The 144,179-nt window shown below is 45.4% G+C and overlaps 1 pseudogene; it reads left to right on the top strand.

The window, feature by feature from the left end:
* The first annotated feature begins 32,562 nt into the window (after positions 1 to 32,562).
* LOC147729600 (uncharacterized) lies at positions 32,563 to 33,974 on the top strand (annotated as a pseudogene).
* Positions 33,975 to 144,179: the final 110,205 nt, after the last annotated feature.

Genomic DNA, 144,179 nt, shown 5'->3' with positions numbered 1-144,179 from the left:
TAGATCTCCTCTCTCGTGTTCGGTTGGGGGGCAGAATTTCTCTGTTTCTAGCAGAATTGGCGTCTCTCACATCAGACCCTTGGCTGTTGGAGGCGGTTAAAGGTTTTCATATAGAGTTCTACGGGACTCCCATTCAAACCTCCCGTCCACGTCCTTTAGTGTTTTCAGCCCTAGAAGTGTCTCTGATAGATCAGGAAGTTCAGGGTCTTCTTTCCAAAGGGGATTTTTCTCTTTCGCGTCTCCATCATCGATGCTTTCTAAGCAACATTTTTCTTGTAGAAAAGAGAAAAAGGCTTCAGACTGGTTATCAACCTCAGATCTTTCAACAAGTGGCTGGTTTAAAGTCACTTCAAGATGGAGGGGATCCACCTCCTCAGAGACCTCCTTCTCCAGAACGATTGGTTAGTTTGTTTGGATCTCAAGGATGCGTACCTATCGGTCCCCATCTTTCCTCCACATTGCAGGTTCCTTCAGTTCTAGTGGAAAGATCAGATATGCGAGTTCAGAACTCTTCCCTTTGGTCTGTCCTCAGCACCTTGGTGCTTTACCAAGCTTCTCAAACCGGTAGTGGAACATCTTCAGACAAAGGGCATCTGGTTGATTATTTACCTGGACGATATCCTTTTGATGGATCAATCCAGGGACCAGCTTCTTCTCCATCTGCGGACTACCGTTTCCTTTCTGCAGAATCTGGGCTTTACCATCAATGCTCAGAAGTCGGATCTTGTTCCTCAACAGAGCATGATTTTTCTGGGTTTTCACATCGACACACAGGATGCAACCTTGAATCTTCCGTCCCAGAAGATTTCCAAGATCAAAAAGGAGATTCGGAAGGTTCTCCGGCGAGACAGAATCTCCTTACGACAGTTGGCCAGGATTGTGGGTTTGTTATCGTCTTCGATACAAGACATTTTTCCGGGGCCTCTGCATTACAGGGCCCTTAAGAGGTTGAAGGCCTCCCATCTTCGGAGGGGCCTCACCTACTCGGAATTGATCTCCCTGACATTGGAAGCCAGGTCGAAAATTCATTGGTGGACAGACCACCTGGAAGCTTGGAATGGGAGAGAGATTTTCGGTTCCCCTCCGGATCTGGTGATAGAGTCGGATGCCAGTCGCCTGGGCTGGGGAGCCAGATGCGGGTCTCTCGCTGTGGGAGGCAGATGGACGGAGGAGGAACTTCTTCTTCATATCAATTGTCTGGAGCTCCTGGCGGGCTCCTTTACCATTCGCTCTTTCACAACGAACAGAGTCTCCTGTTGTGTACTCCTCAGAATGGACAATACAACGGCGGTGTAATACATCAACCGTCTGGGAGGTACTCACTCCAAAATACTGGTGGAGCTAGCCAAGGATTTTTGGAATTATTGCCTTCAGCTTCAGATTTCAGTAACGGCAGAGTATCTCCCGGGGGATCAGAATTGTGTAGCGGATTGGAACTCCAGACATTTCAGGGATGCCAGCGACTGGAGGCTGGGCCCTGCGGTTTTCCTTTAGATTACGAACCTTTGGCATCTTCCTCTGGTGGATCTTTTTGCTTCCATATGGAATGCCACACTTCCCCGATTTTTCAGTTGGAGAGCGGATCCGGGAGCGGAAGCTGTGGACGCTTTCCTTCAGGATTGGTCGGGGATCTTAGCTTATGCCTTTCCCCCATTCCTGTTCATCCAAAGAGTTGCTGCCCAGGTCCGTCGACAGAGAGCCTCTCTGATCCTGATTACCCCGATTTGGCGGGCCCAGATTTGGTTTCCTTCCTTTTGGAGTTGTCCTGGGACAGACCAATTCGACTGCCCTCATTTGATGGAAACCTGTCGGATCCCCTGGGTCAGCCTCACCCTCTGGTTCTTCAGGGCCATCTACATGTTCTGGCATGGAGGATTTCAAGGGACGATGGACTGACGTCTCGCTTTCGAGAGGCGCTAAGTTCCTTATCCAGCAGGCCTGGGCCCTGGCTACTACCAAGCGATATCGATCCGCCTGGAGGAGATGGGTTCGTTGGTGTGTGGCGAAACACCTGGATCCCGTGGGCGCCAACTTTGCTGAAGTAGTTAACTTCCTGGCGGAACTTTTTCAACAGGGGTTAGCTTATTGCACTATTAATTCTTTCAGGTCGGCCATTTCAGCTGGTCATTCTTTGGTGGATGGTGCCCCAGTTGGCGAACATCCCTGGGTTTGTAAGCTTTTGAATGGTATAAGACTTTCTCGTCCCCCAGAGCCTAGTTATGCGGGTCTTTGGGATGTTAACTTAGTTCTTCATTTACTGACTTCTTGGCAAGATAACGAATTTCTATCCAGGAAGGAGATCTCGGCTAAGTCAGCTATGCTCCTATGTCTTATTTACTGCAAGAGGGCGTCCGACGTCAGAGCACTTGACATTTCTGCTCGGATTTTTACCCCGGAAGGGGTTACATTTACCATTTCCAGGAGGACTAAATCGAATACAAGGTCAGTAATTTAACCTGCTTTCACTGATTCTCCAAAATTGTGTGTGAACAGATGCTTGAAATCCTACGAGGATATGACATCGGAGGTTCGGTCTCCTGGAAAACGGCAACTCTTGATTGCCATTAAAAAAACGTTTAAGGCTGTGTCCTCTCCGACCATCGCTAGTTGGGTCAAATGGATTGTCGGAATTCGGCATTGATGTCAGGGAATATGGTGCACATTCTACTAGGGGGGCTGTGGCTTCCAAGGCTTCGGAATCCACTTTTAAAAAGTTTTATTTCCGACCAATTCACGGAGCCGCACCGTTGGTGGTGAGTAAGCTTTGAACATGCATAATCCTCTCCTCCGCTTCTTGACATAGAATGCGAAATTTCTTAGTTAGCACAAAGGAGAGTTTCAGTTCAATTAAGGACGCGGAGGCGAGGATTATCCCCCCACCCCCCCAGGCAATCTTTATTTGCCTCCCACCCTGACGATCTGTCTGATTTCTTGGGTGTTCTGATACATACTTCTGCGTATCAGGGAAGTACTGCTGGTTTTATGATTATTTGCTTTCAGTTTAGGTACAGTGAACATTTGCATTATTGTTCTTGTGCCCTTTATGCCTTGCTTGATTCCAGTATATATTCCTATGTTCTTTGATTTGTGCTTGTATTCTTGATTACATGGTTCTTCTGCCTGATAGTCCTTTGCTCTTTTATTCATGAGTTTAAGCTGAACCTGGAGATTATAGTGTTTTCTGTTCTCCTAGGTTCTGATCCCAAAGCGGAATAGAATGCGGATGGCTTAACATACTGCAGCAGCGAAAGAGGAAGGACTACATTGGAGGATTGCTTATATGGACTTGGTTAATGGACTGTGATTGGTTACTTGGTATCGATGGTTACCGCTAATGTTCATGGGATATGTAGTTCAAGGAGTGTGCTTTTTGTTTTACCTTTGAACTTGCTGTTAATAAAGTGAAAAAAGATTATGCATAATCCTCGCCTCCGCGTCCTTAATAGAATTGAAACTTTCCTTCGTGCTAACTAGGAAATTTCTCATTCTACATCGGTGACTGAAAATGTTTAAAACTTGGTCATGTTTCTGAGTCCAAGACTATCTTCACTTTAATGTCTCTGCAGAGGAGGTGACTTAGAAATTATAAGAGTGGGTTTAAACAAGGACATTTACTCCCTGTGCTGAGCTGGACAGGCTGCTCTCAAACGGTGTTCTTGAAGATAGTGTCTTACTGTCACACGAGGATGAGCTACGCAGATGTTTATATTTACAGGAGAGGCAGGGGGACTGAAAGCCCAAGGAAGCGGGTAGGCTTCAAGACACTAATTAACTGGATGAGGCCTCGGTGGTGGATAATTTACTGTGACTGCAACCTGAGACCCACCCAGAGCAGTTCAGAGGCGCCTCTGATGCACTCTCACAGACCAGAGACATGCTTGCAGTCAGCCATGGCCACTCCCTACTCACAGCAACAGTGCGTCTTACAGAGAACATTTAATTTGAGCAACAGAAGCGTCTCGGATGCTAGATAATTAGTTCCAAGGCATCGGAGGCAGGAATGTAAAAGCTCAGCTGGCATACCAGGCTGGCAGCTGCTGGCTGAGGCCAGCCACACAGTCATCAGCTGTCCCGGGTTGGTGACAGGAAAAAAGATAAGAGCAAGATATACAAGCCTCTTTACAGAACCGTAGCAACTGACCAAGTGAAAACAGGACCATTGTGCCAAATGCTTTCAGCAAAAATTGCTAAAAGCCTAAAAAATATAACCACGAAGAGTGAGGCATGGCGAAAGAAGTACCCCCAATACAACTGTGGAATTAGGTGGAAGTGGGAGGGAGGAAATCTATATTTACATTTTATCAGCTATGGTGCCGAAACTACACACAGGCAAACAGAAACAGAGCAGGAAACAAAGAAAGAAAGTTGTCTCCCAGAGAACAGACAAAGAACTGTAGTGAGATGAGACAGTACTTAGTCCCTGCTGCATGGGAGAAGCGGAAGAGGGAAGAGAGAAAGGAGGGACAAAGACGCAGGAGTGACCACTAGCAAGCAAGGATTTTTGAAGGACACTGAAACAAACAAATTAAAAGCTGGGGGATGGCTTTAACCCAACATAAGAAATTCCACTTAATATCTAATGAAATCATCAAACTTTTTTGGTACTTTCTTAATACGATCACACCTCAGGTCATTCAAACTACTAGTGATGGAATCAATCTCACTCTCCTTGGACGCAAGACCTCATGCCGAGTTCTCTTCCCAGTCACCCGTCCCAGAAACATTTTCCGTCCCCGACTGCAACCAATGTGCCCAATCCTGGTCCTCCACACACTTTCTTCTTTGACGCATGATCATTGCTTGTTCGGGTGTCACTTTTACTAATTGCCTTGTGCTCCACCAACCTTTACCCACCATAAACGCTGCCCCTTTCCTTTCTTTGTTCACCTGTCCTGGCATAGAACATTTGTATTCTCCTTTCCTGACTCCCATGGGTTTCTTAATTAAAACCCAGTCACCAGCTAACACGTCTCCCTTGGTTGGGTGTCACTTCATGTCAAATTTGTCTTTCATTGCTGTTTGTTTCTCAACCACCCTGGCAGAAACTTCTTCAGCCCCAGGTCTGTCATGCTTTGACATGCTGTCTAACTAAGACGTGAACAAAGGAGTGTGTGTGCATCCCTGCTCCTCCACAAGGCAATGGGGGTTACCCCTGTGGTGGAATAAGGTGATGTGTTATAGCTCCAAACTTTGCGTTCAGTGAACTCTCTAACATTCAACCCAACAGCAATAGTCGTTTGAATCCCCTCTTTCAATATTTTATGTCCTCTTTCTCCTACACCGTTCGAACTAGGTGACAATAAAGCGACCTTTAAATGTTTTATGTCTCTAGAATAAAAAAAATTTACACAAAATGTACGTACCTTTGTCCAAACAGGGACTCTTGCTTCTAGTCAGGGTAAGCGGGATACACACTTTAGATAACCCCTGCTCACCCACTTGGGAGCTTGGCACGAGCGGACTGGCTTATCCCAAAGGCAATGTGTCAAGTATTTGTACCAACACTCACAGTAACATAGTGAAAACACCACAAATGGACACCACACCAGTTTAGAAAAATAAAATATCTTCATCTAAATTTAACAAGACCAAAATGACAAAAATCCAACATACACAATTAAAAATATGACTTTCAAAAGGTCTCAAGAACTTGTACCATAGAAAACTATGGATGTGTGACTTTTACTCAAAATACCTGTAGTTGCATCACAATTCACAAGCCCAAATAGCCCCAGAGCAGAGTGAAGAATTGTCAAAAACAAAGAGATGCAGTTCCTGAGATCTTGGGGAGGCGATGCAACAGTTCTGGTGCACACAGGAAAAGTGATCTGGTGAACCCAGTCTCTAGGGGGATGTGATGCGTTGGTTCTGGTCCACAGGTGGTGCGTCGGGAACACTTGTTGTATAGGTGCAATGTGTGGAAATCCGGGATGCGTCTGTAATCTATGCAGGGGTGGCGAGCGGCGCTGCGTCGGTCCACTTCAGCCGCGACCCCTCGATGCGTCGATTCTTGTAGTGGCGACATGCGCTGCGTCGGTTTTCGTAGCGGCACAGCAATGCATAGAAATTCTTCTCATGCCGTGGAGATGCGTCAGGAAAACAGCCGCAAGAAGAGCGATGCGCTGTTTTTGCAGTTCTTCAAGTTCCTTCTCTCTTCCAGCTCCCAAACAGCATCCACAACCTCCAGACGTCCAATACTGGCACAGGCACCTCCTGGCAGGTCAGAACTTACAGCAAAAGAGTTCAGGGGAGCTGGGAGTGAAGTCTTTGTATCCCTGAGACTTCAGAACAGGAGGTCAGCACACGCAGGCCCTTGGAGATCTCCTTCAAGCACGAGACACAGTACACAGCAAAGTCCTTCTACTTTTCTTGGTAGAAACAACAACTACAGGCCAACTAAACCCAGATAGCAAAGGGGCAGAACTTTTCCCAAGTCTGTCCAGCTCTTCTCCTTGGCAATGGTCCTCTTGAATACCAGGGATTATCTAAAAGTCTGGGGTCTGGGCCCCTCCTTTTTCACAGTAAATCTCTTTGTTCTCTCCTGACCCAGGGCTCTGAGCCCAGTCCAAACCAGTTCTGGGGGGCACTTTGCAAGTGCACAACATCCTCTATCGTTAGTGTGCGCCCCGGCTCCAGACACACCACAGCGGGCGGAGCCATCATTGTGGAAGGCAGGCACAGCCCTATTCAGGTGCAGGTGCTACTTCTCCCACCACTCCAAATGTAGACCAGGCCTTTTCTGCCTAGCGCTGACTCATCCAGACTCTGTGGAGCCCCTGTACCTCCCCAGCCTGTCACTCCAAAGCCAGACAGTCAATACACTACCCAGCAGAGGCACACTGGATGGCTTAGCAAGAAAATACCTACTTTGTAAAAGTGGTATTATCAAACACAGAATGTAAAATTCACCTTTCCCAAAAGATGCATCTTTAGATTCTGAGTTCAGGCATACTAAACTTTATATTAAGAACCTTATTCCCAGGGATAGTTATGTTTATAAGATGTTATAAGCAAACTCCCCACACTACTGCTGACGGCCCGCCTGAGGCGCGCACCACCGTAACCCTCACATGCATCCTCCTCAAAGTGCGCTCCATGCACTGACACGCCGTAGAAATCTAGGATCTGATCTACACCCTGTTGCCCAATGTCGCCTTCCTCACAAGCAGACAAGTCCGAGGGCTGATCTCCAGAGCCCACAAAGTACATACACATATAAGTATATACTAAAGTATATAAGTATATACTAAAATATATTCAAGAGGTCTCGAATGCTCAACCTAAAAAATGTTATCAATGCTGTGCTGGAGGGGTGCTGTCCGTCACACACCCCATGCCTGACACTGCTCACGGGTGCTGGAGGTGCTATGCTTGAGAGGTGCAGTCCATCACACACCCCAAACCAGGCACTGCTCACAGTGGTAGGGTGCTGTCCATCACATACCCCATGACCAGCACTGCGCACAGTTGTAGGGTGCTGTGCTGGAGAGGTGCTGTCTGTCATGCACCCCATACCTGGCGCTGCTCATGGTGATGCTGTGCTGAAGAGGTACTCTCTATCACACAATACATGCCCGGCTCTGCTCACGATGATGGTGGTGCTCTTCCGGAGAGGTGCTGTCCATCACACTCCAAATGCCCGGCACTGCTCTTGGTGATGTAGGTGCAGTGCAGGGAGAGATGTGCTGTCCATCACACACCCTGTGCTCGGCACTGCTCATGGTGATAGAGGTGCTGAGCTGGAGATGTGCTGTCCATCACACACCCCAAGCCCAGCACTGCTCATGGGTGATGGAGGTGCTGTGCTGGAGATGTGCTGTCCATCACACACACCATGCCTGGCACTGCTCACGGTGGTAGGGTGCAGTGCTGAAGAGGTACTGTCCATCTCACACCCCATGCCCGACACTTCTCACAGTGGTAGGGTGCTGTACTGGATAGGTGCTGTCCATCTCAAACCCCATGCCTGGCACAGCTCACCGTGGTAGGGCACTGTGCTGGAGAGGTGCTGACCATCACACACCCAAGCCTGGCACTGCTCACGGTGACATAGGTGCTGTGCTGGAGAGGTGCTGTCCATCGCACAGCCCAAGCCTGGCACTGTTCACTGTGGTAGGGTGCTGTGCTGGAGAGGTATTGTCCATCACACATCCCATGCCTGGCACTGCTCATGGGTGATGATGGTGCTGTGCTGGAGAGGTGCTCTCTATCACACCTCATGTCGGGTTCTGCTCACAGGTGGAGGTATAGTGCTGGGAGAAATGTGCTGTCCATCACACACCCCATGCCTGACACTGCAGATGGGTGATGGAAATGATGTGCTGGAGAGGTGCTGTCCATCACACACCCCATGCCTGGCACTGCTCACAGGTGATGGAGGTGCTGTGCTGGAGAGGTGCTGTCCATCGCACAACCCGTTCCCCGCACTGCTCACGGTGACGTAGGTGCTGTGCTGGAGAGGAGCTGTTCAACACACACCTCATGCCCGGCACTGCTCACGGGTGAAGGAGGTGCCGTGCTGGAGAGGTGCTGTCCATCACACACCCCATGTCCGGCTCTGCTCACAGGTGGAGGTACAGTGCTTGGAGAAATGTGCTGTCCATCACACACCCCATGCCTGACACTGCTCATGGGTGATGAAAATGCTGTGCTGGAGAGGTGCTATACATCCCACACCCCATGCCTGGCACTGCTCACAGTGACGGAGGTGCTGTGCTGGAGAGGTGCTGTTCATCACACACCACATGCCTGGCACTGCTCATGGGTGATGGAGATGCTGTGCTGGAGAGCTGCTGTCCATCACACATCCCATGCCTGACACTGCCAAGGTGATAGCAGTGCTGTACTGGAGCGGTGCTGTCCATCACACACCCGGTGCCCAGCACTGCTCACAGGTGATGGAGGTGCTGTGCTAGAGAGATGCTGTCCATCTCACACCCCATGCCTGGCGCTGCTCACGATGGTAGGGCATTGAGCTGGAGAGGTGCTGTACATCACACACCCCATGCCCGTCATTACTTACAGTGGTCCGACGCTGTGCTGGAGAGGTGCTGTCCATCACACACCCCATGCTCGGCACAGCTCACCATGGTAGGGGGCTGTTCTGGAGAGGTGCGGTCCATCACACAGCCCAAGCCTGGCACTGCTGACGGTGGTAGGGTGCTGTGCTGGAGAGGTGTTGTCCAACACATATCCCATGCCCGGCCCTGCTCATGGGTGATGGTGGTGCTTTGCTGGTGAGGTGCTCTCTATCACACCTCATTCCCGGCACTGCCCACGGGTGAAGGAGGTGCTGTGCTGGAGAGGTGCTGTCCATCACACACCCGATGTCCAGCTCTGCTCACAGGTGGAGGTACAGTGCTGGGAGAAATGTGCTGTCCATCACACACCCCGTGCCTGACACTGCTCATGGGTGAGGGAGATGCTGTGCTGGAGAGGTGCTGTTTATCACACACCCCATGCCTGGCACTGCTCACAGGTGATGGAGGTGCTGTGCTGGATAGGTGCTGTTCATCGCACAACCCATGCCCAGCACTGCTCACGGTGATGGAGGTGCTGTGCTGGAGAGGTGCTGTGCATCACACACCACATGCCCAGCACTGCTCACGGGTGATGGAGATGCTGTGCTGGAGAGCTGCTATCCATCACACACCCCATGTCTGACACTGCCACGGTGATAGCAGTGCTGTGGTGTGCTGGAGCGATGCTGTCCATCACACACCCCGTGCCCGGCACTACTCACAGGTGAAGGAGGTGCTCTGCTGGAGAGGTGCTGTCCATCACACACCCGTGCCCGGCACTTCGCATGGTGATGGAGGTGCTGTCCATCACACACCCCAAGCTTGGCACTACTCACAGTGGTAGGGTGCTGTGCTGGTGAGTAGTGCCATCCCTTTCACAGGTACCCCAGGCCTGGCACTGCTCACAGTGGTAGAGTGATGCACACATGACACGCCCCTCTCTAAGGGATGAGTGCCTTACTGATGGACATTCAGGAAGTGCCCGCCTAGTGCCACTACTGTTGCTGAAGTACGGCGGTACGTAAATAAGTACTTCATGCCATAATACGTGTACCAACGGAATAGTGTGTGTCCCATGGACGTTATTTAGAACAAGCGCACTAATGAACACCCATTGAGACATGAGTTAGGGCACTGCAAAGGTCACTCCATGTTATCACCTCATTTGTTAGAAATTAGACATTACCAAGTAGCGCCTTGTCAAATTCCATGCATGTATATATTTATGGAGAAAACAGCTGGAGTAATATCACTGGCAAAGATGATGTAGCTAGCCACGCACCGCCTCCTAGAACATGCTGAGCCACCACAGGCTGCCCCTGGACATGCCAAGTCTTTGTTGTGTTGAATGCCGAGGCAGGAAACTCCCCTGATGAGCTCTGTTTGGTACAGTCCGCACACTTCTTATCAGTTCTCGGGTCACAGTGCAGGCCATTGATTGGTTTACGGCCCCATTAACTGCAAGATATACAATCTACTGAAATTCTTTTGAATAAGGAGAGTCCACTGGAGGATGGGGTAAGGGGTGGGGTAGGGTGAGGGTAGGGAGGGTGAATGAGTGCTCGTGAGTGGGCAGCTCTCATAACACCTCTCGCCCCACCTTTGCATGACTGGTCTAAGATGGTCCTCTTCTTTTATTTATTATCTTGTCTGCGCTTGAGTGTGACACCGCGGGAGTCCTCGGAGAGGCCGGCAGGGCTGGGATAGAGCTAGTCACCTGGCCCCAGTTGTAGGAGAGCAGTGTTTAATGAATTCGGATTTCCGTTCATCAGCAATTCAAGTTTCAACTTGGCGACGAGTGCAAGCGTTTTTTTTGTAATACACGTTATAGGATTGCGTCTTGATCGCCTAACTACTGCAGATGACACCAATCGTCTATGAGTAGGTCAGCACCGCGGCACGCCCCCCAGATTGAAAGGCGGAGCAGTTTTTTGTTTTTTTTACAAATGATTGGTTTTCTGCTGTAACTTAAATTGGAAAAGCCGTAGATTCTTAAATAACAAGCCGGACCCAGGCGGCCTGCGCCCACAATGCGCAATATTTATAACAGCGGGGACTGGATGCTTTACTGGCGGCAAAAAAATAGTCCCCATAGTGTCACGCCGCCAGTAAAGAATCCAATCCCCGCGTGGACATCTACTGTCTCTCCGCGTGTACGTTTTCCCTCGTTATGGCAAAAGCAGTGCATGCGCACTCCTAACGCCAGAAGAGACCTAAAAAGGGAAGCTTAGGGCCTAGCAAGTGGGTGCACATGCCAGGTTGACATGGCAGTTTACAAACTGCTTACAGGCACTGTGGTGACAGGCCTGATTTACCCTTTTGAGAGCTACTTATGTCAGTGGCACAATCAGTGCTGCCGGCCCACTTGCAGCATTTGATTTACAGGACCTAGCACACTCTGTGCACTTTACTAGGGCTTATCAGTAAATCAAATATGCCAATCATGGATAACGTCGTGATTCGGATGACTGAGCTGGTTCGAATAGGAGTTCTGGAGGTTCTGTGATGTATTCGCGTATATTTAACAAGGACCCCCTGTGTTCATAGAAATAGGATTCCTAGACCAGGGAAGGAGTAAGCATTTGATATTTAACAATCTAGGCAACCAGTGGAAAAACAATCAAAAAGGTTTTCATAAGTGGAAGGGAAGTAAGCTACGAAATTAATGATTGAATGCAACATTTTATTATAAATTAAAAGAAGCAATATCACATTACAAATTTCATATATATATATTAAAAAGTATAGTTTTGACAATCTAGGTATACACAGAATTGCATAAATCACATTATATACATCATATTACATATACAGACAAAGTTAAAAAACAAGGAGTGGCAGATTGGTACTCTACGCGCGTTTCGGCGACCAGCGCCTTCTTCTGGAGCAGCCACAAAAGTTTTTTTTAAATTGTTATATTGTTGTGAGAGAAGTATTCTGGTTTCTTAGTTTCCTTAATGAGCAATCATCATCATCTGGTTACAGGAGATATCAGGATGTAGCTTGTATGGCAGCGTTTATTCAAGGATAGTTAGAATTCTATTTTCAAAATGAATGGATTCCAAACCATAAAGCTGAATGGTAGAAAAAGGATTTTGAATTATTCCCGCCAACCGGAACCTTTAGATCTTGTAGGTCAAGGATGTGTTTGATAGCTTGGTAGATAACAAAAATCCTCCTGATGTGGGGATTTTAATGGAGGAGAGTCCCTCTAATAGGGTTCTTTCACCTCCAGATAGGTTGATTTAAAATAACTCCCTGTCCAAATTAATTCAACAGGGCTCTCGATTTCCGGCGGCGGGACACGGGTTGCTGCGAGCGTGGCAAGTCGATATCGACTTGCCACGCTCGCAGCAACCCGTGTCCCGCCGCCGGAAATAGAGAGCCCTGTTGAGTTATTTTAAACCATTCAGCTTTATGGTTTGGAATCCATTCATTTTGAAAATAGAATTCTAACTATCCTTGAATAAACGCTGCCATACAAGCTACATCCTGATATCATCTCCTGTAACCAGATGATGATGATTGCTCATTAAGGAAACTAAGAAACCAGAATACTTCTCTCACAACAATATAACAATTTAAAAAAAACTTTTGTGGCTGCTCCAGAAGAAGGCGCTGGTCGCCGAAACGCGCGTAGAGTACCAATCTGCCACTCCTTGTTTTTTTAACTTTGTCTGTATATGTAATATGATGTATATAATGTGATTTATGCAATTCTGTGTATACCTAGATTGTCAAAACTATACTTTTTAATATATATATATGAAATTTGTAATGTGATATTGCTTCTTTTAAATTATAATAAAATGTTGAATTCAATCATTAATTTCGTAGCTTACTTCCCTTCCACTTATTAAAACCTTTTTGATTGTTTTTCCACTGGTTGCCTAGATTGTTAAATATCAAATGGTTCTGTGATGTATTGCGTTGGACGCCTTAACTGATTTCTAACGAATAGGTGATGAGCGAACCAGGGAGGAGTTGATTTTACCCTGGGTTTGCAGCCACTAGCTCTTTAGATTCTCAACCTACACTTCTGAATGAATTGAAACATAATTTATAAGTGCCGGTAAGAATTTATTGTCCACCTGGGAACACAACCGTGACCTAGTAACTAGTTCCGATACAGAGGGATGTCCCGTGATTTTTCTGTTGTGACGATTCATTAAGTGAACTTTATATACAGACCCAGACCTGAGCATTTGTGCCCCGTGAAGTGCAGTACCCTCAGCATCCATATTTTAACAGTTTCCTTGTTTTGTCCCAGTCCTGATGAGGCACAAAACATGGGCTGAAACGCGTCGCCTTCATTAATTGGAGAAGCCCCATACAATTTGAAATTATGCTGAAAGAGATTTGTATATATAGGGCCAAATTTGGTAAAACCCAATTGGAAGTTCTTAAAAGCGACTTTTACTGAATCGCTATTAAGTCCGATGTAGCTAAAAAATTGCTAAAAGATAGCGAATCGGTAAGAATCACATATTTTTTTTTTTACAGATTTTGCATTTCCAAATCGGCGTTAGCGAATTTGCTATTTCAAAAATTCGCTAATTTGTGAATCTGCCAATTGGGTGCATCCTGATGACCTCACAACCAGTAAGTGGCCTGCCACCTGCTGTTACACTGAGCCTGAAGCTGTGGAAGAGGCAGGGAGCAGAACCAAAAACCCAGGAGCTGCACAGCAACCACCTTGCAGACACCCAAAACAATCATGGACATACTGGAGAAGGGAAAGGAGACCGGAGAGAAAACACAAATTTAGTGAGAGCGAGTTGGTGATACTAATTGAGGAGGTGGTGAAGGATCACAACCAGCTCTTCGACGAAAAATCCCTGCACGTTCCAGAATGTGGAGAAGTGTGGCTCAATGATTAGAGCGGCAGACCCTGATGCAGAGGTCTAGCCCGGGACCAGGGTTCAATTCCCCGCCTCGGCGGGTCTTGGGCTCAAAATTCCACGGACCTGATAATTCTCGCCTCGGTGTCTATTCCAATCATGGAGTTCCACTCTGCAACTCTGGACAATAGCTTGCTTAATCTCCACAAAGGCCCCCACAACGCTAAGGATGCCTGGCCTCCACCTTGGGGGTGCCCAGGAGTGGAGGCCTCACAGGGAAAGCCAGGATAGGTTCCACAGCGGTATTCGTACAAGCGCCTTGAGACCCTTGAGGGTGAGTAGTGCGCTATACAAGTATCAATTTACAATTTACAATCCCGAAAAAGACAAATATGGCTTGTGCTACAGGCGTCACCCAGCGCTCGATAGACGAACTTAAGAAGTGCTGGTACGACCTTCGCAAACGTGCCAAGGAGAGGGTGGCTGACCGGCTCAAACAAGCCAAACAGACAGGTTGCGGGACATCTACTGCTCTTGTGCCAACTCCCTTGGAACAATTGGTGGAGTCCACCTTCCAGCCGGAGACCGTCATTGGCATCGGAGATGCGGACAGCTCAGCCAGAGGAGACAACAGACAAGGTAAGATGCATGCACAGCATGCTGTGCCCCCCCTCCCTAACCCGAATCCCCAATGACCCAATATGAATCGCACTCCAGTCCATGATTTGCAAAAAAACAGCAATGTATCATGGGAGATGTAGTCCCAATTAACACATAGCATAACAGTTTGTCCACTGAACCCAAATGCATATCACACACATCAGTAAATAAGCAAGCGGGGGACAGTTAGTTTGATTGGCAGTCGTGAAATTTATTGAAACGCTAATGCTGCTAGACAAGTGAGTAAATGGACATTCTGTATCCACAGGAAACCAAGCGTGTAGGGTGCAGAAGGGGAGATAGAAGAGGCCCCCAGTGAGCCCAACGCCCAGGATGAGGAGGCCCTGTCACCTGCTGTGGTCAGTCCACCATCACCACCACCACCACCCCGAGAGCCAGGAGGTATACAGTGGGTAGCCTCCGGGCGATGGAGGGGTCAGAGGAGGAGAGCATGGGAGCCCAACAGTCCATGCAGGAAGAGGCTGAACAGACATCTGGAACACAGTCCCCCATGGAGCCTGGCAACACAGGTGCCCGATGACGCCGACCAAGGGCACACAGTCCTGATGCATAGAGAGAGGAGTCTAGTGTTTTTGCAGGTCTGGAGGGAAAGATGTTGAAGGTGCAGCGGCTGCAAGGTAAAACAATGCAGTCCATCCAACGCCAGATGGTGGCCATTAATGAAAACATGTGGGACATAAAGGAGGGCATATACTGCCTTAACAACACCGTGGCTGAGGGTATGCGGGACATGGCAGAGGCTGTAAGACTGTTGTGCAGCAAAATGGACAACGAACGTGGGGCAAGGCGCAGGGACAGACAGAGAATGGATGGGTACACTAAGGTGGTGAACTGGCTATGCAATGCCGTCTCTGTCCTTAGCAGGCGCTCTGTGGCCATGCAGTTAGAGATGGCCCACTGCAGCTGTGACGTCACAAGGGGATTGGTCACAGGCACCAGTGGCTTGAAAGTGCTCCAGACCACACACATCGCTGTCACTGGATCAGGGAATGGAGGGAAAGTGAGGAGGCAACAAGCTGCAGTAGTATCACTCCCCCAATACAAGAGTCCAGGAGGCGCAGTGGAAGACACGGACCAGCCGCAGGACAGACCTCTACGGAGGACAGTGTGCCTGGTGAACGCACCAGTGCTGCGCGTGGGCGCAGAATATAATACCAAGCATCACCTGACATTGGGAGATGGGGAAGTAACCCATTTGACCAAATGATGGTATTTGGAAATTTGCGTGGAGAGAATCTATGCCATGCTGGGGCTGTTGAGGCACTCTGAGGCCTTCATGATGCGGTGGTGTGCTGTCCTATTGCACTGTAACACAATTACAGTTACTCGATTTGTCTCATTGCTTACTCAGAAATAGTTGTGTGTGATCTCAGCCCGTCTGTGTCTCCCATCTGGTGGTGCTGTGGCTGTGGACAAGCCTCACACTCATCCTCTGATTCAGTGAGTTCCACGGGTGTTCCCTTCTTCGTGGCCAGGTTATGCAGCATGGCACATGTAGCTTTTGTTTTGCAGCAGATCAGAGGTTGGTACTGCCGTGCACCTCCACATTTGTGGAGGTAGCGGAATCTGCTTTTCAGGAGTCCGAAAATACGCTCCACCACATTCTGCGTAGATTTATTGGCAACATTAAATCTCCTTTCACTTGGGGTAGATGGGTTGAGGAATTGGAGTCAGGATAAATACATGCACTGCATATGCGCTATCACCTAACTGTTAAAGGAAGAAAGATTATTCACAGTCAGCAATAGATATATCAAAGGTATACATCAGGGTGTGTCACATAGATTTACCTAGCAGGTATCCTTCTCAAAATTCACCCCCAGCAAGACGGGTATAGATCCCACTGTTTCTGAAGATGTAGGAATCATGCGTGCTCCGGGGAAATTTATCAACGATGTCGGTAATGATGTGTGATGCATCACATATGACCTGTACGTTGATTGAATGTGTTGATTTGCGGTTACGGTAGATGTACACAGTAGCAGGGGGGAGGGGCAGATTGGTATATGTGTCTTTTCAATGCACCCTATTACATGTGGGAGCTGGGCCACTGGATCACTGATAAAAGTCCATCTTTGTCTTAAGCAGTTCTGCTTTTTTGCTGGGGAACCGGATGTAGTGGTGCATTCTTTGCCTCATGGCATCCAGGAATGTGTTGAAAAAGCGTGACAGGCAACTCTGTGAGACACCACCAGCCACAGCTATGAAACCCTGGTAACTGCCGGACGCTAGTAGGGGCAGGCAACAGAGGACCTGTAAATGTGGAGGTATTGCGTGGGCCCTTGGTGTCTGGTGCTCCAGGATTGGGTGCCGGTCACGTATCAGGTCTAGGATGGTGGTTGGCTGAAGCCCGTACCTCTCATGGATTTCTGCCTCTGTGAGTTGGAATAGTGTAATGCGCACTCTGTATACGCGTTCCTCTCGTCTCCAGATCCTCTGTGCTGCTGCTTGCATCCGCATCCGCCTTGCAATGACATAGAGGGCCGCCATTGTGTTCAGGGAGATGCATTCTGGAGCTGTTTATATGCTGTGCACCTGGTTACCACTTGCTTTGAATCAGTGTTAATTTGAGACTCCTAAATAGCGAATTTTCAAAAACTAGCTATTTGCAAATTTATGTACATTGATTTACGGTTTATTTAGCGATTCCTTACTTAGCTATTCGCTAAATGGGGAATTGGTGTGGCATATTCGCTATCTAACAAATCGCTAACTGTTTTCCCTATTTTTTTTGCGATTCTTTATTTAGAGATTCGGTATTTCTGTCTCTACATGTCGCATGGCTGAATTGCGATCGCAAACGTGGAAATTCAGCTAATTTCGGCCTTTGCGATCGCTATTTGGCTTCCTCCATCTGGCCCATACTGTTTAACACTAAAGAGGGTATAGACTTCCCCTCATTCTATACTTTATTGTGGTAGGGCTATCGCCACAAAGCGGAATGCTAGTGATAAATAAAATGTTTAGCATCCGCAACATGGGGTAAAAAGGAAAGTGTTATATGTACAGATTTATTATTGTTTTTTTGTTTATATTTATGTATATTTGTGTATATATGTATGTCATTTGTCTGTTAAAAATCTCATATAAACATATATATATAAAAAAACTTTTTGAACTACTATTTGGTGTTGGTTTTACAAATGTATATAAAATACTTTGGGATAATATGTATAAATACTGAAAAGGGATTAATTGATTGTTTCCTTCTAGTTTAATGATGTGGAGTATCCATTCCAATGCATTATTTTTGTTCTCAGAACAATCATGGATAACAAATCATAATACCAATTTGCACAGAAAGAATATGCACTTTAGCATTGATTAGCAGTGGTAAAGTTACCAGAGACCTAAAGCCAACAACAAAAGGACAGGAGAAAAATAGGAGGAAGAAGCAAAAAGTTTGGGAATAACCCTGAAAAAGGGCCATTTCCAACAACTCCACAGTCGAGTCAGTGTCAGGTGTCCCCACAAAACTATAGTACATCCATTTAGAAAAGTAGTCTATTGATTAAAGTTAGTACCTCATGTCTGAGCTTAGTTCAGAATATAGACCGGAAAAATCCAATCCTAATTTTTCCCATGCTGCTTTTGGAAATTGGGTCGGATGTAAAAGGGTTTGTCCTGTCCTCGAACACTTGTCCAACATGAGACATTCCGGACACTTGTCCACCTATAACTTAACTTGAACGTCCATTGCCAGCCACCAAAAATGCTGTTTTATTATCATAACGGTTTTTGTGGAACCAAGGTGCCTGTCGTGCTTTGTTTATGATTATACTTCATAGCCCAGCAGGTGGTACACACCTATCTCCCCGCCATACAATATCATTTTCCACAGAAAGTTCATCTGCTATCTGTTAAAAAAATTCAAATCCCCTTTCAAACATCTTGGGTCTGGCCAACTGTATTTAACATACTCGACTACCTTGGCCAAAATGTGGTCATTCATGTAAGACTCCTTCCACATCTCCTTCCATATGAGCGATTCATACTCTGCCACGGTGTCCACTGCTGCCACAAACTCAATGTCATCCATGTGAGAATTATCTTCATCATCCACTTCCATAAGCGTCCTAGAAAGACAGTCAGCCCTAAAATTCTTGCCCCCTGAAATGTGTTTAACAGTAAAGTTATACTCTTGCAACTTAGATACCAGTCTTGTGAGCCTGGCTGACATACTGTTATTAGTAACTTTACTAAATATATTGACCAATAGTTTATGGTCTGTGAAGAGTTCAAACCTGCGACCCCAAATATACATCTTGAACTTCTGTACAGCCCATACGCATGGCAGGGCCTTACGTTCTATGCTACTATGCTGTTGTTTTTACATGTATCAGGATATCATTCTGATATGCTTGCACCCCCTTTGTGCCATGAAACAAAGGGTCCATATGTTTCTGGAATTGCTGTCTGCCGATACTAGTCAGAATAGGCACCAAAAGGGGTAACAAACGTCATAAGATCCTGTGATTCTGCTGACAACACCACATGGTGGTATGCAGACCTCTGGTCAATGAGGGAAAACCACTTGGCTCTCCCCAGGACTGCTAGTAACTTATGAATCCTGGGCAGTGGGTGGCAGTCTGTGATGATATTCTTGTTGAGCGCTCGGACGTCTGCACAAAGTCTGATCTTGTCAGACCTTTTCAGAGCGACAACTATGGGTGCCACCCACTGTGAGGAATCAGTAGGTCGTATGACACCCTGAGATCACAGACATTGTAGTGTGTTCCTCGATTCTTCCCTGACACTCATAGGCACGGGGCGTGCTTTATGAGTCACCGGATGAGCACCAATCTTATATGGTGTTCCATGCCTTTTACTAATCCCACCTTATCACTAAACACTCATTGGAACCCCGCTAGAATCTCCGTTACTGCCCTATTCATGCAGTCCACCTGGCAAACTGGTAACTCCCCCACTCTGACCGGATTTTCATCATTCGGGACCAAGTACAGCCCCATGTGTGCCAAATCTCTCCATCCAATAATATATTTTCCTTTGACTGCTACATACACTTTAGACTCTGTTTCTCTCCCCAAACACTGTACTTTGGACACAAAATACCAGATCATTTCTATATTTTGTTCCCCAAAAGCTTTTGGATTTACATCCGATAAAGATAGAGGAACATTCCTTCCTCAGTATTAATAAAATGTTGTGTCTCTCAAGATGGTTATGGGAGATCCTGAGTCCGCCATAACCTGCAAAGAAACATTATCAATGACCGCCATACATAAAGGTCCCTTTACCACCACCAGCGTTAACAGCACATTACTAAGTGTATTTGAACAAGAAACAATTCCTGTTTCAACACTACCCACGTACAAGTTTCCTATTACTCTTGCAAATGTTCTGAAAATGCTCTACTTTTTTTACAGGTCAAACGTTTGTTAATGGCTGGACATCCCTGGAAATTGCTAAAATGGTTCTTTGAGCCACATCTGAAACAAAAATGTGTTGACCTTTTCTGTGTCAACTTTGATGCTCTCCCTTTCAAGTTGACAGCACACAACAAGTCTTCTTGAGTCAAGACTGGTGCAGCCTCTATCATAACACTGGATTCAAAATCTCCATGCATCACCTTAGTAAATATCACAGACCTTTCAATGCTTAGAGACAAGTTGATTGCTTCTGCTAGGGATGGATTTTTTGCAACTCAGCAGTCTCCTTTGTAACCATCCAAGATAGGACCAAATCCGTATGTAGTGTACTCCTCCACCTTTTCATCCTCCATTTGTTTTTGTTCGACAACAACACTCATAACAGCAAGGAACTCTTCAACATCGTCAAAGAATTCACCAACCCCACTGCAGCATCTAACGGCATCACTCCCTCCCAAGACCTCTGCGACGCGTTATCCTCCTTCTTCTACAACAAAATTGCCGACATCCACAACAGCTTCGCCAATTCTCCCAGCGATCAACCCTCCCCACCCCCCTCAGATCCTACCTCGCCAACTAACAACCTCAGCGCCTGGAACCCAATCACCACTGAAGACACCATTTGTCTCATGAACTCAATCCACTCTGGCTCGCCTTCTGACCCCTGCCCCCACCACATCTTCAACAAAGCTGACTCCATCATCGCACCCCATCTCCGTGATGTCATCAACTGCTCATTCAACTCTGCCACCTTTCCAGAAAACTGGAAACACGCTGAACTCAGCGCCCTTCTGAAGAAACCCACAGCAGACCCCTCTGAACTTAAAAACTACCGACCCATATCCCTCCTCCCATTCCCGGCCAAAGTCATCGAGAAAGCCGTCAACAGCCAGCTCGCCACCTTCCTTGAATCCAACAACTCCCTTGATCCATCTCAATCCGGGTTTCAAGCCAAACACAGCACCGAAACCGCCCTCATTGCAGCGACCGACGACATCCGAGCACTCCTGGACAACGGAGAAACAGTGGCCCTCATCCTACTCGACCTACCCGCGCTTTCAACACAGTCTGCCACAGCACCCTTATACATCGCCTCAGCAACATCGGCATACAAGGAAAAGCCTTGGACTGGATCATCTCATTCCTCGCTGGGAGAACTCAAAGAGTCCGACTTCCCCCATTCTACTCAGAGGCCACCGAAGTCATCTGCGGCGTACCCCAAGGATCCTCACTTAGTCCCACCCTCTTCAACGTCTACATGAGTCCTCTCGCCTCCATCGGGCATCAACACAACCTCAACATCATCTCTTACGCCGACGACACCCAGTTAATCCTTTCCCTCACCAAAGACCCCAACACCGCCAAAACCAATCTTCACGAAGGCATGAAAGAAGTAGCCGAATGGATGAAACATAGCCGCCTTAAACTCAACTCAGACAAAACGGAGGTGCTCATCCTAGGATCTTCCCCCTCAGCTTGGGACGACTCTTGGTGGCCTTCCACTCTGGGCACAGCACCCACACCCACAGGCCATGCACGTAACCTTGGCTTCATCCTAGACTCCTCTCTCTCGATGTACAGACAAGTCAACGCCGTCTCGTCCTCCTGCTTCAACGTACTTCGCATTCTCAAAAAGATCTTCCGTTGGATCCCCCTCGAGACAAGAAAGACTATCACCCACGCACTGGTCACTAATCAACTGGATTATGGTAACACACTTCAAGCCAGAATCACAGCAAAATTACAGAAAAAACTCCAGCGCATCCAAAACGCGTCAGCGAGACTCATATTAGACATTCCGCGCCAAGATCACATCACCGGACATCTAAAAGACCTCCACTGGCTTCCCGTCAACAAAAGAATTACTTTCCGCCTTCTCACCCACGCTCACAAGGCCCTCTACAATCTAGGACCCGAATGCCTCAACACTCGACTGCCCTTCTACAAACCCACCCGCCAACTAAGATCGGCCAATCAAGCCCTCGCCGCAGTCCCACGCATCCGGAAATCCACCATGGGTGGCAGATCCTTCTCCTTCCTGGCTGCCAAGACCTGGAACTCACTCCCCACCCACCTCCGCCTTACTCAGAACCACATCTCCTTCAGAAAAGAACTTAAAACCTGGCTATTCGACAAATAATGAACCCCTTCCCCTAGCGCCTTGAGACCCTCTGGGTGAGTAGTGCGCTATACAAATGCCCGAACTTGAACTTGAACTCTTGTAAAAATGGTGTCGCTCTGGCATAATATTAGGTTTGCTGAGAACTGTTACCTAAGTCTTTCTTTGCTTCCAAATACATGTTCCATTGTCTATCTCCAGACTGACCCTGAGGCGGTGGTATTGGTGTAAGACTGTCAAATATTCTCTGTGCCGCTTGCCCCAAGCACCCAAGTAGCATTGCAGGGCTGTAACCTATAATGTCATTAGCCTCTAAGTAATAGCCTAAACCACTCAAGCCAAATAATTGCTGGCTTTCCTGGCATGCTTAGAAAATGCGGTGGTTGTTTTAGAAAAAAAAGTCAATAAAGAAATCTTACACCCCAACCACATGCACTGATCAAAAACTGGATGGTGATGCCAGACTGTCTATAATTTTACAAACTGTTCAAATTGCTGGGTTAGCACCAGTCTATGTATCCCCAGTGATTTCCTCCTTGGCTCTGTTATGTTTATTAAGCTAGTGCTCCAAGCTAATGTAATGTGCGCGCACCCTGCTCATTGCACGCGTGACCTGCCGGTGTATTGTGACGTCAGGGTGTTCTACCTGACCACCGGCAGGATGACAATTCAGAGTGACAGTTGCTTTGAGTGGTGACTGCATATAGACGTGCCTTGGTGTTAGGACTACTAACTTGAATAAAGGAGTTACAACTTACTTGCTTAATGGGTCATTTTACAAGTTGGCGACGAGACGGGGATCCTGACACCACGAAGAACCCACCAGAAGCCTTCATAACTGTTGTTTGGGTACGTCTTATGCTGCAGAGTGTTGCCATCTCATCTGTTTTCCGCAATAGTGGAATTGGCGACAAGCAGAACCTTCAGGATTGCAGCTGTTCTGCCACGCAGGAATTGCGTGTGGTATTTAAGTCGCAGATAGTGACAGCGGTACTGCAGTGTTCGTGTTCATCAAGAGAGCATTCCTGGAGGCAGTATGCTGGATGTCGCGCTATTCACCTTTTTTAACGGGTGAGTTTGGATGTGTCCAGCAGTTTGTGTTTGCCCTGCACGGTGTCAGGGTTTCCGTAGTTCACCCTCATCGGTACGAGTGAAGGAGTTTTGCTGGAAGTTTTGACTGTTCTCCGGTTCCTTGGGTGATTGCCACCAGTAGGATACAAAAGACGAGAGCCAGAGTCCGAGGAGTTGTTTTCCGGATTGCCCACTCATCCACTGGCTTGTTAAACGTTCCGCGGGTGTGGATGACAGTGCACCCTGCTTGTGGAGATACTTCCTTCCGTGTGTGGAGAGGAGCGGATGCCTGAGGGGATCGGGGAGGAGCGGATGCCTGAGGGGATCGGTTTCCTGGAGGAAAGTTTTCGCTGTTCAGCTTCGAGGCGTGTGCTGCCTTCCAGACCGGACTACACGACGCATCTTGTGAAGAAGATTTTCCTGTCAGGATTTGGTGTGACGTCAGTGGAACGCATACGTTCAACGACGTCGGGCGGCCATTTTGGAAAAGTCGGACGCTGAGTTTTTGTGCTTGTCACTATTACGGTGATACCCACACCAGTCCTCATTAACAAAGCGTTTCTTCTAGCGCTAGTAAGTGTTTAAAAGAACGGAAATATATACAACAAAGCAAATAGTTGTGGAACTCGCGTGTTGCTCTATGCGGTGACACGCACACCAATAAAAGTATGTTTTTGGAAACTTAAAAGTATTTGTTCTCTAACACCATGCTTATCCCCAAGGTTTGGAACAATAAAAACACTAGCTGAATAACAATTTGATAGAAAAAAACTTTACAAGTTTGTTGGATTATAATCTAAAAAGATAATTCGAACATTGAATTGTACTTTTGGGTCTAAAATAGGCATTTACAAGGAAAAAAAAAATACTTACTTCAAAATCTGTCCTTTTTAGGAAATAGAAGTTAATTAGCTATGGCTTCAGGAAATGTGTGGAATTTATCTCCACCCATACCATTCATACCCTCTACAGGTGATGATGCCCTTAAATGGGAAGAGTGGCGGGAGTACTTTGAGAACTATTTATCCACTTTTGAAGGTGATGAAGAATTGACCCCTGAAAGAAAAAGAAAATTCTTCTTCATTGTTTAGGTGCTAAGGCTATGAAAATTTACAACCGCATCAACAAAAAAACTAGGACTGGTGATGTGTATATTGTTGAATTAGAAGATTTGACCATGTATTTCAAACCCACGATTTCAATTTCTGTCAACAGATTCAATTTTTTTCAACGCAGACAAGCCCCTGAAGAATCTGTAGAAGATTACATTGCTGCGTTGAAAAATTTAGCACTAACTTGCAGATTTGGGGCATTACATGATGAGCTGGTTCGTGACCAGGTCGTTATGAGGTCCTCAAATAAACATGTCCAGGAGAAACTGTGGGCAAAAGGTGAATTGCCATTAGAAGAAGTTGTAGAAATAGCTAAATGCACTGAATTAACTGGAAGGTGTGCAAAGGCGGTGTTACAGGAAGAAAAATCCTCTACAGAGGACAAATCTATGGTGGCAAAAGTCATTAGTTCTAAGAAAGAGAATAGTAAGCCTAATTCCAGTTACGTACAGAAAAGAGATACTAGCTACAAAGCTAAACTTTCAGATGACAGGAAATGTTTTAGATGTGGCAGTAGATACCATTTAGCTAACGACAGATCGTGTCCAGCAGTAAGACAAAAATGTTCTAATTGTGGTATGGTAGGACATTTCAGTGCCATGTGTCCAAAGAAACAAAAAGGGGGAAGAAATGTTAAAGCAGTAATTTATGAAGAAAAAGAAGATTTTACATATTCTGATGAAGAAAATATGAATTTATTTGTGTTGAATGTGGAAGATGGTGGTAACAAAAAAAAAGAAACCAGTATGTGACATGAACATTGGGGGGGTAGATATATCTATTGTTGCTGATTCAGGCTCACCATATACTATAGTTAACGAAGAAGTATGGTTAGAGAAATTTGTTCCAGTCATTGGGAAGAAGTTAAAGAACCCAGATATTTTCCCAACATCATTTAATTATGATCCCATTGAAATGTTGGGTTACAGGGAACTACAGTTCCAATTTAAGTCTCGCCAAACAGTTGGCAAATTGTATGTCTCAAAGGTGGGTCCTTCTGTGTTAGGGTGGATTGACCAAGGTGAATTAGGTATAATTCTGGATCCTAACAGTCCGGATCCCGTTCTTATCTTACAAACAGAGGACGAATGTAATAACTTCTTCAATAAAAGGTATCCTAAGGTGTTTTCAGAGAACATTGGGAAACTTAAAGGTTTTCTCCATGAAATTAAACTTTAAAAAATGCTGTGCCTTGTATACACAAGTCAAGAAACATACCGTTTTCCATCATTGGCGATGTAGAAGATGAACTAAAAAAATTACAGAAAGAGGGCATCATTGAGCCGGTTGAATCAGCAGAGTGGTTTTCGCCTTTAGTTATCGTGAAGAAGCCCAACGGCAAGCTCCGTCTCTGTATTGATCTACGCGATCTAAATAAAAACATTCTGGTGGATCAATTCCCTTTGCCAAAAATTAGTGAAATGCTGTCCCATACTAATGGTGCTAAATGGTTTTCTACCATTGATCTAAGTTCTGCCTACCACCAAGTGGCTTTACATCCCAAAAGCAGGAGCCTTACCACATTTATAACGCCCTTGGGGTGTTTCAGGTTTAAGAGAGTACCATTTGGACTGGCTTCCGCTGCGGCCATGTTTCAGAGATTGATGAGTGAACTCTTTAAGGGGGAAAAAAATCTCCTAATTTTTCAAGATGACATGGTGACAGGCACCAGCAGAGGTGAACATGATGCTAAACTTAACAGAGTCCTAGGGGTGCTAGAACATCATGGACTTACAGCGGATTTGCGTAAGTGCAAATTTGCTGCAAATAAAGTCACCTATTTGGGGCATGAAATTGATGGAAATGGCATAACACAAAAAAAAAGAGCTGCTATCAGCAATTAGGGAAGCACCCTCACCCAAGAACAAGGAAGAGGTCAGAGCATTCCTAGGCCTTTCAGAATTTTATGCTAAATTTGTAAAGAATTTCTCTTCAAAAACCTTACATTTGAGAGAACTGATAAAACAGAAAAGTAAATTTGAGTGGAATGCTACTTGTGAGGAAGCATTTAACAAGATTAAAGAGGACATTTGCGATGCCCCATCTCTCCAGGGGTTCAACCCATCTTTAAAAAGCATAGTGACCACTGATGCTAGCAATAGAGGGTTAGGAGCAATACTCTCACAAGTTAACGGAGAAGGAAAAGAGGTTACCGTTGCTTGGATATATGATCATACAACGCATGTTTTTACAACGCATGCTTTTACATAGCATTTTTTACAACGCAAATGCTATTACAACGCGATTTTTTACAACGCATACTACTACATCGTAAAATAGTGTTACTAATGAAAAAGTACCAATACAACGCATTCTATGACAACGCATACCATTACATCTATTTTTTTTAAAAATTCTTTTTTTGTAATCTAAAATCTGGCACGGGATGCAGGGAAAATAGGGGTTTTGGGTGGGTAAGTGTATTAAAATGATGTGAAAAACTACACGAAAAAAAAACAATTTTTATAACAATAATTGAAACGGATACCGATTTTTATTTATATTTATTTTTGTAATATAAAATCTGGCACGGGATGCAGGGAAAATAGGGGTTTTGGGTGGGTAAGTGTATTAAAATCTGGGCAAGAAACTACACGTAAACATACATATTTTAGAAAAAATAAATAAATAATTCGCAAATATGTTAAATTTATTATAAATATATAAATAATTAATATATATTATTTCATTTAAAAAAACAAGAAAATATATTAAAAAACTGCATAATCATACGAGTATTTAATTTAATACTCGAGTATTAAAATAAATACTCGAGTAACAATAAAGTTACTCATATATTTGAAATATTATATTTTTTGCGAAATAATTAACAACAAACTAAAGATATTACCTACCTATATTTACGAAAATGAAAATGAAATACATTTAGTAACAAATAATTAAATTATTAACAAATAATATATGTATTAATTTAATTTAAAAAATTAGGACTTTTAAATTTTTATATTAAATAAATAAAGAAACGGAATGGTCGAAAAAAAATGCATTAAATTAATTAACTATACTATAATATTATAAACTGCACGGAAATAAAGAAAAATCATGGTGATATTCTATTTAAAACGGGAGTAAATAAAAATAATCGTCGAGTAATTTTGAAAAATACTCATTGTTAAGAAATGTAATATATTAGATAAAAAAAGGACATAGCAAAACGAAAACGACAAAATGATTAATAAATAAAAGATATCTTTACTTGATAGACTAAAATAATGACTTTACGAACAGAATAGCGCCATTTTACACACAGTAAAAAGAAATAATGTCCATCTACTATTTCCATGACCTACAATATCAACAAGACTTTCAAAATGGATGCCAAAACGGAACGAAACAATGAAAAGCTTACTTCAAAGTAAAACATTTTAAATTATACGTTACCACATCAAATGAATTAAAATAAAATTAGAAACGAAACAATATAATTTAGATCAAAAATAATGATAATTAAGAAAATTTATAAATAGAAGTATCCCACCATTTTGAAAACAGTTGATTATCAACTAGCAGAGTGAGCAGACGTGAAAACCTGACCCTCTGACCTCTTGAAGTAAATCTCAACGAAAACGAACTTAGAAGCATTTCTATTTCATATTACAGTAAGTTAATTAAAACGAATTGTAAAAATGTTTAAGGTTAACATATCAGCAGCAATATATCAACAAAAATGTTTTTTAATTAGATTAATTAATATAATAGTAACCATTAATAAAGTTAAAATTAGAACATAATGTGTGAAATAGATACGAATAGTTTAAGAAAGTCAATGGTAATAATATGAAAAAAATTGTTTTAAGTAAAATACATTTATTTTATTGAGAGAAACAGAATATAGTTAATAAATCGATTTTAATTATTAAGTGTAGAAATAAACTGTTTTCTTACTAAGTTGGAAGATAAACCCAACATTTCCAAATTAATTTGTATTTTTAAACAACGATATTTCGTAATTAGTACATCAAAATCCATCGTAAACAAATTAGTAATAAATAATACATATATTTTAAAGGTGTTCTCAAATATCATCTCAAGCAGTACCAAGTCGAAAACACAAAGTGCTAATACCACTATACAAAGCGCATTTAAGAAAAATATTTGACCAATAATTGGACTATCAACAAGGTAAGTGCTGTATAGTATAAAAGTCGTAATAATATATCTTTTTCTAATTATATACATAAGTAGAGTAAATAATTTAGCATAATCGAAAATAAACAAAGCACGTTAATAAACGTACCCTCCCTCTACCCCACACCCTTTAAAAATTAACCCCAAAAATTATAAGTGAGTAATATAAAACAGAGAGATAATACAGTGTATAGATCGATTATATCTACATAGAATAACTTTGCGTAACACAACAGTAATTAATAATAAAACGTTGCATTTCTATTTATATACATTGCTTCTGATGCCACTCAACATTTATTTTAGATACTCCAATTTATGTCCTAAAGCAGTGTAAATTTTGAAAAAAACTGAAAATACTAATCTACTCTGCACGGCATAGATAAAGATAAAAAGCAAGAACTATCAGCAAGGTAAGTACATCGTAGTATAAAAGTGCCAGTACAAAATCGTACTAAAATAATGGGCATTAGTATAATAATTTCAGAAGCATAAACGAAAAAAAAACATGGTAGTGTAATAATGCCAATTAGTATTCCAACTCTGGGATATTGTATAAGTAGCGAAAATGCTAGATACTCAAGAGGAACAACTTAGTATTCCAAGTCCTAGAAAGTGCATGATTAGGTAAAGAGCAGGAAAGTGTGGAAGTAGCACTTAGTATTTTAACTCCAGGTAAGTGCATGATCTGAAAAAGAGCTGGATAATAAAAAAGTACCACTTAACATTTTAAAGTGTAAAAAAGTGCATAAGTAGTGAAAGTGCAAGATAGTCAATAGGTACCACTTACTACACCAACTGTAGTAAACTGCATGATTCAGAAAAGTGCTGGATAGTGTGGGAATGCCACTTACTATTTTAACTCCAGATAAGTGCATGATCTAAATGCAAACATGTGACTAATTTCTAAACATCCTTAAACATAAATGTTTTTTCCCAACGTTGAAAAGACACAAATAAATAAAACATTTTCAAAACATATAACACCTTTTCAAATCGTTTTGTTCACAGCCAAACAAAATCCACTGAAACCCAGAGAGCGCCTAAAAGACAGCCAATATCCATTCAACTTACAAGACTTTTAGGAAAACAACAAAACAACCTTCAAAACTCCAAGGTAATTTTCAAATATAAACACATTTCATTTTCAGATTACATTGCAAATAATAAACAATGTTAAAAGCATAATAAGTGCAGGATACTGAAAAAATTTTCACTTTCTATTGTAACTCCATGTAAGTGCATGTTCTGAAAAGTGCTGAATAGTGAAAAGGTGCCACTTACTATTCCAACTCCAGGAAAGTGCATGCGTAGGGAAAGTGCAAGATAATCCGAAGGTGCAACTTACTATTCTAACTCCTTGAAAGTGCATCAGTAGAGAAAGTGGTGGATAGTCAAAAGGTACCACTTACTATTACAACTCCGAGAAAGTGTATGAGGAGGGAAAGTGCTGGATAGTGTAAAAGTGCCACTTACTATTTTAACTCCAGGTAAGTGCATATTCTGAGAAAGTGCTGGAAAGTGAAAAGGTGCCACTTACTATTCCAACTCCGAGAAAGTGCATGAGTAGGGAAAGTGCTGGATAGTGTAGAAGTACCACTTACTATTCTAACTCCATGTAAGTGCATTTTCTGAGAAAGTGCTGGATAGTCAAAAGGTACCACTTACTATTCCAACTCCCAGAAAGTGCATGAGCAGAGAAAGTGCTGAATAGTGTAGAAGTGCCACTTACTATTCTAACTCCAGGTAAGTGGATATTCAAAGAAAGTGCTGGATAGTGAAAACATGTGACTAATTTCTAAACATCCTTAAACATAAATGTTTTTTCCCAACGTTTAAAAAAGACAAATAAATAAAACATTTTCAAAACATTTAACACCTTTTCAAATCGTTTTGTTTACAGCCAAACAAGAACAACTGAAACCCACAGAGCACCTGAAAGACAGCCAATATCCAAACAACTTACAAGATTTTTAGGAAAACAACAAAACAACCTTCAAAACACCAAGGTAATTTTCATAAATAAACACATCTCATTTTCAGATTACATTGCAAATAATAAACAATGTTAAAAGCATAATAAGTGCAGGATACTGAAAAAAAATGTCACTTTCTATTGTAACTCCATGTAAGTGCATGTTCTAAAAAGTGCTGGATAGTGAAAAGTTGGCACTTACTAATCTAACTCCAGGAAAGTGCATGAGTCGGGAAAGTGCAGGATAATCCAAAGGTGCAACTTACTATTCTAACTCCTTGAAAGTGCATGAATAGGGAAAATGCTGGATAGTCAAAAGGTACCACTTACTATTCCAACTCCGAGAAAGTGCATGAGTAGGGAAAGTGCTGGATAGTGTAGAAGTGCCACTTACTATTTTAACTCCAGGTAAGTGCATATTCTGAGAAAGTGCTGGATAGTGAAAAGGTGCCACTTAGTATTCCACTTCCGGGAAAGTGCATGAGTAGGGAAAGTGCTGGATAGTGTAAGAGTGCCACTTACTATTCTAACTCCAGGTAAGTGCATATTCTGAGAAAGTGCTGGATAGTGAAAAGGTACCACTTACTATTCCAACTCCGAGAAAGTGCATGAGTAGGGAAAGTGCTGGATAGTGTAGAAGTACCACTTACTATTCTAACTCTAGGTAAGTGCATATTCTGAGAAAGTGCTGGATAGTCAAAAGGTACCACTTAGTAGTCCAACTCCCAGAAAGTGCATGAGCAGAGAAAGTGCTGGATAGTGTAGAAGTGCCACTTACTATTCTAACTCCAGGTAAGTGCATATTCAGAGAAAGTGCTGGATAGTGAAAAGGTGCTACTTACTATTCCAATTCCGGGAAAGTGCATGAGTAGGGAAAGTGCTGGATAGTGTAAGAGTGCCACTTACTATTCTAACTCCAGGTAAGTGCATATTCTGAGAAAGTGCTGGAAAGTGAAAAGGTGCCACTTACTATTCCAACTCCGAGAAAGTGCATGAGTAGGGAAAGTGCTGGATAGTGTAGAAGTACCACTTACTATTCTAACTCCAGGTAAGTGCATATTCTGAGAAAGTGCTGGATAGTCAAAAGGTACCACTTACTATTCCAACTCCCAGAAAGTGCATGAGCAGAGAAAGTGCTGGATAGTGTAGAAGTGCCACTTACTAATCTAAATCCAGGTAAGTGCATATTCTGAGAAAGTGCTGGATAGTGAAAAGATGTGACTAATTTCTAAACATCCTTAAACATAAATGTTTTTTTCCCAACGTTTAAAAAAGACAAATACATAAAACATTTTCAAAACATTTAACACCTTTTCAAATCGTTTTGTTTACAGCCAAACAAGAACCACTGAAACCCACAGAGCACCTGAAACACAGCCAATATCCAAACAACTTAGAAGACTTTTAGGAAAACAACAAAACAACTTTCAAAACACCAAGGTAATTTTCATAAATAAACACATCTCATTTTCAGATTACATTGCAAATAATAAACAATGTTAAAAGCATAATAAGTGCAGGATACTGAAAAAAAATGTCACTTTCTATTGTAACTCCATGTAAGTGCATGTTCTAAAAAGTGCTGGATAGTGAAAAGGTGCCACTTACTATTCCAACTCCAGTAAAGTGCATGAGTAGGGAAAGTGCTGGATAGTGTAGAAGTGCCACTTACTATTCTAACTCCAGGTAAGTGCATGTTCTAAAAAGTGCTGGATAGTGAAAAGGTGCCACTTACTATTCCAACTCCAGTAAAGTGCATGAGTAGGGAAAGTGCTGGATAGTGTATAAGTGCCACTTACTATTATAACTCCAGGTAAGTGCATGCTCTAAAAAGTGCTGGATAGTGAAAAGGTGCCACTTACTATTCCAACTCCAGGAAAGTGCATGAATAGGGAAAGTGCTGGATAGTGTAGAAGTGACACTTACTATTCTAACTCTACAAAATGCATGAAAATTTAAGCTGCAGGATAGTCAAAAAGTAGCACTTACTATTCTAACTAGAGAAAAGTGCCTTTATAGGGAAAGTGCTGGATAGTGAATAAAAGCCACTTACTATTTCTACTCATATGAAGTGCTTAATTTTAAAAAGTGCTATACAATAATGAGCTGTCACTTTCTATTTCAACTTCTGTTTAAATAATGTTTTCCTAAAATGTCAAAAACATAATTTAAATATATTTTATATTTCCTTTTTTCAACAGAAAATGGCAAGCCAGACCACTGCTACTTATACCAAATCAAGAAAAGGGAACAGGCTCCTTAAACATTGTGGGTATATATATTGTAATGAGAGGCTAAGTGAACCAAGGAGACATTGGAGGTGTGTACAATATTATTCTGCCCGTTGCAGCGGCAGAGCGGTTACTGTTGGTGACAATGTGATCAAAACCACAGAACATAACCACTCTGCCTCTGCAATGGAGATTGAAATAAGCGATACAATCAATCAAATGAAAGATATTGCATCCACCTCCAATGAAACTCCTGGTCAGATTTTAAGAGAGGTTGCACAACATGTCCCTGGACATGTTGCTTGTAATATGCCAACCATCCCAAATTTGCGTAGAATTATTCAACGAAAAAAGCAGGCAAGTAACACACAAACAGTTACTCCACAAACTTTTGCTGACATTGTAATTCCTCATGATTTAACTCTTTCTTTCTCTAATGAACCTTTTCTACTCTATGATAACCAAAACCCTCTCAAACGCATTTTAATATTTAGCACTCCCCGTAACCTTTTTAAATTAGAGAATACTGAAATTTGGATGATGGATGGAACGTTTAAATGTACGCCCCATCCATTCACCCAAATTTACAGCATTCATGCTCAAATTAATAATAATGTAGTTCCCTTAGTATATAGTTTGCTACCAGATAAGCAATCTGCAACCTATACTGAATTTTTATCAGTTATTAAAGAGAAAACATCTGGAAAAAGTCCTAGGAAAATCATTTTAGATTTTGAATTGACTATGATGAATGTCATCAACAAATTGTACGTGGATACCCAAATTCAGGGATGTTTTTTTCATTTTTCCCAGGCATATTGGCGTAAACTTCAAAAAACATCCCTGGTTGCAGATTACTGCTCTGATAGCAAATTACAAGTTGAATTAAAAAAATTAACTGCACTTTGTTTTGTACCACCTGATAGTGTAGATGAGTACTACACTGCAATTTCAGAATCTGAATATTTTATAGAAAATGAAGAAAAATTGGCTCCCATTTTAAATTATTTCGAGGACACATGGATTGGGCGTCTAGGCAGATCAGGTCGCAGGAGGAAGCCACGTTACCATGTGGAGTGGTGGAACTGCTACTCAACCTGCTTGGAAGGTGGTGCTAAAACAATGCCATAGAGGGATGGCACAACTCCTTCAGTCATACAATTGGCAAACATCATCCAAATTTCTACTCTTTTTTGAAAACTTTGAAGAAGGAGCAAAGTTTTCAAGATATGAGACTTGCACAGGCATTTTCAGGTAGCCTAAATCCACGACCTTCAAGACAAACAAAGGAGATGTCCAAGAGACTATTGGGTGTACTACAACAATTTTCGTTGTGTGTGGCTTTGGACTACCTAGAGAATGTTGCTAACATATTACATTTCTAATTTTTTTTCTCAATCTTACTTTCCTGCTTTGCCCTAAATTTATTTTTTGAAAATTTAATTCAATTGGCATTTTTGTAAACATTTTTTAAATTAATAATTGTCGGGTTCCCTTACCTTTAAAAAGTCATTTTTTTTCCAACTGGACCAGTTAAAAATGGGATAAAATCCTTTTCATTTCTCTTTCCAAAGTAAAAACCCATAAAAACTAGTTAGTATTAAATTTTTTTATTATAAAAATGAATATTTTTTTTTCATTCCATTACTTTTAAAATGGAATATGTGTTCATGTTGTAAACATTTTGAACGTTCTAATTAAAGTGATATTATACAACATTTCTCACCACTTACTTTTTCAAAAGTGATGCTGGCTTGTTATAAATTAGATATGTAAACTGGTTTTTTGTTACAAAATTTTTTTTGGATTGGTTTATTTTAAAAAATTTCTGTACTATTTCAAACAGAAAAAGATCAAAAAAGCAAAGAAAACCGTATTCCTTAGCTTAAATTTTACCCATTCTTCAATTTTTTGGACAATCCATCAATTGAAAAAGTGACCTTTGCAACCTGTTAAAAAAAATTTTTATTGTTAAATCACATCACAACCTAACTGCATATGTTCTCGCTAACTAAATCTATTTGCAAAATCTACCCTTAAAAAACAATGTATGTAAATAAAAAACAATTTTGTTTTTTTTAACATTAATTTCCATTTTTAATGAATGAAATAATTTCACACTTTTTTTCAACCCAACCTAACTGCTGTTTTTCTCGCTGACTAAATAATTAAATATTTCAATTATTACAATTTAAACAAACAACTAGCAATCAAACCCATTTTTCTTAAATGTCAACAATTAATTTCAAAAATATCTGGCATCGATTTCAACTCTCGTAAATAAGCCTTAACAAATGAAATAAATTCCTTCATTTGTAAATATGAAACCATAACAACCAATTAAACCCCTCTTTCAAAAATATCAACTAACAATACAAAACATACCTTGCATGATGTTCAACTCTCGTAAATCAAAAAAACCAGTTTTCTACTTAACAATACAAGCCAAAAGCAATCATTTTTCAAAAAAATCGTTTCTAACCTTTGTATGTTGATCACAGTTTGAAAAACCAAACATTTCTTTCACTACACAAAACATATAACGTTCAAAATGTATACAATATGTATTAGAATAACATTTTTTTAATATATTTACCCTTTACTTTTCCCGTAACATAACCCGACGATGGCATATACAAGTGAAATGTTCGGCGACATGTTCAATTTAAAACAAAAGCAACTATTAGTTTAATACGCAACCTCTCCTTATCCTCTCATTACAATATATATACTTTTTTAACTATGTTTTACTGTAAATAAAGTTTTAAAAGTTTCCTACCTTGAGCGCAGATCAGCTTCCTGCTGCTTCCAGCAATCGATAAATCCAAGATGGCGGCTTACGTCGACGTGAACGTGACGACGTGATCAAAAAGTAGCAAAATTGAAAAAGGACTATTTCATTATATTGTATTATATTAATAATTTAATACATTATATAATTTATTTGAAAAGTTAAAATGTTAAGTAAATATTAAATATATAAATAAAAATAAATATATTTTTTTGACATGTTTATTTGAATAATAAATGAAATTTATTTCAAAACACATTGACTTTGTACTTTTATTTTAATTTTTTTTAACGTTATCAATTAAAGGGAAGTTACCAAAAATTATGTTTATAATCACTTACCATTATGCTACCCTTGTTTCCTTCTTCTCCATCCTGCTTCAGTTGTTTTTCATCCATAAGAACCCGTCCCGCGGATTCCAATAGAGTATTCATAGAAATAAATAAAGGACAAAAAGCTTCATTGAAATCAATACAAAAGCGTGGGAAAATGTCTAAATATACATATTAAAATTATCATTATAATTTCTTTAATTTTATAAAAATATTGTAAACATTAAACAATATTTAAATGATTTTATAATAACAAATATAACCTTCTAAAATGAATAATTATATTTTTTAATTATTTTTATTAAAAACAATGTTATTATATTTTTCAAAAAAATACCTGAGTATTAATACTTCATTTTTTAATCTCTTTTACTTTAAAATAAATTTATATATATTAATAAATGTATCCAAAAATACCGAAGTATTAATACTTCATTAATAAAAAATTATTTTTCAAAAAATACCTGCATATTAATACTTCATATTTTTAATCACTTTTAATTTAAAATAAATTTATATATATTATTAAATTTACCCAAAAAAACATAAGTATTAATACTTAATATTTAAAACATATTTAATTTTATAATTTTAAAAATAGTAAATTATTAAAATTTTATTAATATGAATATTTAAATAACTTTTTCAATCATTTACATTTTTTTATATTAATATATTTAATTTAAAAAAACAAAGTATTAATACTTAATATATAAAACATTTTTAATTTTAAATAAAATAAAATATTATTATTACAACATTAAAAATTAATACTAAATAAATAATTTTTTTAAAATATAAATATGTAAATAACTTTTTCGTTAATTTTAATTTATATATATTTATGTAAATACAAAAAAAAACCAAAGTATGAATACTATATTTTTATAACATTTTTAGTATTAAATACATTTTTAATATATTTATATATTATTCCAAAATTATTAATATACATTATTAATAATTATTAATTGTTAATATTAATATATAATATAAAAACCACAGAGCATTTAAACACATAATAAATAAAAAAATAATGAATATTATTATTAAACACATAATAAATAAAATAAATAATTATTATTAATAATAAATTTACATAATATAATAAAACCAAATAATTTAAATAAATACTTATTAAACAAATAAAACAAAAAAATATTAATTATTATTTAAATACGATGTAAAAGCATGCGTTGTAATAGCACTTGCGTTGTAACACCATGCGTTGTAAAAACATGCGTTGTAATAGAAATTACGTTGTAATACCTGCGTTGTAATAGCACTGCGTTGTAATGGATGTTCCCCCCGTTGCTTTTGCCTCACGTTCAATCACACCCACAGAAGGAAGGTATTCTGTGATTGAGAGAGAGGCACTAGCATGTGCATGGGGATTGAATCATTTTAGACAATACATTTGGGGATACAAAATCACCCTTAGAAGTGATCACAAACCCTTAGTGAAGGTGCTTTCTACAAAGGGACTTCAAGTTGCTTCCCCCCGTTTGTCACGAATTTCAATGAAATTGTTAGAATATAACTATGAAGTTGAATATCTTCCTGGTGTGAAAAACAAGGTTGCGGACTGTCTAAGCCGTTTACCTCTACCAAACAATGAAGATCAGGTTTCAGACATTGACACTTTCTGCATAGCTAATGTTGTAGAAGAGACACCATGTATCTCTGGTGCAGAGTGGTCAGAAAATATGGAGGAGGATGATGTCCTATTTGAGGTTAAGAAATACATAAGAGCGGGCTGGCCTGAAAAGAAAAAAATTCCTGCACAATTGTGACCATTTTGGGAACTAAAGGACGAGTTGTCTATCGAAGGTGATTTGATTTTGAGAAATGGCAAGGTTGTTCCTCCCAAGGGTTTACGCACTAAACTCCTTGATATTTGCCACGAGGGGCACCTTGGCATTGGTAAAACCAAGAGTAGAGTCAGGAATTCATACTGGTGGCCCGGTTATGACATAGAAATTGAAAGAAGTGTCAGGAATTGTACAGCTTGTGAAAATTCTGACAAATCTAAACACACACTGAGTGTAAATGTAAATGTATTGGCATTTATATAGCGCACTACTTACCCGTAGGGTCCCAAGGTGCTTCGACCGCTGCGAAACCCTTCCTGGCTTCCCTGAGAGATGGTCCCTTAATGGGTATCTCCAGGGTGAGACCAGGCATCCCCGGCGGTCTGGTGGGGCCGTTAGTGAAGATGAGGCAAGCTAATGCCCAGAGTTGCCGAGTGTGATCGCTGATCAGAGTGGGCACCGAGGCGAGAGAATTATCGAGTCCGCTGACCCTGGTCCAGAAACCTGCCGCGCCGGGAATCGAACCCTGGTCCCGGGCCGTCCTCTGCTCTCGGGTCTGCCGCCTCTAACCAGTGAGCCACACTACTTCACTGATACTGAGAACACCTCTTCAACCCCTGTCTTGTCCAAACATGCCCTGGGTCAGATTGGGTATTGGCATTTGCAGGCCCATTCGAGAACAGGGAGAACTGTTATATCTTATTTATACTGGTAGACCATTTCTAAAAATGGCCAGAGGTTGAAGTAGTGCAAGACGCAGAAGCTAAAAGTGTTGTAAGTTTTTTGCGCAAGCTATTCCTAAGAGAGGGACTTCTTACTTGCATTGTGTCGGACAATGGTCCACAATTCATGTCAACATTTTTTAAAGAATTTCTGATGAAACATGGGGTAGAACACAAAACCACGTCTGTTTATCATCCTGCAGGAAATGGTGCAGTTGAAAGGTTCAATCGGGTGATTAAAGGAATCATTCAACTAGCGAATCAAAATGACATGTCATGGAGAAAATAACTTATCAAAAATCTTTGGTCATTCAGGGTTACACCATGTGTATCAACAGGTACCAGTCCCTTTATATTCTTGAGAGGGAGGACTCCCATTACTAGGGATAACATAGGTTGGGCTACTCCCAAAAGAGAGTATTGGTCTCCGGAGGAGACACAAGGGAATTTACGAAAGTCTCAAACCATTGGTAAGAAATATTATGACACTAAGCATGCTTGTAAAAAGGTCGTCCTCGAAGCAGGTGACAATGTGAGAGTGAAAAATACCAGAGGTACTAGCAAGGGAAAATATCACTACTCACAACCTATGGAGGTAAAGAAAGTGTTTTGTAATTCTGCTCTTTTGAGTGACCGGAAAACTTGGCATTTTTCTGCTTTATCAATGTGCAAACAAGGGAAAGGAATGGTTGGTTCTCAATTCACTCCGGAAAATGATGGAATTTCCTGTTCGCTAGACTACGATTGGATTCTGAACCGTGAGGAAATTGGAGGGTCTCGGCCAGATGGTACTAACATTGTATCCTTAGGTACAAACGAAGTATCTTCTGAGAGTGAGAACACTTCAGGTGCCTCACGGGTGGAAGACAGTAGTAGTAGGCAGAGCAAGGAGACATTTGAAGAGTACAGGTATCAGACCAACAGCGATACAAATTCTGATTCCGATTATTCTGTTTATGAAGATGTTACATCTCAGGACGTCAGTTGTGAGGATAAACCCACTGTGAGCAGATATGGGAGAGTGATCAAACCTCCAGCTAAGTTACACAATTACATATGTGATTAGCCGTGGTTTCTACTCTTCAACCATAAGCTTCAGTTGTGCACCCACGGTCCTTCTTGTTGTTTTGGGAAGGGAGATGTGTTATGAGAGAGAGAAACTCTGTTTATTTAGACCGTGGTCTTTAAACAATGAGATCGAAATGCATCACATCAATATCAAAACCATACAAAATTTATAAAATCAGGCTGTTACTCTCCATGCCGCTTTCTATATGTTATACAAAATTTAAAAAGAAAAGGCATTCTATGGGTAGCACAGACATAAAAATGTTAAGAAGAATTTAAAACACATGCTATACGTAATAAAACCGGAAGATATTACATTAAAAATAGGCAATTTTGATATGTTTCTCATTACAGTACTATCCGATATCTTATAGGCTTGCAATCCCTCGTAACTTAGCTTTTACTTGTATCTATCAATATAGGTTCCTTAATTTGATTTATTTTGTTGTTCCTGTGCTATGCGATTCACCTTTTTCAGAAAGTTCCCAAGTGCAATTGCTATTTCCAGATTTTCCATTCCTATCAATAAGTTTGTCGCTTGTACTCGTTGTCTTATGCCATATTTTATAAATAAAGGTCGTAAGAACCGTTTTCTCGCTTCTAGACATGTCAAGCAGTCAAGTAGTATGTGCAGCATTTCACACTTGGCCCCCAAGCCACATTTACATGTACCATCTGGATATAACATTTCTGCCTTAACTCTCCCTTCCATTAGCCAAGGGATGATGCCAATTCGGATTTTCAGTATCTCCCACCTAAATGCATAATTTGGCAGGGTTTCTAAGTATGGGTACCCAGTCTCGTTTTCCCATGATTCTAACATATTTACCACTGATTTTTTGTTTCTTAGATATCCTATATCCTGCCTTCTGGAGTACTCCCTTCCTTGTACTCTGAGTGCACTCTTCGTGAACTCTACATCTAGAGAATTTTGGTTTACTCCCACTTTTAGATTCCCGATTATTTCCTTTATTTTTCTTTTTGCGTCTAGTGCCCATCTTAGGTTACTGTGGCGGATTTCTTCACTACACCAATGTGAGACCTTTTCCCCTGCCCCCTGGGATTGGCGTTTCCAGAATCTTACCATCGCCATTTTGGCCTGAGTATTCCATCCAATCATATCTGTTTCCAGTCTAATTGCCTGTATCATAGATGTCTTAGGTAGTGACAATAATGTTTTCAGGGCCTTACCTTCCTCCCGATCCCAGCCTCCCTTTCCGCTTAGAAGGAGCACTTCTGCACCATACAGTACTTGGGGCGGTATCATGGACTCATATGCTTTTAATAACGGTTTGTGTGACATATCCCCATAGTTTTTATTGAATTTTTTCAGGCCACAAATGGAGGAAGATGCTTTTGCGTTTTGGTGTGCCAAATGTATGTCCCATTTTAAGGAGGATTCAAACAAAAGACCAAGATATTTATATTCTTTTACCGTTTCTAATTTTATTTTATCTAGGTACCAGCTAAAATTCTTGGTCCCTTTACCGAAGCACATGATCTTTGTTTTTTCCATGTTCACTGTCAGCAATTTATCCTTACAGTAATCATGGAATACATTTAGTTTTCTTTGTAGCCCGAGCTCTGTCTGGTCAGTAATCACAAGATCGTCTGCATACAGCAAGCAAGAGACCTTTCTACTATTCATTCTCGGGCTCGCGCTTCTTTCCACCTCTAGTGCTGCTGGAAGATCCGCTAGAAATATTGAAAAAAGGAGCGGAGCTAGGACGCAGCCCTGTCTCAGTCCATTCCCTATTTCAATTTTCTTTGTCAGCGCCCCTTGTATATCTTTAATGACTTGGGCCCAGTTCCCTCTGTGTAATTCTTTCAAGATTTCAAGTAAGCACACAGGAATTTCATATTTAATCAGGCACTCCCATAGTTTCCCCCGGTCCACTGAATCAAAGGCTGCCCGGAAGTCGACGAAACAGCAAAACAGGTTCCCCTTTTGTTCTATCGACTTCCGGGCAAGGGCCCACAGGGCATAACAGTGATCCACGGTGGAGTGCCCTTCTTTAAAGCCTCCCTGTTCCACCGGGATAATTGAATTCTCTTCCACCCAGTCCTTTAATTTGCCAAGAACTATTTTTGCAAATATTTTCTCCCTGATGTCCAGTAGATTAATTAATCTATAATTTTTCGGGTTGTTCATCTCCCCTTTCTTATGTATTGGCCTTATTATGGCCCCATTCCAGTTATCGGGGAGTTTGCTAGTATCTAAGATGACTTCAAACATATTTGCAAAAAATTCCGCCCACCAATCTACGTGAGTTTTGATTATTTGAGCCGGGAGGTTATCTGGGCCTGCCGCTCTTGTGAGATTCAAACCTTTTATCGTCTTTTTCACCTCTGGGGCGGAAAAACCGGGTTTTATATCTGCTACCAGACCGCTCCAGTCTGTGTACAGATTTTCTTCCCGGTCTTTTCCTGGGCTGTACAGATCGTGTAAATACTCCTCCCATGCGGACTCTTCTACAATGTGTTATGTTTATTAAGCTAGTGCTCCTAGCTAATGTAATGTACGCGCACCCTGTTCATTGCACGCGCGACCTGCCGGTGTATTGTGACGTCAGGGTGTTCTACCTGACCACCGGCAGGATGACAGTTCAGAGTGACAGTTGCTTTGAGTGGTGACTTCATATAGACGTGCCTTGGTGTTAGGACTACTAACTTGAATAAAGGAGTTACAACTTACTTGCTTGATGGGTCATCTTTACAGGCTCCCCCCAACTGACACTCCTCACCTTAAATCCAATGTCAGTACCGGTAATCGGATGATTGTCCGAACCTTGGCACTTAGGAACAGCTGATTGTTTATTCACAGTCAATCGCAATATGGCAGCCGCATGAGTCATAGGTTACGTGACGCGTGACGTTTCTCACAATCCACTCCTTGTAACCCGCTCGTGCGTGATGATTGGGTTGTCTTATATAGCAGTGAACCTTTCCGGTTCCTCCTCTGGACTCTGCCTTGAAGGATGAATGTGTAAGTGACTGACAGCCAGGACCTTCCTGGGAGTGCAGAGAGTCACTCTTCCCCGTCCAGTCGTCCTCGCCACGCAGATATCCTACACTCTGCTGAAATCGGCAAGCAGCTTCCAAAGTCGCTGCATACGTACCATCAGTAGGTGGACAACTCCCTCTCGTTGCCAAATGTGAAAAGGACTGCAGGTAAATGCTGTTCAGGTAAGTAGTAGTAGCTTTATTAATGGTGTCCACCCATGACATGGAGCGACCTCCTTGCTCGGCATCCGAACGACAACTGAAGGATGTCGCTCGAACACTCAGCCAGTGTCCGCTCCATGCACGGGCCATATTCAAACAATAACACTGCATTATATTTAGCGCACCCACCATCACGAGCACATAACATGAGCAACACATTACACAGTGCACTGAAAAGCAAACTTTGTATGCAAAAATAGGTTCAAAAGCCACTGAAGTGCTAAGCCAATGTAACCTGACGCTGCCATTATTTGATCTCATTAAAAAAAAAGTGTAGTTATTCCCTACTATGGCATTAATGACCTCCTCTGTGCCAAGCCACCATGTGGTCATGGTTGCCCCTGTATGAAATAGATGCCCTCTTAAGCCACGAATCACATGCAATGTGTCAGTGGCAGTTGTCTGCCATAAATAGCATCCGTATAACACAGGTGACCCCTGTGCCAAAAATGATCTCTCAAATCTCAGGGCCGGCATTTTGTCATGGTTGCCTGAGCCCCTCCCTCCCCACATGCTATCAGTGTCCTCCCTTATGCCAAAGTTACCCCCAATATGCCAGCACCAGTATTTTGCCATGGGTACCCTGTATGCCAAGAATTACTTCCAATAGGCTAGAGGCAGCATTTAGCCATGGGCACCACAGATGGGATGAATTACTTCCGAAAGGCCAGTTCTAGCATTTTGCACTGGGTAACCCATATGCCAAGAATTAACTGAAATAGCCACAACTAGCATTTTGCGATGGGTACCCCATATGAGTAGCATGCCAATGGTGGACACTAGGCCTCCCAATCTCACTTAATTTCATTTATTCTCATTCTGACTCTCATTCACAGATTCACTCATTCACACTTAATTTTCAGCCACACTCATTCACACACTCTACCTTAGGGTCACTTGCATTCACTCACCTATTGTCAATCAATTGTACACACTCTTACTCTCTTTCACTCTCAGCCTCACATTGTCACTCTTACTCAGTCTCAATTACTTTCACTCTCTGAGTCATGCATTCTCACAGTTTCTCTCACTGACACCCACTCCCCTTGTCCCTCTCAAATACACTTGCTCTCACCCTTAGTCTCACTCACTCTCAGACTCACAGTCTCTCTCACATACACTCTCACCTATTTTCACTCACTTGGTCTGTCATTGCTACAGTTTCACCCACTCTCACTTTTATCACTTCTTTTTACTCACACGCATACACACATTCACACTCTCACACACATTTACCTATATTTTTCTGCCGTCTGTTGGCTTCCTCCTGCTCCTCAGTTGCTTCTACATGGACCTTGGGCAGGCTCAGTTCTCCTTCCCACTTTGGGCTGTGAAGCTGCAAGCTGACGTCTGTGTAATGAATATATTATTTAATACATTGACTTCAGTTTCTAGCTTCCTACTTTTTCACCTCACTCTCTCCTATTTTGTCATGGGGTGGGTTGTGGTCAGGAAGGCTCATGGCCCCACTCCACTCTATGTCTCAAGTAGAAAGGAGTAAAGATGACAGCATTATTGAGAGATAATACCAGGCACTTCAGGTCTTAAGCCTAAAGTACCCAGGGCCCTTTGTATGTTTGGAGCTGCAGCGCATCAATAATAGGGAGGCACTGAAACATTGTGCCACCATGTGGGTTTCAGGCTGGGTGTCATGTCATGATCATTCTGAGCAATATGCTCCTTGCAGATCACACCTTTCCCGCCATTGCCCACAAGCAGTCTTTATTGGGATTTTACAATGTTTATTTCTCTGACCCCCTGGTCCTCTTTAAAAAGCTACCACCCTGGAGGATGGCTCTTTCCAAAAGGAAGCGTCCTTCTAGAAATCTCCCAGGATTTCAAGAAGAGCAGTTATACCAACGAAAAGTAGCAGTGGGTCAATAAAAAGGAAACAACAAACTATAGGAGAAGAAGGAGTAATCTCAACTAATCAAATGAACCAGTGAAATCATGCCTAGGGTATTCCTTCTTTGTGAAAAAATTCCCATCAGTCATCGACCGAGAATGCCCTTCATCATCTGGGATCCTTCACGGCGTGAAGGTAAGATTGTATACCCACAGCAGATTGGCAGATGTATAAGCCTAATCTACCCTGTGAGTCCCAGTGAACTATATGGTATATGAGGGTGTCAGATGCCAACTGAATAGCAGTGCAAAGAACGTGGAGAAATCAATAAGTGAGAAAATGGGTATCAGAATGTAAAATTGGATAGTGAAGGGGTAAGGAACTTTAATGTGCACCTCTTCACTCCCAAAATAGTAGTATAAACAAATGACTACTAGTGAGTGTGTTAGGTCAACATGTTTCTGCAGGCTACCAATACCGGAGACCCATTTCTCACACAGATTGAGATGGGTAAGTTTTCCCGTAGAATCCGGCTACATTTTCTGTTCTCTAACAAAAATGGAGAAATCACAGATACTTTGACTACTGATGAAAATACAGGTCTCAAGAGACCATCCACTTTTAATACCATCACTGTAGGACTTCCGGCGAGGGTTTTGACCTTCGTGGAAGCAGTAGACCATGACCTGAGAGATTTATTCCAACAACATCACAAGCCTTTTATCAATCTGTGTAGAAGACAACAGGAGAGCCTGAAGGGCTTGGCAAACAATAAATCAGTGGTAGTCAAACCCGCAGATAAGGGCAGGCCATAGTCCTTTTGGACTCTGGTACCTACCCCGATGAGTGTCTACGGCAACTCAATGACACAAAGTCCTACCGAAAACTAACAACTGATCCTACAGAGAGGCTTTCAATTGTGATTTGGCATATTGTGGAGGAGGCTTTGGCAGAGGGATGGCTTACTGCAAAGGAGGCCCAATATCTGTGTGCAATTAACCCAGTAATGCCATACTTCTACGTACTGCCTAAAGTACATAAAACAAAACGGCCACCCCCAGGGCGCCCCATCATATCGGGCATAGGTTCACTGTTAGAACCCTTGTCAACTTTTATTGACTTCTTCCTCAAACCAATGGTGAGAGAGATGCCGACTTTTTTGAAAGACATCAAAGATGTGCTCAGGATCTTCGAATTTTGACCTTTGCAATGAATTGCATGGGCAACCTTCCACATGTCTATCACCACATGTAGCGTAAAGATGCTCCATTTCCAATCGCACAGCCAAGATCACTAGTTGCGAAACTCCATTTGTTTTAATCAATGTTTATTCCATGTTATCCTTAATTCAACAAATTTCACTTTTCTGTTGGCGATAAGGCTGATGCAAAGTCCAATTTTTTTCAAATGACGCAATTATGCCCATACGGGCCTTTTACTGCGTCACGTGGGTGCATATAATTCATGATAGGCAACTCTGTGCTAGAAAATGTCCCAATGCATTTCGGGCCGTTATATGCCCTTCGTCAGGGGTAGCTGTCAAATTAAAATAACAAATCTGTGTTAGTTTTACATGTCTAGACCTATATTGTTTTTACAACAATGCATATTTTAAATAAACTGTGAATCAATGCGTGAAATCATAATTAAATGAATGAACTCCTACAGAAATTATCGGAGTTTAAAATACCTCTTAAGTGCAACTGTACCACACACTATTGCATCCCCCAGAAGAAACATTACTTATAAAATAAACCCCATGTAGAATTCGCTTAACGCAGTAACCTCCCCCACATCCATCCTCGATCAAATACCTGCCAATTAAAACCGCGTTACAAAACAAAATTCTAACCACCCAACGTGCTGATTCTCCTACAGCTGTCGAACCTCCCCCATGTATTCCGGCTCATATCTAACAAACCAGTACTAAGCTTATACCACAGTCATTGCAACTATCGCTATGTTCTAGAAAACCTCATACCTGCTCTTCCTTCATTGCTACTTCTAACGTGACCAACTCCTCCTTTCATCTTGACCAAATGGCTAGACGGATGCTCAAACAACTCGGCTCCTCCCCATACTAGCTATATAAGCCAATGGCGGCTGGTGACATTTGAAAGTGGTGAGGCGTAAAATGATAATCATACTGCACCGTAGCTAGCGAGCGAGCTCGAACCCCTAAGGAGGGTTCGGGGAGATTTCCCCCCCAAGAAAATGTTGAAAAAATAGTGGAAAAAAGGTGCATTTTCAAGCAAATTTGAGAAATCAGGAAGGTTAATAAAGGGTATCTATGGGTCCAGCAGGCAGGTCTGCGTGGGGCTTGCTTTTGTGACTGGTGGCCTGCTTCTATACTCCTCCTTACTCACTGCAGGGGCCTGATGGGAGCATGTAGGCTTTACTGCTAGATGCAGATTGGTGATCACATGGACTAACAGTTAAGGAAGTCAGTTAAGGAGCTGTGGGAAACGATGTGGGAATATGAATTTTGTGGCATAGAAGACAATTGTGGTCAATGAAAAATTAAAGTGGAACAGAAGTAGGAAACCTAGTGAAGAGGAGGGCAGGATATATGAGAAAAGAGACAAGAGCAAGACAGAGAGAGCGTTGGAGACGGAGCACAGCACACACCAGAGACAGACACATACTCTATGGCAAGTACACACATCATCACACCTGGGACACACACTGCCAAGCACACACACAGGCACAGCCCACAGCAGGGACAGACACACGCTCTCTGCCAAGTACACACCGGGGACAGGCAGACACTGACACACTGCCAAGCACACACATCAGAAGAGTAGCACACACCAGGGACAGTCACACACTCTCTGCCAAGTACACACATTGACATGCAGCACACACACACTGCCAAGCATACACACAGGCGCAGCACACACCAGGGACAGACACACACACACTCTCTGACAAGCACACATCAAGGACAGACACACACACAGTACTCTGCCAAGCACACACATCAGAGGCGTAGCAGTAGCACACACCAGGGACAGACACACACTCTTCTCTCTGCCAAGTACACACATCAGAGGCGCAGCACACACCGGGGACAGATGCACACTGCCAAGTACACACACACACATTAGAGGCGCGCAGGACACCCCAGGGACAGACACACACACACTCTGCACTTATACCCCTACACTGCCCCAGGAAAGAGGCCCGGGGCGCTACGGCCTGTGGCAGACAAGAGGGCTCAGTCCCTGGCACAGGGAGCAATTCACCAATCACCAGCTCCGGGGCCCCAAGACTCTCAAGGGCCCTTGTTGGGCCGAATACCATATTTACAGGTCACAAAGGCCGCGGCGCCCTATAAACACCCCACTTCCAGCAAAGGCTGGATGAGGCAAAAGGCTAAGGCTGCAATTAAGGGTGATGCGTCAGATGGCCGGATGCCTTGGGTTGTAGAGGGCATTCATTTGTACTGGCTGTTCTGCATGAACCAACTCTCCTGTGAGGCATCAGGAAAGCAGGCAATTATGCAAGCCATGGGGTTAGCAGAGTAATCAAGAGGCTGCACTTGTGTGATATTAATAATACACAGGCCTGTTGTTCATGAATGGATGGATGCACAGGGCCCCTTAACAGAACAAGCTCCTCCCCATGGGGATCTCGGTTTACCAAAGGCACAAAACATCAGATAGTTTCCAAAGACTACTCCACACACAGCCCCATAAGAAAGATTTAAAGTACCTGAGAGAAAAGGAGCGAGAAAGTAAACACACATCAAGTAAGACTGAAGGAAAGAAACTTTATTAACGCTCCGCATGGGTGCTCGTGTGCCGCAGAGTGTCGCAAGCAGCACAAAGCATTGCACCAATAAACTTACCCTTCTGAAAACCTGCAGATGCAGCGCAAAAACTGGACAGTGACACACAAGCGCCCGCACCGCTCTAGGTAATAACTGGTCTGACCACAATAATAGGTAAAAGCATTTTTAAATGTAAATTGTAAATATAAATTGATATTTGTATAGCACACTACTCACCCGCAAGGGTCTCAAGGAGCTTGTACGAATACCGCTGTGGAACCCATCCTGGCTTTCCCTGTGAGGCGTCCAATCCTGGGCACCCCCAAGGTGGAGGCCAGGCATCCTTAGCGTTGTGGGGGCCGTTGTGGAGATTAAGCAAGCTATTGCCCAGAGTTGCAGAGTGGGACTCCATGATTGGAATAGGCCCGAGGCGAGAATTATCAGGTCCATGGAATTTTTGAGCCCAAGACCCGCCGAGGCGGGGAATTGAACCCTGGTCCCGGGCTAGACCTCTGCATCAGGGTCTGCCGCTCTAACCCTTGAGCCACACTTCTCCATATTTTTAGTGACCAGTTTGACAAAGCCTCCTTCAGCTGGGCCCATATTCCATGATTTAAACATACATTCTGGAATGTGGAGCCCTCCGCTCCAGAGAGAGAATTAGAGAAATACAACAGAATTTATTGTGAACACTGCACATCCCCATATGATAGTGAATAGAAGCACAGACAACTAGGTTTGGAAAAAAATCAGCACACAATTACCAGATAATTGTCCTACAATACAAACTGTAGCTACAGTAAACAATAACATTACAAAGAAAAATATGTATTGGAATACAGAGTGGATGCAACGCCACTGCTCAGTAGGTTCTTCTTTGGATGTGTGTCTGGAGCTTTTCCCTCACCCACAAATAAGACAAAAGCATGTCAGTGAAGCCTCGGCTGCATACATTGCATGTGTTAATGCATATACTATGTATTTATGAATGGGTGGGAAAATATTTTATTCTCTCTGACAACTCATACCATTTCGTGGTATTCCAAGGTGCCGTTCTCCGATTGTACACTGTGAAGCCACCCCGTATTTACATTGTTAGCTCTCTGAACTGGTACTATCAGACGCAACTCTAAAATGCCTTTGGGCAAAACCAATAACCCATAAAACTTTAACGTTCCTAAATGGCACGTATGTCTTGCTTCAATCTGCTGTTTTCTTATGCGCCATAGTAATTCACTCTTCCAGGAAATGCATAAGCTTAATCTAAACAAATAAATAAATACAGCAAATACATCAAAAAACGACGATAGAGCATAAACTGATAGAGGAGGTAAACTAATGTTAATTTAAAAATGCACGTCCTTGAAGTGTTGGGTGCACTATAGATTCACAGCCGTTTCTGATGAACAAACGATCTCCTTTGAAGGGGAGTCATACCTGACCCTGGAGCACTGCATCAAATCCTTGTCAGTATTCAGGAAATGTCCCTGGCAGCTTCGTCGCCAACGCTTTACTGCTGAGTCAGGTTTTAAACCAGTTAGCCGGGCATGTGAGGGCCGAGAAACTGGCAGGTATTACAGAAGTAAGAGGTTGCTGATTGAATATAAAAGCTTTTGTGTCGTCAATACAAATTGTGCCAGTGAACTGACCTCGGCGCGTGGAACTCGTGACATCATTAGTGACATTCGATTCAGCAATAATTGAAGATTTGTGATCTAACATTTGACCAGTGTGATGACCTTCCATTCTGGCCCTGCCTGGTAATGAGCCACTTGTTTAATAACCAGCAGCTGGTGTCATCTTTGTCTTTGACTTTTCTAAGTGCACTGGCAGACGCACTGCATGCTACTCTTACTGCTATGAATGAATTCATATCCAAAGGCCTCATCGCCCCTTTAAACGCATACACCTTTGGCTTGAAAACATATAAAGCACAACAATTAATGCAGCATAAATAAAACCCATCGGAGATGTGTTTAAAATAGAGCATTAGGCTATGATAATATATTGAGAAGGTTCATTATTGTTTTCCGAAATTTGATATAGCGCAAACTTGACCCGAAGGTGTCAGCACTGTCTGACTGACGAGGAACGATGAGGAAGCTAAGCTAGCCTAGCATAGCACTGACTGTGACTGGTTAACTTAGGGATGGCACTGGCACTGGCAGAGGTCAGAGGAGGCCTGGCCTGGCACAGTAAAAAAACTTGGGTCGCGGTGGTGGTGGTGACCATGACTTTGACTATCTGGAACTTCTCTCTCTCTGGTGGTCTGCTCCTCGATGTCTTTCGTTCCGACTGATGCAGCAGCAGTACAAGGGGACTCACACAAGGCACCAGGCGGTCCGGACCGTCCGTAGTAGACTGTAGGCAGGCAGGCAGGCACACCACAACAATGACGACGACTGATCACTACTTCTACTTTCAGTTTCACTCATAGTTGTTGCTGTTACCTCACTTCCTATATCAAGGCCAGAATCAGTGTTGTGACCTGTGTTAGAGGAACAACATCTACGCTATTGTACGGTGGGCTTTTTAATGTCCTGCTAGCAATTATTTTAAAAATCGTTTTTAATAAATAGAATTTGTAGGCTGCTCAGCATACCTTCTACAACTTTAGCGCTAACGCGGTGTCCAGGAAGTGGACCCGCCTGAAGAGTAGCGCTCTAGTTGTTGCTGCAGCAAAGGAGCTAATGAGGTCCCTCCCCCCTACCTCATTTCCTATATCAAGGCAGATGCACCGTCCGTGCAGCGGGCGCACCGGCGGCGAGCCAAAGGCGAGCCCGTCTGCGCCCTCCCTCTCCCGAGCCGTGCCAAGGGTCACAAGTCCTGTGCAAATCCCCAGGCACATCTACTCAAGAGAGTAGCTACTTCGCTTAGATTTGAAAACTTGTATCCCGCATAATGTTACAGGAAATTCACAAGGCACTGGGATTATCAAATGTGACCATTGTAAATGGAGAATACCTCGAGTAAATACCACTCGTGATGAAGATATGCCGATAGGAAAGGCGCTTCTAAAATGTATTCTGCTGAATATTAGATCCATCGTGAAGCACAAATTTCAACTTGAATGTTTAATTCAAGTAGAAAAACCAGATCTGGTCTTTCTCACCGAAACCTGGGCTAGTGAGAATAGTGATCCCGATTGGCAGCTAACAGTCCCAACTGGATATTTTGTCACTAATCATGATCGAGTAGGATCTAAAGGTGGAGGAATTGCCATAATATATCGGGAGGCTCTTGTGGTTAAAATCAGCTCTGAGACTATAAACGATGCAGAGGCCATATCCTTCTCTATAAAACTTAACAAAGAAGAGATATTCCCTGGCCTTTTAATTTACAGACCCCCTGGACCTAAAATGGGGTTTCTAAAGGCATTATATACCTTTATGGAATCATGTCTGGATACCCCGCACTTCACAATCTTGGGGGATCTTAACTTCCATCTGGAAGATACAAATAACCCTGATCCCATTTGCCTGCTAGATAAGTTAGCCAGTTTTGATTTCAATCAGATTATTAGTGAACCTACACACATTGCAGGGCATACGTTAAATGGGATATGCACAAATAATTCTGGCATATCCATCAGGAAAATCTGCACATTACCATGGACCGACCACTCGGCGATTCATTTTGATTTATTACATTTAGCAGGCAAGAGAAGATGTATCCCGTATTTCCCAGACAGCAAGAATTTGGAAGTTAGTGAGCGAAAAACAGATTATATCAGCCCTCGCAAATGGCCTGTAATATCGAATGATTTAAATCAAACCATCGATGACTTCCATAGCTGGCTAATCACAGCAGCAGATAAGGTGGCACTGGAAATGTTTAAAAAATCTATATTAAAGAAAGCTTCTTCACCATGGTACTCATCCAATTTAAAAGCAATAAAGATTAAGTGCAGACAAAAAGAAATAATCTGGAGGTCCCAATATAATCCTGACCACAAGAAAGAGTACTGTGCAGCCCTGGAGGAATATAAAGCCGCAATTATACAAGCAAAGACCGCATACTATACAAATAAAATCCAGGATGCTGGAAATTCTTCGAAGGAACTATTCCAGACACTTAATGCCCTGATGAGATGTCCTCGAGACAGCATGTTCACACCGGAACAAATATTTATAGATAAAATTGCCATTTTTTTCCAGAACAAAGTGCAGTTAGTGTATGATAGCCTAGAAGAAACAACACGTAACATGAAGGAGCAAACTGTAATTCAATCTGAAGTCAGAGTAGAACATGAAGCTCCGTCATCTTTTTCCTCACTAACAGAAAAGAAGGTAGAGGAATTGATACTAAGCATCAAATCGACAACTGATGGGAAAATTCTCACCTTGGGTATGTGTCGCACGTGCATTTGTTTATATGGTATCACGTGTTGCCTAGTTTAATTTAGTTCACAATCACTTTCTTTGTCTTGCCAACGGTTGTCTGTGATTAGAGCGTATTTCTGACTCCTGGATATTTTTTGTGTGAATTAGGTTATTGTGAGGGGCATATATCCAGTGTATATCGTCGACGAAGGACTCGTCGACCAGGACATCATCGACGGCCTCGTCGACAAAGGACTCGTCGACGAAGACATCATCAACGACCTCGTCAGCGAAGGGCTCGTCGACGAAGGACTCGTCGACGAAGACACCATCGACGGCCCCGTCGACGAAAGGTTCGTCGACGAAGACACCATCGACGGCCTTGTCTACGAGGGACTTGTCGACGAAGACATCATCGACGGTCCCGTCGACGGGGGACTCGTCGACGAAGGCACCATTGACGACCCCGTCGACGGCAAAATCTTTGTCACTGACGACGGTTCCATTAGCGAACAAGCTATCGACAGTACCGTCGACGGAAATCCCAATTACAATGGCTTCAGCAGTGGCATCTGCTCATCTGTTGCACAGTTCACTTCCGACAAAGATTCAATATACTCATTTTCAAATGAAAACGTATCAGAGACAAGATTATTCTCACATTTCTCCACTTTTACCATCATACATTTTGGAGACATATGTGGAGGGAGATTCAGATGAAGGTGAAGAGGATGACGGTCCTTTTGGGATTGCCCGTCACCCTTCTCAATTGAATATTAAATATCAAGAGGATGATGAAGATGATGTCTATGGTCATTATACGCATGACGTTTATTCGACGCCATATCAATCACTACATGCCAAACCTTCTCGGTCTGAGGACACTAGTCATTTGTCATCTACCTCAATTCAGGATTTGCAGGCTATGTTGGCGGATTAATGCCAGAGATTTCCACCAACTCCAGTTGCACCCGCTGTGTCGCCTATTCCAGTTGACGTGCCAAGACCTCCGTCGCCGCGAGCTTCATTGTCCCCGAGACAGGATACTGGTTCAGCACCTCAAGATAACGCAGATACTTCTTCTAATGATGATGAAGAAAGCAGAGAAGAAGGCGAGTTGCCGGATAATACACCTATAGATCCTTGGGAGGATTATGTCATTCCTATGCCTTCACCGCCTGCGCCCCGTCCTCCACCTGAGGATATTGGCGGTTTTCACAATATTATGCAGCGAGCTGCTAATAGATTTGAATTGGCCGTCACAGTTGAGCAGTCTGACTGCTTTTTGCATGACTTTAAAGAGGGATATCGCAGAGTTACCAGGGCTATCTCAATTATTGATTATATTTGGAAGGAGGGCCTCACCATCATGAAAACGCCCGCTTCCATTCCTGCAGTTCTTCCAAGAATAGAGAAAAAGTATCGAGCACCATCGGATACTCCATCTTGTTTAATAGGTCACCCTCGACCAGACTCTGTCATATCCCAGGCTGCGCAGCAGAAATCCAAGAATACTTCTGCTCCCATTTCAACACCACCTGACAAGGAGGGAAGGAGACTGGATGCCATTGGGAAGAAGTTCTCGGCAAATGCAGCAGCCTCCATTAAAGCAGCTAATTCATTGGCTATCCTGGCCCGTTATGATAGGCAGATGTGGTCTGACCTGACGGAATATCTTGACTTGATCCCTGAGGATCATCAGCAGGAGGTGCGCAGGATTGTACAGGAGGGTGAAAGGGCAGCTTCAGAAATCATTGATTGTGCCCTGGATATTTCAAACACCAATTTCAGACAATTGGCTGGAGCAGCTGTACTTCGGCGTCAAGGTTGGCTCAGGGCTACCAACTTCAGACCTGAGGTCCAAACAAAAATCTTGGACATGGCGTACGATGGAGATTCACTTTTTGGGAAGCACATCAATGACGCTTTGCTGGCTATAAAAACAGATACAGACACAGCTAAATCACTTGGTACCCTCCAATACAAGAGGGGATCCTTTAGAGGAGCAAGAGGCCGTGGTTACTCCTCCAGGGGAAACTATTCCAACCAACAGAATTGTCAATACCAATCTCACTACAAACAACCTTACTATCAATCCTCTTACAGACAGCCTGCCTCTGGTTCTTTCTCTCGGCAAGGAGGGAAACGACGCTCAAGCAATCAAGGGCGTGATTCCAACAAGCGCCAATGAGGTTTGCCGGATGTCAGCCATTCACCTTTCCCTTCTCTTGGGCGCCAAAATCTCCGCCTTTTACCACCAATGGCGGACGATAACTTAGGATAAGTGGGTCCTGGATCTTGTCAGGAATGGACACACTCTGGAGTTTTTAAAGAAGCCTCCAACAACGCCGCCCAGGGGTCCCCCTCCCCCTCGTCTTCACTTACTCTTCAAAGAAGCCTTAAAGATGAAACACAAGAATGCGATAGAACGAGTTCCTCCTTCTCAGAAAGGGAAAGGATTTTATTCTCGATTCTTCCTCGTAGAGAAAAATTCAGAAGAGTGGCGTCCAATACTGGATTTGCGCAAACTCCATAAGTATCTAAAGAGACAGAGTTTTCGCATGGTAACGTTGAAGAACATTCTGAATTGTCTTAACGAAGGGGACTTTATGGCTTCTCTGGATCTGCAAGACGCCTACTTCCACATCCCTATTCACCCAAAACACCGCAAATACCTAAGGTTTCAAGTGGCTGGCGTCCATTTTCAGTTCAAAGTGCTTCCATTCGGCCTAAAATCGGCCCCCAGAATCTTTACCAAATGTCTGGCTCCGGTGGCAGCAATGTTGAGGTCCCAGGGAATACAAGTTTTCCCATACCTCGACGACTGGCTGGTAAAAGGTCCATCCAGAAACTCAACAATGGAAGCGGTCAGGAGTACGCTCTATCTCTTCACGAATCTAGGACTGACCCTCAATTCGAAAAAATCTCAGCTTCAACCTCGTCAAGAGTTGACCTTTCTGGGAGCAGTCTTGAACACATGCCAGTGCAAGGCGTACTTGACACAAGAGCGGCAAAACAAGCTGTTAAAACTAGCAAAACAAATATTTGCAAGAAGGTCACTTTCAGTTCGGATATTCGCTTCCCTTCTAGGGATGTGCTCATCTGCAATCAGCCTCATTCCTATGGCGAGACTCAGAATGAGACAGTTACGAGAAGAGTTACTTCGCCAGTGGAGGCAAGTCGACGGATCATTCGACGACCGCATCAAAGTGACTGCCAAAATTAAACAGGCTCTTCTTTGGTGGACGAAGGCGCACAATTTGTCACCAGGCCTCACCTTTCTCCAAGACATTCCAGAGTTCACCCTGACTACGGACGCATCCATGGAAGGTTGGGGAGGTCACCTTCAGGACCTTCAGATCCAGGGACGATGGTCTCGTCAGTACAGGCAGAAGCACATCAACAGCCTAGAGCTGAGGGCCATTTTTCTGTCCCTACAAGCCTTCCTTCCAAGGATTGCGAATTCATCCGTGCTGGTGCGTACGGACAATACCACCAGCATGTACTACATAAACAAACAGGGAGGAACGGAATCTCTCACCCTGTCACTGGAGGCTCAGGAGATGTGGGAATGGGCCCTGCGCCACGGCATATCCCTCAGAGCAGAGCATGTACAAGGCGTTCGGAACTCTCTAGCAGACAACCTCAGCAGAACGTTCACGGGCTGTAACGAATGGGAGCTCGAACAACATCAAGTAGAGAAGATCTTCCGAATTTGGGGGACACCAACGCTGGATTTGTTTGCCACACAGCAGAACAGCAAATGCCTGTTTTATGCCAGCAGGTTCCCACAACAGGGGTCAAGAGGAAATGCCCTTCTGATGAGATGGTCCGGAATATTTGCGTACGCCTATCCTCCGAATCCGCTCATTCCGAAGGTACTGCAAAAGATGAAGAGGGAACACTGCACTCTCATCCTCATTGCTCCCCGTTGGCCAAGTCAATTTTGGTTTCAGGAGCTCCTTCTGCTCTCTCAACAACCTCCGTTTCGTCTCAAACCAACAGCGTCAATGTTGACAAGAGAGGGAGGCCAAATCCATCATCCGGATCATCAATCGCTGCACTTGCACGCCTGGCTCCTGACTTCCTAGAGTTCAAGGATCTAAACATCTCCTCGGACTGCAGGGCGATCTTGTCACAGGCACGTGCGCAAAGTACTATCAAGACATATCGTTTTAAGTGGAAGCGATTCTGCTCGTGGTGTGGAGAAAATGATGTTCATCCACTTCAAGCTCCTCCTGAAGCCATCTTTCCATACCTGCTGTCTTTGGCTAAGGCTGGTCTAGCCTTTTCATCCATTAAGGTGCTTCTGGCGGCGATATCCAGATTCAGAAAGAGTTCCAATAAACCATCCTTATGTTCGTCCTCTTTGATCAAACAATTCCTTAAGGGACTATTCCGAGCTTTTCCACCAGTTCGTCCTCCTCCTCCTCCTCCTCAGTGGGATCTTAATATTGTTCTTTCTCAACTTCTGAAAAGGCCTTTTGAACCGATACATAAGGCGGAACTAAAGTTTCTAACTTGGAAAGTGGCTATCTTGCTGGCTCTCACTTCAGCTCGCAGAGTTAGTGAAATACAGGCCTTCACTGTTACACAGCCTTTCTTGCAATTCTCTAAGGACTTTGTTACGCTTAGAACCAACCCAAGGTTCATTCCTAAAGTACCAACTCAATTCCACATCAATCAACCGGTCAAACTCAAAACCTTTTTCCCGGATCCTAAAACTCCAGCGGAGAAGGTGTTACATTCTCTGGATGTGAAACGGTGCCTGAAGTTTTATCTTCAAAAAACAAAGGACATCCGCAAATCTAATCAACTTTTTGTTGCTTATGGCAAAGCCACCTTGGGTCAAGCTGTCACGAAAGCAACTATAGCTAAGTGGTTGTCTTCTACGATTACTTTCTGTCATGACAAGGCCAACAAACCTTTATCAAGAAAGGTCAAAGCACATTCCACTAGAACGATGTCAGCGTCAACGGCCCTTTTCGCTGGAGTGACGCTGGAGAACATTTGCCGAGCTGCTACTTGGAAAAGTGAACACACTTTTACCAAACATTACTGTCGGCGGATCATGATGATACAGCAGTTGGGGATGTGGTACTGCAGCATCTTCTTCACTAAGGTTAGATTTCCTATAGTCTTTTATTCTTCTTTGACTGTTTAAGCATTTTATAACGCTGTCCTATCTATGATGTATTTATGAAGGTTTTGATGCATATGTCATGTTAACAAGTTTGTGCTCTATTACCTTCCTGGTTGTGTGGGGGTATATATGATTTCTTTGTCTCCACCCTTCCTCTAACGACAGACATGATGTTACTGCTTGCTACTCTGATTCAGGCATGTGAATCTATGAAAGATACCCCAATACTGGATAAGAAAACAAGTTACTTACCTGTAACTACGGTTATCCAGTATTGGTATCTTTCATAGATTCACATGCACCCACCCTCCTCCCCGGCACGGCAGTTCTGTTTTGTGGATACTCATTCTCACTTGTGCTGGGAAAATCTGAGGAGAACTGCCTGAGCTGGGAAGGTTCTAGAGGGTGAGGACAGCTGATTGGCTGAGGCTACTGTTTTGGGTCTTTTTACATAATGATGTAGATAGGCTGCTAAGTTTTGAGGCCTAGTTAGGCCTTTGGGCTTTTCCAGCCTACTACAAGAAATGTTATAGGCACTGCTTTTGCATATATTTATACCGTGGGACTCCCGCCTCGACGACTGGGAATGATTCAGGCATGTGAATCTATGAAAGATACCAATACTGGATAACCGTAGTTACGGGTAAGTAACTTATTTTCTTTCTGTAGTAAAACAAACAACATGAGTTACCTGAGATCTATATATAATCACACGTTCACAAATAATAATCTTCTAATGGCTTATGTTACACTTACAAAAAAAATTATGTGTCAAAATTTTAAATATAATTCTTAATCAGATTGCAGGAACTGAAGTCCAAAGTCTCAAAGTTAAACAAATATTGAGAACAGCTTGGAGATGAGTTTCTCACTCCTGGAGTCTTTCAATGTTCAGACATTGCGGAATGAAAACAAAAGTACCTTCATGTGCTTTGCGCGCTGTTCACTGTCTTTTAAAATGTTAAATAAATAGAAATACCTGTATCTGAATTCCACACTCTGTCTCCAAAAGCGTGCGTACACTGAAATAACTTAGTACTTTTCCTTTTGTTGTTTGGGGGGGTAGGAATTTCCAGACGAACCGGAATCAGGAGAGGAAGTTGTCCTATTGTCTTCGCAACTGAAGCTCACTGGAAAAGCAAGATCAATTCTATGTCAGGACAGGAGGCTCCGATTATGCTTTCTCATTTCTTTAATGAAATGCTCAGCAGCCAATAAAAATAACCAAAAAACTACATTTCCCATGAACACTAGGGAATGACCATAGAGACTATACTATAAAAGGTCCCAACATTAGTCCTTCTTCCTCTTTCTTTGCTGCTCCGCAGCCAGTTAAGTCCATTTATCTTTATTCTCATGCTCTTTGCTAATTTATGCATAATAATTGTTGAATAGCACTTGCCTTGTTTTCCGCTGCTTTGCTTTTCTACCGCGCGGTGCTTGTGCATGCTTTGAGCGCTCCGATTTCACTATTGCCGGTTTTAAGGTTTTTCGTCCGTTTGCGGCGTGTCCCTTTGGTAGCGTGTGTTCGCCTCCCTGCGCCTGGCCGCTGGTGCCCGGTTGCCCTTGTGGAGCGGGAGTAGGGGTTGCCGGCTCGCGAGGAGAGCGCGAGCGCTCTCGAGCCGGAGTTGCACGGGCGGCGGTGTCGCGCATGCGCACTGCGGTATTTCCGGCTTAGGGGTTTCTCCACACGCCGGTTGAGTGAAGGGACGTTCTTTGAGCGCTCACGCCCACAGCCTGTGAACTTTCTACCCCGTTTGACGCCGGAGCTCAGGAAAGTGCTTCAGTAGTGATATTTTGTGCATAGGCTCTGCCTAGAGTGAATTTTGGTCGGCAGGCTTATCTCCCTCCACACTTTAACTGCTTATCTGAGTCTGGTTTGTGCCTGCACTGTTTAGCCTGCTCTGGGGTTCTCACTCCCCCTGAATGGTATCTAAGATACTGCGGATTTTGTGAAAGTCATCTTGTGGGCTTTGAATTGTTGCCCTATAGTGCCATGGCGGAATTTTATGACGCAGAAGATGACTATTACTATGGGGATGAGGATAATGATTTTCTAGAATATAATTTAGTAGAGGAACTGGATAAGGGTGTCCAGCACTCTGTCAATAAGGTGCTTGTCTGTGCCATAAACCCACTGAAGCGTCATTTAAACCAATATGCAAATCAGCAGGGCTGGTTGCCTGTCTCTCAGAAATCCTCCAAGTCACCTATCAATCCTCATAAGTCTGACTTCCAGAAGCTGGCAAAAACTCTGGTGACTGAGGCTTCAAAGTCCTCTGCGCCTCAGTTCACTGAAGATTCGGATAATGCTCACACTTCTTCTGGCCAGGATTCACCCCCGCCTAGGAAGCGTCTCCGCAAGGAACATTTTGTTGACGCTCCAGAGCGTCCATCCCTGTTGAATTTTGAACCAGCAGATATCGTCCATCCCAATTCGTCATCTTGGTTGCCCTCTCCAGCTGTGGCGGCCTATATACAAGCGCACATTCGTCAACCATTTGATGCTTCTGTTCGGGCCAGGCTCCATTCTGAATGCCCGAGACCAGATCTTGCAGATCATCTGGCAGACACTCCGGAGGTGGATCCCATGATGGTCACCTACTTAAAGAAATATGCTAAGGACCCTAAGAAGGGCCTAGACCGTTCCTGGAGGTCTTGTCAAGATAAATTACTGGATATGCTTGGACCTCTTACCAAGATTCTGGATCTAGGCATTCAAGCAAAGGAAGCCTCGGCTCTTGTGGACCCTGATGAGCTCATTGAGTGGGCACAGAGAGCAATCTGCCAATTGGGAAACGCTAATTGCGCAGTTTCTTCGGAGAGGCGCCGGTCCATCTTGTTGAAGTTGGATCCGAAATTAGCGGAACTGTCGACCTCAGAGTCGGGTCCGGAGGCGCAAGGCCTGTTGTTTGGCCAACCTTTTTTGAAGGAGCTTACGAAATTTGTCTCCACCTTCAGTGGAATCGACAAGGCACAGGCTTCATTGCGCCGGGCAATGCGTCCGGTTTTTGCCAAGGCCGGACGACAACGTGGACCCTCGTTCGGCCGTGGGTCGCACCAACAGTCCTAGCGAGGAGCCTCACTGCAGCGTGGTGGAGGACATGACACCGGATACTCCACCAGAGCAAATACTCCACCCGCAAAGGAAAGGGACAGTATGGCAAAGGCCGGTCAGGAGGACAGCAAGGCCATTACCAGGACTCCAGCTCTGCAGGTGAGCCTGATTCATGCTTGCGATGTGATGTTGGGGGGCAGGGGGCAATTTTTCCTCCACAACTGGCGTATGATCTCCAGCGATGCATGGGTGCTAGAAACTGTTCAAGGGTTCAAGATAGAGTTCTATCACCCTCTGCATCAGACCCGTCCTCCCCCTCCTTTGCATTTTTCCCTTCACGATCAAGCTTGTCTTTCAGAGGAAATCGGAGTTCTACTACAGAAAGGGGCGATTCTTCCCACCATCCGTCATCCGAAGGGCTTTGTCAGCTCAATCTTTCTGGTCGAGAAGAAAGGAGGCGGGTCTCGCCTGGTTCTCAACCTGAAAGACTTCAACGGCGGGGTTGTATACCGACACTTCAAGATGGAGGGCATCCATCTCTAACGGGATCTCCTTCGCGAAGGAGACTGGATGGTCCGTCTAGACCTGAAAGACGCGTATCTGTCGATCCCGATCTACAAGCCTCATCGTTGGTTTCTCCAGTTAAAGTGGCAGGGGATTTGGTACGAATATCAGGTTCTCCAGTTCGGCCTTTCGTCGGCACCATGGTGCTTCACGAAACTACTGAGACCGGTTGTGGAACATCTGCGATCTCGGGGGTCAGATTGATTATTTATCTGGACGATATTCTCCTTATGGCGGATTGTCCACTCAGGCTTCTGCAACATCTGGAGTGGTCCATCGGACTTTTGCAGTCTCTCGGTTTTCTGATCAACATTCCGAAATCAGTTTTGACTCCGACTCAATCTATAGATTTTCTGGGTTTCCAGATAGACTCTGTTGCTTGCCAACTTCTCTTGCCCGGCCAGAAGATTCGTTATATCAAGAGGGAATTGACATCTGTTATTTCCAGACAGACTGTGTCATTGAGATCGTTGGCACGTGTAGTAGGTCTGTTAGCGTCTTCCATTCAGGCGATCTTTCCAGGCCCTCTTCATTACAGAGCGATGCAACGGCTCCAGCATCTCCGGAAAGGCCTCAGATATTCGGACCAGATTCCTCTTTCGGAGGAAGTGAGGTGGGAGATGCAATGGTGGCTAGACCACATGGAGGCCTGGAATGGTTGAGCCCTATTCGGTGCGTCGCCGGAACTAGTGATCAAATCCGATGCCAGTCGGTGGGGTTGGGGAGCCCGTTGCGGGTCTGTATCGACGGGGGGTCGTTGGTCCCCTCAGGAGTTGTCTCTCCACATAAACTGTCTGCGACTCCTAGCGGGTTTGTTTGCGATCAAGTGTTTCTCTCCCCTTCAAACAAGTTGCTGCATTCTTCTCCGGATGGACAACGTGTCCGCAGTCCGCTATGTCAACAAGCTGGGCGGGACTCGGTCCAAAGTGTTGGCGGAGATAGCCAAAGATTTTTGGCATTTTTGCCTGCAGCGGAGGATCACTGTTATTGCGGAGTATCTTCCGGGTCGCAACAATCAAGTTGCGGATTGGCACTCCAGACATCTTCGGGATTTCAGCGACTGGAGGCTTCACCCTCGAGTGTTCCGTGCCATTCTCCGGCGGTGGGGCCAGTGTCACATAGATCTGTTTGCCTCTCGCCTCAACGCGCAACTCCCACAGTTTTACAGTTGGAGACCGGATCCACTAGCTCTGGCCACGGATGCTTTTCTTCAGCAGTGGCCATCGACTCTGTGCTATGCGTTTCCCCCATTCATGATGCTCCCCAGAGTTCTGGCTTACACCAAACGGTTTCGAGCGGATCTGATTCTGATTGCTCCTCTCTGGAGGGCTCAGGCGTGGTTCCCGGTTTTCCTGGAAATGTGTTGCGAGCCACCTCTCCTTCTTCCCCAGAAGTGGAATCTTTTACTGGATCCTCTCGGAGGTCCACATCCCCATGTTCTGTCCGGCTCTCTTCAGCTGCTGGCGTGGCGGATCTCGGGGATCGCTGGACGATCCCGGGCATTTCTAGCGACGCTTCCAAATTCATAAGTGAGGCATGGTCTCCCAATACTCACAAACAATATAAAGGTGCTTGGAAGCGGTGGTGTGATTGGTGTGCTCAACGGGAAGTTGATCCCGTTTCAGCGGATATCTGTTTGCTCATTAACTTTTTGGCGTCCCTGGCCTCTTCAGGTCTGGCTTATAGGACAGTCAATAGTTTTCGTTCCGCTATTTCGGCTGGCCACATCCAGATTGATGGCAAGCCTGCGGGTGAGCACCCCTTCATTTCCAAATTGCTTAAAGGTATTCGTCTTTCGAAGCCTCCCACTCCTAAGTATGTCTCTTTATGGGATGTTTCCATTGTTCTGCGGTTCTTGGAGGCTTGGCCTTCCAATCTCTTGTTATCCCGGAAACAATTGTCTGCTAAATTGACCATGTTGTTGTGCCTTGTCTCTTGTAAACGTGTGCCAGATGTCCGCGCATTAGATCTTGCGGGTCACAGTTTCACTCCTGAGGGTGTTACGTTTCATCTTTCTAGGCGGACTAAGTCTAATACTACTTCCATTACGTATCCTTCTTTTTCCGCTCATCCCAATCTTTGTGTTGTGCAGTGCCTTAAGGATTATGAGGTGAGTACTGCTTCTTTACGTTTGGACATGCAGGGTCAATTGTTAATTGCCTTACAGAAACTATTTCGTCCTGTCACTCCAGCTACTCTGGCGCGCTGGGTGCGTTGGCTTATGTCTGAGGCGGGCATTGATGTGTCTGTGTTTGGTGCACATTCTGCACGTGGGGCTATGGCTTCTAAAGCCTTTTCCATGGGTGTCACGCTTTTTGACATTATGAAGGTTCAGTTTTCAAAACGTTTTATTACAAACCTATTGATAGTGTTGCTTCTGTGGTGGTGGATCAGCTTTGAAAAAGCATAATCGGAGCCTCCTGTCCTGACATAGAATTCAAAATTTGCAAACATACGTGACAAGAATTTTCAATTCTATTAAGGACTAGGAGGCGAGGATTATCCCACCCATTGCACTTCATTTGCATTGTTATGTACTGTACTCTGTTTAAATGCTATTGCAAATCTCCTAATCCTTGTTCTTTCCCCCCCTGGATTGCATTTGACTCTCTTGCATTATTTGGATGTTACGGCTATGTGTCTCTTTCAGGTTCAGATCCGAAATGATGTTGGCCACCTTCCTCCAGAGTTTCATTCTTCTCCTAGTTCACGGACCCAGTGTTCTTCTGCTGCCTGCTTCAAGATCCTTTGGATTTCTGCGGCGTGTTTGGAGTTGTTATTGTTGATATACATGGGATTGCATTTTGGACTGGAACTGTTTCCACAAAGAAAGAGGAAGAAGGACTAATGTTGGGACCTTTTATAGTATAGTCTCTATGGTCATTCCCTAGTGTTCATGGGAAATGTAGTTTTTTGGTTCTTTTTATTGGCTGCTGAGCATTTCATTAAAGAAATGAGAAAGCATAATCCTCGCCTCCTAGTCCTTAATAGAATTGAAAATTCTTGTCACGTATGTTTGCAAATTTTGAATTCTGGAACCAACTGGAAGAAATCTGCAATGCTGCAGGTCTAACATGAGAAATCAGGCAAGTGAAGATTAGGACGGCAAGAGCAAGCGTGTTTCAGCGCACTTGATGCCTATTTATAGGGCGCAGCTGGGTGGGGCAGGGAAGGTGCATAAACGCGTGTCACCGGCTCAAATGTAAATTAGCTCAGCGGCCTGCAGAACACGTGAACCTTTAACTGCAGACAGCAGATTTTAACGAAAGCATGTTTTTTTTTGGCTTACATCGATTTTTTAAAGCCAAAGTTTGTTGACAACAGTATGTATTTACACATTAATTATAAAGGTTAAACAGCACAGTCAAAGTCTATTACCAGCAAAATAAACATGAATAACAATTGTTATACCATATTGTACTGATTGATTGATGATTTTTAAATTCTATTTATATGTATTTTGTTGTTTTTAAATTGTGTTCATCTGCCTTTTATGATCTTATTTTATAAGCATAAAATAAAGTAATTGACTGACTGGCTGGGAATATTGAACTAAGAACAATTGTATAATTCTATGGTGTCTTTCTAGTAAATTATGCAAAAACACTCGATGCACAATGTTGCTACTAGCCATGTTCAAGACACGACCCCTAACACAGGCTCGAGACCCTGAGGCAAACTGGGGGGAGATCGATTCAGATCTCTACCAGCAGACTATGGGGACGGTGAAGTTCGGAAAGACAACTTACATGGCCAGCGGGTTACCATTGATCTATTGCCCTTTCAAAACCTTCCCACTCAGGGGGGGATACATGCCAAAGCCCACAGGGGAAGGTCCGTGGGCCGGTTGGGATTACAACAAATGTAAATGTAAATGTACCGGCATTTATAGAGCGCACAGCTACTTCCCTGAGGTAGTGTCCCGGCGCTGTACATATACCGCTTAGGAACCCTTCCTGGTTTTCCCTGTGAGTGTCCACTCCTGGGCACCCCCGGGGTGAAACCAGGCATCCCAGCGCTTTTGGGGCTGTTGTGGAGATTAAGCAAGCTATTGCTCAGAGTCGCAGAGTGGGACCCATGATTAGAATAGGCACCAAGGCGAGAATTATCAGGTCAGAGGAAATTGAGGCCAAGACTCGCCAAGGCGGGTATTGAACCCTGGTCCCGGGCCAGACCTCTGCATCAGGGTCTGTTGCTCTAACCATTTGAGCCACACTTCTCCAGTTGTTTGGGAGAAACTGCAAAAGGAGGTACAGGAAGGGAGTATGGAGGGACAATTTGCAATTAGCCCGATCAGGGATTTAATTATTTCCCCCGGTCAGGGTGGTTCCAAAAAATGAGTGGACAGTATCGCCTGATCCAACACTTGTCATGGTCGCAAGGGGGGTCAGTAAACAATTTCATTCCCGATGACTTGACGTCAGTCTCGTACTCTTAGGTGGACATAGCTAGGGCCCTGGTGGAAAGGGTAGGAAAAGGGTCGGAAATGGCAAAATGCGACATTAAGGCCGCTTTCCAGCTCTTGCCAGTACACCTGGAGGACTTCCAGTTGCTGGTCGTTTAAGTCGACGGCAACATTTTTGTGGATAAGGCGTTACCCATGGGATTCTCCATATCATGTGCGCTGTTTGAGAAGTTCCGTTCATTCTTGCAGTGGGTTTTCTGTTGGAAAACGGGGAAAGATACGGTGACACACCGTCTTGACGACTTCTGCCTGGTGGGCCAGCCTAGTTCGATGGACTGTCAGCGGCAGCTGGACAGTTTCAAGAAGAGCATGGGGACACTGGGTGTCCCCTTGGCGCCAGAGAAGACACAAGGTCAAAGCACTGTGCTGTCATATCTGGGGATTGAACTGGATTCTGTGGCCATGGAGGCCAGGTTGCCGGGGGACAAAAAACTGCACATGAGGCTGTCGATCGATGACATGCTGGCCAGAAAGAAAGTGACAGTAAGTAAGAATGGTCCAAGTAATACTGGGGCAGTTGAATTTTGCGTGCAGGGTGGTGGTAGCGGGAAAGACATTTTGCAGGAGACTGAGCAGGTCACTGGCAGGCCTCTCACTGCCACACCACCATATGCGTTTGTCGGCAGGGACGAAAGAAGACCTAAGAATTTGGTGCAAGTTTTTGCAGGATTTCAATGGGATACCCATGTCCGTTCCAGAAGAGTGGGATTGGGATGTGTAGGAAGGTGGATATCTGACTATGGTTACCCCCAAACTTTTTGCCTGGTGTTTAGCTGGTTTTTGACATAGTTGGCCTGGGATCCTGCTATTCAGGGCCCCAGGCTGATTGCTCTCTCCTTAAAATGGACTCCATGTACCTTAGGTGCATACACAATTGGAACTGGTTCACCTTATTGGCCCCTGTAACAGTGTACCCTAGGTACCCAGGGCATAGGTGTTTCCAAGGCCTACCAGGGGCTGCAGCATGTATTATGCCACCCCTGGCCTGGCCTCCATATTTGACACAACTGGCTGATCACTCAGCTGGGGTAAGTTGGTGTAATCACCTCTTACTTAGATATAGTATCCCTATATCTAACCTTAAACTGGACACATATGTTCCTATCAGCCACTCCTATGGAAGGCCTCATCAATCCTGGAGGCAGAGTGCTTGGAAATATGTGAGATGGTGCTCTAGCATGAGCTGAGCCTGTCTGCAGCTGTCGGGAACCACTCCCTTAGCTGTTCCGGGATATTGCCATACCATATACTCTTAAGTGCATTATAATCCTCGCGGTTATTTGCTATCTTTGGTTTGGCTTTATCAAAACATGTCGAGTAAGGTGTCATACGAATTGGAATACTATCCCCTCGACAGTTCTGTCGACGGGGATAGCATTCCACCCTTCTAGAGGGACACGACATGTGTGTAGCCTTAACCCCGGTTAAAGTTAACCAGAGCCTCAGCATCACAAAATGGATGCTGCCACCACAGACACAAGTCTGACCTCCTGCTGCTGGGAGTCCTTCCAGCGAGGGAGGCTTGGACAAAGGGTTTCCTGCCTTGGGAGGTGCGAGCACCACCCCAGACAGGGTTTTGTGTATTGGGTAAGACAGGGCTGAATAGATTGAGACATGCCCAGGGCACACAAGATGTCCCCGTGCATAAGCCAGTCCAAACCGGTCCTGGGACTTTCCAGACCCAGGCCTGGCGAGGAGCTGGACAAAGGAAAGGGGGTGTAACCGCCCCCCTTCCTGGTTCCACCCAGAGGAGGGACCTAGTAGGTGATCCACCCCTCAGATTGGGAATAAGAGTGGGAGCAGTGCCATTGCACAGCAGATCATCCTGAATCAACTTTACACGAAGAAGACGACTGGACTTCGACATTCTGCTGCACAGAAGACTGAAGAGAATCTCCCTTGTGGCCTAGGAGTGGCCACCCTGTGAACACAGGTACCAACCAGCGAATCGACATCTGCTTTGCCGCCGCCTCCCACCGGAGCCCGAGCCCAGAGCCTGACAAGACCCAGACACCCAGACTTCTCACAGCCCGATCCACAGTCCCTGCAAAGAAGGGACCCGTGGAGGCACCGAGAGACGTGGGACCGGACTTCTTGGAAGACACCCGAAGAGCTGACAGCGCAGCACCAGAGGCATCCTCGACGTTGTGCTTTGGGGACTGAGAACCCCCACCACCGAGCAGCCCTTGCACCGAAGATCAGCCCCCCAGCATCTCCACGATCTGCGTGGGGCCCTTTTGCATTGTGCCACTCGACGCGCCATCCCGGCCACTAGCCACGTGGTCAGCGGCCATCTTGGCAATGAAACCGAAGAACTACACTGCGGGTCTGGTTGCCCCAGACTTGCTCTAGCTCCTGTGAAAAGGAGCACCCGCTCTGACCTTGCTGGTCCGAGTGTTAAGCCTTTTTTGACTCCTGCGTGGCTTGCATTAGCCAAGGCCTGTTTGCTTCGATCAAGTTGCTGACACCGCCAACAGCGAGAAGCCTGCGTGGGACAGCTCGTGACCAACTCCTGGACGTCCTCGACCCTCGGTGTCTACGTGGCTGCAGAGAGAAGCTACACCTCAACGCCTGTTTGCACCCGACATCGCCTGGTTCCAATCTGGTTCCACGGTAGTCACTGGCTAGTGACTTTGAACATTGTCCCCTCTGCTTTCAGGTCTTCACATCTTCAGATCCACCCTTGGATCCACCGGAACTCTCCACATCGAGCCGCCTGCAGCATCTTCAGCTCCAAGCACCATCGACCAGCGTGACGAAACCCGACACTACTTCGACCCTATGCACCCGCTTCCTGTGGGTGAGGTAACTCAGCTCCGCCGGTGTTCCTACAATGGTACACACCTCTAGGGCCTGTGTCTCAAGTTTCAGCTTTCTAGGTCACTCGGAAGGTTCCGAACTAACTAACTTTGTACTTTTTACGCACCATAGACTTTGCATTGGTGAGTGCGTGCACTTTAAACACTGAACCCGAGTCCCGCGGGCCTTTCCCGACTTAGTCACTGCTAGTCCCGAACAGCTCCAGCGATTCCTAAGGCCCTAGGCCTGTTTCCTTTCAGATTGGTATCTCTTATACCACTTTCTTAGTATATGGTTTAGGTGGCCCCTAGGGCTCATCCATATTGTGCAACTTTTGTGTATTTTAAACTGTCTTGTGTTTAACGCTTGTGCTTCTGTGCTCATAAAGAGTCCAGGGAATACTTTTAGTTAATAAATAAATATATATTTTCAATACAACTTGAGTGCAACTTGAGACCTGCAGCGGCACCTACTCCTTTAGTCCAGAAACGGCCATGGAGAAAACTTCATCTTGAAGACCTACACAATCTCCTGGTATTAAATCCCCCACCCCCTACTGAAGATTTAGACGTAAGCTATGACCAGTTCTGCTTTTGGATCACGCAGGCACTCGATACCTTGATCCCGGTTAGGTGCTCCAAGGCTCGCACCCACACAGCTAGTCCTTGGTATAACTCCGAATTAGTTACCCTGAAAAAGGAATGCAAAAAGGCAGAGAGGGGCTGGAGGAAAAACTACGATGCTAATCTTAAACTGGACTATGTCATGCTTCAAAAAACCTACCATCGTAAGATTTGCAGAACAAGGGCGGCATATTATGCCAATGAAATCAATAACAGCTCTAACACCTCGAAAGCTGTATTTAAAATTTTGAAAGATCTTACCGAAAAAAAAACGTCAACACCACTATCACTTCCCCTGACCTCTGTAATAATATGGCCAACTTCTTCACTAACAAGATTAAGAAAATTTATGACACCTTCCCTAAAGGCCTGCAGCCATTGGCCATCTTTGACCCTACTAGGCCCTCTCTCTCCTCTTTATCTACGCTTGAGCGAGAGAGTTTTCAAAAAATCTGTAAAAAGATTAAATCAGGCTCCCCGGCAGATCCCCTTAAACCGGATACCTTCTGTGAAGCCCACGAATCCATCTCTGAGCACATCCGAGAAATCATCAACCGGTCCCTTTTGACTGCCAAAGTTCCCTCCAAGTGGAAGCAGGCTTGGGTCTCCCCCATTCTAAAAAAAACCCACTCTAGACCCCTCACTTCCTGAGAACTTCAGACCCATCTCCTTGCTTCCCTGGCCTGCCAAAATCATCGAGGCACATGTCAACAACATTTTGTCTGATTTCCTCCGCACCAATAACATCTTGGATGACTCTCAGCACGGGTTTAGAGCTGGTCATAGCACCGAGACCGCCTTGCTCAGTGTTTCAGAGAACCTCCGTACCATCCTTGACACCGGCGGCACGGCAGCACTGGTCCTGTTGGACCTTAGTGCTGCCTTCGATACGGTGTCACACGAGGTCCTCTTGACGAGACTGGAGGAAGTTGGAATCACAGGGTCAGCGCTGGGATGGTTTAGAGACTTCCTCTCCAACAGGTCTTTTAGAGTCTCTACCCCCCCTTACATCTCGGAGGAACATAACATTGGACAGGGAGTGCCGCAAGGCTCTTCCCTGAGCCCTACCCTGTTCAATGTATATGTCCGCCCCCTGGCGGAAGTGGCTAGAAGAAATGGACTTGCACTGGTATCCTATGCAGATGATACCCAGTTGGTGGTGGCACTTAATGACATCAGTGGTCTGGAGGCACATCACTTTAAACAGACACTCACTGACATCACCAACTGGATGACGGCGAATTTTCTTCAATTAAACGCCGGGAAAACGGAGATACTCCTCTTGGGCAAAAACACTTCGTCCTGGGGTGACAACTGGTGGCCGGATGCCCTAGGCCCACCCGCTACTCCTAAGGAATGTGTCAAAAACTTGGGAGTTTGGGTGGACTCTGCTCTAAAGTTCACGCACCATACAAAAAAGGTTGCCGCCACGTGCTTTGGCTTCCTGCGTAACATCAGGCCCATTCTGAAGTTCTTTGACTGCCGCACTCGCCAAGTAATCGTCCAGGCAACCATCCTTTCCAGACTGGACTATGCTAGCTCCCTTTTACTGGGGGCTAATCTAGCTGAAATCACTAGATTGCAGAGAGTTCAGAATGCGGCTGCCAGGGCTCTGGTAGGTCTCCCGCGCCACTCCTCGGTATCTGGAACCTTGAAGAAACTGCATTGGCTCCCGGTGGGCAAAAGGGTCCAGTTCAAAGCACTGTGCCTCGCTTTCAAAATTCTCAAAACCTCTTCCCCCCCAATGCTTCGCCCGCTTCTGTCAGAGTACATCCCTAGGAGATCGCTCCGGTCAGAGGGGCAGCATCTTGCGACCATCCCCCGCACCAGACTGGCCAGAGTGGGCGGCCGCTCTTTTAGCTTCCTGGCGGCCAAGTTATGGAATAGTCTACCTGAAGCTATCCGTGGGATACAGGATCTCCTAGCCTTCAGAAAGGCTGTCAAAACTCACCTCTTTCAACAATAGTCTTTTTGCGCCTTTACCTCACTGTATACTGTCTGTTCGCAGCGCCGGGACGCCCCTTTGCTGGGGCAGCCGTGCGCTATACAAATCTCTATAACATTAATATTAACATTAACATATATATCTGTGTGGTGTCCTTTCATTTGGTATTCAAGGGGGTTGTGTATGGTAATAAAGCTGGCTTCACATGCCTTTCAGACTGCTTTGTCCACGTTACCACTAGGATAACTGGTCTATAAGGTTGACTTACAACCAATCATCATAAGGGTTGCTTGGCATGGTACAAAGTGATCACTAGAATTAGTGAGCATTATATAACAGGCCAACTTCTCACAGGATGCTCAGATATTCTGTGACTCCGCAGGATCAGGAGGTTTCGGTTTGTACTGGCAGGGGAAATGTGTGCTGAAGAGTGGCCGAATCATTGGAAAAATTGAGGCACAAGCATTGTTTTCTTTGAATTGTTTTCACTTGTGGTCTCGGTCACCCTCTGGGGTTGGAGCCTAGCACACAAAAGGGGCACTTTCAGGGTAGACAACAGGCAGTGGTGCAGGTAGTCAATAGGCAGGCCGCGAGGGATGAGCAGGTCTTAAAGCTATTGAGCGTATTCATGTTTGGTTGCTTGCAGTACGACATTCAGTTCAGGGCAAAGCAAGTACAGGTGTAGACAATGACATTGCGGATGCTTTTGTTTGCAGTGGGAGAGGTTCCAAGGGCTTGCCACGGAGGCAGAAACTCACAAGATGCCTGTGCCCGAAGGGATGTGGTACGTATGAGAAAAAGGATGCTGCTATAGGTGGTACGGTCTTTAGCACTTTCCACGAGGAAGGCCTATGTGCTAACGTGGCAGGAATTTCTGCAGGGAGTTTCAAAGAGGAGAAGTGGCACGTGGGCCAGGGAAGAGGACGTAATTCAGTTCATTTTGGACTTGATTGGAAAGGGTTTGTCGAAGGTTACCATAGCGGCGAAGCTGGCAGGGATATCCTTCATGGGCAAACTACTGTGGGGTTATACTCCAACGGCAGGCGAGCTGGGGAAGTGGTTAATAGAGGGTTGGGCCAGGGAGTCGGGTAGAGGACAGCGGGTCAGGTTACTGGTGACTAATGGGCAGATTGATAGCAGTGTTGCCGAAGGTATGCTGCAGCTGGCAGAAGATGATATTGTTTTCAGCGTTAATGTCTTGGCTATAAGGTTGAGCTTCCACGTGTCGGAGCTGCTGGGAAGGAAAGGGGTTCCGGGTCTGCAAAGGAAGGAAGTACAGGGGTGCAAAACAGGGAGTGATGCAGTCGCCATCTTCCTCAGGCGCTCAAAGAAAGATCAAAGGGGGACGGGGAGGTGTAGGGCGATGTGGGCTAGAAAGGATCCTATGACCTGCCGGGTGAGATGGGGGTGTCTTTTGCAGGGAGGTGCAATGAGGGAGGTGGGGTCAGTTTTCTACAGGTCATCGGGCGGGAAGTCACGGCAGCATAGCTTCAGTGGGTGACGAGGCAGGCATTACAGTTAGAAGGGGAGGTGCCTGAGACGTTTGGCACTCACTCTTTCAGGATGGGGTAACTTCAGACGCAGCAAGTTTGGAGTTGGTCATCAGATTGTTATGAACGCTGAATCAAAGCAGGGAGGGGGGTTGGGAAGAAGAAGGGCATGTAAAATGATTGAGTAGGTAGATCTTTAGATAGGTTGAGAAGCAGGTTACAAAGGTTTTATGGTTTAAATCTTTTCTTGAGACAATACGTTCCATGATACAAGGCTGAGACACAGCCATCATCCAGTTTGATACAATCATAATTGAATGGTCGTAGCAGGTAAGGAACGTGAAAAGAGAAGACAGAACAAAACACATATTGTAAAGGAAACTTATCTCACCCTCCCCTCCCACTCCCCACCCCGTCCCTTGTCCACCAAAGAAAGAAATATATTCAGTGCTAGGATCTCGTAATTGAATCTCGGGCCTCACTTCCCGTCTCCCAGGGATTCAGAGAGCCGTAGAAGGCGGAGATACCTTGAGCAGGTGACTTCCCTGAACTTAGAGGAAAGAAGGGACAAAAAGGGTTGCCAAATCTCTGCAAACGAGGAGTCCTTCCCTGTCATTGTCAACGTCAGCTTCTTCACCCCCAGGACATACCATAGCGGGTGGAGCCAGCTTGTGAGGGTAGGGGTTTGGGAGGTGCGCCAATGTGTTAGAATATTTTGCACTGCCGAACCTAGCGCTATTGCCATCAACCGACCTCGGCGGGATTTGAGTGGGAAATTCAAGGGGTTTCGGAGGCACAAGAGAACATAAGCCGTGAAGCGTGGGATTTGTGATTCTTAGTGTGTGTCTACTTCGTCCAGAATTTGAGTCCAGTATTCCTGGATGTGTTTGCAATCCTATAGCAAATGAACTAACGTGCCCACCTCACCGCAACCCCGCCAGCCGGTGGCGCCCTGAGAGGGATCCATTGAGTGAAGCCTTTCGGGGGTATAGTACCAATAGGTAACTAATTTGGTGAGAGTTTCCGTGAGTCCCATGTGGTATGCCGAGTGGCGGGGTCTGTAATATATCCCTTCCCATTCTTTGTGGGTGAGTGATCTGCCCAAGTCCCTTTCGTGGCTTGCGCGGATGAATGACATTACAACGCATGCTTTTACCACGCATGCCTTTACAACAAGGTTTTTACAACGCAAACCTTTACAACGCATAGCGCTTTGGGGTGCTGGATAGTAAATAGTTTAATTTAGTATTCCAACTCCAGTCCCCGTGGACACTAGGGAAGGTGTTGGATAGTAAATTAAACTTATTCCCTATCCTAGAGTGGCCCCCAGCACAATGTGTTGTAATTGTTTGCGTTGTAAAAGTTGCGTCGTAAAGGCACTGCGTGGTAAAAGTTGCGTTGTAAAGGATGTTTCCCGGCTGGCGCTGTACATGTAGGTGTTCCAGTCTAATAACATTTTATAGAGGTCCGAAGTGAGTTTTCTGTCAGAGGTACGAGTCATAGGCCACTTTTCATATATGGTCAGGAGCCTACTGGTGGATGGCTTCACCTGGGTGTGAAGGACCCAGTGCCGAATCTGACAGAATCGGAGTCTCTCAGTTTTGGGGAGTCCATAGTCTAATTTAAGCCGATGGAATGTTATAATTCTGTCCAAATCGAATAGGTGGCCTGCCAAGAGGCTGCCTGAGGACCTCCACCGAGCGGCAGCAGCTGCGTCCATGCCCGGTTGGAAATCAGGATTCTCAAACAACAGGGTAAGTGGCGAGGGGAAGGTGGTGAGATTGTGTTTAATGTTAGTATGGTCCCATGTTTCAATCAGGACCCGGGTGATACAGGATGCATAAAGGTTGGGCGGCCTATGTGTTTTCCAGAGGAAGGGGATACCCTGCAGCGGTCTAGCAACTACTGCCTGGTCTTGGAAGAGCCAGTGTTTTTCCGACTCCAGCCGGGTCCACTCAACTAGGTGTCGCAACTGGGCCGCTTGGAAATAAAGAAGAAGGTCGGGGATGCCAAGACCCTCTCTCTCTGGGGGGAGCATCGTCAGTGCTGCTTCATCCTGGGTTTGCGGCTGTTCCAGATAAAGCGTGCAAGTTCTGATTGTCTCTGTTTAACCCATGCCGCTGGGGGTCGGAGAGGTAAGGTGTGGAATAGATATAAAATCTGAGGTAGGATGGTCATCTTAACTGCCGCTATTTTACCGAGCCAGGAAAGCGGATAGTGCTTCCATTGGCTAAATTCTTTACAAATTTTATGCCGCTGTCTTGTGTAGTTGATGTGCACTGTATCTACCAGGGAGGGGGTTAACTGAATCCCCAGGTATGGAATTGGGTCAGTCTCCTATTGGATTGGGTGGTGTTCCTGGAGGCACGAGCGGGTGGAGGGCGTAAGGGAAAGGTCAAGGGCAACTGATTTATCCATGTTCACTTTAAATCCCGATGCCAACGCGAATGCGTCTAACTCTGCAAGGCATGCTGATAATGTGAGAAGGGGGTGCGATAAGGAGAACAGGACATCGTCGGCATACAAGCTGATCGTGTGGGTGTATCCTCCAAAGTGAATCCCTGTGATCTCAGAATGAGTGCGGAGGTGGTGGGTCAACGGCTCCAAATAAAATGCAAAAAGGAGCGGCGACAGGGTGCACCCCTGTTGCGTACCCCTCTTTACTGGGAAACGGTATGACGTGTGCCCATTGACCCGCACTGTAGCGGATGGGAACTTATAGCAGTTGAGGATGTACGTCCGAAATTTCTCCCCCAATCCCACTCAAGCAAGGACCTGTTCTAGATATGGCCAGTGGACCCGATCGAAGGCCTTCTCGCGTCGATGGTAAGCATCATATATTCCCCTTGCGTCTAAGAGGCCTTTTCAATAAGGTGTAAACCCGTTTTGTGTTATCGCTTGTCTGCCATTGGGGAATAAACCCTGCCTGGTCTGGGTCAATTAGCTCGGGCATATACCCAGTGTATAACTTGAGATCAATGTTGAGGAGGGAAATGGGGCGATAGGCCCCACAGGCGGTCCTATCCTTTCCCGGTTTCGGGTTGACCACTATGGAGGCCTCGAGCATTTCGGCTGGGATCGCACCTGGCTCGGCAAATGAGTTAAAAAGCTTAGTTAGCACTGGGGCCAACAAGGAGCAAAATGTTTTGTAGAATATGGCGGAAAAGCCATCGGGCCCCGGGGCTTTGGCGAGTTTGAGTCGCGATATGGCCGCGATAACCTCCTCTATCTTGATGTCGCTGTCTAGGTGATCTGCCTGGGCTTTCGTCAGGGTGGGCAAGCCGTCGGGTGCGAGATAGGCGGCACCGTCCGCAAGGGAAAGAGGGGAGCCAGTATAAAGACAGGCATAGAAATCCCAAAACATCTCAGCAATCTCTGAGTCTGCAGAGACTTGCCTTCCGTCATACTGCTGGATCTCCCTGACCCCCTGCTTTTGGCGGGTCTCTCTTAATTTCTGGGTGAGTAGGCGGCTACACCTATCTCCTCGCACATAGTATGCGTGATGCAGCCGGAGAGCTGCGAACTCCACTCTGTCCTGGTCTAGAGCGGCTAGCTGTTGCCGCATTGCTTTGAGTTGGCGCCTGACGTGGTGTGCCTCCGTATGCTGATGTAGCTGTTCTAATTCTTTCGTTTTCTGGGAAAGGTCGTCTCTCGTACACCTGCGCTCTACGTTTACCGCAGTCGAGTTGGCAACTAGTTCCCCGCATATAACTGCTTTAAGCGCCAACCATTGCGTGGAAAGTGAAGTGTCAGTGTTCGCATTGTGAGAAAGGTAGTCTTTAATGGAGCGCTGTACCTGTTCTACCACTGTGGTGCTGTGCAGGAGGATCTCGCGGAGGCGCCACACCCTTGGGGAACGCTGAATGGGGGAGATTTAAGGTGGCGATGACTGGTGCATGGTCCGATAGAGAGGCCATACCTATCTCTACATCTGTGACCAGCGCTTGCAGAGGTGTGGATGCCAGCAGGTAATCCAATCTAGCATATGTTTTGTGCGCGTTGGAATAATAGGAAAATTCGAGACTGTGGGGGTGAGAGCAGCGCTACTGTCATTGGGGTCCAGTCATGCAGGCGGGTGAGACCTGTCGCGCACAATGTGCCTGTCTGGTTACTACGCTGACAGGATCTATCTGGAGAATCCCATGCTCCGTTGTGGCCGTCGCCTCAGTGAGTGCAGTGTGCAGAAACTTTTCCTGACCTTCTTTGGGGCCGTAGACTGAGCCGATGGTGAACGTGAGGCCCCCTAGGGCAAAGTGGTAGGTGAGGAGCCGTCCTTTAATTTCAGCTTCTTTATAGAGAATTTCCCTGCAAAACCGCTGAGTGACCAAAATGGCAACCCCAGCTGTTTTAGCGAGGCCTGAAGAAACCAGCTGGGTCGGGAACATGGGGGATTTGAGGCGATGGCAGTGTTTTGGTAGTAAGTGCGTTTCTTGGAGTAGACATATGTCCGCCCCGGTGTTTTCCAGGCAGGACAGGACAGCTTTACGTTTGACGGGGTTGTTAAGTCCCCGCACATTCAGGGTGAGTATTCTAAGTGTGGTAGGGATCATGCAGTCAGGAGGGAGTGAATTGCCATAGACGGGATCCGGGATCCCTTGCACTGTGAGTATAGGACAAATATAGCACCGAGAAGCACTTTCTAAAGTATGCGACGGATTAAAAAGGGTGGACAAGGAACACCAAAATCCCTAAAAAACAACAACCCCAACCAGATATCATTTGAATGTCTTTCTGCAACATGCAGAACTGAAAAAGAGAAATAAGAAGAATCAGACCGTAGTCCATAAACCATCGATGATCGGAAAAATGTTACCATGGGGGCAACGTTGCGGTCAAAGGCGACCCCCCCCACTAACAGCCCACAACACAAAAAGTACCCATTAAAAGGAACAAGTGTATTTGTGTACATTAGCCAGGCTGTGACTTTGCCAGCTCTGCGGATAGGGTCTCAAGGCTGCTTTCTGTCCCTGTGATATTACAGCAGGAGGAGGTTGTCTCGGTCGGCGTCACCGGCCCTGCTGGCGCCAATGGGGTTTTGCGTCGTCTGTATCCTGATTGTAATGTAATGTAATGTAATGTAAAAAAGATTTGTAGAGCGCTGCGTTCACCGGACGGTTTCTTGGCGCTGATCACTAACCCAGGAGGAGGCAGAGGGGGGAGAAAGAGGAACCTTATGTATAAACACCTCGGAAAAGGTGAGTTTTTAGGAGAGACCTAAAGTGAGGGTGGGAAGAGGAGAGTCTGAGGTCCAATGGTAGAGAGTTCCAGAGTGAGGGGGCCAGGAAGGAGAATCTAAGGCCTCTGTGCTTTTTACGCCTAAACCTAGGTGTCTAGAGGAGAGCGTGATGGGAAGAACGGAGGTGTCTGGGGGGGGCGTACGGGTGGAGAAGAGACGAGATGAAAGAGGGGCCGATGGCGGCCAGGGATTTATGGGTTAGGCAGCCAAGTTTAAACTTGCGGAGTTCCGACACAGGAAGCCAGTGAAGGGCTTTGAGGAGGGGACGGACGTGGTGATGTTTTGGTTGACGATAGATTAGGCGGGCAGCCTGATTCTGAATTAACTGAAGTCTCTTTATTTGGTATTGCGGGATGCCTGCGTATAGGGCGTTGGCGTAGTCGATCCGGGAGATGACTAAAGCCAACAACGCCGGGGTGAGAGCTTCAGTGGTCAGGAAGTGAGTTATTTTTCGAATTTTTCTGAGCTGATGGAAGCAGGAGGATACTGTGGCGCTGACCTGATGATTCATGGAAAGATACTGTGAGATGTAGACCCCCAGGATTTTTACTTTATCAGCGGGACTAGGGGGGGGGCCGAGGGAGAGGGGCCAGAAAGTAGAGGTCCAGGGATTAGCTGGGCCTCCGACAAGAACGAGCTCCGTCTTGTCGGGGTTAAGCTTGAGGTGGTGAGCGCCCATCCAGTCGCTGATGTGACAGAGGGTGGACTGGAAGTCTTGGGCCGCTTCCGGCGAGTCAAGGTTGAAGATGAGCTGAATGTCATCTGCATAGTTAAATGCAGTGACATTCCTTCCCCGGAGGGAGCGGATCAGGGGGGTAAGATATAAATTAAACAGAAGCGGAGACAGGGACGAACCCTGCGGAACTCCGCAAGTGAGTTTCATCCTATCCGCCGAGAATTGGGAAATTCAAACAGATTGGTGCGGGTCGTCAGGAAGGAACGAACCCAGTCAAGGGCCGTACCTCCGATACCAGCCTCCTTAGAGGTTTCATCTCCAATTTCTTCCACCGGGGGGTCCACTCCAAGCAGACGGCAGGCCTCCGAAAGGGAGCGCAGCTGATAAAGTTTGCCGTAGATGCGAAACACCAGAGGGAAAGGATGACCCCAGCTATGGGAGACGTTATGTTGTTGGAGATTTGTTGTAATAGGCTTAAAAGTTCTCCTTTTTTGTAGGGTGAGTTCTGCCTGGTCCTGGTAGAGGGCAGGCGTCTGACCTAGAAACGTCAGGGGGTGCATTTGTTGCGCCTTTTGGAGAATTTCTTCTTTGGTTCGGAAGTCCTGAACACAGACCAGAATATCAAATGGTGGGGCTGTCGCAGAGCGCCGTGGGCCCACTCAGTGTGCTCTGTCCGGGCGTAAGTCAGTGTCTAGTGGTCTGCTCAGAATATGGTTGAAGAGCTCCCTGGTGTATTTAAAGATATCGCCTGCCTCCTCGTCGGTCTTCACCCACTGGATCCTAACGTTATGGCGACAGGAGCGGTTCTCCAGGTCCTCGAGATGCCACTGCAGGACCACTTGTTGGTCGTGAATTCTAAGAATCTCATATTGGAGTGCCCTGTATCTCCGTGTCCCTCCCATCGCTCTTCTCCTCCAGTTCAGTAACCCTCTCTCCAATGCCGTCCATCTCTCTGCACACATCTTTGATTTCCACCGTAAGGTCCCGCTTAAGGGTTTGCAAATCCTCCCGAAGCGCGACAAACAGGTATTCCAGGAAGGCTTTCGTGATCGGTTTACTGCTGTCGCCCCCCGTGGGTGCGGAGTGCTCGGGCCCGTCGTCATGTCGCCCATGTGGTGATCGGCCTGCGCCTTCTCGAATAACTCTTTGAGGGTTTTGTCTTTGCGACTTTGAGAGGAGGACATGCTGCGCCTCAGTCAGAGTCCGGTCTGAATGCTGATTGACCCTGCTTGGGTTCTCCGGGACAGAGGCGGCAGGGCTAGACCCAGTGCAGATATAGTGTTTGCTCCGGCATTCTGTTGTCTGGATGCTCCGTGGCCAGAGGCTGGTGGCAGTCTCTAGCCGGCGGATGCTGGTGAGCCTCCCGGGCCTCCAGGCCCAAACAGCATACTCTCCTACCGCGGTGTCGAGATCCGAGCCCAGTGGCGTAGAGGCAGCCCTGGGATCCACCGCTCACTATCACTCCACTTCACCCAGGGGACCCCGAAGGACACGATGCTCCAGCCCAGACGCTGCAGATCCGCCTCAAGGCCTCCTTCTCTAGCTGCATCACTATGCTAAGCCACACACCAGGAGGCAGAGGTTGGCGGGCTGTGATGGTTTCCCATGAGGGGTAATGAAACAAAGTCTCCCCGCGGACCCCGGGTGGCTGCAGGCCTCCTGAACCTCCTCCCCTCACCTGGTTGTGGATGTCTGTTCCACGATTACTGCGGCAGGCCGTTCGGAGCTTCAAATTGGCCTCCATGACCGCAAGTCACCGGAAGGCCGCGTCACAGAATGGCAGGTCCGTGCATCGCCCCGCCACTGGTGAGTCAACTTCTGGTGGGGACCCTTAAGGCGCACTGGGGGCATCGGGCACAGATACGGTTTCTCAACCCCTGCGGGAGGTCTCTAGGCCAGCTACCCTGGCTCTGTGCTTTGCTGTGTGCGCCCCACGTCTCCTGTGGCCGACCGCCACCTGACTCCGCGTTCCTCCCCTCTGCCAGTGCACCCTGCGTGTCGCCTCCCTGAGGAAGTCACTTGGCTGTAGTTGCTGGGGCAGGAGAGCTAGGCCCCACTCCTCCCCGTCCTTCGCTGCGCTAGGCGCTTGGTCTCTGCTGTCTGGGGGTGGACAGGGACCCAGGCGCTCCCTGGAGAACAAGGGCCGACAGGCTAGCTCGCGCCCACAGCCGACCCTTCACAGACTCGTGGCACCTCAGGCCGGCCCAAGGTCTCCACTGTCAGCAGCTGCTGCTTCAGGCCACGCCTCCTCGAAATCCGGCACGAGCTTCACCGGCTCACCGTTCGCACCGTGAAACTGAGCACAGGTAGCCGGATGCACACTGGGATGCGGCTCTCTTGGTATCCGCCACGCGAGCCGTGGACATCCTTTGACAGATTGCGGCAAAAAGCCAGTGCTATGCTGGGCCATCGGCAGGAGAGAGAGAGAAACGCATCCGCTCACGTCGCCATCTTGGCCACGCCCCCCACAACGTTTTTAAAGGGGCAAAAGTTATTGATTAAGTTGGGGTATGTTAAATAAATTGCAATTGTGTTTGGGAATACATTAGTCAAGTCAAGTCAAGTCATAACATTTGTATAGCGCACTACATACCCAGAGGGTTTCAAGGCGCTTAGGAAGGGGAGGAGGATTATTTGTCAAATATCCACGTTTTAAGCTGCTTTCTGAACGCTAGGTGGTTCTGGGTGAGGCGAAGGTAAGCGGGGAGTGAGTTCCATGTTTTAGCAGCCAGGTATGAAAAGGATCTGCCTCCCATGGTGGTCTTGTTGATGCGAGGTACAGTGGCGAGGGCTTGGTCGGAAGAACGTAGTTGGCGGGAGGGGGTGTAGAAGGACAGTCGAGAGTTGAGGCAATCTGGTCCGATGTCGTAAAGTGATTTGTGTGCGTGGGTGAGCAGTCGGAAAGTGATCCTCTTATTGACGGGTAGCCAGTGGAGGTCTTTAAGGTGACCAGAGATGTGTTTGTTGCGTGGGATGTCTAATATGAGCCTGGCTGAGGCGTTTTGGATTCGTTGGAGTTTCTTCTGGAGTTTAGCGGTGGAACCTGCGTAGAGGGTGTTTCCGTAGTCCAGTCGGCTCGTGACCAGAGCGTGGGTGACTGTTTTCCTTGTTTCGGAGGGGATCCAGCGAAATGTTTTTCTGAGCATGCGAAGAATGTTGAAGCAGGAAGAGGATACGGCGCTGACTTGTTTGTTCATTGAGAGTGAAGAATCCAGGATGACGCCAAGGTTCCGTGCGTGGTCTGTCGGGATGGGTGCTTTTCCGAGGGCTTCCGGCCACCAGGAGTCGTCCCAAGCAGAGGGGGATGTGCCTAGGATGAGGACTTCTGTTTTGTCTGAGTTCAGTTTCAGACGGCTTTGTTTCATCCATTCGGCGACTTCTTTCATTCCTTCGTGCAGGTTAGTTTTGGCGGTGCTGGGGTCATTGGTGAGAGAAAGGATCAGTTGAGTGTCGTCCGCGTAAGAGATGATGTTGAGGTTGTGTTGGCGTGCGATGGCCGCGAGGGGGCTCATGTATACGTTGAAGAGGGTGGGACTGAGTGAGGATCCTTGAGGTACGCCGCAGATGACTTCAGAGGCCTCGGACTTGAATGGAGGAAGGCGGACTCTCTGGGTTCTTCCGGTGAGGAATGAGGTGATCCATTCAAGTGCTTTTCCTTGGATTCCGATGTTATTGAGGCGTTGTAGAAGGGTGCTGTGGCAGACTGTATCGAATGCTGCAGAGAGGTCGAGGAGGATGAGGGCGACTGTGTCTCCATTGTCCAGTAGAGTTCGAATGTCATCTGTTGCTGCGATGAGGGCGGTCTCAGTGCTGTGTTTTGCTCGGAAGCCAGATTGTGAGGGGTCGAGGGATTTGTTGGCTTCGAGGAAGGCGGCGAGCTGGTTGTTGACGGCTTTCTCGATGACTTTGGCCGGGAATGGAAGAAGCGAGATGGGGCGGTAATTTTTGAGTTCGGTGGGGTGCGCTGTTGGTTTTTTCAGAAGGGCGGTGAGTTCAGCGTGTTTCCAGTCTTCTGGGAAGGTAGCGGAGTTGAAGGAGCAGTTGATGACGTCTCGGAGGTGCGGTGCTATGACGGAGTCTGCTTTGTTGAAGATGTGGTGAGGGCATGGGTCTGTGGGGGATCCTGAGTGGATGGAATTCATCAGGCGGATGGTGTCCTCAGTGGAGATTGGGTTCCAGTCGTTAAGGGTGTTCACGGGGGGAGGATGGACAGCAGACGGCAGGGTGGGTTGGTTTCCGGGTTGGTTGCCAAAGCTGTTGTGGATGTCTGCAATCTTGTTGTGGAAAAAAGAGGCTAGGGAGTCGCATAGGGTTTGAGAGGGGGTGATGTCGTTGGAGTTGGCCGAGGGATTGGAAAATTCCTTGACGATGTTGAAAAGTTCCTTGCTGTTGTGAGCGTTGTTGTCGAGTCGATCCTTGAATGCTGCTTTCTTGGCTTTTCGGATTAGTTGGTGGTGAGTGCGGGTGGCGTTTTTGAAGGCGTCCTTGGTGCTGGTGGTTGGGTCTTTTTTCCAGGCCTTTTCAAGGGAGCGGCAGAGTTTCTTGGACTTCTTGAGATCATCGTTGAACCATGAGGCCTTCTTGCTGCCAGGTTTGTTTTGACGTTTTTTCAGTGGTGCTAAGGTGTCAGCGGTGTTGGATAACCATAGGGTGAGGTTAGCGGCGGCTTCGTTAGCGTTGGAAGAGGGGGCTGGGGTGTGTTGAAGGAGCGATGCGGAGATTTGGTCCGTGGTGATTTTGTTCCAGTTGGAGGGAGTTGAATACATAGATGTTTTTGTATAGTTAGCTTTAGTTAGGCAAAAGCCGAGGTTATGTTGTGTAAGGTGCACCTGTCTTCAATAGAAGCGGGCTTTTTCACACTTATGGTGAGTCAATTGTGGTTCTTTCTGTGCACTTCGGCCCAATTGGGCTTTGAGGGGGGCGACGAACCGGTAGGGAGGCTCGCACTACCGGGGTTTTTGGGCTGGGTGGTGTGGTACGAGCCCAGTTCGGCTCAAGTTTGGCTATCTTTGGGCTACGGGGTATATAGATGGCCATTTCGGGAGCCGTGTCACCATGATGGTTTTGCATTTGTCACCCTGAGTGGGATGGGTATGCTCAGACGTGAGTCCCATGCTCTCCACACCACTGAAGTCAAGCTATCCTGGCTGAAGACGGATGATAGTCAGAAACCGGTCCTAGGAGGCTTGATTCCGGTCCAGTAAAGACATGGGTTGGTAGTTCGGGCTGGACTGTTCCCATGAGGCACAGGGTCAAGGCTGATTTGCATATGGCCATGTCTGAACTGGGGTGGTGTGGAGTGCAAAAAAACGATGGATTTAGGCCCAGATCTCTGTACTGGGGTGAATGTATGACATTGTTCTGCATTCTGTCCATCAACTGTTGGTTTTGCATTTGTCATCCCGAGTGGGATGGGTATGCGCAGACGTGAGTCCCATGCTCTCCACACCACTGGAGTCAAGCTATCATGGCTGAAGACGGCCGATAGCCAGAAACCGGTCCTAGGATGCTTGATTCCGGTCCAGTAAAGACATGGCTTGGCAGTTCAGGCTGGACTGTTCCCATGAGGCACAGGGTCAAGGCTGATTTGCATATGGCCATGTCTGAACTGGGGTGGTGTGGAGTGCAAAAAAACGATGGATTTAGGCCCAGATCTCTGTACTGGGGTGAATGTATGACATTGTTCTGCATTCTGTCCATCAACTGTTGGTTTTGCACCATTTTGGAAGGTGACACGGCTGCCGATATATCTGTAGTTAGGGCAAGTTTTTGCCCTCCCACCCAATTTATATGGGGGGGTTTATTGGTTTTTTCCTTGGGTTGATATTTTGCTTTGCATGTTTTCACTGGGTACAGGTGCATCAGGGGTGATAATTATATGTATTTCGGTTGTCGCTTGAAGCAGGTGCGTGGCGTTGGTTACCTATTTTTGGACAGTTTGTTACTGTTTAATTTTTGGTTGGGGACAGGTAAGTAATGAGGTTAGTATAGGATATACTTAGTTAGAGAAGAGTTTACCGGGTTTGAGGGTTAACAGGTATGGATCTAGTAGGTAGATCCTTAGATAGGTTGAGAAGCAGGTTACAACGTTTTTAAAGGGGCGAAAGCTAATAAATAAGTTGGGGTATGTTAAATAAATTGTAATTGTGCTTAGGAAAACATTAGGGGTGGAGAAGGTGTATACATAGGTGCTTTTTGTATAGTTAGACTTAGTTTTGTAAGGCAAAGGCCAAGGTTATGTTGTGTAAGGTGCACCTATCTTCAATAAAAGCAGTCTTTTTCACACTTATGGCGAGTCAATTGTGGTGTGTTCTGTGCACTTCGGCCCAATAATGGGCTAGTTAACTGGAAGTGCTGAAGCACCACTAAACATTGACAGTCACAGATTGAGGGATGTCAGTGCTCCAACAGAATACATACATTTTGATTAAGACTGAGCACCAGCAAAGTGTAAAACATGTAATTGGCCTGAAACAGTGCAGTAGAATGAGAGGGAAACATGTGAAAATGTAAAATTTTCAGAAGCTCCACGAAGCATTATTCCTGAGGAGCCTGCATATTATCAAGAAAATAATGACAATGTCCAGGGTGCCTTCCTGTTTTAATGGGAGATATGCATGCTGTAAGAGTGTATTTTTCTAGCACAACAGCAGGTCTGTTCACTTTGTGGTAAATTAAATATTACCCGGGCATAATTTTTATACATTAATAAAAAATAAGGATAGCTCATAAAAATGAGAGGCAGAGTCCGTGGTGTCCGAGTCAAAAGGGCTTTATTTCAATGACTCGAGTCAGGGGAGAATCGGGTTCCATCACCACTAAGGTTCAGGAAGGGATATCTAACATTTTATTCACATAACACATTATATATAGTAAAACCATACAATTGCAATGAATAGAGAGGGCGTAACATTCAAGGCGGAGCAAGTGAAAGAGAGAGATAAGAACACAAGGGCGTAAAAGAAGGCGTGTAGGTAGGCGTACACGTGGGTGTTCACTTGATGAGTCATAGGTGTGTCATAGGTGGGTGGATGCATAGAGGAGGTCTGCAGGGTCAGCAGAAACCTTTACCCTACTTGTGCGCGAAACTGGTCATGACGTGAAATTGACGTATAACTGGGGAGAGCTGGGGGGGGGAAGCTGACTTTAGCACTAGAAGAGGAGTCTGGAGTCTGGAATGTCAGAACGACCTGCACCTTTGGCATATCTGATATCTTGTGTTTGGAGGATGTATTGTCTGAAATAAAGGTCTCTCGAGTAAAGGCTGTTCATCACTAAATGCTAGTGTGCGCATATATTTCTTTGTGCATTACGTGGGGGCCATGTGCCTACTATGGCAACAGGTTCAGTAAATCACTTGAATGGAGACTGAAAGGCTAGGCCCTATGATCTGCAGGCGGAATATGTTTACCTCTTTCACTAGACTGGAATGTGTTTTTGCGGAGCTGAGCAGATAACTGTAGGCAAAATATCGTCTCGGCTGAGCAGGGAGTAAGGGAGAGGTCAGGGATGCATACCTAAACTGCAGCTTTCAGAGTCAGAAGAGGCTCGGAGCCTGAATTCAGGGCCTGGCTCGACTGGCCACAAAAACGTGTGCATCTCGACTGTTAAACGTGTACCATGTAAATGCATTGGCAACGTAGGCCTCAGTGCAGAATTAACGTTTCATTCATAGAAGGCCTAATGACTGACATGCTAACATTAGACGGAAATGCAGGGGCATTACTATTACAGGCACGGGAAGGGAATTACATGATAACATGGACATACATGGGGCATAAGGTACATAGATAGGGTGCATGTAGGGTACACACTAGCCACGTAAATTTTTATTTCCTCATTCCCTCCTTGTTCCCTACTGTGCCCTTCAGGACACATCTATATTCATGAGACCATCTATCTGTTCATATAGCATCATTTGCTCGTTTTTTTTCATTCGTGCACGGGAACGAGAACGTGGACGGGGAATACAGGCAGTGGCACACAAGCCGCAAATCGCTGGGCCACATTGCAGACAGAGACAACAACTGAATACTATGAGCAGTATTATTCCTAGGAATGAAAATACTTTCCATCCCCAGGCTGATATCACACTCCAGAGCCAACCGGACCAAGTCCAGGTGCCTGGATTCTGGTGTATCTGGTGAGCTATCTTGTGGAGCCTTGTTATGGCTGCATACACTGATGGTGCATTATTAGGAATAAACACACAACAACTGGAGCCGATCACTCTACAAGCTCCGCCCCTATCGGCCAGGATGACGTCAAGAACAAGGCGGTTCTGAAGAACAACAAGTCTCATAGCAGACTGCTCCTCGGTTAAGTTTCCTAAGGCAGAAGTAGTCTCATTCACTACTGCTTCCAAAGTTCTCGTTAACCTGCGTATTAATTTACTATTTTGAATGGGACCTATGAAGAAAAAGAATCCTTTATTGAAATCTGTATATTGTTCCAGAGTTGTCTCAGTCTGATCGACAACTGGGGACTCGATCTCCCTCTTGTGTCTTATATGTACGAGTTGGGAATCGCGATGATAATGGGATGGGGCTAGAAAAACAGGTGGCAGTAGGAACGCAATATAACACGTTCCACCCCAGTCTAAGGGCAGACGTACATAGGCTGTCTGACCACAAACGAAATAGGAATGGCGGGAAGCTTTGAAAGTAGACTTTCCTTTATCATTGAATTCGACCACAGTATTACAATCACTGTGTCCTAGGTGCACTGAACCATTCTTTCTAACACATAATTCACCTTTTACTGGTAAGACTGTTATAAACGGTGAACCTGTATTGGTCTCGGACTGGACGTTCAGAATCATGAGGCTAAGGGAAACATTCCCTAATTCGTACACTTCATTTTCTAGATCTGTTCCTTTCCTTTGGGGAAAACCATCTTTATCGGGAAAACATGCCTTATTCATAACTGTATTCAGGTCCCCCCAAATCCATCCACTCTGGGAGTTTGTGAACTGTCTGTCTTGTGTTGATGACATTAAAGCAAACCAGGCTCCGCACGAACCATTGTGCGAAAACGGATAAGGAAAGAGAGGCAGAGCTCCCTTCATTTTCTGATAAGGTGGGAGTCGGCCGCATACCCAGCAATTTGTTACGTTGCTGGTCTGGTGAGAATGGTGTAACATACGAATAAAAGTGTTGTTGCGCAGTGCTAGTCGATATGACAATTCATGGGGTGGCAGGTCGCTGAATGTGTGCTCTACAGTGTCATTGAAGGATGAATGTATATGTGAACCAAGAGGAGGAAAGAAAACATGTAGCGTCAAGCTTATACATATAATCGATATACTTAGAACAAACATAATGATCAGAGTTACTATGCATCTACTGCGTAAGTTTTTGCAGTACTTCTCTTTCATCTTTTTCTGCCTATCTCTCTGGCTATTTGGGTCTACGATCTTATACATGTCAGGAACCTGTCTAACCGCTTCACCCGAGGGGGACTTAAACAATTAAACGCTGTCTGACTTACTAGACCGTAGCTTTTGTCTATATTCTTGTTGCGGAGTCTTTTCTAGCAAAGGGGGCTTAGAGTCAATGGATTCGGAACAGTTCTCAGAGTCCTTCACTGAACCAAGTCCATGGAAACGTTTCACATGATGGGCGTGAAGCCATCCTTTTCGTCCCTCAACTTTGACGGTGGTTCTCGTTGTTAACAGGACCAATTTGGGTGCGCGCCAGCGAGGCTCCAGAGGGCTTGAACGGTCGAAGTTGCGGACAAACACCAGGTCTCCCGGAACAATGGCATGAGTTTTCACCTGGGTGTTGTCGGGGAAGGCAGCTGCAACCTGTGAACGACAAGAAAGGAGTGCAGACATCAAGGAAGCCAGGTAATCTGTCAGCATATTACTGTCGACATCGGTGATTTTTCGTGGCATAGGTGTACCCCACATATTCGGTGGTCTACCAAAAACCACCTCGTACGGGGATAGTCCGGTTCTGGAATGAGCTACCATACGCATGTAAAAGAGGGCAACCGGCAAGGCTACCATCCAATCCACGCCTTTGTCTGCACAGACCTTCGCTAACTTAGTCTTGAGTGTCTGATTGTGTCTCTCGACGAGACCTGCTGCCTCTGGGTGTCGTACGCAATGGAATTTCCACTGGTACCCTAACAGAAGAGATACTTGTTTCATCAATTCAGAAGAGAATGGCTGACCATTATCTGAGTACACGACACGGGGCAAGCCGTATCGTGGAAAGAATTCTCGGACCAACTGTTTGGCAGTGGTCACAGCAGTGTAATCTGGGACTGGATACACTTCTGTCCATCTAGATAGGGCACATACAACTACGAGGACATACTTGAATCCTCGACATCTGTCCATCTGAATATAATCCATCTGGAGGACTTCAAAAGGGTGGTCAGGAGGATGAAATCCACCTTGTTCCACGGGAATGCCTTTGCCTGGATTGAACTGACAACAGATCATGCAGGTACGCACTTTCTGTTTCGCTGCTGCACGTAAATGCTTGTTGAACCAGATGTTCTGTATACTGTCTAACATGGCTTTTTCTCCTAAGTGTGCTGGACTATGTGCTGTATTTATGATAGCTTGAACCATGGAGTCAGGGAGAAACCATGTGACTTTGCCTTTTGTCATCCAACCCTGGTCTGTCTGGACCCCTCCTTGTTCAGTCCATTTCTTGATTTCATCTGGAGTGGCATGTGTCTGTATGTCGAGTACATCTTGTGAGGGATCCCTGACTGTCATGCAATTTGTCAATGGTGGTACTTCTGTCTTTATCGTGTCAGTTGGAATGTCTGTTTGAGTCTGAGCTGTAAGTTTAGCTGTTCGATCTGCCAGGTCGTTACCCTGGGAAATGGTGTCTGTGACTTTCTTATGTGCTTTGCACTTCATGATGGCTATTGCTGTAGGCAAGTGTATTGCATCTAACAGGGCTTGAATGAGGGGACCATGCTGTATTTTGGCTCCATGGGAGGTCAGAAAACCTCTCTCTTGCCAAAGGACTCCAAAGTCGTGTACGACTCCGAATGCATACTGTGAATCCGTGTATATGTTTACGTTCAAGTTCTTGGCTCGTATGCAGGCTTGGGTCAGAGCGATGAGCTCTGCTGCTTGGGCTGACAGGGTGTCAATCCGTTGTGTTTCTATGACTTCAGTATCAGTGGTCACTGCATATGCGGCCACTAACTCTCCTGTGCTTGTTCTCATGCATGAACCATCCACATAAAGTGTCAGGTCTGGGTCGGGTAATGCGATGTCGGTCAAGTCTTGTCTTGGCTTCGCCACTGTGTTAATTACTTCCACACAGTCATGTGGTGTAGGGTCTGCTGTGCTCGAGGGTAAAAGTGTAGCAGGGTTCAGGATATTGCAACGTTTGATCTCTATGTGTGGCTGAAATAATGTCAGTTCATATCCTGTCAGTCTTGCTATAGTCAGGTGCTGTGTCTGGGTCCTGTTCAAGAGAACTTCCACTGAGTGTGGAACCTGTACTGTCAGAGGATGTCCTAACACTATGGAATCACTTTGTCTGATTGCTAGAGCTGTTGCTGCAAGAGCTTTCTGCTTAATTCAGAGACTCTGTCCCTCACCACCCCTTGTTGTAAATATTTTTGTCCACCCTAAGCGTGGAAGGGTATTCTCAGATGTGAGACCCTTGCTCATTGCACCATCAGGATTCAAGCAAACCGGGCCGAAGACGGCTGTAATGCCAGAAACCGGTCCCCGGGAGCTTGTTTCCTTCCCAGTGTAAGAATTGGCTTTTGTAGTTTGGTTTGCCCTGTTCCCATCATGCACTGGGACAGGAACAGACTAATTTGCATACAGCCAGGTTCTGAAACTGGGATGGTGCAGTGAGCTAAAAAACGGTGTTGGATCTAGCCCTGATCTCTTGACTGGGTGAGAGCTTTCTGCTTAATTCAGAGACTCTGTCCCTCACCACCCCTTGTTGTAAATATTTTTGTCCACCCCAAGCGTGGAAGGGTATTCTCAGATGTGAGACCCTTGCTCATTGCACCATCAGGATTCAAGCAAACCGGGCCGAAGACGGCTGTAATGCCAGAAACCGGTCCCCGGGAGCTTGTTTCCTTCCCAGTGTAAGAATTGGCTTTTGTAGTTTGGTTTGCCCTGTTCCCATCATGCACTGGGACAGGAACAGACTAATTTGCATACAGCCAGGTTCTGAAACTGGGATGGTGCAGTGAGCTAAAAAACGGTGTTGGATCTAGCCCTGATCTCTTGACTGGGTGAGAGCTTTCTGCTTAATTCAGAGACTCTGTCCCTCACCACCCCTTGTTGTAAATATTTTTGTCCACCCTAAGCGTGGAAGGGTATTCTCAGATGTGAGACCCTTGCTCATTGCACCATCAGGATTCAAGCAAACCGGGCCGAAGACGGCTGTAATGCCAGAAACCGGTCCCCGGGAGCTTGTTTCCTTCCCAGTGTAAGAATTGGCTTTTGTAGTTTGGTTTGCCCTGTTCCCATCATGCACTGGGACAGGAACAGACTAATTTGCATACAGCCAGGTTCTGAAACTGGGATGGTGCAGTGAGCTAAAAAACGGTGTTGGATCTAGCCCTGATCTCTTGACTGGGTGAGAGCTTTCTGCTTAATTCAGAGACTCTGTCCCTCACCACCCCTTGTTGTAAATATTTTTGTCCACCCTAAGCGTGGAAGGGTATTCTCAGATGTGAGACCCTTGCTCATTGCACCATCAGGATTCAAGCAAACCGGGCCGAAGACGGCTGTAATGCCAGAAACCGGTCCCCGGGAGCTTGTTTCCTTCCCAGTGTAAGAATTGGCTTTTGTAGTTTGGTTTGCCCTGTTCCCATCATGCACTGGGACAGGAACAGACTAATTTGCATACAGCCAGGTTCTGAAACTGGGATGGTGCAGTGAGCTAAAAAACGGTGTTGGATCTAGCCCTGATCTCTTGACTGGGTGAGAGCTTTCTGCTTAATTCAGAGACTCTGTCCCTCACCACCCCTTGTTGTAAATATGCAACTGATTTCAGGCACGCAGGCAGAGCCTGGGCCACTGGATCCAATGTACTAGAAAAGTAAGCACAAGGCTTGTGTTTTCCTGCCTGATCTTGTGTAAGGACAGATAATGCTGTGCCATCGCGTTCAGTGACAAAAAGTGTAAAAGGTTTGCTGTAACATGGTGTCGCTAAAACTGGTGCCTGACATAGGGCCTTCTTCAATTCATCAAATGCAAGTGTATGTTCCTGAGTCCAAGGGAGGACAGTCGAAGTCGCTGCCTCCTGTGTTGTCAACTGTATGAGTGGCTTGGCTAGATATGCGTACTGAGGAATCCATTGTCTGCAGTAAGAAGTGAGGCCAATGAAGGCCCGTACTGCCTTTTGTGTCTTGGGCTGTGGAAGATGTGCAATTAACTGAATGCGGTCAGGTGTCGACTGTCTACCCCTCTTGGACAGCAAGCGTCCCAGGTAGACCACTTGCTGGGCACAGAATTGTAACTTTGAAGGGGACACCTTGTGTCCCTTTTCTGCCAGGAAGTATAAGACTGTCAGTGATGCAAGTTTGCAGTCTCGTTCTGTTCGTGCTGTGATCAAAAGATCATCAACGTATTGCAGTAATGCAGTGTCAGTAGACATGTGAATACTGTCTAGTTGTCTTTTCAATGCTTGACTGTAAATACTAGGACTTTCTGTGAACCCTTGAGGAGCCCTCGTAAATTTGAAGCTTCGTCCATTTAAACAGAATCCAAAGAGGTATTGGCTCTCTGGATGGATCGGAACACTAAAGAAGGCGTTCTTGAGATCTATTACAGTGAAGAACGTCGCTTCGGAATCAATTGCAGTCAATAGTGAAGAAATGTCTGGGACCACTGGGTACTGTGGTATTATGCATTTGTCCAAATTCTCGTAGGTCAATCACTAGTCTGTAAACCGGTGGTGCATTCGGGTCAGTTCGTTTAAGAATCGGAATGATAGGAGAATTACATACATTGGAGTCGGTTTCTACAACCACTCCCTGTGCAATGAGTTTTTCAACAATTTTCAGTAATGCAACTACAGCATCAGGTGGTAACTTGTATTGTCTGATTCGTGGCAGTACAACTCCTTGCTTGAGTGTGACACGGTATGGTGTAATGTGCATATAACCTACGTCAGTTGGACCTTGCGCCCATAAATGCTGTGGTACATTCTGGAGTCTGGGGTCAAAATCTCTCAATACATAATGTCCTTTAAAATCACGTAAAAACAATCTCACTCCTTCCGGAGAACAACAAATCACTGCTCCTAATTCTTTCAATGTTTTTATACCAAGCAAGTTTTCTGGACATGATTTCGTAAGCAACAAGTCTGTAGTGCGGGACAATGGACCAACTCCTAGGGAAACTGGCTTTGACACTTCGTTAACAATAGGCTTTCCTGAAAATCCCAGGGAAATATTCTGTGAGCCTGAGAGGGGTGCCCCTGGAACCTCGTCATGACTGATGGTAGTTCTGCTTGCCCCTGTATCAATCAGAAATTTTCTGTCTTTTCCCAATACACGACTATGTACATAGGGACCCTCTTGATCTACAGGAACCTCAATAAGGGGCAAGCCAAGCCTTCTCTCTAGGCTGTTTCATGAATACTGTTGATAATCTGGGTAGTCTGACTGTGCATACTGGTACATTTGTTGTGTGACATGTTGTGTGGCAGCAATGGGTTAGGGTACAGCTACTGTCTGTTGCGCGTTCTGTGGCGTTTGCGTGTTCTGGTTATCCTGTCTAGGAGGACGCGGTCTTTCTTTTGTCTTTCTTTTGTCCTGCCTGTAGCTATATTGTGTTTCAGGATAGCACATTCATTTATATAGTGACCTGGCTGTTTACAGTAGTTACAGTTCCCTTTTACAGGTGCCGTGCCCTTTTTATGGCCATCAGCTGGAACTGATTGAGCGACTTGTACTTTCATTTTCGTATCTTTCATGCGTCTCCTTTCGTGTTCCTGTTCTCTAATTCGATTCTGGTGGTACTGTAACATTTGTAACATTTGGGAAGGGCTATTTGCTTGCCAGGTACTCTCAACCTTCAGTACTCTATTTTTGATCTGGGGTAAGGAATTCTCTACTAATTTGCTCACAAAAAGATGCGGGTACGATTCACTACTTGTCTTCAGGCCACTGTTAATAAGAAAACATTTTTCGAATCTAGAATAAAAATCACTAGTGTCTTCATCTTGTTTCTGTTTGCAGGCTGAGATAGCGTCCCAATCTTCCTTTTTAATAGTCAATAATCTCGGCAAAACCTGTATCGGGTAGTTCTTTAGCTTTTTCCCCAAGACCAGTACCAGGGCCTCGGAGTTTTTCTTCGTCTTCTAATTCTGTCCAGTTAATCTTTTTCTCTCCCACCTCCCACTCTTTTTCTTTAAGCTTTTCGTAAATGCCTGCTGGTAACAGTACTTTCAACATTTTAATGGTATCAGCGTATGTGTACTCCCCCATGCGGAGCATGTCTTTTAATTCACGGTGGAACCCCCCTGGGTCTTTATCATGACAGGGCAATAATTTTTTCATTTCCAATAATTCCATTTTCGTCAAGGGTGTGTAAACGTATACTCGTTGAAGCGCACCCCCTGTAGTTCTAACGGGATGAACCTCTCGTAGGGGATTCTGTCTGTCTATGTGAAAGGTCTTTCTTTCTTGATGTGGGGCAGGAATCAAGTGCGGGGTCAGAAAAGTCAAGTACTTGTCGTTGATCCAGAATGACATTAATTAATTCGGTACCTAGGCCTCTCCATCTTTCCAGAAGTAAATCGTCCAGTATTTTATACAAGGGACCTGGATCAGAATGCTGACTCTCATACAAGGTGATGAGATGTTGAATCATGTAAATACCAGCTAAACGCTGTTCTTCCGGGGGAAGACTCAAAAATGTTTGCGCTACTATGTCATCTTTATATATGTTAGAATTACAAGCCCATTGAACTGCTGACCGGGCTAGTTCCTGTTCATGCATAGTACAAAGTTCACTACTACCTACTCGTTTTTTCAGTGCATGTTCAGTAGCTTGGAATAGGTGTTCAAGGGAATATCTTTCTGGTATTGGAGAGAGGGAACGTTTATTGTAATCTAGGCGTATGGGTCTGTCAAACGGCCTTGCCCTACCTACGTAATTCATTTTATTTGGTTCCTATGTTACTGCATCATCCTCATCTGAAACATCATCGTCCTCTTTCTCGGCTTGCTTCTCGGCTTGTTCTTTCTTGTGTATATCAAGAATTTCTTTACGAATTTTCCTGTACATGCTTTCTATTCTGTTCTGTGTGTCATGTTTACCAACAGCTATATTGTCACTCCAAGTCCTCATACCTTTAGTTACTTCTTTATCTGGTTGGTCTCGTTCCCTGATCAAACAATTAATCAAAAACTTTAAAAGCAAGCTTTGAATCTCTACCTTTCTATTTGCCATGGCCTCATGTATACTTTCTGGTCCCTCCCCCGTTCTAATGAAGTGGTATATTCTGTCTAAGTGTTCCTTCATGTCTGGTAAAGTGATCAAATAATCTGCAACGCGTCTTAAACGTACTGAGTATATGAGCATTCCGCCCTCACCTGGTACTGGATCATATATACACTCAGAAAGTGACTGTCTAAGAGATGCTGGTGTCATGGGTTTTGGCGTGCGTTGTAGTGCTATTTCTCGTAATGTTCGTTTTACTGGTGGTGGGGTGTGCGGTGTATGTGGTATGTCTCCAGAGGGCCCCCCTCCAGATGCCCCTAGACTCGAGTCGTCTTGACTTGAGCTGTCTTTCACTGCCGGTGCTGCTGTTAATACGGGTTGATCTTGTGCTACGGGTGGTTGGCGAAAAGGATTGGTAGGGATATTGACAGGAGCATTGGTCGGGTTAGAAGGAGGAGGAAGATCTTCATTAACATACTCTGAAGCAGCGTCGTCTAAATAGGAGGAAAGAAAAATGTCCGCTGCTGTCTGTTTATGACTACGGAGTTTAGTCGGGATCAGTGGTGGCGGCAAGTTACTGGGTACTTCCGGGGTCACTCTAGGTAGGCCCTCGGCGAGGATAGGATACATGCCTTTAATAAGGGCATTTCTTTGTCTATCAATTTGTTCTGTTTTAACCCGTTCACCTTCTTCCTTTAGCTCTTTTTCTTTGGCTTTTTCTGATGCTTCTCTACTTCTCTCTGCTTTGTGGATTTCTTTCTCTGTTCTTCTATGCGCTTCTTTACGCCACAACTCTATGGCATCTTTCTGGGATTGTCTAGCTTTCTTTTTCCACAGTACTTCCTCTACTCTCATGATGCAATCAGCATCCCATGACCCTGAGACAGGCCATCTATATTTCTCCTCCAGATCCTTCGTGTAATCTACCCATAAGTCTAAGAACAGTATGGCATCTAGGCCATGTTTTTGGTACATAAAATGTCCAGGAGTGTCCCTAGGCGGGACGGGAACTGCCTCTTCGAGTATCCCTTTCCTGGTCCCTATCTGACGTAATTTCGAAAACAACGGCATGTTTGAACTAGCTTGTACGAAAACACAATAAGCACAATAATAGACTGAAAACAATCATTCATACCACGACATTAAAACATTAGAAACAGATACTAACTAGTACATAGGAAAACACAATCCTAGAAATCCTAAAATAAACCTCGTTTTACTGGATGCACTGCTAAAACAGTACAGTCATACCGGTCTCATAAAGAGACACGTCTTTACCGCGTCCACTTACATGGACACGTCCTTACCGGATCTGTGTACCCAGACCCGTCTTGACCGGGCTCAGATAAATGAACCCGTCTATATGCGTTCCCAACAACGGTACTCACCGGGAAGCAAAACTGAAGGCCTCGGAAACTCGATACTGGACTGGACTGCTACGGCTTCTTGCTGCTACTTGCTGCTGCTACTTGCTGCTGCGCATGCGCCTCGGAACAGGTGGGCCTCGGGATACCTTGGACCTTGCTCTCTCGGCTTGGGCTCTAGTCGGGATGGTCCGCAATCCTCACCGCCTCGTGTGGATGCCTGGTCGCAGTCTCCATCTCCTCCGTGGGCCTGAGGGAGTTGGCAAGAAGTCCCGCGGATGTGTACACTTATGAGTCCGTCACGGCTATAGAAGGGGTCAGGGGGCTGCACCTTACATCGCCGGCGCGTGGGGAAGGGGACTAGTCCCTATTCGGGCGCCAGATTTATGTGGTAAATTAAATATTACCCGGACATAATTTCTATACATTAATAAAAAATAAGGATAGCTCATAAAAATGAGAGGCAGAGTCCGTGGTGTCCGAGTCAAAAGGGCTTTATTTCAATGACTCGAGTCAGGGGAGAATCGGGTTCCATCACCACTAAGGTTCAGGAAGGGATATCTAACATTTTATTCACATAACACATTATATATAGTAAAACCATACAATTGCAATGAATAGAGAGGGCGTAACATTCAAGGCGGAGCAAGTGAAAGAGAGAGATAAGAACACAAGGGCGTAAAAGAAGGCGTGTAGGTAGGCGTACACGTGGGTGTTCACTTGATGAGTCATAGGTGTGTCATAGGTGGGTGGATGCATAGAGGAGGTCTGCAGGGTCAGCAGAAACCTTTACCCTACTTGTGCGCGAAACTGGTCATGACGTGAAATTGACGTATAACTGGGGAGAGCTGGGGGGGGAAGCTGACTTTAGCACTAGAAGAGGAGTCTGGAGTCTGGAATGTCAGAACGACCTGCACCGTTGGCATATCTGATATCTTGTGTTTGGAGGATGTATTGTCTGAAATAAAGGTCTCTCGAGTAAAGGCTGTTCATCACTAAATGCTAGTGTGCGCATATATTTCTTCGTGCATTACGTGGGGGCCATGGGCCTACTATGGCAACGGGTTCAGTAAATCACTTGAATGGAGACAGAAAGGCTAGGCCCTATGCTCTGCAGGCGGAATATGTTTACCTCTTTCACTAGACTGGAATGTGTTTTTGCGGAGCTGAGCAGATAACTGTAGGCAAAATACCGTCTTGGCAGGCAGGCCAGGCCGGGCACCTCTCGGCTGAGCAGGGAGTAAGGGAGAGGTCAGGGATGCATACCTAAACTGCAGCTTTCAGAGTCAGAAGAGGCTCGGAGCCTGAATTCAGGGCCTGGCTCGACTGGCCACAAAAACGTGTGCATCTCGACTGTTAAACGTGTACCATGTAAATGCATTGGCAACGTAGGCCTCAGTGCAGAATTAACGTTTCATTCATAGAAGGCCTAATGACTGACATGCTACCATTAGACGGAAATGCAGGGGCATTACTATTACAGGCACGGGAAGGGAATTACATGATAACATGGACATACATGGGGCATAAGGTACATAGATAGGGTGCATGTAGGGTACACACTAGCCACGTAAATTTTTATTTCCTCAACTTTCACAGATTCAGACAGTGATAGATCCTCCACAAGTGGGCAGAGCATCAAGGTCCTCGTCCTTTTTTAGGGGAGGGCCACTCCAGGGGCAACAGAGGCGGTACGAGACAAGAGAGCTGGGACAGGCCCAGGAGATGGGGACGAGGGAGATACACGCGGGGCAATTGTCGAGTCAGATTTTACCAACCAGAAACCCACGGGGAGATTCCAACCAGGAGGCAGACTTACAGGTGGTAGTTACGAACATGGAGGGTGACGCTACCAACAACACTGAGTTTGATGCCATCAACATCTCTACTGCCGTACCCATAGACTCTCACTACTCAAATACAGATGGCACTACTCTTACCACATTGCAGGTACTGGATAACTGCATAGTCATAGAATCTGGATCTCCGCTCATGGAGCATGAGAGACCCAATGTATTGCCTGTAAGAACGGATGGGTCCAATCTGGATCCTGTCATAAACTTATCTGAATATGAAATTTTTGTGTTTCTATCTAGGACCCTAATTCGATATTCCCGATTCATGCCCTTATGTGGTTATAACAAATAATATCCTTATAAAAGCATAGGAATCATATCCATATTTAGTAATAGCCCATGCAGTCCAAATACGGCAAGGCTACTCCCATATACTCCTAGAAAGCGCAACGCGTTCTTTAAACAAACCAAGCCTCCAGCAGCCCAGGAAAACCCCCTGCTTTGGTTTTGATTTGCACAAGAACTCCCGGAGTCCAGAAAGAACTGTTAGTTCTTAGTGACGTCTTATGTCCAACCTTACGTCAAACCCGGCACCTTTCAGGTATAAATATACCAACGTTGCCTTAAGCAAACACACGGTGGTTGGGAGCAGAGCGGCGTTCTACTTGCCCGGGAGCCCAGCTGTTGCGAGAGCCGATGGAAACCGCCCCTCCCTTTGACGCAGTGAGAGAGACTCTGTCTTTTTCTCCAGCCGAGAAAATCCAGCTCCGGTGTTCCCAAGTCACCCTCGCGGGTTGCTGGGAGATCGAGTCCTGAGAAACGAGATACAAGACCTCCTTCATTCTATAACCAAGGTATGGAGCTGATTAAAACCTTAGAGAGAATTCTTGATTCAGATTCTTGGCAAAAACCTAACTTAACTTAAAACTGCAACTTACTTACTTCCCTTGTATTAGGCTTAGGTCAGGTACACCGGGGTAGGCGTATCTTATAAGCACCAGTTGAGTTCGTTAGTCAATGTTTTTATATATGTAAATATTTTACCCATTATAAAGTATCATATGGCTAAGAAACCATATCAATGCTTTTACAGTATTATTTCATAATACTACTTTTACTGTACGCACTTTACTTTATGATAAGTATTGCAATTGTGGCAATTCATTTCTCTTGCATGAGAAATAAGACTGCTCAATAAATACCACCGTTTATTGAAAACGCCTGTCTCTCTATTTCTCTGCACTCTGGTGAAATTAAGCATGCACGATTGACTGAGTGAAATAGTTGTCTATTGTTTTCACACGACTCTGGAGATATACTCTTTATTCTGAGGGAGCAAAGTTGTCATGTTATATGGTTGTCAGAAGCTAATCCCTTCTTGTCTGAATCAGGGAAGTTAACCCCTCCCTATTCATTCGAGAAAGTTTCTAGTGACCTCTGAGCTAGCTGGCAAAACTAATTAAGTCTAACATAGTCAGTAGAGACCTAGACGACCTCAGTCCTACGTGTACACTACTGTTTATGTTATTCCAATGCGCAGAGCCTATTGGGAATATAGGAACTACACTACAAAATGACGGAGGCGGAACTGGGTGTTTTGGCAAAGGGTATATCGTTCGTACCTACAAGGGCACCTGATACATTCCAAATGAGATTGGAACTACAAAGGTTTTTCAGGAAAATCAGATTGAAGTATTTCTTCACCAAGAATACCTTCACTCCATCGCAGGCAGCAACCAATTTCAGGCCACCATCCACCTTCACACCAGCCTCATTTATGATGAGTGATAGGATACTGGCCTTCGAGAAGGTGGTTTTGGAAGAAACAACGGAACTGATGGAAATGAGACAATACATAAAATATAACATAAGTAAGGAGGAGAAAACGGCTTTGAATGACCTGGCCAAAAATTATGCAATAGTCATAAAGGCGGCGGACAAGGGGGGTGTGATAGTAGTCCAGAATACGCGGGACTACATTGCTGAAATTGAGCAACAGCTACAAGTACAGGAGAGTTACATCAAGGTCTCCAGAGACCCCACAAAGGAGATCAAAGCGTCGATAGAGATGACAACACAGGAAGGAGTGGAGGAAGGATTCCTGAGCCAGCACGAACGTGACTTTCTTAACCAACTGGAGCCCAGGATACCAACCATTTATACCCTCCCAAGGTACACTAGAGGCTACAAAACCCGCCCTGGACGGCCTATAGTTTTGGGCTGTGGTTTAATACTCGAGCCCCTGAACCAATTTATTGATCATTTTTTGCAACCGTGGGTACCTCTTACCAAGTCTTTTGTACGTGACAGTATGCACATTATTCAATTGCTTGAGGGTCAAGTCTTTGATAGCAATTAACAAATACTAGTTACGTTAGATGTATCATCTCTGTATACCTCCATCCCTCAGGACAGTGCTACTACATAAGAGCGACACTTAACCAGAGAATGAGGCCACATTGGATCCCGACTGAATTTCTGATCAAGCTATTGGAAATAGCTATGAAGAATTATTTTGTCTTCAAAAGACAATTTTATTACCAATGCAAGGGCGTGGCCATGGGCGTGACATGTGTGCCCAGCCTGGCGAACTTGTTTATGGATAGGTTTGAGGAAGAACATCTATACGACCTGACCAACCCATTCCTGGAGAAGATCGATGTTTGGAAACGGTACATCGATGATGTCCTAATGATTTGGTCAGGAGATGAAGAGGAACTGGATGAATTCTGGCATTGGTTGAACAGCAGGAGCAGTGACATTCAGTTCACAATGGCCCAAAGCAGGAAATCCATTGACTTTCTTGACCTGACTTTCCAATCAGAGGATGGTTTACTGTATAGTGACCTATATCGTAAGCCCATGGAGAGAAATACACTACTAATGTACAGCTCCCACCATCCAAGAAACCTAAGGGACAACTTGCCCTTCGGCCAGTACCTTTGACTCAGGAGGAATTGTTCGAAAAGAAAAGATTTCTTTGATGAGGCAGATGAGCTAACAGAGAGGCTGAGAAATCGAGGTTATCCAAAAGGTGTACTGAAGCGTGCCAAGAAACGGGCATGGTACCATCCCACAGAAGAACTACTGGAGATAAAGGAAAAGCCTGAAGAGCCAAAGGGGATCGTATGTGTGACGACATTTAACACTAAGAGCAATGGTATACAGAAAATCATTAAGAAGTATTGGAACCTTGTACAAGGGGAGTTACAAACGACACAACAACCGTTGTTTGCTTTTAAGAGGGACAAAAACATAAAAGACGCTGTGGTGAAGGCGTTTCTGGATCCCCCCAAACAACCAGATGTGAGGAACTTACTAAACCTGCCACCATTGACGGGACACCATAAATGTGGCAGTTGTAGAGCATGTGACTATTGCCTGGAGGGCTCGAGTTTTACCCACAGCACTAAAACATATAAACTTGCTTCTTTTACCAACTGCAACAGTACACATGTCATGTATGCCATTACATGCCTGTGTGCCTTTACCTATGTGGGACAGACTAAACAAAAAGTTAAAAAACCAGGATCCTACAGCACATGAGTAGAATCAGATGCAACACAGTGGGTGCCCCGTTGGTAGAACATTTCCTCACTCATAACCACACACCAGAAGACATCAGGTGGAGGGATTTGGAAAAATTGACACTGAACCCTAGGGGTGGGTCCATCACAAAGTCACTCAATTATAAGGAGTGTAGGTGGATACACTCCCTCAAGGCAGTACAGGGAGGGCTTAATAAGCAAGAAGAGACAGCCAAACAAATGGGGCAGCTGTAAAAATGAGCGTAAATGTGACATGATCTAACTGTCAATTGCGGCCTGGGTACTTCACATGAGTATATTCTGGTGTTAGTTCTATGCAGTTTGAAACATGTTTAAAAGTACAAGAATGCCGCATAATGTATACTGGATTTTACTGTGTAAATATGGCTTTTAACTATTTTTGTATAGGGAAGGACCTTGGAAATGATTTGTCAAATGTGTGTCACTTTCATGTTCAAGTACTGAGCACCAGCATGCACTTGCTTGTAAATATAAATGACCAGTTGATTATCCTAGCCCCTTTTATTGCTCCAAACTGGTTTGATTTAGCATGACTCAGATTGGCTCCCACTAAACTAGGAGTAATTACGTCCTCCTTATAACTTTGTTCACAAAATGATAGCGTGAACGCTATAGTATGAGTTAACATTATAAAGTAAGGCGCACACTTATTCTGTCACTCAAGGTGTTGCGTAGCAGCGTCATAGCGTAAGGTTGCTTGGCAACGAGGCAACGCGAACGTGACCGTGCGTCCTCGCGCCGAATTAGTTTAGCGTTTGCCGAGGTCTTTTATATAGTGCTACATCTTTAAAAATCAGATCTCCGGTTCCCTACATTGAATGTTTTTTGTTTTGGTGTCATTTTTTAAAGATAAACATATTTTCCATTTTTATAAATTGGTGTTGGATTTTTATTGTGTGTTGTGTCTTAATTATTTACTGAATTGATGTTTTTAATTCTCCAAATGGTTTCACCTCAGGCCTTGGCAGACTCAGGAGCAGCCTCTTCATTGCCATCTCGTCATGTGGTCACTTCTTCCACTTCAACAGTGACTTTTTCTTCACCAAAACCATCTATGGTAATGTCTTCGGCCTCCTCACCGTCGACGATGGTTTACGTCCAGGTGAGACCCATCCCGTCGACGAAGATTGTTCCGTCGATCGTCGGCGCTCCACCGTCGACGGGAATACTGAAGGTACCGTCGACGACCGCTGCGACGACGACTCAGGCGTCGACAGCTCTCCTATCGTCGACGAAGAAGACTTTTCCGTCAACGACATCCTCGTCGACGAAGCTACTGTCGACGTCGTCATCGTCGACAACGAAGTTACCGTCGACGACGCCCTCGACGACGAAGTTACCGTCGACGAAGAAGACTGATACGTCGACGACCCCCTCGTCGACGAAGAGATTGGAATCGTCGACGACCTCCTCGTCGTCGAAGAAAATGAACCCGTCGACGACCTACTCATCGACGAAACTGGCAATACCGTCGACGTCGATACCGTCGACAAAGAGGAAAACATCATCGTCGACGAATTCATCGACGACGACGCCACAACCGTCGACGGGCGCACCGTCGACGATGAATCTGAAGGAGACAGGCTTGTCATCAACTTCAGTGGCTCCATCTACACCCCCACTATCGACCTGTACAGCAACGAAGGTGTGGTCGGCAGGAGCATCCACAATACCGTTGCCATCACCAGCTACCACTGCTTCGCTTCTACAGAAACGTGGGTCATCCTCCACAGCTCTGTCTCCTCTACAGCTGCCAGATCAGTTGTTGGATTCTGAAGAGGAAGAATCCTACGAGGATGAGTCATTTCGGGCGGCCAGGAGCCCTTCGGACTTACTGATAAAAGTTCAGGATCTAGATCAAGAGGAGGAAGAAATTTCCCAGGAGCACGCTAATCGAGAGACTGGGTCTACACCTGGCATGCAAATACCTGTGGAGTTATTCCAAAATCTCCAGTACATGTTAAGCGATTATTATCGTAGATTTCCACCTTCAGAATCGGGCGATTCTCATGTATCTACGCCGAGGCCAAGAGCATCTACTACAACTTTAGGGCACCAAGAATCAGTTTCTCAAGGGGCAGAGGAAGATGCACACTCTGCACCACCCTCTTCTCCAATACAATCTCATCAGGCAGAGGGTGAAAATTCGTCTAAGGATGAACAAGAGGATGGAGAATTAGACGACAAATCGGTATCGTCGGAGTGGGACGACTATCAGGCACAAACTCCTTCTCCAGCAGCCCAGCCTGCGCAGAATCTCCTCCAGTAGACATTGCCAGCTTCCATAAGATTATGGATAGAGCCACAAAGAGATTCCTCATCTCCATGGAGGCTAAACAGGAAGAATGCTTCCTATATGATTTTAAGGACTTGCCACAAAAACAATCTTGGTCTATTCCAATAATTGATTTTATATGGAAAGAAGGTTTAAGATCATGAAGACGCCAAATTATCTAACCTCTAAAATAAGGTAGGACGAGTAAACCATACTACACTGCCGCTCTTTTTAGAATATAAACATGCTGCCGTATCACCTAAACGCGCTGCAGTCGCAATTCTAAGCTGTACTATAAATGGTGCAAAAACCAAAATCCAACTACAGCATAAAAAAGCCAAATTAAGGACCTGTTCTTAGCCAGCAAATAAGCATTATAAACAATTTGAGTCTCTGACTATACACGAATATGATGGCACTTTTTATAATGCCGTGTTACTTCTAAAGTAGTGATTGCGTAGCTTTTTGTCAACGTTGTGTGCTACAAAATCGAGTAATAAAATCTCTGTTATGTCTTATATCTTGTCATTCTAGCTTATAGATAGAGGCGTGTTGAACCATATTACCCATGTTTTAAACATCCATAAACACAAACGATCAGGTACTTTATATTACCTCTCACATGGTGAAAAAAACTTTTCTTGGTCTTAGTCATCCACTAAGCGGCTAATATTTAGATTCTTATTAGACTATTCACTTGTATCTGCACAGAAAAAAACCCTCGATATACAGAGGCTTCCCGCTCCTCCAAACTAGATGGCTCCATAACTAAGAAAATTTAAAGAGACATTGCCCCGGAATTTGAGGTAATATAGCGCGACCCACATGTCAATATTAACGCTAGCTCCTATGCAACTATGCAACTACAGAAATCCTTTTGTTTTTTCTGGCTCTTGCCTTAAATAGATTCACCAGCACTTGTCCCACAATACAACCTGCGACTACATCATAGGTAAACCTTTTCCCTCTATGTCAATACGACATAATAGCACTTTAGAATATCCCACAAGCACTGCATGCACTTTATAAATTAATCGCAAGCACATTGGGTGCACTAGATTCAATGGGAAGTGTCATGTTCTGTCCTTTTTCTTCTCACTGTTTGACTCTCAGTCTTTTGGTCTATTCTATTTTAACTCGACAGAAGGATGTATTGTTAGCTATGAGCATTTATTAAATCTCATTATTGAAGTGTAGATATGTACATAATCGATGCCACTGAATCAGACTGCCATAAAAAAGCAAAAGAAATAATGACATTTACAAGTTTTTTTGTACTTTCTATTTTTCAGAAAATTGTATTATGCCCTCAATCTTTTAAGATTACCTATGTTATATTTTTGTATACGTTGTCCTTGGCCCTGAGGAAGGTGACACTCACCGAAACGTACGTCGGCCCAACATCTACTGTTTTGGATACAAACTGGTTAATTCCATCGCAACTAGTAGAACTGTACCATCTAGGTTCCCATGTGTATTCCACTAAGTACACCTTAGAGTTGCCATTTGTGTTAGTCTTATGTCTTGTAAAATTTAGTCTTTGTGTTTAGTTTGACAGGTATGCTTCTTTTAAAAAAGGAAATAGTATGACTGGTATGTGAGTATGCATGTTTGACTGTTAGGATTAGTTGTTACTAGAGGGCACTTTGAATGTTTTGCATTTCACGAAAACTCTCTTTAGAGAAAAAATATGTATGTAAAAATGATGAACTTCTCATTGATAACAAAATGATATGTACAGTTGCACAAATGTTTCTTAAAAAATTCTTTTAAAAATGAAAAAAAGATGAATAAACTTATATGCTTGAATAATACTTTAAAGTTTCTCGCTTTGGCATCTTTCTTATAAATTTCTCAGATTTACTCAATGTCAAAAGAAATATAGGTCCCTACTGAGGTTCTGTACTTTTTGCTTGGTTTGTCTCTCTCCCCCCTCTGGACCTCAAATTATCTGGGAGAACTCTTTCTTTCATTATTTCTCAACAGTTTTTACTGTAGAATCTTTCTTTTTTAGTTTCTTACTTGCTCATAGCATATATCTCCTTGCCGAGGATAATACCCCCCCTTCCCCTTACACTACATACTTTCCCTTAAGCACTTACTACTCTCAGTTTCATCTTAAACTATACCCGTGGCACCACATTTCTCTCATCTTCAGAACAATCATGGATAATTTAAAAACATTCGGTTTCTCCGATGAAGATTTCCTCACTATGATGGACCAAATTACAGGTGAAAATAAGACCAATACCACCAGTACACCTAGTACCAACACTGATTGGTTAAAACTTGTAAACTTAAAAAAGAAAGCCAAAAGAATGGAATCACATGCCTTCTTTATGGGGGAGTATTTAAAAGCAGGAGCAATCCCCATAGGACTTAGAGTCAGAAATATGCCGGCCCTATTTGTGGAAGTTCGCAGTTTCTTAGAGCGTTGGTCCCTCATAGCGAATCGCTGCTCACGCGATTGGATGCTCCTTATTATAAACACAGTGAAAGATATGCTAGTCGCATTACAGTAGGAAATTCACGAGTTAGAAGAGAAACTAAAAGCAAATCCATCATTAGAAGATGCAAAGAAAACTCTTCAGGAAATAAGCGAAGAAATAGAAGAATTTGATACATATCTCACAAAAAAGAAAATGGACAAATTAAGAAAAGATGTCCGCTGGTTTGCACAAGAAAAAATCTATCCTTATCTCAAACAGGATTTTTACACTCAGCATCAAGACGACCCAGCTGAAGGAACTAGATCATACGATCAGACCTATCATAACTCCAGATTCAACAAAAGAGTTAGATTTCAAACTTTTTCTAACACCAATTCCTCAGACTCAGAACAAGAAGGAATGATGACAGAAGAAGATTATGACTATGGCTTCCCTAATCACAATCAAAGAGGCCACTTCTCAAGAAGACCAAATCGAGGCCCACGACATCCTTTTTTATCGAGGGGCAGAGGACGAGGAAGACCTCGCTATCCAACAGTGAATCAAAATCAATACCAACAACCAAACCAATACCAACAACCGAACCCTCCACATCCTCAGCCATATGTCCAAACGAGACGACAACAATATTGGAAACAATAAAAAATCAGAACAACACATCCATACCAATATTTAATCTTTCTTCACATAATCTATCATCAGAAGAAGTGAAAATACTGAGTAAAGGTCTATCATATGTCCCTAGCACTGGAGCAAATAGATTTCAAATCCACCAAGACATTTTTTCCTTCTTTAGGAAGATCAGATTAAAAAAATATTTTGACAATATGGACGCAAGAGAAGAAGAGTAAAACTTATCAGGCTGCCGACCCCCTTCCACATTCACCCCCACTTTGGACATGCTTGGACCAGAAGTTGCAATATTTGAGAAAAGTGTTCTTATTGAATTGGAAAGAGTTTTGAAATATATTCCATTGCCCCACACAAATCTGGAAAAAGAGGAAAGATTAGCTTTGAAAACGCTCCAAAACAACCAAGACATTATAATAAAACCATGCGACAAAGCAGGAGGGATTGTGATCATGAACACAAAGCACTACGCAGATAAAATCAATCAGATGTTAGGAGTGGAAGAACACTACAGAAGAGCAAGTAGACGATCTCTCACCAATCTAGCAGAGGAAATAAAAGCTATAGTATCCAACGCCTTCATAGAAGGGCACATTTGCCAGAAAGAAATGGACTACCTCATCAACACCTACCCAGTGGTACCTGCAATCTACGGTGTTCCAAAAACACATAAGAACACATTGGACCCACCTCTGAGACCTATAGTAGCTTCTATAAACTCTAGCACGGAACCCCTTTCAAAATATTTAGACTCCTTCCTGTGCCCTCTCACCACCACGTATGCTTCCTACATCAAGGATACCGGGCACATGATTAAAGTCCTTGAACATTCTCCATTTAACAATGCTACACAACTGCTTGTGATATGTGATATAGAATCCCTATACACGAATATCCCTCAAGACAAAGCTATGGAATCTGTTGCAGCACTCCTAGCAAGAACACCAGGATCTAGACCCGACACCTTCATTTTGGAATGTTTAAGAATGGTTCTACAAAACAACTTCTTTGAATTCGGTAGTGAGGTATACCATCAAGTCAAAGGTGTAAGCATGGGGGCCTCTTGTGCCCCCAGCATAGCTAACATATATATGGGAGAATTTGAGCGTAAGAATATCTACAATGAAATCGCGCCTTTTTTTGAGAACATCTCCAGATGGCACAGATTTATAGACGATGTGTTCTTTATCTGGTCAGGGACAGAAGACCTTTTAAAAGAATTCATAGAATGGCTCAACTTGGCAGACAAAAATCTGAAATTCACTTACAATTTCTCCCCAGACAAAGTGGAATTCCTAGATATATGGATACGACATACAGACGGAGAACTGACAGTCGACCTATATCGCAAACCTACAGCCAAAAACACCATCCTGGAACATGGCAGCTACCATCCTAACTGCCAACAGGACTCTATCCCGTTTGGGGAATTCTTACGAATAAAAAGAAACTGCACGTCTATGAAGGATTTCATGACACATGCCAACCAATTAACGGAACGGTTATTGGCAAGAGGATATCCTAAACGTCTCATACGCAACTCTATGAAAAGAGCGAAATATTATAATAGAGATGTTCTGTTAAACCCAACTCCGAAATCCCAGGAACAAAAACTTGTGTGTGTTCTGAATCACTCCACCATCAATAATAAGATAAGGAAGGTGATCCATAACAACTGGAAGATATTGAACACCAATGACCAGGAAGACAAACTAAGCAAACCTATCTTAGCATTCAGAAGAAATCAAAACCTTCGAGACAAGCTGGTACACAGCAGGTGGAAAAGTAAAGAAAGAAATAAACAGAAAACCATCGATGGAATTCCACTGCCAAAAGGCAACCACAGATGTGGAAACTGCCACGCATGTGACCAGATAATTCCCGGTGAGAAATGGACTTATGGTCAAAAGCAAGGAAACCTAAAAGAAATGACTAATTGCAGAACCAAAAATGTCATATACCTGATTATATGTCCGTGTGACATAGGGTATATAGGCGAAACATCTAGAGAATTCCGTACTAGACTCTCGGAACATAAGTCCGCAATTAGAACGCAAAAAACCAATGCCCCAATGGTATCTCACTTCGTCCAATATGGCCACAATGAAAAAGACCTGCGATGGCAGATTCTGGAACACGTTCATACACCCCCTGGAAAGGATCCATCAATTTTTTGCAAAAAACGTGAAACTTTTTGGATCCATTTTTTGGACACAGTCCGTTTTGGGCACAACGAAGAAATCTCCCGGATAGTAACGCTTTGATGATATCACTACTCCTGTAATCTCACTTTGACTATCTTGTTGTATAAACACGCATCCCCTAACATGGCTTCTGTGAAAGACCAACTTTATGCTACACCACACTGCAAACTTTCACAAATCCGTGACTCTTTGAGTCTCATTATAGCTAACTTTGTAAATTATCATTAATAACACCTCCTAATGTATCCTAATCTTTGTCCACCTTCTCTTTAAGATTATCTAACTAAAACCCGCTCCAATATGGCCGCCATAGTGTGGGCACGCCAGCTCCAGTCTGTCAACTATGTTTAAGCTCTTACTAAATGGACGCAGAGTATGAGTCCTATCTTTGTGTTCATGACCCCTCATCTGTTTGCAATCCCTGTGCTGTATTTAAACTGTCCCCCAAGCTCGTAAACCCTCCACGCTGGGATTATTCCCAAGAACCCCTAGTCGCGGCAACAGCTCATCGAGGAAAAGGTAAGAGACTTTCTAAAACATGCCCCGTTTTCGCGCTCGTCCGTACCCTTGCCATCAGATCGCACTAAGCGGTAGCAAACAACATGCAGACCCAATCCACGCCGCACCAATTATAACGCGTAATTTAAGCCCTCTACCACCACCTAGTTCTGGCATTTTGTAACCACTTTCAGCCACCCGACTTATCGCAATCCTTATTCTTTTTAAGGCTCTATCTACGAATGTCCGAATAACTCTTTACATTGGGCCAAGTCCCTGGAACCCCCGGTTGCGGCGTCAGACCTCTAAAATAAGGTAAGACGAGTAAACCACACTACACTGCCGCTCTTTTTAGAATATAAACATGCTGCCGTATCACCTAAACGCGCTGCAGTCGCAATTCTAAGCTGTACTATAAATGGTGCAAAAACCAAAATCCAACTACAGCATAAAAAAGCCAAATTAAGGACCTGTTCTTAGCCAGAAAATAAGCATTATAAACAATTTGAGTCTCTGACTATACACGAATATGATGGCACTTTTTATAATGCCGTGTTACTTCTAAAGTAGTGATTGCGTAGCTTTTTGTCAACGTCGTGTGCTACAAAATCGAGTAATAAAATCTCTGTTATGTCTTATATCTTGTCATTCTAGCATATAGATAGAGGCGTGTTGAACCATATTACCCATGTTTTAAACATCCATAAACACAAACGATCAGGTACTTTATATTAACTCTCACATGGTGAAAAAAAAAATTCTTGGTCTTAGTCATCCACTAAGCGGCTAATATTTAGATACTTATTAGACTATTCACTTGTATCTGCACAGAAAAAAACCCTCGATATACAGAGGCTTCCCGCTCCACCAAACTAGATGGCTCCATAACTAAGAAAATGTAAAGAGACATTGCCCCGGAATTTGAGGTAATATAGCGCGACCCACATGTCAATATTAACGCTAGCTCCTATGCAACTATGCAACTACAGAAATCCTTTTGTTTTTTCTAGCTCTTGCCTTAAATAGATTGACCAGCACTTGTCCCACAATACAACCTGCGACTACATCATAGGTAAACCTTTTCCCTCTATGTCAATACGACATAATAGCACTTTAGAATATCCCACAAGCACTGCATGCACTTTATAAATTAATCGCAAGCACATTGGGTGCACTAGATTCAATGGGAACTGTCATGTTCTGTCCTTTTTCTTCTCACTGTTTGACTCTCAGTCTTTTGGTCTATTCTATTTTAACTCGACAGAAGGATGTATTGTTAGCTATGAGCATTTATTAAATCTCATTATTGAAGTGTAGATATGTACATAATCGATGCCACTGAATCAGACTGCCATAAAAAAGCAAAAGAAATAATGACATTTACAAGTTTTTTTGTACTTTCTATTTTTCAGAAAATTGTATTATGCCCTCAATCTTTTAAGATTACCTATGTTATATTTTTGTATACGTTGTCCTTGGCCCTGAGGAAGGTGACACTCACCGAAACGTACGTCGGCCCAACATCTACTGTTTTGGATACGAACTGGTTAATTCCATCGCAACTAGTAGAACTGTACCATCTAGGTTCCCATGTGTATTCCACTAAGTACACCTTAGAGTTGCCATTTGTGTTAGTCTTATGTCTTGTAAAATTTAGTCTTTGTGTTTAGTTTGACAGGTATGCTTCTTTTAAAACAGGAAATAGTATGACTGGTATGTGAGTATGCATGTTTGACTGTCAAGTCAAGTCAAGATTTATATAGCGCGGTACATACCCATAGGGTCTCAAGGTGCTTGAGAAAGGGTGGGGAGTTACTTGTCGAATATCCAAGTTTTGAGTTGCTTTATGAATGCTAGGTGGTTCTGAGTAAGGCGAAGGTGAGTGGGAAGTGAGTTCCAGGTTTTAGCTGCCAGGTAGGAGAAGGATCTACCACCCATCGTAGTTTTGTTGATGCGAGGTACAATGGCGAGGGCTTGGTTGGATGATCGTAGCTGACGGGAGGAGGTGTAGAAGGACAGTCGTGTGTTGAGGCATTCGGGTCCAAGTTCGTAAAGTGCTTTGTGTGCGTGGGTTAGGAGGCGGAAAGTAATCCTCTTATTTACGGGGAGCCAGTGGAGGTTTTTCAGGTGACCAGAGATGTGTTCTTTACGCGGGATGTCTAGTATGAGTCTGGCTGATGCGTTCTGGATGCGTTGGAGTTTTTTCTGGAGTTTTGCGGTGGTACCGGCGTAAAGGGTGTTTCCGTAGTCCAGGCGGCTTGTGACCAGTGCGTGGGAGACCGTTTTTCTAGTTTCGGTGGGGATCCAGCGAAATGTTTTTTTGAGCATGCGAAGGATGTTGAAGCAAGATGATGAAACGGCGTTGACTTGTTTGGTCATCGAGAGTGAGGAGTCCAGGATGACGCCCAGGTTCCGTGCGTGGTCCGTCGGGATGGGTGCTTTTCCAAGGACCTCTGGCCACCAAGAGTCATCCCAGGTGGAGGGGGAGGTGCCTAAGATGAGGACTTCTGTTTTGTCTGAGTTCAGTTTCAGACGGCTGTGCTTCATCCACTCGGCTACTTCTTTCATTCCTTCGTGTAAATTGGTTTTGGCGGTGTTAGGGTCTTTGGTGAGTGAAAGGATCAGTTGAGTGTCGTCAGCGTAGGAGATGATGTTGAGGTTGTGTTGGCGTGCGATGGTAGCGAGGGGGCTCATGTATACGTTGAAGAGGGTGGGGCTGAGTGACGATCCTTGTGGTACGCCGCAGATGACTTCAGAGGCCTCTGACTTGAATGGTGGGAGGCGGACTCTCTGGGTTCTTCCGGTGAGGAACGAGGTGATCCATTCCAGTGCTTTACCTTGGATTCCGACGTTTCTGAGGCGTTGCAGGAGGGTGCTATGACAGACAGTGTCGAAGGCAGCGGAAAGGTCGAGGAGGATGAGGGCGCCTGTGTCTCCATTGTCCAGTAGAGTTCGAATGTCGTCTGTTGCTGCGATAAGTGCGGTCTCGGTGCTGTGTTTGGCTCGGAAGCCAGACTGTGAGGAGTCGAGGGATTTGTTGGCTTCGAGGAAGGTGGCGAGCTGGTTGTTGACAGCTTTTTCGATGACTTTGGCCGGGAATGGAAGAAGCGAGATGGGGCGGTAGTTTTTGAGTTCGGTGGGGTCGGCTGTGGGTTTTTTCAGAAGGGCGCTGAGTTCTGCGTGTTTCCAGCTTTCCGGGAAGGTGGCGGAGTTGAGAGAGCAGTTGATGACATCTCGGAGGTGTGGTGCTATGATGGAGTCTGCTTTGTTGAAGATGTGATGGGGGCAGGGGTCTGTGGGGGATCCGGAGTGGATGGAGTTCATCAGGCGGATGGTGTCCTCTGTAGAGATTGGGTTCCAGTCGTTAAGGATGTTCAAGGGGGGTGAAGGTCCTGCAGAAGGTTGGGTGGGTTGGTCTCCAGGTCGGTTGTCGAAGCTGTTATGGATGTCTGCGATTTTGTTGTGGAAGAAGGAAGCTAGGGAGTCGCAGAGGGCTTGGGAGGGGGTGATGTCGTTGGAGTTGGCTGATGGGTTGGTAAATTCTTTGACGATGTTGAATAATTCCTTGCTGTTGTGGGCGTTGTTATCTAGTCGGTCTTTGAATGCGGCTTTCTTGGCAGACCGGATGAGTTGGTGGTGTATGCGGGTGGCGTTTTTGAAGGCGTCCCTGGTGTTGGTGTTTGGGTCTTTTTTCCAGGCCTTCTCAAGGGAGCGACAGAGTTTCTTCGATTTCTTAAGATCATCGTTGAACCAGGAGGTGTTTTTGCTGCTTAGTTTGATTTGACGTTTTTTCAACGGTGCTAGGATGTCGGCGCTGTTGGATAGCCATTGGGAGAGGTTAATTGCTGCTTGGTCGGGGTTTGAGGAGTGGGCAGGGGGGTTTTGAAGAAGTGATGAGGAGATCTGATCGATGGTGATTTTGTTCCAGTTTCTTCGCATAGTAGGTTGAGGATGGTTGTGGTTTGTGGTCTTCTTGTAGATAAAGTGAACGCAGCTGTGGTCCGTCCAATGGAGAGCTGTGGTGTGACAGAAGTTGTTACTAGAGGGCACTTTGAATGTTTTGCATTTCACAAAAACTCTCTTTAGAGAAAAAATATGTATGTAAAAATGATGAACTTCTCATTGATAACAAAATGATATGTACAGTTGCACAAATGTTTCTTAAAAAATTCTTTTAAAAATGAAAAAAAGATTAATAAACTTATATGCTTGAATAATACTTTAAAGTTTCTCGCTTTGGCATCTTTCTTATAAATTTCTCAGATTTACTCAATGTCAAAAGAAATATAGGTCCCTACTGAGGTTCTGTACTTTTTGCTTGGTTTGTCTCTCTCCCCCCTCTGGACCTCAAATTATCTGGGAGAACTCTTTCTTTCATCATTATGACGCCAAATTCTCTACCCGCAGTGCTACCTAGGGTAGATAAAAAATATAGGGCACCCAGTTCATCACCGGCATGCCTGGTTGGTCAGGCTAAGACGGAGTCCGTAGTCACCCAGGCAGCACAACGAAGGGCCAAGAATCCGTCTACACAAATCACTACCCCCCTGATAAAGACGGGAGACGTCTTGATTCAATAGGGAAAAAGGTGTCTACTATTGCGGCAACCACGGTCCGAGCCGCAAATTCACTGGCAATTCTTGGCAGGTATGATAGGCAAATGTGGTCCGACATATCACCCTATATCGAGAAGCTTGCAGAGCCGGATCGGACTGAAGCAAAAAAGATCCTGCTAGAGGGAGAGAGCGTCTCATCTGAGATAATTGATGCTGCAGTGGACGTGGCAGCAACAGGTTTTAGGCAGCTAGCAGGAGCAGCTGTACTCCGAAGGCAAGGCTGGTTAAAGGCTACATCATTTCGTTTAGAAGTCCAGACAAAAATCGTGGACATGGCCTATGATGGAGAGTTCCTCTTTGGTCAACATGTAGACGAGGCATTACAATCAATAAAGAAAGACACAGAGACGGCACGATCGCTGGGCTCTCTCCAGTTTCGGAAGTCTTCCTTTCGAGGCGCAAGAGGAAGAGGCAACTACTCGAACAGAGGAGGTTATAATCAGCAACGCTCCTACAGTAACAACCAAGGGAACCAGAGGTACCAGCCATACCGTCAGCAAACATATGGCCAAAGGAGAAATACTTATGCTCAACCAAGAGGGAAGTCCTCTTACCGAGGGAGAGACAACAAGAGCAAGTGAGACACACATCCTGCCACCACTTTGTCCCAGCCTGAAACAAATTGGAGGAAGAATATCCCGATATTATTCAAGTTGGTCCAAAATTACCACAGACAGATGGGTTCTGGACGTAGTTTCCAGAGGTCACATTCTCGAATTCGTCAAAGCCCCTCCAAATTCTCCCCCAAAAGGTCCACCACCAGCTCATCTCAAGGAGCTATTTTCCCAAATTCACTCAATGATTCGGAAAGGAGCAATAGAAAGGGTACCTCAACATCAGAGGGGAACAGGTTTTTATTCAAGATTTTTCCTGATCCGCAAGAAGTCGGGGGAATGGCGCCCCATCCTCGACCTGCGTGCCCTCAACAAGTACCTCAAGAAATTATCCTTCCGAATGTTAACACTTCAAGAAATCCTCCAGTTTCTATCAGTAGGGGATCACATGGCAACACTCGACCTTCAGGACGCATACTTCCATGTGCCCATTTTTCCAAGACACCCGAAGTTCTTACGGTTCAGAGTGGCTGGCAGAGACTTCCAGTTCAAAGTGCTTCCCTTTGGACTACGTTTGGCCCCCAGAGTGTTCACAAAGATGTTAGCCCCGGTGGCCGCACGCCTAAGACTAGAGGGAGTTCAAATTTATCCATATTTGGACGACTGCCTTATCAAGGCCAGTTCCATCGGCCTGGCAAAGATGCACATTCAAAGATGTCTATCACTCTTCCATAGCCTGGGATTTTCAGTAAAATTAAAAAAAATCTCACCTAACTCCATCACAGAGGAAGTCGTTCTTGGGAGCCACACTGGACACAAAACTCGCCCAAGTGTTCATAACAAAAGAAAGACAAGTGAAGATTCGCAAGATGTCCACATCACTGCTAGAAAGAAAGTGCGTTTCTGTTCGCAAGTTCAAGTCTTTCCTCAGGATGATCTCATCCTGCATTCCGCTCACCCCCAACTGTCGCCTGCGAATGCGACCTTTGCAAGAGGAACTCAGTCGTCAGTGGGTGCAAGTGACAGGCTCGTTCGAGGACGTCACCAATATAACTCCTCGTATGAAAAACTCCATCCAGTGGTGGGGGCAAGATGTGAACCTGCAGGAGGGATGCGCTTTCCTGTCAGAAGGACCCAGATTCATTGTGACCACGGATGTTTCTCTGGAGGGCAGGGGCGCCCATCTCCAAGGGATGACAGTCAGTGGCAAATGGGACATTCACCAGAAAAAATGGCACATAAACCTGCTGGAACTAAGAGCCATTTTTCTAGCCATGAAATCCTTTCAGGCGACTTTGGAGGGCTCGACAGTGTTGATACGAACGGACAACACTACCAGCATGCATTACCTGAACAAGCAGGGAGGCACAAGATCGGCCCGGTTGTCCCGTCAGGCGCAGGAGATCTGGAATTGGGCCCTGAATCACAACATCAATCTGTCAGCGGTCCATGTCCCAGGGGTTGCCAATGTCCTAGCGGATTCTCTCAGCAAGACTGCAGGAAGCAATCACGAATGGGAACTCCATCAACAATCCCTGGATCAGATATTCCGAGAGTGGGGTCATCCCAACCTGGACTTGTTTGCGACAGCCCTGAACCGGAAATGCCAACGCTTTGCAAGCTGGGTTCCCCACAAGGACTCGTGTGGAGATGCCCTTTCGATGAATTAGTGTCGAATATTTGCTTACGCTTTTCCGCCAATGCCGCTAATTCCCAAGATCATCAGGAAGATGAGGAGTCAACCATGTCGACTAATCCTTATTGCTCCAAGGTGGCCCCGACAATATTGGTTCACCGAGCTTCTCCTCCTCTCGGAGTGCGAACCAATACAACTGCCATTTCCATAGCTCTCCTCCGCTAACATCTACAAATTCCTTCCCATAAACCTACCATCTAGCTAACTTCAGAGGGCATGTGGGTAGATGGACCTGGCCTTTTCTGCCTCTCCCCTTCTGCCTTTGAAGCTCATGGTTTACGACCCTTCCCACTTGCTACGGCATTCCTGTGCAGCAGAGCCCTCTTGTAGTAGATAACCTTTCTCCCCTGGTGCCACTTATCACCTCATTAAAGCAGCCTGGCTACTCCTGTTAACTCTCACAAATCAGGGGAGACCACAGGAAGACTGAATTTTGGCTTACAGACAAGAAAGTCTTCTAATTTGTTTTCTGTACATTTCAGAATAAATTCAACAATAGCATATTGTTGGATTTATCGATACCATTTTAAGTCCTTGAATGATATTTTTCGGTAATCCTAGCGTTTGTTATAAGTTCATAAACTAATGCAATGTTAAGCTAGGGATCAATAATGGGGAAAATGAAATGTCCAATTTCTCCAACACCAGGGCCTATAAAACATCTTGGGCCATATGTATGAAGCTGTTTTGCGATCGCAAACACTGTGAATTGCAAGAAAATGGTGTATGCAATCGCAAAACAGAGAATCCCTATGTATAGGAGCTATCCTGTGCGCAAAAATTGCTAATCGCTAACTTAGCGATTACCAATTTTGTGAGGCATAGATTCTGCAAATATTTTTGTGAACTCGCAATCTGCAACACGTTAATTGCCTAAATCGCAATTAAGGTGTTCACAAATTGAGAATTAGCAAAATGAGATACATGAAAAAATCGCAATTTGCCATTAGGAGAAATTCACAATTTTGCTGATCGCAATTACCACCAAGTGTGTGCAGGTGGTAACCAGGTGCAACCTATTTAAAGAGGCCCACAATGCCACGGGTTATCCACAATGGCTGGGCTGTTTGTGATAGCCAGGAGGCTGCGAATCTGAGCTGTTGCACAGAGAAGGAGACGCCAGGAAGGGATCTTTAGAGCGAGCATAACTCTGTTCCAGCGGACTGTGGAGGAGATCCATGTGAACTACAGGCTGGACGAAGACAGCATCCTGGACCTAATAGCAGAGCTCAAACCCATACTAGAACACCTCACACGCAGGACACACACCATCCCCACCCATGTACAGGTTTTGTGCTCACTGTACTTACTGGCATCCCAGGAGTTTTCAGGGGGTGACGGCCACAGCAGGAGGGGTCCCTCAGAGTGCACTGTTGCGCTTCTTCCACGCTTTCCTTGATGCAATGGTACAGAGGCAGCATCACCACATCCAAATCCCCAGCACACAACAGGCTCTAGACCAGACCATGCAGGAGTTCTACCAGATAGCCCAATTCCCCCATGTAATTGGCTGCATAGATGGGACCCATGTCGCTATTCCCCCCTCATAGAATGAGTATGTGTTCAGGAATCGCAAGTCATATAATTCCCCGAACATACAGGTAGTGTGCAATGCCAAACATATAATCACTGACATAGTTGCAAAATACCCAGGCAGCACCCACGACTCACAGATGGGAGTTTGGTGAGGGCTACCTGCTAGGTAAATGCATTGGTCACAAGGACACACCAGTAAAGCACAGAAGTGGCAGGACAGTGTTTAACCTGATTCTTCTCACCCTGCGTTTGCTGTACGTGACTACATTCTGACTCCATACCTGAATCCAGCCACTGCTGGGGAGCGGAGGTACAACAGTGCCCACAGAGCCACCCGCTGTGCCATTGAGAGGACATTTGGAATACTCAAGAGCCGTTTCCGCTGCCTCCATAAGAGTGGAGGAGCACTACAGTACAGCCCAGAGACATGTTGCAAAATCGTGGTCACGTGTGCCATGCTACACAACATCGCCACCAGGAAAGGCACCCCAGTGGAGCTCACAGATTCAGACTCATCAGATGAGGAGGGGTCAGCTCCACGATGCAGGCCAGCTGGTGGTGTCGGTGAGGCTACCGGCCACCAGAGGAGAGATGAGATCACACAGAACTATTTCTAAGTGAGTAATGATGATACAATGCTACAGATTGTTGCAAAACTGTGTTTTTATATCCTTCAGTGCAGGAAAATATCCATCACACAGCCTGAAGTGCACACTATGTGAGTTCAAATTGCTTGCAAATGTTCAACACACAGTGCAAGTCTTTTTCACAAACATGAGTCAGTATGCAATGGGTTGCCTCACCCATTGCCATGTGCCACTCATGGCTGTTCAGCGTCTGCGTGCATGGCTTGTTGCCCTCGCTCAGGGTGCAAACTACCCTCCCCATAGGCATCGATTGCTCTCCCCTGATGCGCACTACGATGTCTGTCCTGTGGGATGGGTGGAGTGATGCTGCTCCTGCTGGATTGCCCATCATCCTCCAGTGAGCTGAGGGGTCCTGCGCTCTCCTGTGGCTGCTGCCCGCAGCTGGTCCACCACATATGTGACCTGCACCAGGCCCCTGGCTGCATCCTGGTAGCATTGTGCCATCTCATGCTGATTTGGCAGTGGACAGCCGGTTTACAGCCTTTGTGTAAATGTCCAGGCGGGTGTGGAGGCGCTGCCTCTCCCTGCGTCTGGCTGTACGGTCTCTCTGCATCTCTGATCAGTGCTTCCAGTGCAGCCGCCATGTCCATGAAGCCCTCCCTCATTTGGGTCATGTTATTGTGCGCTGAAAACTGGCGCTGTATTGATTTCATTGCCTTTGCTTGCAGGCGCTGCACCTTTAGCATGTTGCCTTCAAGCCCTGCAAAGACCGTGCCTTCGCCTACGGCAGTTGTACTGGTGGACAGCCGTGCCCTGCGCCAGGATGACATTCCTGGCGTAGGACGGGCAGGGGACTGTGCTGTTTGAAGTGAGGCACGCTGGCCCTGGACTTGCTGATCCTCCCCACTTGTGTCCAGTGAATCTATCTCTAGTGGTGGCAGTGTTGGATTACTGGGCTGCCTTCCTCCTGCTCCTCTTGCCCTGAATGTGACGGTGTGGGATGCATCCTCCCCTCTTGCCATAGGTTCCTGTGTTTCTGGTGGTGCTGTGAATGTAAATGCACACATTAATTGGGTGTCCTGCTTTGCATTGGTTATGCAATAAATGTTTCAGTTTGGAGTTACATGGGTCCTATCTGTCTGTTTTTTGCCTTTCCTGATATACACACATTCTGATTTTACCTTGCTGGGGGTCACTGCTCCACTGTTTGGTGCATGTGACTACATCTCCCATAATGCATTGCTGGATGTGCTTGTGTGATTGCCCTAGAGTTGCATTCATGTTTGGTGCCTGGGTCTTTCCTGGGTGTGTGGATCAGGGGAGTAATAGCATGTTTCTTATCTTGTCTGGTGTTTCGGGGTTCGGAGCTGTCCAGGTCAGCCACACCACTCACACTCTCTGGCAGCAGGGTGCCCTCAACCAACTCCTCCAAAGGCGTGGAATCAGTAGCAGTGGACATCCCACCACCGGTCTTCCTTGCCTCAGCCAGCCTTGTAGCCACCTTTTCTTTGTATCTCTTACGCATATCAACCCACCTTTTCATGAGGTCTTCTACGGTGCGGTGGGTCACGTCAATGGCGTTCACCTTCTCCTGTATGTCTAACCAGATTTTCTTTTTGCGTGCCTCTGGCACACGTAGTGATTGCCTGTCAAACAGGAGCTTATGGCTCACCACCACTTCTTGTATGAGCACCTCTTGCTCTCTTTCACTGAACTTTTGTTTCCTTTTCCTGGCTTTCTCCTCCTGCAACTTGTCCTGTGTGTCCATGTCTCCTTCACTCAGATGCAGTACACAAGTGTCTCAGCTCTCCTCCCAGCCTCTCACTCAGCTTCTGGCAATCAGGTTCAGCATGAGCAGTCACACTTCCTGGTTGTGATGTCATCAAGATGCACCTGAATTACCGATTAGCAGATTTGCGATTCCTTATTTGCGAAATCGCAATTAAGGAATCGCAATGTAGGTAATCGCATTAATTTTCTACCAATTTTTGGGAATTGCTACATATTGGCAAACTTTAATTTACCACAACACTCACAGGAAAAATGAGGTAGGGTCAGAGGCCAAAGTTTAAAGACCAAACTGGAATATGCAGCCCCAAACTAACATGTAAATACAAAATATAAACCAGCGTCTATAGAAAAAGAAAACAATTGGAGAAGCTCCTAAGCAAGATTTCAAAATGTGTTGCAAAAAAACGACATATAACTTTATATGTATTGGATTCCCATCAATCACCAGGCCTGGTGATACGCTTCATCATTTGGGTATCCTTTATAGATAGTATGACAATCAAGCTCCATATTTATCAGAGCTCTCGAGTGTCAAAGGATATGTTTAACCAAGATGAGCAATGTTACGTTTGTGGGATCAAAGTATCATAGTGCAGTGCAGAAAGTGCATGTACATGTTTTTGAGCAAGAACATGTCCTGAGTCCCAATAACCCTCATTGTAATTCCATCCAACTGTGGAGGCGTTACATCGATGATATTTTGGTTATATGGAGAGGAGATATCAATAGTGTGCACAGGTTTCTAGAGTGGCTGAACAGCAGAAATAATTACTTGAAATTCACAGTAGAGATGGACAAACATAAGCTGCCCTTCCTGGATCTTCTGATCACTGCCTCATCTGATGGCCTCAGCACTGAACTCTACACTAAACCTATGGCAAGGAATTCCCTATTGAGCTACAAAAGCCATCATCCGGTAGCTCTTAGGAACAACCTACCCTACGGTCAGTTCCTTAGGATCCGAAGGAATTGTTCAACTAAAGAAGGTTTTCTAAAGCATGCCAAAACTCTGTCATCGCATTTGATTGATAGAGATTATCCAAAAAAAGTTGTCAGACAAGCGGCTAAAGGAGCTATCAACAACAATCGAGACAGTCTTCTTGAAGTTAATATGAAACAGACTTTGACTCCAAGATTGACTTTTGTAAACACGTTTAGTACAGTTTCCAATGATGTCAAAAAATCAATTCTGAGAAATTGGAAAATTCTCAATGTTGATGGTGACCCTTTATCTGTCCCCCTGTTTGCCTTTAAAAGAAATAGCAACCTGCGGGACAAATTAGTACACACCAGCCCGCTCGCCATAGAAGCAGCGACACAGGACACTATCTGGCGTACATCCAACATACAGGGGCACTTCCCCTGTGGCACCTGCAAGGCATGTCCTTTGACAAAAAAATCCAAAACAGTAGACATAGGCACGGACCGTCGTTGGATACAGAAGAAAATGACAAATTGCAACAGCGAAAGATTGTTCTACTTCATCACCTGCCCTTGTAAGCTTAACTATGTGGGCATGACAGCACGCAAAGTTAAGTTACGGATCATGGAACATATGAGTACGGTGCGGTGCAAGAAACAAGCCACGAGACTAACGGCCCATTTCTTAGAGATGAATCATAAGCCAGAAGACATGCTGTGGACTGTTTTAGAACAACCTTATATTCCGCAACATGCCGCAGATATCTCTAAATTTCTATTCCTTAGAGAAGAGCGATGGGTCTTTAGATTAAAAAGTGACACACTGGGACTCAATGATTCCATCCCTTGGTCCGCACTGTAAGCTCTTGCCCACATGGGATGTCCCACCGAGACACCGTTAGCATGTGAGGTTGGACTCCTAGGTAGATCATTTTGCAATGACCTTGCCGAGCCAATCACTCGCACTGTGTGTATTTTTCATTAAGGTATCTACATGACTTGTAGTGCCACCTGGTCTGCGTCCAACCACGGTTCCAGGGACGAGGCAAGCTGTGACTCTAAGTTTGACCACCAGACCTGTCATTGTACAGTCCTAGAGGGGTGCACCTTGCTTCTAGATTTACTTTATGGAGCATACTTGAATGAATGAATGAATGAATGAATGAATGAATGAATGAAGCTAGATTTATATTGCGCAACTTAGCCCCAGAGGGCGTCAAGGCGCCTAACCAAATGAAGTGATACGGTCAGAGAGCATGATTAATGGTAGGCCTTGATGAAACACCACGTCAGTGTTCTTAAAGAGAGCCATGGTGGGTTGGGATTTGATCTCAGAGGAGAGGGCATTCCATAATTTAGGGGCCACAGATGAAAAAGCTCTTCCGCCCCACCTGACCTTGTTTGTCCGAGGGACAGTGAGAAGGTTCTTATTGGCAGAGCGAAGGTTTCTGCTAGGGGTGTAGGGACTCAGAAGGGAGCTTATGGCCTCAGAGCTGCCGCCGGATAGGGCACTGAAAACTAGGCATAGGATTTTAAAGGAGACTCTAGACTGGATCGGGAGCCAGTGAAGACTCTTCCTTGCAAGAGAGACAGAAGCGGTGTTAGGGACATCCAGAACAAATCTGGCAGCCGCGTTCTGGATAGTCTGGAGGCGTTGGATGAGGCCTTTATTGATGCCTGCATAAAGGGCGTTGCAATAGTCCAGCCGTGATGTAACTAAGGCCACCACGGTCTGTTTGCGAGCTTGAGGAGAAAGATAGTGGGTGATTTTTCTAAGTACTTTGATCACTTCCCAACAGGTAGAAACAGTTATATTGACCTGTAGTGACATGTCTAGAGAGGTATCAAAAATCACGCCAAGAATCCGGGCGGAATTTGACGGTACGGGACAGGCTCCGAGAGAGGGAGGCCACCATTCATTAGACCAGCTGTTTTGATCTTTACCGAAGATCAAGACTACTGTTTTCTCTCCGTTCAGCTTCAGGGCATTTACAATCATCCAGTCGGAGACAGCTTGCATGCAGTTCCTGAAGCTGAGCGCGGAGGTACTCACCGAGTGGGAGAGAGACACCATGATCTGGGTGTCATCGGCGTATTACACCATCTCCATCCCCTGAGCTCTTACTAGTCTAGCAAGTGGGGCCACTTAAATGTTAAAGAGGGTCGGGATCAAGCCGACCCCTGTGGAACCCCACATTGCACAGGCTTAGCAGGGGAGAGGAACTCTCCTAGCTTGACCCTCTGTTCTCTCTTATCAAGGAAAGAGGACAGCAGGCTCAGTGCTGGGCCCTCCACCCCTATCTCCCTCAGACGAGCAGTTAAAGTCGAGGGAGATAGGGTATCAAAAGCGGCTGTCAGGTCTAAGAGGACCAAAAAAGTGGTCTGGCCTTGGTCGACCTTTGATCGTATATTGTCTGTCACTACTGTGAGGGCCGACTCAGTGCTGTGGAATTTTCGAAAGCCACGTTGAGACTGGTCCAGGAACCCAGAAGTATCTAGAAAAGCAGTCAGATAATGATTGAGGTGTGATTCCAACATTTTGGCTGGAGCAGGCAGTAAGGAAATCGGCCGGAATTTCTTAAGGGTGTCCGGATCCAGAGTAGGTTTTTTAAGCAATGGCTTGTTTCCAGGAAGCAGGGAAAAGGCCCTGGGCCATAGCCTGGTTCATTACCTCAAGAAGCGGGGGCAACAGAGTTTCCCTACAATCTTTAAGAACCTTCAAAGGGCAGGGGTCCATAGGAGAACCTGACTTTGTCCTGTTTAGCAGGGAGTCTAGTTGGTCGAGACTAAGGGGCGGGAAGTTGGTCAGGATCTTAGAGGGGTCCTTGGCTCAAGATTCTAGAACAGGTTGAGACGGGGGGAGGACGGAAACACATAAGGTCTCTCTGTGCTTCCAGAGTGAGAGAGATGTCGGCGACTTTAGTATGAAAGAAGTGAGCAATCTTGTCGCACAGCTCTTGGGAACCTATGATGGGATCAGGCGTTTGTAGCGAGCACAAGGAATCCACCATCTTGAATAGTTCCCTAGGGGACGTGAGAGACGATGTAAGCCTGGAGAAGTCCTGCTTTTCTATGATGACCTTGGTCTTATATTCTCCAAGTAACAGCTTGTGCTTTTCTCTATCTGTGGGGTTCCAGGTTTTTCGCCATTGCCTTTCCTGCCTCCTACATCCCTGCCTCAGCAGTCTAAGATGCTCCGTGAACCAGGGAGCAGAAGGCTTCCGTCTGGCTGAATAGCGTAGAGAGGCAGGGGCTAATAAATCAACTGCTCTGGAGATAGAATTAGCAAAATCCAGTGCAGCATTACTGGCATCCTTCAAGGGGGAAATAGGAGCCTGCACTATAAGGGGGGCAAGAGAGTCATTAGTAATACCCTTATAGTTCCGCTTAAGTATTTTATTAGTAGAACTTTGTTGATGTAGAGAAGGGGAAAAGGTTTTAAGTTCTAGGGGAACCGCTAGGTGGTCTGACCAGACCAGAGGATTAGGGGGGCCCACAGATAGTCCAGGGTCATTGGAAAACACCACATCAAGGATGTGGCCAGCCAGGTGGGTAGGGGTATCAACCAGCTGATGCAGTCCACATGCGGCCAAGGGGTCCACCAGGGAGAGGGTGTCTTTTGAGTGAAGATCATCTAGATGAAAATTGAGGTCTCCCAGAATCGTAAGATGGGGTTTGCCAAAGTAGGGTTCCAAGATTTTAAATAGATTAGAGCTAAAGCAGGATCTGGGGCCGGGTGGTCTGTAGATGAGGAGACCTGTGAAGGACACAGAGGGAGAGGAAGAGATGGCAAAGTGAATGGCCTGGAAGAGGTCTGAGGGCGCAGAGAGAGTTTTAGTATGACAAATAGACGAGACTTTAAACAGGATTGCCAGCCCACCACCCCTGCGTCCTATTTTGTCCAGTCTTTGTAAAGCATGTCCCTCAGGGATAGCAAACAAAAGCTGGGGGCCAGATGAATCGGACGCCCAAGTTTCGGTGATGAACACCCAGGAAGGGCTTCTGTCAGATACAAACTCATGAAAAGCGATGTTATTTTTTATCAATGACCTGGCATTGATAAGAAAACCCATTTCCGAACTGTAGGTTGGCATAAAGGGGGTGCTAGCCAATGGGTGCATTATGGGGAAGTCAGGGGAACAAGTCTCAATAGTACAAGAGAAACAACAGCATACCGGTGAGCAATAAATAGCTTCCGGGGGAAGGGAATGATGGCAGGGAAGGGAAAGGGGCTTCAGAGCAAGCATTTCTGAATCGGCATAATAACGAGTTACCTGGCTGCCCAACGATGTCTCATTACAGCGTGGCCCCTCCTGCAGCCCGTCCTCAGCGCGGACGGGCGCAGACGGGCTTGACTTTGGCGAAACTTCGGCAAAACTTCGCTGTGCGCGAATTGTGACATCATTGTTTAAATACGTCAGGTCACGTATCTCGCGTCCCACCTGACTGAGAGCAGCCAATGGGAGCGGGGACCCAATCTCTGCCGGCGTGCCCTCCACACAAACGGGAAAACCCGTGGTGGAACGGGGCCAAGGCAGGAGTTAAATCAAAGCAGGAAGCTGTGTAAACAGCACTACAATGCTAGATTTTTCATACATAAGCCACGCTTTCAAATCCCGTGACCCTTGGGTATCTTCAGGTAGTTCATGTATGATTGGTCCATTCCTTCTGTTTATAATTCGTTAACGCTATTACCGGAGATACCATGAACTACATTGCCCAAACTGTTTTGAAATGAAATGAAATGAAATGAAAAATTCCACTTATATAGCGCATAACCCCCCGGAGGCCTCGCAGCGCTGTTGACTGATTACTGTGTCCGGCTACAGGGTAAAATTAGTACGCTTTTGAAAACAGATAGGTTTTTAAATCTCTCCTAAATGACATCAGGTTGTCGTTTTGTCTGAGGGGTAAAGGCAAGGAGTTCCATGCCTTCGCCGCTGAGTGAGTGATAGAACGGCCACCCAAACGGGCTTTCTTAATTTTTGCCTTGGTTGCCAAATGCAATGAAGCCGAACAAAAGGTTCTAGGCGGCGCATAAGGCAACACTAAGGGGTACAGCACTGCCGGGCCGGTTCGATGAAAAGATTTGTGCAGAATGCACATGGCCTTAAACAGTGTTCTGGCAGCCACTGGGAGCCAATGAAGCTCTTTTAGGGCAGTTCTCGCTGACTGCCAGCGAGGGATGTTAAACAAAAGGCGTGCGGCACAGTTTTGAGTGACTTGAAGTTTTTTTGTCACTGTTGCCGGGGCCCCTAAATATAAAACATTTCCATAATCAAGGCGAGAGAGTATCAGGGCCTGTACCATGACCCTTCTCGCCTGGAATGGAAGTAAGGGGAGCACTTTCCTGAGCATTTTCATTAGCCCCACACATACAGAGGCAGTTTTAGTAGCTTGGACCGAGAAATCCAGTGCTCTATCCAGCCAGATTCCTAAGCTCTTTATCTGGTCTTTAGGGGGAGGGGGAGCGCCGAGACACGAAGGCCAGTTCGACATCAGGGAGGTAGGAGAAGAGTTACCTAGTAACATAATCTCGGTCTTCTCCCCGTTGAGTTTGAGGTGGGAGAGTTGCATCCACCCAGCAACAGCCTCTAAACACGGGCCCAAGGTGTTAGACGAGCCCTCCTTGTGGTCCAAAGAGACCACAAGTTGGGTGTCGTCTGCGTAGGTGACAATCCGCACACCAAAAGGGAGGACTATCTTCTCTAGAGGCTGCATATAAACATTGAATAATGTGGGGCTCAGGGAGGAGCCCTGCGGAACCCCACAGCTGAGCGGATGCTTTGATGATACCACCTTTTGTAGTTCCATACGTAATCTCGTGAGATTCCGCTCTTTTTGGGTCGTTTTAAATATAATTAGTTTCCTTAATGGACATTAGGTATTTAGTTACTTCATTCATTTTATGCATTTTATTGTATCCACCTATGCATCGAGAAGCTAACATGTAGCGGTGGAACTACAATTCCCAGCATTTTCGTAGTCCATTTTGTAATCCTGCGAGATTACGCCATTCGCTTTCCTGTTCGTGACTCCGACAAACAGGAACTGATGATCCAAGGCTATTTAACTTACTGAAGCCTCCAATTCCGTACCCCCCGCCCCCGACGGCTTGTTTGACCGTCTGAGGTACTGACGGAAAGGTGAGAGGCTCTGATTGTGCATTGTGCTGTCTGGGCTGATTCGTCTGTTTTGAGGGTTTTGAGGGTTGGGATTGGCCGTGTAAAAGACGTGTATACACCAGGGCTATAATCTTGGCACACGTCATGCAGTCATAGAGGATTCACTGTATGTCCTGACTGTGAATTTTGCTAAGTATCGGCTCGTATAAACATGGCTAATTTTGGTCATTTCGTTTGTTTGTTACCGATAGTTGCTAAGCTTCAGCCAAGTTGTGTACACCATCTTTGGCGAGGTTTGGAGCCTGCAATGTATTATTATTTTTGGAATTATAATTACATATGTGTGTTTATGAGTTGGGGAGATTTGTTGTACTGCACACTTTGGACACTTGTCTTTGTAATTTAATGTTAAAGAAAAGTACATCACAATAGCCTGGTGTATTCTTCTTTTTATAGCAGTGCCTCCTTTATCCTGAGCTGTTGCCAGGTGGGGCGAGGTTTTGTCCTCTATCTTATCAAGGTAAGATGGAATGTTGCCCCTTTGAGTGGGTGTGTGAGTGATGGCACAATTTTTGGAGCCACACAGTAATAGAGAACGATCAAGTTCCCCTCCTTTTGCAAGTTTCAAATGTATGTTGTTTTCTGTCTTTTAATCTTTCAGAATTTCACGAACACTGTGAGGATTCCTGGGCTGTGAGATGCTATACTCACACTATATCCTTTTCTAGTACTGTAAATAGCAGTAGCTTTTTCTTCAAAAAGGTCCTGACGAAAGCACATGGCTTTATATTTGGCCAAGAAGTGCTGAAACAATCAATCAATCAATCAATCAGTGACACTTATAAAGCGCGCTACATACCCGTAGGGTCTCAAGGCGCTGGGGGGGGGGGGGGGGGGGGGGGGGGAGCCGCTACTGCTCGAACAGCCAGGTCTTCAGCTTCTTCCTGAAGGAGAGGTGGTCTTGGGTCAGGCGCAGGTCGGTCGGGAGGGAGTTCCAGGTCTTGGCGGCCAGGTAGGAGAAGGACCTTCCTCCTGTGGTCGCTCTTCGGATGCGGGGACGGCGGCGAGGGCGTGGTTGGCTGATCGGAGGTGGCGTTTGGGAGCGTAGAAGTTGACTCGGCTGTTGAGGTAGCTCGGGCCTTGGTCGTGTAGGGCTTTGTGTGCGTGGGTGAGGAGGCGGAAGGTGATTCTTTTGTTGACGGGGAGCCAGTGAAGGTCTCTCAGATGTCCGGAGATGTGGCTGGTTCGTGGGATGTCGAGGATGAGTCTGGCTGAGGCGTTCTGGATCCGCTGGAGTCTCTTCTGGAGCTTGGCGGTGGTACCGGCGTAGAGGGCGTTGCCGTAGTCCAGTCGGCTGGTGACGAGGGCCTGGGTGACGGTCTTCCTGGTCTCGGTGGGGATCCACCAGAAGATCTTCCGTAGCATGCGTAGGATGTTGAAGCACGCCGAGGAGACGTTGTTGACTTGCCTGGTCATGGAGAGGGAGGAGTCCAGGATGAAGCCCAGGTTGCGTGCATGGTCTGTCGGTTTGGGTGCGGTGCCCAGGGCGGGAGGCCACCAGGAGTCGTCCCAGGCGGAGGGAGAGGAGCCCAGGATGAGGACTTCCGTCTTGTCCGAGTTCAGTTTCAGGCGGCTGGTTGTCATCCACTCGGCTACCTCTTTCATCCCTTCGTGCAGGTTGGCTCTGGCGGCGGCGGGGTCGTTGGTCAGGGAGAGGATCAGCTGGGTGTCGTCGGCGTAGGAGATTATGCTGAGGTTGTGTTTGCGTACGATGGCCGCGAGGGGGCTCATGTAGACGTTGAAGAGGGTGGGGCTCAGAGATGATCCTTGGGGGACGCCGCAGATGACTTCGGTGGCCTCTGACTTGTACGGTGGTAGGCGGACTCTCTGTGTTCTTCCGTCGAGGAAGGAGATGATCCATTCCAGCGCCTTGTCCTGGATTCCGACGCTGCTGAGGCGCCGTACTAGGGTGCGGTGGCAGACCGTGTCGAATGCCGCGGAGAGGTCTAGGAGGATGAGGGCCGCTGTTTCTCCGTTGTCCATCAGGGCTCTGATGTCATCGGTGGCGGCGATGAGGGCGGTCTCGGTGCTGTGGTTGGCTCGGAAGCCGGACTGTGAGGGGTCGAGGGATCCGTTCGTCTCGAGGAAATCGGCCATCTGCTTGTTGACGGTCTTCTCGATGACTTTGGCTGGAAACGGGAGGAGCGAGATGGGGCGGTAATTCTTGAGGTCGGTGGGGTCCGCTGTTGGTTTCTTGAGTAGAGCGCTGAGTTCGGCGTGTTTCCAGCTCTCAGGGAAGATGGTGGTGTCGAAGGATGTGTTGATGATGTCTCGCAGGTGGGGTGCGATGACAGCGTCGGCCTTGTTGAAGACGTGGTAAGGGCAGGGGTCGGTCGGTGATCCGGAGTGGATGGAGTTCATCGTGCGGATGGTGTCTTCGGTGCTGATCGGGGTCCAGGCGTGGAGGGTGGTGGTGGGGGGTGGTTGTTCGGTCATGGTGTGCGTTGGTTGGTTGTTGAAGCTGTTGTGTATGTCCGCGATCTTGTTGTGGAAGTATGAAGCGAGGGAGTTGCAGAGGTCTTGCGATGGGGTGATGTCGTTGTTTCCTGCGCTGGGGTTGGAGAGCTCTTTGACGATGTTGAAGAGTTCCTTGCAGTTGTGTGCGTTGTTGTCCAACCGGTCCTTGAATGCTGTTTTCTTGGCGGCGCGGATCAGCTGGTGGTGTTTCCGGGTGGCAAGTTTGAAGGAGGTCCTGTTGTCCGGTGTCGGTTCCCTTCTCCAGACTTTCTCGAGGGCTCGGCAGTTCTTCTTGGAGCTCTTGAGTTCGTCGGTGAACCATGGGGCTTTCTTGCTGCCGGGTCTGCTGGGCGGGGTCCTCAGTGGGGCGAGTTCGTCCGCGCAGTTGCTGATCCACTTCGTGAGGTTGTCGGCGGCCTGGCTGGGGTTCGCTGAGCTGGCAGGAGGGTGCTGGCTCAGGGAGGTGGCATGTTGACCATTCTTGCTAAGGGCAGCTATTTGTTAAAACTGGTCCCAGAGTTTTGTTTCTAACCATTGATCGTGACTTACATTAATGAATTCTCAGTTTGTTCACGCATCAATTTTATATCCATTGCACTCTATATCTTTTTACACTTCACTTTCTGCACTGCACTATGATACTTTGATCCCACAAACGTAACATTGCTCATCTTGGTTAAACATATCCTTTGACACTCGAGAGCTCTGATATATATGGAGCTTGATTGTCATACTATCTATAAAGGATACCCAAATGATGAAGCATATCACCAGGCTTGGTGATTGATGGGAATCCAATACATATAAAGTTATATGTCGTTTTTTTGCAACACATTTTGAAATCTTGCTTAGAAGCTTCTCCAATTGTTTTCTTTTTCTTTTTCTATAGACGCTGGTTTATATTTTGTATTTACATGTTAGTTTGGGGCTGCATATTCCAGTTTGGTCTTTAAACTTTGGCCTCTGACCCTACCTCATTTTTCCTGTGTGTGTTGTCTTAGAGCAGCTGCGGCTGCGGGTCATTCATAGATCCTATATTTTTATAGGTTTTGGGGTACACACAAGGTGTATTCGCTAGCTCCATTTGTACAGGACTGTTGTCTTTTGTGTTGGTCCAGTCTCCCCTACACTTTTGTACGCACATATTTTCTAGTAAGTCACTACGTGGTCTTTCAAGTTCTAATCTAAATCATGGCAGAGATTTGTGGTTTAGAGTATGATGAGAATGAGTTGGAGTCTATTTTGTCATTGAATCCCAGTATTTTAGATAGTATTCCTTCTTCAGCAGCAATTAATGGAAAGGGGCGACCACTCGGTCCCCCCGAGCGTATGGTAGGGTGCCCTGACCCCCCCGGGAAACCATTTTGGGCGGGAGGCGTGTCCCGGCTGGTATGCCCGAAGCGGCGTAGCCGGGGCGCGCCTTTTCCCGCCCAAGAGGGGTTGTCCTAGACACCTACACCGTTGGCCACGCCCCGTAGGCGGATCGGAGGAGGGTACACGCCCTCCCGAGGAATAATAAAAGAGCAACAATCTAAGGAAGCATCCTCTTGTTCCTGTGCTTGGAAGCTGCACCTCCTCGTTGCACGTGAGCCCGAGACGGAACAAGGAGCCAATTTTGAGACTTGTAATTTTTGTGTTTCTCCTTTCAGTGATTCCGAAGCTTTGGATCCAGGACCTCGAGTCGGAGAGCCGTGAACGATGCCTGGCAAGAAGGTCGGAAAGAAGGTGGGGACCGAACAAATGCTTCGCATGCTGGTGAAAGACATGGCGAACATGAAGAAGCAGATGGCGGCAATGAATGGTACAGGTAGACCGAAGAAGGTCATCGGGCCAGCATTGCCGGGAGAAGTCCCTACCGGGAGAGGTAAAAGGGCCAGGAATAGGGCGGCAGGGGGGGAAGCCCCAGTCCCCGAGTCTCCTCCAGCAAGCCCGGTCAGTCCAGTGGAGGCCCCAGTCCCGAGCCCGAACGAGGGGCAGCCGATCCCTGTGGTAGTTACACCCGTTAACGAGGGGGATATGCCTCCCGAGCTGGCCGCCCAGTTGGCGGCGTGGTTAGGCAAGAGCAACGAGGGTGCTGTGGCACCGGGAGATACGGCCGAGGAGGCCAGGTTAATAATGAAGCAGTTGCGGCAATCGAGAGATGCTGCGAAGGCACCTTGTCCTCTTGTTTCCCCGCAGAAACCCTCGGAACAACCGGCGTCGAGCGCGGGGAAGGCAGCAACAACAGATCCAGCTACTGGTTCGGGTAAGCAGCCGTTGCCAATGGCGGGGGAGGGATCGTTACCCTCAAGGAGGGAAAAGGTGGTTCAACATATCCCGATGGATGTGAAAGAAAGGATTTGGGCGGATAAATATGTGAACATGTTTTCGCTGTTGACCGATCACTATGAGATAGAGCATGTTAGAAATCAGAAGGAGTTGTTACATCCGAGTGTATGGCGTGCAAAAATGGCAGGTTTCAGGGTAGATGAAACGATCGCTAATTGGGCCAGAGCGTTTGGAATGTTCACTGCAATCATGGGGGAACGTAGGCCTGAAGTATTGTCGGGATTAGCCTGTTACCAGACACGGATAATGGAATTTTATGAATCATATGAAGGTAATCAGTGGATGGGTTGTGATAACAAATTTCGTAAGGCCAAGGAGCACGACTCATCCCTGACGTGGGATTGTTTCGACTCCATTTCTTGGCAGAAGCAGGTTATGCCGAACACGACGAGGTCGTCTTCCTTCGGCGGGAACGGGGTGGAGCCTTCCCGCCATTTTATGGCGGCGCCCTTTCGGGCGGGCGCCAACAGTGATCAGCACAGAAGGAATAACGAGAACTCGGGTAGAAAAGGGGTTTGTTGGAGCTTTAACAGGGGCAAGTGCACTAGGCCACAAGGGACTTGCAAGTTTAGGCATGAGTGTGCAGGGTGCGGACAGTCGTCACACCCCGAGAGTTCGTGCAGAGCCAAGAATGGTGAAACAGGAGGTAGAGGAGGGGCCAAACAGGTCTAACATCGACCGAGGGGCACCGTTACCTACTCCCGTTGATATCATGGCAATGATCCCTTGGCTGAACGAATACCCTGATCATGCCTCTGCCGGGGTGTTGCGAGACGGTTTCTCATATGGTTTTCGCATCCCGGTGGGGGATTTTCGGGGGGGAGCACAGTGTAAGAACCAACTATCGGTCCAACAAAATTCGGCAGTGGTACAGGCAAAGATTGCAAAGGAGGTGGCCCGATGTCGGGTTGCGGGTCCATATGGAGACCCGCCGGTTGTTAACTTTGTTTGTTCACCGTTGGGAGTAGTCCCCAAAAAGGACCCGGGTGAGTTCAGGTTAATCCACAATTTGTCCGCTCCTAAGGGTCTTTCGGTGAACGATGCGATTGACCCGGGAGTCTGTTCGGTGCGGTATGCATCATTTGATGAGGCCGTCGCCATGTTGAATCGCTTGGGGCCCGGAAGCAACCGGAACGCTGACTCGATATCAGATTTAGCCATCAGCGTTCCGGTTGCTCCCGGTACACCCACACGATCGACATCTCTTAGGTTTTGTGTTCCAAGGACGCTACTACATGGATAAATGTATGCCGATGGGATGCTCCATCTCGTGTGCGTATTTTGAGAAGTTCAGTACTTTTTTGCAATGGGCGTTCACCAGAGCCACGGGCTTTACGCAAGTTATGCATTACCTTGATGATTTTCTGTTCCTGGGGGCAGCTGGGGACACTGAATGTACACAGGCTTTGAGGGAATTCTGTAATCTCATGGAACGTTTTGGCGTGCCACTGGCACCAGGCAAAACGGTAGGGCCATCTACTTCACTCGAGTTTCTGGGAATTGAGCTAGGTAGAGGGGTGCTTCCGTTTGCCCAAGGAGAAGGTAATGAAATTTATAGCCTCACTTAAAGTATGCCTCAGCGAGAAAAAAGTAACTCTCCATCAGTTGCAGCAGGCTGTGGGTCAGCTTAACTTTGCCCTGAGAGTGATACCGATGGCTCGCCCCTTTTCCCGCTCTATCGCACAAGCCATGGTTGGCCTCAAAGAAGGTCACCACCGCACACGACTGTCAGCAGAGGTTCGCCAGGATATGCGCATATGGCTGGCATTTCTGGCGGATTTCAACGGTCGCGTTGTGTGGAACAAACCGCCAGCTTCCTCCGAGGAGCTGGGGTTGTGGACCGACTCGGCGGGGAGTGTGGGCTTTGGTGCCATCTTCGGTAATCAATGGTCGGCACGAACATGGCCGACGTGGTGGCACGATAGTGGGCTCACAGGTAACATTGGGTTTCTTGAGCTGTTCCCCATTCTGGTGGCCTTGACAACATGGCCAGAAGGGTTTCGTGATCGCACTGTGGTGTTCTGGTCTGATAATATGACAGTTGTTGAATGTATCAATAATCAGGCAGCACGCTGCAAATGGATTCTGAGATTACTGAAAGAAATTGTCCTGCTGTGTATGAGACTAAACGTCCACTTTAGGGCAAGACACGTGCCTGGGGTACTGAACCAGGCGGCTGATGCACTCTCTCGTTCCCACATGCAGGCCTTCCGGGGTTTTCTGCCCTCAGTGGACTTGGTGGCGGCACCATTCCCCGAAGCTCTCTGGTCTCTCGGTGCCCCGGATTACAAAACCTCGTGGGAGAGAGTCTAGCACCCAGGACAAGGAAGGCATATGAAGGGGCGTTCCGTTCCTATTGGGAATTTTTGGGTTCAGCTAGGAGGGAGCATTGGGGGCAGGAGGAGTATGTCCTGAAATTTCTGGTATCACTTCATCAGGCAGGCCGAACACTGGCAACATCCAATAGGCACAGGGCCGCCATTGCCTTCATGGCGCAGGCTCATGGCATCCAGGACCCCACATCGTCCTTTCTCGTAAGAAAGGCTCTGCGTGGGTGGCAACGCCTTGAGGGTCGTAGAGTGGATGAGAGGCACCCGATAGGTCTAGAAAGGTTGTCACTGTTAATGTCCGTACTCCCTGCGACATGTTCATCTCAATCAGAGACAGTGCTGTTCCGGGCCGCTTTTGCATTAGCATTCCATGGGGCTATGCGGGTGAGCGAACTGGTAGCGAGGAATAAGCAGGATACGGGGGGAGGTCTGTGTCGAGAACACATCCAAATTAAGGGCGAGACGATGGTAGTCTCAATAGCCATGTCCAAGACCGATCAGGGAGCGATCGGGGACTGTGTGGTAGTCCAGCGGATTCCAGGGTCTCCCATGTGCCCGGTAAAATGCGTGGAGGAGTATTTAGCGCAGAGGGCGGCATCATGGGGGGGAAGCTTGCTGAGGCACACCGACGCCACCCCACTGACTAGGTTTCAGTTCCAGCGGGTGCTGACAATGGCAATCGCAGCAGCGGGCTTGAACCCGAGCGATTTTGGGACCCATTCCTTCCGGATAGGGGCTGCTACAGAGGCTACAGCCAGGGGTCTGAGTGTTGAAAAGGTGAAACAGTTGGGGCGTTGGTCCTCGAATTGTTATAAAAGGTATGTGCGGTTGCACATGTTGTGAAGCTAATGTCATGCACTCACGCTTCTTGTTTTCTGTTTGGTTTACAGTTTCGCGAGCAGGCTTGGCGGGGCGGACTGTGCAGTTGACCCAACACCTGGGGACCAGCGGTCAAAGATCACCGGCTGAGGGAAGAGTGGTGTGGGTCGTTGGCCACTCATACGTGAAGCGAGCCGCGGACGTATTCAAAGCAGGTGACATGATTCACGTGGCTGGGGAATACGGGTGCAGGGTGACCTTCCACGGAAGGGGCGGACTCTGTATTGACCAGTTTCAAACTTTTATGGAGGGACTGCTAGGGCGGACGAGGTCACCGCCGTCTGTAATCATAGTACATCTTGGGGGCAATGATTTGGTAACCATTGGTCGACGAGTACTTCTCGAGTTAATTTTATCCACAGTGAGTTGGTTGGCGAGAAGGGTTCCGGGGTGCACGATTGCATGGTCACACATGATTCCTAGAAGGGTGTGGCGGGGGGCCCTCTCTGTGTCAGCTTTGAATCAGTCGGTAAAGAAAGTTAATAACAAACTTAGTAGGTTGTTTCGTTCAGGCCAGTTGCATTGTATTCCACATGGATGTATTCGGGGGGACCATATGTATCTTGAAGATGGGGTCCATTTGTCCCGGGAGGGGAATGTCTTACTCATAGGAGACTTCATAGCTTGGTTAAAGAGTTTGTGTAGCCATGACCTTTAGTAGGAGTTTGTGGGGGGTCCGGATAGCCGGTCAACTATCCGGCCTGTGGCGGTAAGGTCATGATCGTGAGCAGTAATTGGAAGATCCCTAGAGGTGGGGCGCCACCCATTATGGATGGGAGCGCCCGGGGGGAGGCGGCCATTGGCCCCTCACACGGGGAGGCGGTACCCCTCTAAGGATGGGGCCGCCGAAAGGGAAGGCGGTCATAGGCCCCTCCCAGGGGAGGAGGGGCTACGGGCCCCTCCTGGGAATTTCCCGGGGCCAGGACATCCGCGACGGCGGATGTGGTAAGCAGTGTGGGGTGGGAGGGGGGTCTACGCTACCTTCTAGACACCTCACACGAGTCCTCGGACGACCACTAAGATGGCGTCGAGTAAATATGGGGCCCCCATTAAGACAAGGGAAATTGGAAGTTGGCACAGAGGTACAGTCCTCTGTGCGCCCGCCCCTCACAAGTAAGGGGGGGAGTTCTGGTATTAGGGATCTGACACCGGTTACGACCTTGCCGTTGGCCCGTAATGTTAGTTTGTACAATTTAATTTTGAGTATATGCATTTGCAGGATGTTTAGAATCGGCTAGGAGAACCTTTGTATTAGAGCTGTGTTAAGGTTAGCCAATAAACATCGTAATGTGAAAATGAAATTGTACATGATATGAAACTGTTATTTTAATGTTTTAATTTTGTTTCATATTTTAATAAATACGGCCGGGAGGGTAACTCCCTCCCACCTTCCAAAAGTCAAGAACTGTGTCCGTCTTTCCATTCTTGGGGATTGTGTTGGGAGGGGGTGACGGGTATCCCGGCCATATGAAGATGAATGGTATAAGGTCCTTGGGCTTATGAAATCCCATTCACGTACCATAGTCCATGGTGTGGCCATGGCAGAATATCTCAAAGTTAATTGCGCCCCTTCTGGGCTTATAGTGACAAATGCGCCCAGACTGTTTCTTAAAGATAAAGAGATTCTTAAAGATTGGTCGATGATTGCTTGGCGCTGCACGCGAGATTGGTTGATTTTAATTATCAAGACCGCTAAACGCGTGGCCGATACGATCTTAATTGAAATACAGTTGCTAGAAACCCAAATTAAGACTACCATTAGCACCTCCTTCAAGAAAAATCAGGACGAGTCAAACAAAACTAACAAAGAATTTAAAGATAACATCCTTCTCACAAAAATTGAAAAGTTTAAAAAAGATTTGGCTAAATTTAAATTCGAGAAAGTATACCCCTACACCAGCGATGGGTATGTTCCTCCTGATTTTAATAATAAAGGACGTAGACTTGGGTCTAGCTATGGTTCATCATCTGATGATAAAACTGACTCCAGTGATTCCGACTCATCTGCCCAGGGTAACCAACAACGAGGCAAAGGTAGAGGGAGAGTTAACCAACAGAAATGGCGAGGGGGATTATCCCATCAATTTCCTCCATGGTGGCAACCGAATCCCTGGCAATCCCCTTTTCCTTCTGGTCCCATGGGACCCATGGGCCCGATGGTACCTTATCAGAACTTTCAAGGCAACTTTCCTAACCAGCCTTTTTTAGGGTTTGGCCGGGGACAACAGAGAGGCAGGCGCAGAAACCAGAGAGCACAAGTCCACTGGAGTCCACCTCCTTCACCTCGGACTCTGCGGAGTTCCAAGAAGAGCAAACCGGGGCAGGCAGGGACGAGCAACGAGACGGATTAGTCATCAATCTGAGCTCCAAGGTGCTCACTGAGAGCGAAGAAAAGATACTGAACAGAGGTTTGGGATTTGTAAGTACCATCCATGGCGATCCTTTTAAAGCTAATTGGGAAATGGCTAATTTTTTTTCGTAAAGTGAGACTTCATTTTTTCTTCAAAGATAAAAAACTAATGAAGAATCTACAGATTCCAACACTGGGTTAAAACAACCGTCAACTTTTTGTCCCCCTGGGAATCTTGTGCCTCCTCAAGTACTCACGTTCGAGAAAGCAGTTAATGGGGACCTCACCCTCGCCCTTCAAAAGGAACGTAAGAATTTCTCCAACCTAACTAAAGATGAACATTTAGCACTCCGCAACCTCATGTCCAACACCACTGTTACCATCAAATCAGCGGACAAAGGTGGGGCGATTGTTCTCCTTGACACAGAAGTCTATCGGAGTGAGTGTCTACGACAGTTGGGTATGAGGAGCGCTTACCGACCTCTTAAATAAGATCCCACAGAAAGAATTAAGAGAGATATATCCATCATTGTGGAAGAGGCCGAGAGTGAGGGCTGGATAACAGCACATGAAGCCAAGTTTTTATATACGAGCAAACCCATCATGCCATATTTCTACATCCTTCCCAAAGTGCATAAGCCTAACCGTCCACCTCTAGGACGCCCGATCATCTCAGGGATCGGGTCATTATTAGAACCTCTCTCTACATTCGTTGATTTCTTTTTGAATCCGATTGTGAAGGAAATGCCTACCTTCCTTCAGGATACTAAAGACGTCCTTAGGCTTATTCCTGATATTGAATATGATTATGAGACAGATCTTCTGGTATCGTTTGATGTAGTGTCCCTCTACACTTCGATTCCACAAGATGAGACCCTTGACTCTGTGAGCACCTTACTATCAGAGCGTGATCTTGACTCAATAACACCGCCTCCTTTCATCATGGCGTGTGCACAGTTAGCCATGAAAGAAAATTTCTTTAAATTTGAGGATACCATCTGCCTCCAAACATCTGGTACGAGTATGGGAAGCATTTTTGCCCCAAGCATGGCTAATCTTTACGTACATGTTTTTGAGCAAGAACATGTCCTGAGTCCCAATAACCCTCATCGTAATTCCATCCGACTGTGGAGGCGTTACATCGATGATATTTTGGTTATATGGAGAGGAGATATCAATAGTGTGCACAGGTTTCTAGAGTGGCTGAACAGAAGAAATATTTACTTGAAATTCACAGTAGAGATGGACAAACATAAGCTGCCCTTCCTGGATCTTCTGATCACTGCCTCATCTGATGGCCTCGCCACTGAACTCTACACTAAACCTATGGCAAGGAATTCCCTATTGAGCTACAATAGCCATCATCCGGTAGCTCTTAGGAACAACCTACCCTACGGTCAGTTCCTTCGGATCCGAAGGAATTGTTCAACTAAAGAATGTTTTCTAAGGCATGCCAAAACTCTGTCATCGCATTTGATTGATAGAGATTATCCAAAAAAAGTTGTCAGACAAGCGGCTAAACGAGCTATCAACAACAATCGAGACAGTCTTCTTGAAGTTAATATGAAACAGACTTTGACTCCAAGATTGACTTTTGTAAACACGTTTAGTACAGTTTCCAATGATGTCAGAAAATCAATTCTGAGAAATTGGAAAATTCTCAATGTTGATGGTGACCCTTTACCTGTCCCCCTGTTTGCCTTTGAAAGAAATAGCAACCTGCGGGACAAATTAGTACACACCAGACCGCGCGCCATAGAAGCAGCGACACAGGACACTATCTGGGGTACATCCAACATACAGGGGCACTTCCCCTGTGGCATGTGCAAGGCATGTCCTTTGACAAAAAAATCCAAAACAGTAGACATAGGCACGGACCGTCCTTGGATACAGAAGAAAATGACAAATTGCAACACTGAAAACTGTTATCAAAATGTTGGACTCAAATGGTTGTTTCATTATTAGAAAGCCTGTTGATCCAGTTGTTGTGTAAGTAAACATTCTTTTAGGTCATTATTGTTAATTTGCTATAATTGTTAACTCTTTAAACATTATCGTTATATTTCCTCTATTTCACTAACAGATTATTTTAATTCTTGTGAGGGCTCTAGTCTACCCATGCATATTGTTGCAACCTTGTGAGGAAACCTATGTTTTATTACCTCTTGTATTTGTCCATTCCATTTTCAAGGCTCAAATAAATATAACCCTTCCTTTTAAGACCATATGTGGCATCAGAAGAAGAAATGGATACTGAACTTCACAGAAATGAGGAAGCAGAAGGAGATGATAAAGAATCTGAATGATATCAACCATAGGTTTAAATACCAGTCAAATGCATCACATACATTTCGGTTAATTATTTATTTTTAAACAGTTTGGTTTATAAAACATTTCACCATTAATTCAACAGTCCAAGAGGAAAATCATGGCAGACATCCATACGCAAGAAGGTTAATGACATTGGACTTTACAGGAAGCATTGTTTGGATTGTAAACCTTTGGTTGGTTTCCGCAACTATTTGAAAGAGGATCTCTCCATCTGCAACTTCAAGCAAGAGAAAATGCAAAAAGGTTCTTACTTACTGCTACTACTACTAATCATAATTCTCAGCAAAGTATATAATAACTGTTATATGTATTTATTTTAATTGAAGCTTGAAAATGTAGCAAGATTCCAATTTTTCTTCAATCCTGAAGCACCAACGACAAATTTCATAAAGGACATCCCACGGACACGCAGGTTTTTCAATCTCCTAAAAACAACAGGCTTGGCCCAGCAGACAGTTGTAAACTTATGAAAAATCTAAAGCGTTTTGTCCCTTATCTTATTGTTGCTCAGATTTGAGAGAGCATGGAAATGATCTATTTACAGCCGCTCAAAATTTTCTCTGCGTAATGAAAGATATGCAGAAAAAAATAAGTAGCGTCATTTCTAAACATGTGAAACCCAGAGGGTAACAGTTTATGATTTGTTAAGTACAATAGCCATTAGATGAAAATAAACAATAACATTTCCTTTAATTGCAGATTCACAATTCCTCTCTGACACTTACTATGCAAAGTGAAAATATTTCTTAGGTATAAGGAATTTACTGCAGATAAAATTACCCCTGGAAACTGCTTACACATCTTGGTCAAGACTTCCTTCAAGTCAAAGAAAAACTCTCCAAAAAGCAGGAATTCTCTTTACTGGATACATTGCTTAATTATACTATTTAGTGGCAATATTGATCCTAAAACATTCTTTTTTCCTCTGCATGACCATGCTCAATGTTTAATTTTTCCATCTCTTAGGATTTTTGAAGAATTACAAACACTATGTAATTATTATAAATCTCTCACAATTGAACATGTTATAGAATGGGAAGAATGGATATCATAGCATGATGCTGAGGGAACCTACTATGCAATTGCCGCTGTCAAAGAACACAAAACTGGAGCTCAGAAGGTTGTATCGTTTTGTTTAAGTCGTGAAGAACAGGCATTCAGTGAAGAGGAAACTGTTTTATTTATTTTATTATTCGACCAATAGCATGATCAAACACAGCATGTAAAAATCTCATAATACACAATGTTACATAAAAACATTAAGAACAATTTCTTAAAACATTTGACGTAATTATCATAGTGTAAACGAACCAATAAGTGAAGTAAGTCACCTGGGAGTCCTAGTTCTCTAAGTGTGGCCTAAAGCTTATTGCGGTCAATGGAATCAAATGCCGTTTTAAGGTCGACAAATACAACATCTAAATGACCCTTCCGGATCTTCACTTCCTTACAAATAAGCAACAGGATGCTAAACACTTGATCTAAGGTGCTCGTGGATGACATAAAGCCTGGCTGCAGGTGTGAAATAGTGTTGTTCTCCTCTATCCAATTTTGGAGACATAACAGAATAACTATACAGAAGACTTTTTGGGAAACCTCTATAAGACTTATTGGTCTATAATTTGAAGGGTCCCCTTTGGCTCCTTTTTTTTAAATGGGAATTATTTCAACTCCTTTTCAGGTTGAGGGGATGTCCCCACCTCACAGAATGGTGTTAAAGACCTTGTGGAGCAATGGGCCCCAGATATTAGGCTCTGCTTTATACAGGTCTCCTAGAGGTCTATCTAGGCCAGGAGCTTTCCCAATCTGGAGTAAGTTGATTGCTGTTATAATTTCCTTTAAGGAAAACCATTTGGCATATTCCTTTGTTGGCATTAAATACCTTCCCTCACTACTGCTACTGTTCCCTCCTCTCGACCAGGGGCCACGAAAATATAGAGCTTTTCGAAATATTCTTCCCAAACGTGTGGTTGTATGTCAAAGTAGTCTTCGCTAACCTGCTTAATTGAGCCCTTTGAAAGAAGGTGCCAGAAAAGCTGGCTATCCTTCTGTTTAGAAGCATCAGCTAATGTACGCCAGTTGTCAGCCTCCCAACTCTTTTTTGCCATGTCCTGGGCACTCTTGATATCGTCCTTCTGCTTTTAACATCGTCTCGTGTCCCCTGCCTTACTGACACTGTTAGATTATTCCTGGCTAATCTGCAATCCTCGTTATACCTCAGGCGATGTTTAGTTTAGGCATATTAAAATTAGACAGTCTACTAAAATAGGGTTTGATACTGTTAGTTAACTGTTGGAAACTAGACACAATGAAGTCATCGTCTTTTTGGTCTAGATCACTAAGTGCCATAAGGGTCTAAACCACTTCTTTATAAACCTTAGGCAGTAATTTCCCGTCGGCCATGACTTGGGGCCATTTAATTCTTCTGTTATTATTTGTGGTTACAATTGGGGCTATTGTTTGATGAGTTTGATTATAAGAGCTAGGTATGCCAGTTAGCTTTACAAAAAGGGCGTTATGATCGCTATCCTCACGGTTTGGACAATAATATTCTTGACAAAGGACCACGAATCAAGGTCCACCATGATATAATCTATCCTACTTTTAATGTTCCCCCTCTTAAACGTGAACTTGGCTTCCTCATCTGAGGGTGTCCGCCCATTACAGGCAAGCAGCCCATGGGCTAAAGTTAAAAGACAGTGCCTGCTGCCCAACCAAACATCTTTTAATTGGGGGAATCTGTAGCTTATTTACACCCCTAACTTGCTCTTCCTCCTGTCCTGATTCTGGTACAAAATCTACTTGCTCATATGTCGTATTGAAGTCGCCAGCTAAGATAAGATAATACTCTTCACTGCAGGTGACGAGAAAATAAGAGAGCATTGTTTAGGTTTCGGAGTGGTTATAGTGGCTACTGAACCTCTGTTATATATGATGAATAGTCTAACATAGATACTCCATTTGGGCCGTATCATGTCAATGCCAAGGATCTCCTGGGATTCTACCTCAAGTGACTTGATTTTACAGTCCAATGTGGTCTTACTCCATATTAATAGCCCCCCAGCCGGTCGGACTGCTGGGGATGGCCTAGCCTCAATACTAAATATAGTGAACCCCACCCTGTACAGCCGCTGTCACTCAGGTTTCCTGGGCGAGGCATACATGACTTCTGAATAAACAAAGTGGAATCCACTCAAAGTGATAGTGATCCCTAAAGTGATGGGGAACACACAGTGTTGTTTAAATGCCCCTCACACACCAACAGGCCCCTTGGTATCATGCTTCATCATCGGGGCCTTCGCACCCCTCTACGGGATGCGGCGTGCTACAACTCGCGGATACGCAGGAGCACTTAGAAGTGAACTTTGTGTGGGGGTTGATGTATATAACCAAGGTGTGAGTGAGGTGAGGTGAAAAAAAGTGAAAAGTTAAAAAATACCTGGCACGTGGGAGGAAAAAATATTTTTAATTTAATCCCCGGCTGGTATTGTTAAAAGAAGTGTAGGGCGTGGTTTAGTAGATACGAGTTAAGGTATCAAAAACCACTATTTAAAGTGTCAACATGTTTCGGAGGTCACAGCCTCCTTCTTCAGGACAAGGGTTATGCACTTACCCTCCCCTTACTCACATGCAGAATGTAAAAGTGTATTTAAAAATTAATTACCACAATGTGTAATATTCCTAACAATGTTTTAGTGTTAGTGAATGCAGTTGCGCCCAATTGGCGATAGAACCTGCGGAGAGAAATGCATAGATAAATACATGGGTCTGTACCAGACAGATCAGTGGAGAAGAAAAAACCTTCTCTGAATACCACCAGGTCAAACCAAAAATAATGGGACCCTGTGAAGAAATAAAAAGACACAAATGGACATAACACAATACTGACATACATATATACAAAACACAGAGTTACTCTCTACTCAGATGGAAAGAGAGCAAACAATAAGATAGAAAAGTCT

The sequence above is a fragment of the Lissotriton vulgaris genome, chromosome 2_1 (genome assembly GCF_964263255.1).
Source record: "Lissotriton vulgaris chromosome 2_1, aLisVul1.2, whole genome shotgun sequence".
Classification (NCBI taxonomy): Eukaryota; Metazoa; Chordata; class Amphibia; order Caudata; family Salamandridae; genus Lissotriton; species Lissotriton vulgaris.
The sequence above is the reverse complement of the archived record's forward strand: the minus strand, read 5'-3'. Positions and strand labels throughout refer to the sequence as shown.